General features: G+C 53.5%; 1 protein-coding gene across 13 annotated transcripts; it reads left to right on the forward strand.

The window, feature by feature from the left end:
* Positions 1–9,487: 9,487 nt before the first annotated feature.
* CHD6 (chromodomain helicase DNA binding protein 6) lies at positions 9,488–101,530 on the forward strand. Of its 13 annotated transcripts, XM_069034498.1 has the most exons (40): positions 9,564–9,580; positions 48,429–48,572; positions 52,679–52,777; positions 55,295–55,788; positions 59,331–59,469; positions 60,001–60,150; positions 62,773–62,838; positions 63,298–63,356; positions 63,701–63,818; positions 64,964–65,050; positions 65,270–65,419; positions 65,710–65,831; positions 67,597–67,840; positions 68,271–68,447; positions 70,055–70,198; positions 70,960–71,215; positions 71,673–71,883; positions 72,390–72,585; positions 73,109–73,273; positions 73,665–73,844; positions 75,066–75,176; positions 76,385–76,587; positions 76,994–77,193; positions 80,407–80,566; positions 81,160–81,249; positions 82,180–82,283; positions 82,888–83,017; positions 83,277–83,337; positions 83,994–84,051; positions 84,702–84,921; positions 86,924–87,132; positions 88,265–89,818; positions 90,401–90,549; positions 90,832–91,038; positions 91,687–92,133; positions 92,778–92,966; positions 94,347–94,445; positions 94,824–94,943; positions 96,002–96,106; positions 98,043–101,530. In XM_069034498.1, the coding sequence occupies exons 4-40, from the start codon at positions 55,328–55,330 to the stop codon at positions 98,931–98,933; spliced, it is 8,232 nt and encodes a 2,743-aa protein (XP_068890599.1). In that variant the 5' UTR covers positions 9,564–9,580; positions 48,429–48,572; positions 52,679–52,777; positions 55,295–55,327; the 3' UTR covers positions 98,934–101,530. The 13 variants fall into 13 exon arrangements, 12 of the variants coding, with proteins under 12 accessions (XP_068890596.1, XP_068890597.1, XP_068890603.1 ...); XM_069034495.1 differs by lacking the exons at positions 48,429–48,572; positions 52,679–52,777 and adding an exon at positions 43,702–43,757 and having other exon boundaries at positions 9,488–9,580; XM_069034496.1 differs by lacking the exons at positions 48,429–48,572; positions 52,679–52,777 and adding an exon at positions 43,702–43,757 and having other exon boundaries at positions 9,488–9,580; positions 65,270–65,404.
* The last annotated feature ends 2,344 nt before the right edge of the window (positions 101,531–103,874 follow it).

Genomic DNA, 103,874 nt, shown 5'->3' on the forward strand with positions numbered 1-103,874 from the left:
AAACTGCCAGAGCAACCAGGAAGCAGGCAGACAGGTTTGAGTGTAAATGCATCCACTCAGAATGCAAAATCAAGAGGGCCAAAAGGAACAGAAAAAGAATTCAGCAGGCAAAGCAGTGAGAGCACATGGAGAGGAAGGGGAGAGGCAAAGCCAGGGCTGATAACTCTGGGGTGGAAAGGGGAATGATGGATGCTGTGGTGCCAAGAACATTCCCTGCCTCAGTGCCTCAGCCTGAACCAGCCAGGGTGTGCAGTTAGCACCAGTGAGAGACAACAACCCTGGCAGGAACAGGACTGGGGAGCCTGGAGAGACAGAGCAGCGCAGGCAGGGCAGGTCTGGATGGTCTGGCCCTATGTGGATACAGGCAGAGCAGGCAGCAGGAAAGCCAGGGGCAGAAGGGCAAAATCGGGGAGCTGGGACAGCAGACAGGCAACACTGTGTGGCTTTTTTAAAAAAAGGAGAAACCTGAGTTCTTAGTGCTACTTTGGACTTCTGGAAAACTCAAGGATAAGCAGCAAAGCAGCCCACAAACCTGCAGGGCGGCACAGTGGGGAGCAGTTGCCAGCTCTGGCTTCTCAGGGCAAATTGTGGCAAGCCTGTTCTCGTTCTCTCCTCTGACAGAAGACCAGGAAACACAGTGTGTACACTTGATGTTCAAAGGACTTGGACACAGGTCCATAAACACATCTCAGCAGCAAGCTGAAAATCATATCCAGCCTAACCCTGGTGTGAAATGAGTGCTGGTCCCAGCTCAGCATCCAGGCTGTGGCTGTCAGCAGGTGAGATCATGAGATACACAACTGCAGGCACAGTAGGAAGTAGGAAGATAGGAAGTGTGGGGGTTATGTTGGAAGGCAGATTCCTAACCCCAAACTCTCCCTACACAACACCTCACTGAGAAATTAGATAAACAGGCTTGGGGAGCAGGACATCGTGGAGCACAGCCCCATACCAGCAGCATCCCAGCACATCCAGCACATTGTATAAACAAGGAACTGTATAAACAAAGAAATTACTCACTTGCAAGAAGCAATTCTGGGGGGAGGGACTGACATGCTAATTAATAACTTCAGAGCAGGGGGCTAACAGCAAAAAAAAGGGCAAACAATGCTGGGATGTGTGAGAGGGCTGTGGAGCTGCTGGAGGCAGCTCTGCCCTTCTCCACAGCAGCTGGGAGCAGTAGCTAGAGAAGGCAGCTATGTGTGGACATTGCCCTTTGGGCTGGTTGGAGAGGATCCAGATAAGGATGTCAGAGACATGGAAAGCATGACTGCAAGAAAACATAGCAAAAGTGGGACTGTTTAATTGGTAGGAGGGAGTGAAGGGGGCTGCAGCAGCAGTCTGCTGGAATGTAAATGATTCCTGCAACAAGGAATCTGCCCGTGCCAGATAACACAAATAGAATCAGGCTTAGATTATGACAGGGAAAATCAAGGTAGGCAGTGGGAATAATCTTCCCAGTCATAAGAAGGAGGGGCTGGAGTCTCCATTGCTGAGGTTTCTGAGAGAGACGGGTCCAAAACAGCATGGTATTACATGGTATTAGCATTAGCTGGTCCCAAAGGTTCCCTTGTTTTCAGGATTTAACCATTTCTGGGCAAAAACATATGGAAAACCCTTTTAGCTGGGGCCTGGCTGTCCTTATGGCCTGTGAAGAAGCAAAGGTAGAACTAGACAAGAGACTTAAAGGGATAAACGGGTCTGTATGGGCCATGGGAGCACTGTTGTCACAATCCCACAGAGATGTTGCTGCTGGGGATATCAAACCAGCTTCCCTCAGGAACAGACAGATGGAGAAGTCATAGGAATAAAATGTTGGGGTAAAAGAAAGCAGATGAAGCTCATGTGGGCAGGAGACCCCCATAATGAGTGCTCAATGGGAGCCTGGGGAAAGTGGAGCTTGGCGAGGAAACCTGTCTGGAAACAAAATCAGCTGGGGACAGGGAGAGGAAAATGTGCCAGGTGAGAAACTGTGTGTATAGAGACAAGGGCTGTGTAATTTGAATTTGTGAAATAATTTCTGTTGTCTCAGTCCGGGGCAGTGATGGTCGATGGCTCTGCTTTAGTTGCATGCACTGGATGAGCAGAGCTCACACAGAGACGGGTGATGGATGCTCAGGGACCTGCCTAATGATAAGCAGCATGTTAAGCACCCTTCACTCTCACTAATTGGAGGAGTGCTCAGAAGCAGCTCTGAGCTGGCAGCTCCAGAGTAATAAGAGCCACGAAACTTGAACAAAAAGTTAAGTCCAGGGGATGTCACTGGGAAACCGCTGGTGGTGGATCTTTCTCCCCCCAGGTAAAACTGCTGTACACAGTGCTCCTGGGATCAAGTCTGACCAGATGAAGGTGACAGCTTCTGCCACCACAGCTGACCTTGGCAGCACCACATGGGGTCCACAGGGCTCATACAGCACAGGGCAGGAGGATGCAGAACACCACAGCTGCCTGCTCAGTCCTCTTCCTCAGTCCAGGACTGCAGCTGCAGAAAAGCATCACTAAAAGAAGATTTAGGTATAAATTCTTCATAGATTTAAAGTTTTATGTGTAATTTTTGCTCCATACTTGCCTGCAGGATAAGGTGGGCTGTGATACCGTGCCTTGTGGGACAGCCTCCCATGGGGCATGTGGAGTCCTGTGGGGAAGGAGGCTCCCAAATCCTCCCTGTGTGATCCATCACAATCTTACACCCATGCCATGAGCAGGATGCAGTGTTGGACAGACTCCAGGTTTACAGCACTGACAAAGCACAGAGCTCATGCAGGGACAGGGTGAGCGACAGCCCTGTGCACAGCACCCCACCTTCCCTGATATCAATTATCTGCAGCAGCAAGGCCCATTTAATAATCCCAAATAATCCCATAGGAAAATTTACAACAGTGACCAGGTAATTTATCTGATAGAAGCTCTAGAGGACAAGGGAATTTCCTCAAATAACCACATCCACAGAAACCTCTGTCCTTGAATGAGGAATTTCCACTGCAGCCTACGTTGCCAACTCCCTAGACCAAGGCCAAGGGAACACTGGGGTCTCCTGCTTAGCCTGGAGGTTGACTGCTCCTGACACAGCTGGGCAGAGGGAACACAGGCAGGATAATCCCACAAGCAACAAGCAAAACCAGGGCCAAGAGGCATGTGGGTTGGAGCACTTCCAATCCTATGTGCAGTTTGGGCCACCCCTTCAGCTGCTCATGGAGGAGCCTCCCAGCTCCTCGCTGTTGGCTCCACTGAAGGGCACCTGACACATGGAAGTTTTCACAAGGATCAGGCCATGGTGACCCCTGGAGCTGGAGAGTCCTGTGGTGCCCCAGATGTGTCCAAGCATCTCACCTGGGTTTCAAGTGCTCTTCAGATCTCACACTGCACCCCACTCTGCCCTAATTCACTCTGCACACCAGTCTGGAAGATGTCGAATTCTGCCTTGATTACATGGTTAATTACTCATGGCTGCTCACAGGCTTCACAGGGGCTTTAAAATCTGATCCCTCCCCTCCAGCTGCCTGCAGGCTCTGTGTTTCACAGGGGCATAGGTGTGCTCCAACAGCAGGGAAGGGAAGGAGGTGTGCTGCAGCATGAGAGGAACTCCCTCTCCTTCCTGCTGTGTTGGATCTGGCTGGAACCATGGCTGAAGATGGTAGAAAAGGGCTGCAAGGGCAGCTCCATTGTCTAGTTTGCCTCACCACAGGCATTTAGCTGTTGAGCTCTGCTTCTTACCTGATTTGCAGTGTGGCACCCAGCAGGACCTGGTGGCTGGACCTGCATGCCCCCCTTGACCAGGCAGCCTGGGGATCACTGCCCACCATCGAGTGCTCCCAAGCAAATCCTCCCAAAAGCCCTTTGCAAATGTAACTGATGCTTTTGCTGCTGGTGTGATTACAGCCTCCATCTCCAGTTTCCTGGCTTCAGTCTCTGGAATGGCCCTGACTTCTCCACTGCTGAAGGGGACCCATGACAACAGCCAGGAAGGCCACCAGCACAAGCAGCAGGGATGCATCTGCTCTTGGGATGCAACAGCATGAGCAGCAAGGGCTGGTAAATCTCTGTGCAGCCTATCTGCAGAGCTGTGGCCAAGCCTTGCTGGGTGCTGGGTCCCAGGTAGTTCTCCCTGTGTCTGGCACTGGGCCATGGGCCCATGGACACCCAGCTTTAGAAAATATCCCCTTCAAGGGTGTGAGATGGTTGATGCAGACAGGGATGGGTTTAGCCAAAGCATTTCCCAAACGAATTGAACTTCACTTCAAGCAGAGCAAATCTTTCCCAAATCAAATTACTTTTGTGACAGTCCTGAATCAGCTTAAGGGGGTTTGTTCTAGCAGAGAGCCAGATACATTAGGTTTTGCTCTAAAGGACATGATTTTATGTGATCTCATCCCCCCTTTGAACCCCAGGCCAGAGACCATGTGTGACTCCAGCCCCTCAGATGGTCCTGCACTATGTCTGGTTCCCAGACACAGGACTCCTGTAGTGGGTACGTGCACAAACCCCCTGGCCCACACTGAGCCTCTGTCAGCATCTGCACCATGGAGGTAGCAGATGAGTTACCCAACACCCCTGTCACACACAAACTCCAGTCTGAAGTGAAAGATTGGCACTTTCTGATTGTGCCTGTGCCGTGTATGGGGAAGAGTACGCTTGAGGATGCTTGAGCTGACCTAACTGCCAGGTGCAGCATACCCAGGCTGACCATGACCCTGTGCTATGGCCAAGACATAGTCTGTTCATGCTGATGACTCCAGCACAGTAACTCCAGTGGTTTTGCCCAGGTTTTTATCAGCATAAGCAATCTGTATTGAAATCTGCATATAGAGAAGAAGCATGCAGTAAAACCAGCACTGTCTGCTGGCGTACATCTTAACATATCTCATTTACGGTCCATTCAGAAACTATCTTGTGTGTCTACAGTCAAGTCTGCAGGATAGCTTCTGGACAGCTTCTGGACAAATGTACCCTTCTGCCTCGCTTTACAAATGGATCATCAAAGAGGGATGGGAGAACTGAAGCTCTGTCCTCAGTTCTGACTTTCATCTGGAAAGCCAGGATGGAGGTCAGACAGAGCACCTTGGTAGCAATGAGAGACAAGCTTCCCCTCTAGCTGGACCTGGTGCTGTGTGGCCATTCATTGGCATGGGAAGATGCCCAGCAGAAAGGAGCTGAGGAATCCCTATGCTGGGACAAACGGGACAGACTGGCAAGACTATTCTTCGTGTAAAAGCTCCAGAGCCCCAACAAAGCCTCCAGCTTGTAAGGAGACCCCAGGTAACTATCGGAGACACACCAGCCTCCCCAGAACTGGGCAAGTGAAGGATGCTCTGAAATGTGCAAACATTCAGAAGGCCACAACAAGCCAGAGGTTGCTACAGCAGCAGCAGCTGAAACTAATTTACTGAGTCGGAAAAAGCCCTGCATCCCTCTACAAGATGCCTATGGCTAACAGCAGTTAGCTGCTTCTTTAATGGTCTCTTCAGCCAGCTTCCAAAACCTGCCCTGATCCCAGGTGAGGGCTGCCATCACAGAGAAACCTTTATCACCCTTGTCTTGTGTCATGGGGTGGGAGATCACCCAGAGGGGATGCCAGTCATTCTGCCTGCCCCTGCAGAAGCCCAGCCTGCCCTGAAGGCATCTCTGGAGCATCCCTCTCTGTAATGGAATGAGATCAGCCTGGGAACACTTGGCATTTCTTCAGCCTCGAGGGACTCTGTCCTTTCTGCTGCCAAAGCTGTCCCTGCAGCCGCCAGGACCTGTCCCTGTGGTGGCAGCATACCTAGCACTGTGCCTGTGGATGCCCGAGGGTTGCCCAGACCCGTGTGTGCCAGCTGGGCACGTGCACCTGGCCTGGCCAAAGTGCTGCAGCCCCAAGGTTTGCCCGGGCAATCCGTACTGCCGCTGCATCTTAAGCAGGGATTGGAAATCTCTGGGGCTCCTGGCCAGGACATGCAGCGCCTTTGGCACTGTCTACAGGCACGGCACAGAGCTGCGGTGCCTCTCAGCCCAGCACTCCTTCTGCTGCAAAATCTGCTCTTGAAAAAATCAGCAACTTTTGTGAGTGGCATGTGACGTTGGAGGTCCTCTGTCCCTGGTGGCAGCTCGGCCTCTTGCTGCTCCTCACAGAGCTGCACACAGGAGCTGCCAGAGCAGAGTCACTGCACACAGGGAACGCGATACAGGTCACAACCACCCCCCTGGGGACGGCTGATGCTGTGAGTAACCACCTTTGTTTGCATTTTGCTTTTCCTGATTCCACGTAACATTGGTTTCAAGGGAAGTACATAACAGTAATGAGTTTCTCTTTCAGGGTGGGGGACACCTGTAAATCAGGGCCACAGTGGATGTTTGTGCATGTGGTGGGCAGTAGCGTCCACACAGTGCATTGCAGGTAAGGATGCATGCTGGTGCCAGGCTGGCCGAGCTCCCTGGGAGGCAGGTTCCTTCTGGGCAGTGAAGTATGGGAGTATCCTGAGCCCAGAGGAGTTTTCCCAGGGAAGACTGCCACAATCCCTATTTGTCAATGCTAAAATGTCAGATTATTATTACTGCTACTACTGTTATTATTATTACTTCTTAGATCAGAAGGGAATTATCCCAAAGACTGTCTACAGTGATGGGTGCTGGCAGCAACACTGTGTTCCAGGTGATGCCTGACCCCAGCTCTGCTCAGCTGCACTCACAGGGGTTACAGCCTGAGCCCAGGGGGATTTGGAAACAGTCAAACTCAGGATTTAACCCTGTTTTCCAGAGAGGCTGAGGGAGGTTCTAGTACTGGCATCAAAGGATGCTGAGGTCACTCAAAAACAAAGCTCATGCTGGCCTTGTGAGGGGACCAGGTGGGAAAGGTCACAGTTTGGGCACGCTCCTCAGTCCTGTGTGGGGGTTGCAAGCACAATGAATTACTGACTCTGGAACAGTTCTCTAAATCACCTCATCCAAAACACAGCAATCCCACTCTGTAAATAATAAACAGACGTGGCCTGGATTAAGACTGAACTGGCAGATGAGTTTCTGTTATAAAATCATACATTCTTTTTTTTGTCCAGTATTGGAACCCACAAAATTGAGAAGCCAAGAGAGACATCAGTGATGGACAACCAAGGTGGGGACACGGCCCCTGAATACAGGTGGAGGAGCTGGGCTGCTTCCTCCTGGTGAAGAGGTAGCAGGGCCTGACCCAACAGCAGTCTGCAAGTACTGATAAAGCAGTTTCAAAGATAATGGACTCAAAACCTTCTTGGCAGTGCCTGGTGATACATTAAGGAGCAGTAACTACAAAGTCCTGAAAGGTTAAGCTGGAATGTTGGGATGGTGCAGCCTTGATAGAGGTCACCAGATGGGTGGGGGAACATCTGGCCATGGAAGGTGCTATGGCTCAGGTAGGCAGAGCCACGGCTGATCTCATCCTGTGCTGATCATCAGCGTGGTGCTTGGAAGGGACCTCTGGAAACCCCTTACATAATCTCCTGTGGTCCTTTTCCATCAAAACTTCTGCAATTCTGTAACAAAGGTGTTATAATGTCTTTCCAAATTATACTTGCCAGGTGAATCTGGCAATGGAATTTGTGCTTTGCTTTATCTGTCCCTAACCCCTGGGCAGCCCATTTTACATGTACAGCAACGAGCCACTCCTTTAGAGACCAACTGAGCAAAAAGTGGTTGATCTGCAAATAAGGTGCTTTGGTTTCCTGGTTATAAAATACCAATTAATTCCATGTTAACAGGCATTCTTCACTCTGAGGCTGTGTTGCTCTAGAGACAGAGCAAAGATACAGCACAGGACGATGCTGGTTTGCCAAAGGTTGCCTGGTGCAGGATGAACACATCAGGTACAGGCAAGGCTGGTGGCTAGAGAAGGAGCAGGCAGGACTACAGAATGGGGAAGGCACTGGAGAGGAATATTGCACATGTGCTAGTCTTCTGTAAGCAGAAAGAATCTGAACCTGGGGACAGGAGAGACAAAACATACACATGAGATCTCAGCAGTGTCCACCAGTGCCATCCATAGGCAAGGAGCCAGACTGAGGGAGGAGAAAGGATGGAGGGTGGAGATGTGGGTTGGAGCAAGCAAGAAAGGATAAAGGAGAATGCTGTGGAGAAGGAAGACTTGCTTCACTGGGAAGAGCACAGTATACTGGTCTGTGTGGGGGACTTGGAGGAGCCGTGGAATGGGGTGGGTGTAGCTCTGTGACGGATCCGTGTCCCTTGGCTGTGTTTAATCTACAAGTGTGCAGTGACAGGTGCGTGCAGAGGACACCAGCACTGCCCAGTGGTGCTGCCCAGCAGACCTCCATGACCAGTGGAAGAGCTATATAGCTCTGAGGAGAGCATCTGGGGAAAGCCAGGAGGCATAAAGGGAACATGCCAGCCAGACAGCACAGGACATCAGCGCCAGCTGGTGCTGAACAGGCCAGGACTTCAGCACAGGGCTGTGCCAGCTTCCCAAGGGGCCTGGCAGGCAGTATGGCTGCAGGAGGACTGCCCTGTACTCAGTTCATCAATCTGAGTCGCAGCAGTGCTAATTATCTCCAGCAGTGTTTCTTTTGGTGCCAGAGCATCTCTGCATCAGCAGGGAGGATGGAGTGACTGCACATTGCCAGCTCTGCTCCTCTTCCCCAGCATTCCCACCCTCCCAGGCAGAACAGCAAGCATGGCACTGTGGGCCACCAAAGCGAAGGTACTGTTGGTCCAGCTGCGGGGTGCTGAGGTGGAGGAGGGACTGTGGCGCAAAGCCCTCAACACCGTGTGACCAGGAATAGGCGTCCCAAGGAGGTTTGGCTGTGAGGAATTCCAGTGGAAAACCCACCTCGGCAGGCTTGGCTCACCGTTTTAACTGGTGCTGGACCCGAACCCTGCCGGACCCAAACCTTGCCGGTTGCTCCACGCCAGTTTTCTCCCTGCAGAGGTGGGTCACCCAGCCCGTGCCCTAAGCCTGCTCCCAGCCCATCTCCTGGAGCACCCCTCTGGGCAGCGGCATTCCCTGGAGCATCCCTCTAGGGGCATTTCCTCCTCCCGGGCCTGCGGCCTCCGAGGCCGCTCTCGCGCTTCGCTTCCACGCAGGGCCGCCCGCGGGCGCCTTCGCACCTCGAGGGGCTGGGCGGGGCTGGGCGGCAGCGCCTGCGGGGGAGCGCGGCGCGGGGATGGGGCAGACACAGCCCCTCAGCAGGGCCCAGCGGTGCGGTGCGGGCAGGTCCCGGGGCGCTGCGGGCAGGTCGCGGTGCGGGGCGGGCGGGTCACGGGGCGGGGCTCGGGCCCGGTTCACATCCGGGCAACGCGCGGCGAGCGCGGACGTGGAGCGCGCGGGCGGGGCGGCGGCGCGCGGGGGCGGCGGCGCGGCCAATCAGCGCCGCCCTCTCATCGGTGCAAACAGGAGCACAATGGAGCGAGCGGCGGGCGCGCTGCAGCCAAGCTTGGCGCGAGCGCCGCGCGGCTGACGGGCCGGCCCGCCAATGGGCGGCGGCGCACGGCTCTGGGCAGCCAATGGGCGCACCGCGGGGGCGGGCCCGGGCGAGGTTAGGGTGTCCTTGCAGGGTGCTGGGCTAAACTTCACCAAATAAAAGCTGTTTGTGTTGGGGCGGCTGCGGAGCCATTTTGGGTAAGTTCTGCCCCGAACTTTGGGTTCGCCCGCCCGGCGGGGCCGGGGCGGCAGCGGGGCCGCGCCGGGGCGGTGCTATGAATGAAGGCGGCGGCGGCGGCGCGGGCCGCGGCGCGGGCGGGCGGGGGCCAGGGCGGCCGCCGGCCCTGTCATGGCTCCGGCCGCGGGGAGGGGCGGCGGCGCCCCCGGGTCCCTCCGCGCCGCCCTCCCCCGCCCCCCGGGCCGCCGCAGCGCGAGGGGGCCGCGGCCCCTCTCGCCGGTCCTGCCGTCCGCCCCCGACCGGGCCTCGCCAGCTCCGGGCCGGCAGTGCGGGGCCGGGCGCCCCCAGCAGCGGCGGCGGGTCCCGGGGCGTGCGGGGCCGGGGGCGGAGGCGGGGCGGGCTCCCCACGGCGCTGCGTGGAGGCTCCTCCCGGCCGGGGAGGGGGAAGCGAGCCCCCCCGGGTGCGGGGTGCCGGAGCCCGCCCGCGGGGCGCAGTTACCCCCTGGCATCTCGGCTGCGGTGCTCAAGAATATCAATATTTAAGTCTTTAAACTTGGCGGTCGGGGGGAAGCGGGTCCCTTTGCTTGCTGGAGGCCCCGGGGCGCGGGCTGCCCGGCCCCGCCGAGCCGCGGCGCGGAGGGGGATGCGGTGGAAGGGCCGCTCCCGCCGCGCCGGGCCGCGGGCTCGTCCCTCTCACCGCGGTTCCGTCCCGCTGCGCGCGGAGCAGACGCGGATCAGTTGTGACACCGCAGCCATGTCACAACAGAGGCATCGCAGGCACGGCGGAGCCGCGTCTCGCCGCAGTCGTCGCGCCCGCTGTGTGTCTGTGGCAGCGCCGTGGGGCTCCCTTGTGCTCGCCAGTGGCGTTCACTGGCGATGGAGGTGGATATTAGCCTTGATCAGTGAGGTTTGTAGGATGAAGGCTGTGAGAGACACGCACGCAAAAAATACGGGAGGAGGAAGCGAAATCGTCAGCTCGGGTTGCTGCTGCAAGGGTGTACCCGCCTGAGAGCAGGTCCCCCTCTGGTTATCAATTTGCCTGCTGACAACTACACTGAACTCGCAGCGAAGTCGGGGACCGCGGGGGCCAGGCAGGCTGCCTCAGCACACACAGAGTTGGTTCTGCCTGGTCTGCTGCTGGCCTTTGATGTGGTAGAGGTTTTTTTTGGTAATTTTGCTATGAAAAATGCTTCTTTTGTTTCTTCACGGAGTTGGGATGCTTTTAACCAAAAGCCCAGTCTTTTTTCTTGTTTACGTCCTGCTCAGGAAATGCAGCAAATGCTGTTGGAGTTGGAGAATGAGGAGAGACAGATGGAGATGGTTGACTGTGCTTGTGCAGTGTCCGATGGGACTGGGCAGAAGCCTCCAGCTTGCACTGGCCTCCCTGGCAGGGGCTCCTGGGGGGCAGAGAGATGCTGTTTTGTTGCTAAATGTTTGTCCCTGATCCCTTCATTTGCAGAGTATCTTTTTAACTGCTGTAGAGTCAATTGGATTAGGGTGTTGCCGGAGGAAACACCGAGCTCTCAGGGAGTGTTTTCTCTGCCGTGAAGTGTTCCTGTTGCTTTTGGGCCCTGTTCAGGTGATGGTATGGGAAGAGGTACTGTCTTGCCTCTCCTCGCCCCTTGTTTACCTTGTTCATGCAGGAGCTCTGCTGTGCTCCTTTGGAGAGAAATTGTAGTTTTGGTCAAACTGTTGAAGTATGATGCAATAACATAATATTTTGCTCTGGGAGTAAATTCTTCCTGGAGTAAATAAGTTGTTTCTCTTGCAAGGCTTTTGGCCTTGAGCTGGGTTGGTTTTGGTTTAGGGCTGCCCCTGGGTTCCTTTCCTGAAAATTGATTCCTCTTCCACTGCAAAGTGTAACGTTGTCTGTTTGTCTTTGGGAACTCTAATTCAGCCCATGTCTCTGAATTGGTACAGCTGCCTGTTCTTGCAGGTCCTTCAGGAGTGCTGGACATACTGCTGCACTGCCTTCACCGCACAAATAGGCAGCGTGACAGCAGTGGGGTGAAGCTCATTGAATGTTGCCCCTCAGGTGCTTCAAGCTGAAAAACACAATAACTAGGAGAGCTGGATCCTATGAAAATGTACATGTGTGCCTTGCGCAGCAGAACTGAAAGTACATGTTTTTATTCTTCAAACAAAAGCTGAAGTCAAGGAGAGGACTTTGAGAATGACTGATCGTGGTTCATTTGCACTTTGATGAAGTTTGAAGCCCACCCTACAGCCAAGGCTGTTTATTCCTGCCTGTTGTCTCATTCTTCCCAGCAGAAATATGGGCTGCCTTGTCCCTGAAGAGACAGTTGCAGCCCCTTGCTGCAGGCCACTATGGGTACCCTGTGTGAATCTGACACTAAGGCAGCTCTTGCAGTGTTTATCCATGCTGCTGCTGTGAATAATTCACAGCTCTCATGGAAGATGCTGTCAGGGGCCTCGTTACTGTGTTCTGAGTGCTGCTGTCTAGTTTGCTAGTATATGCGTTTTTAATGGCTTGAGTTTACCATTTCTCCATTGTCCTGCATGGTGGCCTTAGGGGACCATGCTGCTTGTCTTTGAGCAGCTGGCCCTAGGTGTTCCAGTGTTAGACCCAGGGGTCAGTGCTGTGGGTCTTCTTGGGGTCTGTTGATTTCTAGTGGCTTGGTGGAGGAGGATCTCAGAGGAGTGTCTTGTTTTCCTGACTCCTTTTTACAGGAGTTTACAGTATTTCTTCAGCAGGAAGTAAATCTCTGCTTCCCTGTACCCCCTAAAAGTGTAGTCTCAATAATTTTTAAGATTTAATCTTCCTTGAGTGATTTTTAATATTTTATCAAGAGTTTCTCCAAACACATAAACTTCTACAGGTGGATAACATAAAGAGTTTCACTGTAGTGGTTTGTGTTATTTCAAGAGGGCTTTGTACAAGCACGTGAACTTGTTTTTGTGAGCTGGGCAACTTTGTGAGACTTGTTTTCTGAGAGGCTGCCAGAGCAGGCCTTTGTGGTTTGCTGTGGTGTCCAGGCCTGTCTGGGCTTTGCGTAGATAAGAGCCGATATCGTCCTCATCAGTGCGCAGGAGGAGCTTGCTCTCAGTAAGGGGGAAGAGCTGATCGGCCTTGTGCTGAGAGTGAGCCTTTGGTGCAGGAATGCAGACTTCTGTGTTGGGTCTGGAAAGCAGGCATGCACGGGGAGGCTGCTCTAAGATTGTCTTAAAGAGACATTGTCAAGCTCAGTGGTTGGATGTCTCACTGGGCCTTGGGGTACTTTAGAGGGCTTGTTTCATTGCTCCTGCAAGTAGCAGTGAATGCATTTCTCCTCACTCATCCCCAATTTCCTGCTTGGGACAATGGAGTCAGCCTCTGGTGTTGGTCCTGCCCTGGTCTGTGAAAGCAGAGGCAGAGTGGTTGTTGGAGACCAACAAGCGCTGTCAAGGGGAGAGAAGATGGTCAGGGTGAAGGGTCTGTATGCAGTGGAGCAGCCATGTTTGCTGCGGGCAGAGTGTTAGTGACAGCATGCAGGGTTTCTGTTCTTAGCACCCTAAAAACCTATGAAAACAGAATTACCCTTGACTGTGGCAGAGGTGTCAGTGTCAGTGCCTGTGTTGCCATGTGTAGTGGTAGCAGGACCAAAATCCTCTAAGGAAGTGCTGGGCCCTGTACAAGACCGATGCTGTGAGTGCCACACTGGGCAATGCCTGTCCCAGGCTCCAGTGATCATCCGGCACCAGTCCCTGGTGGAATAATAGAGCTGGGGAAAGCTGACCAACCCAGCAGCAAAAGGGGAAAAACATGGTACTCTGGGTGTCAGCTTGTGACATGAGACAAATCTGAGTTTGTTCCTAGTATCTCAGGCTGGTGCAATACGTTTTCCGTGTGATAGGACAATGCCTTCAACTTTCCCTTATATGGGAAAATCTGGGATGCAGCCTAGCAATCCGCCAATATGTGGCTAATAATTTTTAGCATTGTTATGTTGAACGTGTCCAGTCAGCCTCAGAATTAGGGTATACCTGGGACACTGTAGCTGGGCTTTAATATTTGAGGCCGGTCTCTGGCAGCTGTCTGGGGAAAAGTTATGACTGTGCTCTAGGGAATGCCTGAGTGCAGTTGGCTCTTTTGGAAGTCAGCTAAAAGCTGGGATAGTTTGTGCCTGAGTGTAGAGCTCCTGCTCTGTGCTGCCCGTGGGCCCAGTCCTTAGAGAGATGCTGGGTTGTGTTAGCACCAGGTGGGATTCAGGGGAGCTTTTGACCCATCCTTTGTGTGAGGACCTTCTCTCTGTGGGGGAAATATGCCTTGAGGTGAAGGGGTGCATGCTGCTTCCGTACCGCAGCCTGTTGTCTCCAAGGCATTCGCAGCCTGTAGTGAGTATAAATCTTGCTCTAACAGGAGCAAAACACTCTTTTTCAGTCCAGAAAAGAAAATGAGAAGCGTGGGAACCAAGTCCCAGTCCCTCTTAGTTTTCTGTGTGGGCCCTGGAAATGTGCTTGCAGAGGCGTGTTGGGTATGGTTCAAAGAGTGCGGGTGTTACTGTGACGGTGAGATACTGGCTTGGCCGTGGGGTGCCCATCATATTTTCCAGCCCTGGTTTCCCTTTGAGGGATGCTGCTTCATGTTATTATGAATGTCTGTCCTCTGAGGTACAACATGCCTTCTGCAGGCTTGCCTTTTCCCAAACTTTATGCTGGTTATTTTGGGGTGGTTTGTTTTACCGTGGTGGTTGGGAATTTTTGGTTTGTGTTTTTCCTGGTGAGATTAAGTTTAGCTCTCTTCTGGTGAAACTTTCTGACACTTGTCTGGTTCTCTCTGCCATTTGGCGCAGTTGTGATGGGAAGTCTGGATTGCAGTGCAGGTAATTCATTGCTTCCTTTTGGGGTGACTGTGCTGAAAGCAGGAAAAAATTATACTTGTCAGTGTCACGTTTCAGAGTATTTCCTAAATCTTTCTATAAAAGTTTGGGAACTGTGGAGTCCTGCTTTGCATCAGAGTAGGAGACAGTATCAGGGGTCAGGCTGGTGTTACTCTAGGCCCATGAGCTCGCTGCATGTCCTGCTAATGTGCCTGTTACTGCAAGGGAGGGACAGGTAGGCAGTAGATGGGCAAGGTTGTTTCATTCACTATCTGATGTACAGCCTGGGAGCTCTGGCCCAGGAAAATAGGTGGGAAGGGCATGGGCATGTGTGGGTGACCCCAGCAAAAAGCCTGTGCGAAAGCCTGGTGGGCAAGGCTGGGGGGAGCTGTGCCCCTGTGTCCCTGTGGCTGGCAGCAGACTGGTGTGGAGGAAGAACTTAGTGCCCTTAGTGTTAAAACCCCCTGGGATGTAAGATCCCCACCTCTTTCCCCAGGAGGTATCTCATTTGCATTTCTTTGAAGGCAGAAGCAGGACTTTAGCTAATTGAGGGACTTTAGCTACCAGGCCCTCCCCGTTAGCAACCGCTGCTGGGAGTTGTGCTCCCTCTCTATTGCACTGAAAATAGATATGTTTTGTGGACATAGTTTCATTTTGCACTTCAACTTCCTTGCACTGTATGGCTGCCTTGGAAGGTGAATTCCAACATTAGCAATTAGCTACATGCAGGAACAAGGGTGCTGCAAACTTACGGGGGACTTCCACTTCTTTGACATATAGGTAGGTTAAGTATTGGTTCTTTAAGAAACATTAATCCCTTGTTATATATGTGCATCGAGGCAGAATTAAAGTTAGTCCTAGATACAAGAATAAACATTAGTGCTTTGCTATAGATGTGCTGTGAAAGCTGCTATTTTTGTGTGAGCCACTGCCTTGAGTTCTCTAGGTCTTGTGCACAGAGTACTTTTAACTCTCAATCTTTCATCTGCTTTGGTTGAACTTAGAATATACTTTAGATAAAATGAAATTTAAGTGTTCAATGTCTGTTAATTGAGGATCTGAAAAGAGCCATTTTTGATGACTTCTTTAAGTGCCTGGTGCATCCTTGCTGTACCCTGTGCTTGCTTAGCTTCGGAAGGAGCGCAGTGGGGTGTACGAATGCACAGCCCTTTGCTCCTATTTGTATGCCTCTCTGCTTGTTGCTTTAGGGCAAGCAAAGCCCTGTTTCTCAGTGATCTTTCTCAGTCCCTGCAGGGTGCCCCTCACCAGAGTATCTGAGCCTTTCCCGGCATGCACTTTGGTGCATACATAAAAGCAGGTTTCTCTCCTCCACCGCAGACAGCAGAGACTGTGCTGTTTGCTGCGCAGTGATGTTGCGGGGAGGCTGGCTGAAGCAAGGCTTGTGCTTTCTGTGAAGGTGCTGAGGTTTGTGGTTGTGGATTTGTGGGCCAGTCACAGTGACTGCTCCACCTCCTTGCTATGGAGGCTGAGAGTTTCTGTCAGAGATTAAAGTCACTGGTTTGGAGTTAGGCCAGTCCCACATTGTGCTTTGAGTGTGAGGACCAGGGTCCTAAATCCCAAAGGCAAAGGAAGGAGTGTGTCCCTGTAGGCACAGGCTCTTTGAAGCTTTTGTAGTTGTAATTTCAAGGAGAGTGCCTTCTGCAAGGGCCGTGTATTGAGGTGTGACTCCACAGCTTGCAGGACCTCTGTGTTTGAATAGGTACAGCTGTGCCCACATCTGACAGGGGATACTGTGTGTGGAAATGTGGTTATCTGCAGATACTGCTCTCTGGTTTCTAGACGGGCTCTCCATTGGCTGCTCTGCTGAGTGGAGCATGGCATTAGGGCTGAGGACAGTGTTCTTAAACCCTTTCCTGGATCCAGCTCTATTTCCTGCTCTTCCTGTCACCCTTAGTTGGATGAGGGAGACAGACACAGAGCAGAAGTGGATTTCTGGTCCTTGTTGCATGATTGTTCCTTCAGAGATGCCTGCTGAAGGAAGGGTTCAGAATATGAGTGGCTTATCCAAGTACAGAGGGAAGAGGATATGTGGAAATCATGTTGATTTGGACTTCTGACAGGTACGTGCAGTAAGAGTGGGCTAGGACATGGGTCTGTGGGAACCATGCTCTCCTACTCTGTCCAGAGCTTGTTTACCTGGCTTCCATGTTGCTAGATGTCAGAGGAGACTGATGTCTACAGACCTGCCAGGCAAACAGGGACAAGAGTTTCTTGGTAGCTTGATGCAACTGATACCGTGTGCTTGCCCGCTGGCTGGCTGACCCCACGATGATGGTGCTGGTTGGCCAGGAGTGTCCAGGGCATCTTCTGTATCTGTATCCTGAATGAATGCAGCCTGAGTCCAGGAGAGATGTGCAGCTCTGCCTGTGTGCTGTTGGAAGAGGCTTGGTGTGCTCTGGGGTTCCAGTTCTGTTTGGAAAAAGGGACTCTGCAAAGATGGGACTCTGCAGCCAGCATTAGTGACAGTGGCTTGGCATCCTCTGGCAGGAACCTCTCCTGCCTGTGCATTCCCTGCCTGTGCAGCTGTGGCTCTCCAGTCTGGCAAGGCTGATGCTCTCATAACTGTTCCCTGAGCTGGTCTCTGACTAAAGGGCTTTATGAGCCGAGGCAAGAAGGGGCTACCTCTCCTTATGCGCTTTCGGTAGCATTTTACTTGCAGTGTGTCTGGGCAGGCCTTTGTGTGCTCACCATTTCAAAGGGCTACCCAAGTGTATTAAAGCACTGCCTATAGCTGAGGAGCTGGCATCATTGAACCTCAAGCATTTGCACATGAGGAGTTGATGAATTTCTCTTTGGCACTGTTCTCAGCCTCCCATACTTTAGTCTTTCTTGGGATAGTGTAAAAGACAAATGCAAGGAAACATGATTGAGAAGAATGTCTCATTACAGGTGGCATTGGAACTCTGGAGACTGTTTTCTCAAAAGTAACTTCTCAGGCCTGGAGAACAGCAGATTTTGTCTGTTGCTATTCTGGAGCGAGGTTTGCTAGATTTTGTTAGGATGTACAGGCAGAACAGTTGCCATGAGCTGTGGGACCTCCCCACAGTAAACTCTCAGACTGTGGTTATTTGGGATGTTACCTTCCTGGGTGTTGAGGAACAGCTCGGCTCCCCCAGTACCTGGCCGTGCTGCAGGCAGGGGTCTGCCAGCCAGCCTTTCTGCCCTGCCCTGGAGTGGGTGGCCTGGTTTTGCAGCGCTAGCAGGGCAGGTAAAGCCTGTATGGGTGCAGGAGCCCTTCGCCAACAGGGCAGCATCAATCAAGTGGCCTCTGTAAGGTGGTGTTGGAGCTGTCCTGTGCTTGGAGAGTGAGCAGTGTAGCAAAATGTCCTTCTGCTTGTGGAGATTCCTTCTGTGCCCCCCCAGCCTTCACTGTGTGTGAGATCACAGACCCTTCTATGCCCCCCCAGCCTTCATTGTGTGTGAGAGTACAGACCAAGCTGAGCTTCCTTTATCACCTGTTTTTTGAGATCCCTGTGACCAGGATGCAGTGCTTCCTGGCCCAAAGAAGAACTGCTCACTTATCACACACTAAGATGTACCTCAGGATCAGCCTTCAGTGCCCATGCTCACGAGCTATGGTCTGAGATGTGGCCGTGGTAGGCAAAGCAAGGCTGGCCCTGCGCTCCCTTCAGGCACTGTACCCCTCTTGCCACTCTGCCACCCGTGCATGGCCGAGGCATTTGGCAAAGCAGTGGTGTCCATCCTGTTGTGAGGCCCTGGAAATGTTTAAAATGCTAACTCTGTTCCTGTGGCCCAGCTGCTGGTGACTTGGCCATGTTTCATTCAGCTCCTTGGATGTGTTTCCTCAGGCACATTCCCATGGGCTACTCATTAGATGAAGCAGGAGGTTGGCAGGAGGGCACTAACTTTTTCTTTCACCCTTTTTCTTTACTGTGGTTATAGCAGGAGAACAATGGGGAATACCTTAGTCAACAGATAACAGGAGCAAACAGGAATGTGGGGACATCAGGTGAATGACTGGCAGGGGTAAGAGTGATCGACTGTGGAGGTGTGTGGCAGGGAGCTTCAACTGGAGCAGACTGACCGAAATTCCTGAAGGAATGATTTTCAGCATGACTGGACTCTGCGATGGGGTCTCCATCAGTATGTGGAGTTGTGGCCAGTGTTGCCGTGCCTTCCCAGCAGGAAATCTGCTCAGGGTGTTAGATGTGTCCTTCATACACAGCCAGGTCTTGAGGTGCATTGCGTTTGTTCACCTTCTCAGGAGCCCTGATGTCAATGTTGATTTTTTTTGTCTCTATTCTACCATTAGAAACTAGAGGCACAAAGGGTTATGATTGCCTCTGAGGAGCTGTTTGCAGTATGGCAAAGCTGTTTTCCGGCAGCTTGAGTTTGCTGTGCAGGATATTAACAACAGCAAGAGGAGAAGATCTGTGCTTTCAGGAGTGCCATCTCATTTTTTGGCCATCTGCCTTGGGATAGTATGAGTTTGGTGCAGTTTGGGGTATAGCTCTCAAACAGTAACCTTATAAAAAGTTCTTTGAATTGGCCAGCTGTCAGGGCCTACTGGTTGAGCTGGCTTTTGTAGACCTTTCTTACTAATAAAGGTTAAATTGTGTGCCTGGTGGCTTCTTTGTAGGGACAGTGACCTTGAGGATGGACTTGGACAGTTAAGTGAAGCTCTGAGCTCTTGTGTGTGAGACATAAAAGCCAGCAAGAAAATGTGCGGAGTGCACAGGGTCCTGGTTTTTGCTGAAACCTCTATATCCCTCCTGGTAGCTGGAGAGCAGCTGGATGTTTTGCCCTGATGCAAGAAACCTCTGAAGCAGCTGACAGTAACCCCTGTGCTCCCTTGAGCCCTGTAATTCATCAGAGGCTTTTTTCTTACACTACTGGGAAGTCTGGCTCCTCATGACTGCTGGTCCAGGAAGCCAGCAGGAGCTAAGCCCACAATTCTCTCTCTGCCCAGGGGTAACAGCCAGGCACTTCAGGGAAGAGAGCCTGCTTCCAGCACTGAGACTGTGTCCTCAGAGCTTCCTTGCCCATTTCCATCTAAAACGTATCTAGGGTTGTGTTCTCACTCTGACCTGAGGCTTTCCACAGCCTCCTTGGCAGCTGAAGCACACCTGCCTTGGCATGCAAGGCTTCCTGCCTTGTGGAGGAGCAGATTGGGTGGACTATCCCAGGCTAAGAGGAGTTGCCCACCAGGCATCTTGTTGGTTGCCAGCAAGCTGGTCATGCCACTGCATTGCGCTGCCATGAGCAGTGAGCTTCTGGCTCCCACAGGCCAGGAGAGGGGCTGTGAGCTGGCTGCCTCTGGCCTGCAGCAGGGTGCCAGAGGGGTGGGGGAGCTCTGCAAGACGCTGTGGGAGTGACACTTGGCCATAGGCTTTAATGGCTTCAGCAGCTTGGCACTCTCCTGTAGCAAGTAGATACAGATATTGCATTTTTCTTATTTTAAAGTAGGAAATTAGGTGCTGGGAGTGTGATGGGAGAGGTGGGAAGGCTTTATGGCCACTGTAACTGTTCCCTGGACACTCCATTCATGTCCTTCCTTGTTGGCTTGCTGGTCAGCATGCTGGGGCTGGTGAATAAAATGGAAGGAAAATCTGCTACTGGTGATGGAGAAATGGCTTGTTAAGATTTGGCACACAGGGCAGTTAATTTGGGCTGTGTGGTGGCCTGGATTGGATGCCACACTGGAGTGTGCTTGTGTTTAATGGGTAGCAGAGGTCTGGAAAGTGCCACATCAGAGATGTGTGATGGGCTTTGCTGATGTTGCAGGAGCTTGAGCTGGTGATGCTCTTGACAGGGCATGTGAATTGTGCTTGTGGGACACTGCTCTGTAGGGAGCCACTGGGGACCCCTGCATGTGCAGGAGTGCTGCACATGTTCTTGCACACTAATGCACCCTTGCCCATGAAATCGTGCCTCTTGGCACTGAGGGTGGTCAAATGCCCGTCCCTGTGGGAGCCCAGACTGCTGGGTGCCAGCTATGAGCCTGGGCAAGCTTGGCTTGTCTCCTTTCTCTCTTGACTGCACAGGTACTGAATTGTAGAGATTTGGTTTGTTTTTCCTCTGGTTTTTGCCTTGCTGATGTTGAGGATTAAAATCCACTGCCTGGGGCTTATGAGTAACTGTTTGGAGTCAGACTCTTGGCCAGCAGATCAGAAGGCAATAGACACAGTAGGTTTGAGAAACCCATCTCGCTCCTGGTAGCTCCTGCATATCAGGGTAGCAGATGATGATGTAGGAAAGGGCACACAGCTGACGCTGGGTGCATCCCCACTGCAGTCAACCACCTTGCAACTCCTGGTGCCACTTGGGAGTAGTGTGTCCCCTCATTTTGGGCTGTTTATGAAGGTGATGAGGGAAATACATTCTATGTATGCTCAGGTCTGGTTTCCCTCTCTTTAGCAGCAAGCTGGAGTGCATCTCTTTGTGTGCATGTTGAGTGGCCAGGCACAGCTTTGTGTTCATGATGTGCCTTCACTGAACAAACTGAAGGGGTTTTAGCCATTCTCTGCTTTCTCTTCCCTTGTGCCATTGGTCCCTGCTCACTGCTGTGCTCACTGGATTCTGCGTGAGCCCTTGGCTCTCAGCCCTCTGGCTCTGTTCAGCTGCTGAAGGTCATTATGGTTATGGTCTTGGGTTAGGAGCTGCATTTGAAAACCCTCCAAAAAGGAGCTATTGCTGGTTCTGCCACGTGAGCTTGTCATGAGAGTCATGAAGTGCAGCTGACTGAAGCTGCATTACCGGGGGCTGTATCCAGCCTGCGTGTACTCTCTTGCTTGTTGGGTGCCAACAGAGCATCCTCTGTGCACAGGCAATGGCACAAGCCCAAGTGTCTCCCCAGGGTCTCTGACGTGGCTGTCACCGTATGGCTGAGAGCTTGGGAGCAGAGTGTTGGCTTTTTGGAGGGGAATGCTGTGCAGCATCATCATATTGCTTTTCCAAGGGAGCAAACGACAAGGAGGTTGTGGTGATTTATTGCCTGCCTGTCAAAGTCTTGTTGCCTGTTCTCTTGTGGGGTGGTGGAGTTGGGTGTCCTGGGAAGGTGCTGCAGGTTTGCCGTGTGCATTTGGTATCCTTATCAGCAGATCTCTTGGCTCCCCTGGCCCCACAGAGAACACAGTTCATTCCCCCTGCCTTCTTTCTTTAAAGATTAAAATATTGTGAGAACAGAAAATTGCTTGCAGCATGGCAGTGTTCCTTGGGGCTCGCTGTTGGTGTGATGCTCTGCCTGTCCTGGACATGTGCACCTGCCTGATGCCTGTTTTCTCCCTTACTTTGGGTTATTTGGACCTCTGTGTATTCTCCTTTTTCCCCTTGCTTCCTTCATCCTGCTGTCCTGCTCAGGAGTGTGGGGCCTGTGCCCTCTTCCCACTGGTGTCAGGGAGCAGTGAGGGAGTGTTAATGGCAGCTCTGAAATGAAGACCACTTGGCTGCTCAGTGAAGCCTCTCCTGATGGGATGCTGAGGGAGTCTTGTTTTCTGTAGTTGTGTGAGCAGAGCTGGGAAGCTGCTTCTCCACAGCCTCTGTTTGGGAAGGAGAATATATGCTGTGCTGCCTCGCAGTGAGCTTGCAGACTCCCCAGCCCCCTGCATCACTGCTGCTGCTCCTCTCTTGCTAAACTACTGGGTTATTTTTAACTTGGAAAAATTACAACCCGAGATTGGCATTCTCTACCCCCAGCGGAGAGCTGGAGGCAGGATGTGGGGGAGGCACTGCGGAGGGCTGGGAATGCGGCTCGCTGCTCCAGCAGGCCCGTTTCCAGGGGCTCGTGCCCCCCGCAGCACTGTGCCTGCCGGGCTGCGCGGCGAGGCTGCCTCTTGCTCGGCACGGATGGAGCTTCAGCCTGGATTCCCATGGCGAAGGCACAGAGCAGCTGCAGACACGTAAACAAATCCTGCTGCAGCAGGCTGTGGGGAGAGAGCTGTGCTCTGCCTGCCAGGCTGCTTGCGTGACAGCTTGCAGACAGGTAGCTGCTGACGGGGATTGGGTACCTCCTTCAAAGAGTATCCTGCAGAGATGCTCTAGGGTGATGGAGTGTGCTGTGGAGGAGCAGACAGGTGGATTGCTGTTTTGCCCACTGGAGGAGGCTTTGCTGGACCGCACAGCCCTCCCTAATTCAACTTGCAGAGAGCTGTTGGGGAGGAGCCAGGGAGAGGTGTCACTCTTGCGCCGTGGTTCTCTTTCACCCCTCCCCTAGCCCTGCCTCTACAGTGTTTTGCAGGCAGTTGTGTTGTCAGTGCGTGTCTCCCCTGCCTGGAGCTCCCTGAGTGATGGGAGCACCTTTTTAAATCCACTGGCAGCAAGATGTTTCTGCAGAGCCTCTTCTCCATGCAGCCCTCAGGAATGTAGTTCCCTGAGTCCCTCTGGATTGCAGCAGACACTCAAGTTTCGAGCTCCAGCAGCTCTGCCGGCTGAGACGTTCCTGTGCAGCCCTGCTTAGGAACAGGGATTGATAAGGTAGCAAGGCTCAAACAGCACCAGAGGACTGCAGATGTGTCTCTTTGCTGTTTGGTCACAGAGAACACTGTTGGTCAAGCCAAGCAGAAGAACAGTGCAGGTTCCAGGTTCTGCTCTTGGTCTGTCCCAGCCAGACCTGTCAGTCTTTTACTGCTGCTCACCTTCAGTGTGGATGCATCAGGTGCAGAGGGTGGCTGATACATGGGCCCTGCTTGGTTGTCCTTGGGCTTGCTGTCTGCCTTGCCAACTGCAAAGCTATTGAGGAGGTTCCTCTGACAGGGAGGTGCTGCCAGGGCCTGGGGCCTTCTGCTCAAGGTTGCCTGGGAAGGCCTGCCAGATCCTATCAGTTCTCATCTGTAGTCTACTACTCCATAGCTCTCTTAGTGATTGGGCAGGAGTAGCAGGGGAACACAGCAGAGCTCTTGGTAAGCAATGGCCAGTCCTTATTTCCCTCAGCTGACTTCAGGCAGATGCAGGCACCCTTCCTGGCTCCTTTGGGAATGATTCTAATTTACTTGTTGAGGCTGGTCCTGTACACCCAGCACTCTGATCCCATTTGGCCTGACATGTTCTGGGCAGTGAGCTGGTGTGAGGCTCTCCAAGCTGTGGGATGTGGTACACAGGCTGTTCCTGTGCCTCTGACCTCAAGTCAGGACTCTGGGAGTTCCTGCCAGAGCAGCAGTACTGATGTCTCAGCTCTACAAAGGCCTGATGTGATGCCTGACCCTGACAGAGGAATGACACAGCTCATGTCTTGTTGACACCCAACATGCAAGAGAGCACGCACACACTGTATGGTAGGGAATGACTGTTGGCTGCTTCTTTTCCTCAAGGCTGCAGGGTTTGTTGTCAGGCACGAGACACTGCTCTGTGTTTGAGCCAAGGGCTGCTCCCACAATGGCAGCAGGTGGTGTACAGCAGAGCAGCTCTTGGGCAGCCAGGGCTGTAGTAGCACCCCTTCCCCCAGAGAGCTACTCTGCAGTTTATGTGAGGCAGTGGGGTGTCTCCACCACCCCAGAATGGTGTGTACACACACAAGGACAGCTGCTGACACTGGCACAGGCATTGGTGTGTGGAGCAAAGACAGGCTTTACTTGGAAGACAGGCTTCTGAAAGCTCTCAGTTGTACTGTTGCCTGGTGCCCTTTGTTGCTGCCTTGTGTCTAGCAGGCCTGAGCAGGGCCCTGGTGCTGTGTCTGTGGGAGCTGCCTGCAGCTCTTATTTCTAAGACTTCTCATCAGTGTGTACTGTGACCTCTGCCAGTGTTTGTCAGGGCAGGTTAGCCCTGACATCCTCAGGTACCAGAGCAGCAAGGCAGCCCCCCAACTTCCCCTGGGCTAGCTGCCATCCATGAGCCTGGCTTGCTGCTGGCCTGCAGGCCTGGGCAGCAGGTTTGGACTTGGCATCCCTGACTAATTAATGTCTTTTCCTTCAAACTGTGCCCAAGCACTGGGGAGATGCAGCACTTCTTGAGGCATATCAGCAGAGCAGACCTGCTTGTCTGAAAATCAGTAATTTCATGTCCTCCAGGGCTGCATACAAAGTGCTGTGCCTGTTTGAGATGTTTATTTTCAAGGGATCCTTCTTGTCATCAAAACTACAGGAGGGAGGAGAGAGAAGGGCTACATCATGTTGAGGAGGTGAGCAAGGCTTGCACTCCTCACCTTGAAGGAAGTGTCACCAGAAGTCTGGATAGATGGAGGTTGGACACTTCTTGATGCATTTATCTCAAAGGAGCTGCTTGCAGTGAGACCTTGTCCTTGGCACCTCCCCTCCCTGAGCCTGCTGTGTGTGCCAGGTGCTGCTCCTGCACCTGGGAAGGGGAACCCTCTGGCTGCAGAGAGCTGGTAGACTAGGTCATTCTGGAAAGTCTGCATCTCCAGTGGGTCAGTGCCAGGGAGTTTGGGGGATGAGTGAGGATGTGTGGAGCTAGGTGTACTGTATTAGAGCACTCCTCTGGTTTGTAATAAGCAGAGGGGTCTCCAGCCTGAAGTGTGGGGCTCCTGTTCCTCTTGAATGTCACTGATCAGCCACCATGGGGTGCTTCCATTCTGCCACATAGGAAAAGCAGCTGGGAAAGCTGCTGATGTCTAAATTAAACAATCATAGAATAGAATGGGTTGGAATGAATCTTAAATTATCTAGTTCCAACCCCTCTGCCATGGGCAGGGACACCTTCCACTAAATGCACTTTTAGCTCAGGGTGGACAGCTGAGACATGGACCCCAATTTGTGTTTGTGGAGAGTTGTGAGTTTGTAGTGTCATTGTGTGGTCCTTGCTGGCAGTGTACCTTTACTTTCCAGGAAAAGTAGCTGGTGGAGGACCTTGTCACCTCAGCAGTCATGCAAGGCTGTCATCCCACTGGACCCAGCTTGCTGTGCTTGAGGAGTTCAGGGGCTCTCACTTCTGGCCTGGGACCTGAGTATTCAAGACACCTCCTGAGAAGCCAATGTGATCCCTTTGCTGGATTTTTATCACTTCATTGAGATGTGGGGTGTGTGTGTGCAGGGTGCTGAGTGGCTTGCTTGTGTCATTGAATGTCTGCCACAGGTATGGCTGAAAATCAGAATTGAAGTGTATTGAGTAGAGTCTCCTCTGGAGATACTCAAAACCTGCCTGTGAGACCTGCTCAAGGTGAACCTGCTTTATCAGGGGACTTGGACAAGATGGTCTCAAGAGATCCCTTTGAATTCTAGCTGTTCTGGGATTCTGTGTAGTGGTGCATGTCAACTTACAAGTTTGCAGTGTCCAAGGCTGTTTCCTGGTTCTGCTCTCTGCTGCAGCAGCTTTGGAGGGACTTGAGTGCAAAATTCCTATTTAGCAAAGGAAAAGAATGAGTGCAGGTTTTCCAAATGGATTATCACCAGTGGTTGTGGCACATGCCCACAAAGGCCTGTGGGTGCCCCTTGTCCTTCCAGAGGTGGCTTGTGAGCATTGCTTCTTTTTGAATCCCAGGTACTGTTGTGCTTGGAGAAAGCCACGTGCCCCTTTTTTTGTCCTTCTTAAGGGGATCATTAAGGGCCTGGGGTGTTGATTTTTGTTTTAACTGCACTTGTTTCCTAGCTGCAGCTTATTTCCACAGATAAAATTGGTGCTTTTTCCCCTTTGAAGAAGGCTGTCACCTGCCTCTTGCAGGCAACTGAACATGGCACTGTGCTGCAGGAATGTGGTCTAATAAAGTAAAAACATTTGGTGCTGTACTGAATAAGGCATGTTCTCGGGTAAAAGCCATTAGTTTCTGCAGATGCTGAGGCCTCTGCTTTGTCTGGGTTTGTGGTCCTTTTGCCTGTTGGTGACAAGCCTATGGACATTATCCGGAGGGACAGACGGGGCTGTGTTCATGTTGCCCTGGGGCTGAGCTGGCCTGGGGAAGCTTCTGAGCTGCAGCCAAGGCATGTAGGCATGTACAGCTGTGCCATGGGTTGGGGGACCTGGGGATACCTGAAATGTCAGAGAAGAGAGGGGAGGACAGGGCTTGAAGATAATATGGACCCTTGGAAGTAAAGGCAAAACAAAATTAGGACTGCATTCAGAGCTGCTGACTCCCACCTTCCTCACCGTGCTGCAGCTGAGATTTCCCTTCAGGAAATGAAAGTTGCTCTTTGGATAAAAGCCATGAATAAAACTTCCTTTCTGAAGTGCCTTGATGTGTCCACGACTGAGGGGCTGTGGGAACATCTTGAGATGAAGAATGCTTGAAGGGATATTGGTAGAAGTCTGCAATGGGAGAATGCCAGAGATTGTGCTCAGAGATTGAACTTTGTGTGTCTGAAGTCATCTGTGGGCCCAGTCCTTGGCAGTGGTTGTGTGGGTATCTTGGGAGCACATGCAGGTTTTGGAGAGAGGAAAGGCTGAGACAAGTCTGGGTGTGTCCCCAGGGGAAAGATGGGGTAGCCCCTGATGGTGCTGTGTGCCTTACTGGTTTTGAGGGCTGTGTGAACCATAGAATCAAAGTCGTTTGGAAAAGGCCCTTAAGATCATTGAGTCCAGCTATGAACATAACACTGCCAAAGCCACCACTCAACCATGTCCCCAGGTGCTAAAGCCACATGTCTTTAAAATCCCTGCAGGGATGATGACTCCACCACTGTTCTGGGCAGCCTGTGCTGGTGCTTAACAACCCTTTTGGTGAAGAAATTTTCCTTAATCTCCAACCTGAACTTCTCCTGGTGCAACTTGGGGCTATTTGTTCATATCCTGTTACTGGGTAGAAGAGTCCACCTGGCTCCACACTCATGTCGGGGAGTTGTAGAGAGCAAGAAGGTCCCCCTGAGCCTCCATTTTTTCCAGGCTGATCTCCCCCAGCTTCTCAGCCACTCCTCCTCAGACTTGTACTCCAGATCCTTCCCTGGCTCTATTGCCTTTCTCTGGACATGTTCCCTGAAGGCCCTTCTTGTCACAAGGGGTCCAACCATTGAATTGAAGCTCCATCCCCCTACATCATTCCTCTCCCCAAAGTGTTTATCCTGTTGGGACCCTGAGGACTGATCCTGTTTGACTGACCCTCGCCTGTGTGTATGTGTTATATTACAAGGAGGAGCACCTTTTTGTCAGGTATTTTGGTGATCAGTGGATTTATATTGGGGATGTGGCCTTTTTTGGTGATGCACTACAAAAACCAGATGAGTTTGAGATGTGAGAGCCCACCAGCAGAGTCTCCTAAAAAGCAAGTAGGACATAAACTGAGAACAGCTTGGATGGTGCAGATGCATCCCCTTTTCTGCTCTTGGAATATGTAACCTGTGGGCACAGTCCTCTTTGCTTGTTAACACATGCCGTGTTTTCAGCTTGCTGGCTGTGGAGACTGTTGGATTTGTGGGCCAGTCTAATTACATCTCCTTTCCGCAAGGTATGTTTTAATGTAATTCAATCTTAGGTGGTGTTGGTGCTCTTTGTGATGAAGCTCCTCTGTGCAGCTGGAATAATCCTTGTCTAGCTCTCACTGTTTTGCACTGCAAATCTGTGCAGTGCCTCAGGCTGGCTCTGTTTAAGGTTTCAACAAGAATGGGTGTTGTTTTTGAGAGAGGTTACAGAGAAAGGCAAAGTTTGATCTCTTACCCGTCCTTGTAAAAATTCAGCTAGCCTCAGCACAGCATCAGCCTCTGAAAACAAACATTTGATTTTTTAAAGTTCTGTTTGTTGCTCTACTCTGTTCCCTTTGCACCTGAATGAAGGAGGGCAGGAGCCTGACACCCTGTTGGAGGTTAGGATTTTTCCTTTTTTCTTTTTTTCCTCTTAGGGAATTTTCTACCATTTGCTGTCTAAGAGATGATACCAGGGATACTTAAGAGAAACAAAAGGAGTGGCCAAGATGGGGGAGGGATGCAGGTGGCTGAAGGGCTTTCTCTTGGGAAGGGCAGAGATACTGCAAGATTTTGGGTGAGGGGCTGAGCTCAGCTCCTCCCTCTCGCTCTCTCACCCTCGGGACCAGAGGTGAGATGGGTGGGCTGCTGCTGTGGGGAGAATTTGCTGCCACCGCGGAGTTCTGTCCTGCACTGCTTTCTCCTTACTGGGGGTGAGCTTCTGCTCTCAAGTGCAGCTGTTGAACTGGGACCTTTCCAACGCCCGACCTCACTGGGAAGAGGATCCCGTTCCCGGAGGGAGCATCTCCTGGCCATGTGCAGCAGCTGCTTTGGGAGCCCGCCTGCCACTGCCGGGCCCCGCTGCTTTCTGCCGCTGCTCCGGCTCTTTCACTGCACTTTAACCCGACCCCCCGTGCCCACCGGGACACCCCGCGGCTCCTGCTACAGCTGTGGAATTTTCTGCTACGCTTTGTGTCTGCCACCCGGGCGCCCCCGCCTCTGCTGTGGCAGCCGCCGCTCCGAGGTTCCTGCTGCGCTCCATTCCGGCTCCCGAGCGGCACCCGAGGGGCCCGGCTGCCCCTGGGGCTTTGCCAAGGAAGCCCCTTTTCCATCCCTCCCGCCGGCCCGGCCGCCATTGCCGCGTGCAGAGGCGGCCGAGCTGGCGCCACAGCGCCCCCTGCAGGCGCGGGGGAATCCCCGCAGCCGCCCTGCCCGGCCGGGAGCCACCAGCGCCCCTGGCGGCCGCGAGCGGAGCTGCACCGAGGGGAAAGGGCCCGCGGCCGGGAGAGGCCGGCCCTGGGCTCTGCTGCTGCTCGTTGGTGCTGCCGGCGCTGCTGTTCGTGTGCCTTGGCACCCACACACACACCAGTAAAGAGCTGTTATTCCTTTTGCCGTAGCTCTGCCTGAAAGCCTCTTAATTTCAAAGTGATAATAATTCAGAGGGAAGGGGGTCACATTTTCCATTCCAAGGGAGGTTCCCACCCTCCTTGGTGGACACTTCAAACCAAGACCCACCACCACAGGCTCTGTGTTGCCTTCAATAGGGAAATGTCTTTCTCTGAAACCTCGTCCTCATTCTCTTCCTGAACCTGAGACACGGTCCCCCAGGCACTGCACAGACATTGCATGGATAAAAATTTCTCCCATCCCATGTGTTTGGCAGCCACCTTCCAGCTCTACTCCAATGGCAGCTCTCATCCTTCAGTCCTGTCTCTAGCCTTCCTTTTCTTGGGAACAGGTGGGCATGGCCCTGAAGCCAAGTAGGCAGACCTGAGACTTTCCTAGCATGGGTGTCCTACCATTTCCTTCTGGTAGCCCCTTCCCTGCTCTGCCTGCAGCTCCAGGCTTTCTCTCAACCCTAGCTCTCCCTTTCTGGGGAAGCTCTAGAGAAGGCTGCTGAGCCATTTTCTAGACCAAAGGCTTCTCTAAGCCCCAATCTCTTTGCAGGCCCCCACTTTGCTTTGGCAGCCTATTGCCATCCCTGTTTCAGTTGTATGTCAAGGCTCCTTCTGTCCATCAGTGTTACTCTGAACCTAATTTTATAGCTGAACCTTTTGACAACAGCTGCTGTACAAGAGGTGATTCCCAGACAAGGGCTCTTGACAAACTAAAAACATCTTTTGCATACCATTTCTAACCCTGTTCCAAATGCAACCCTAAGCTTTCACTTTCTGTTAGCCTTAACTGTAGTTCTTGTTTTCCAGTTGAGTCTTAGAGCTGGAAATCCAGATAGAGTTCTTCCAGCACATGTATCTTGGCAGCCCCCACTTGGCTTTGGCAGCCCTTTTCCTGCCACAGTCCAAGTGTAGCTTAGGCTTTGTCCCTCTTGCAGCCCTAACCCTACTCCTGGCACTGGCTCTTATTTTTCCACAGAACAATTGAAAAGGCCCCATAGCCATTGCCTGGATGAAAACTGACCCAGTGCAGCTGTCCTGCCAGCCCCTGCTTGCCTGGTGAGGCCCCGGCTCAGCTGTAAGCTCTGGCTTTCACTCAAGCCTCTTATTTTTTGTGAAGAACTGCAGTGAAGACCCCAAACCCATGGCTCACTCCAAAGCCTTCACTCATCCTGGGACTCCAGGCTGCTCTCACTTATCTTTGGCAGCTCCTTTCCAGCTTCGCTCCAGCAATAACACCAGGCATTCTGCTTCTGAGCCTGACCCCGTGTTTGCCTGTGCACTGTGAGGAAGGGATATAAGGAAGGGCCTGCAGCCATTTCCTGGCAAAAGGTGTCCCACATGGGTCTCTTGGCAGCCCCTCTCCCCAGGTGCAGTGTAACCTTTCCTTTCTGTCCAGACCCTGACCTGAGCTGTTTTCCAGCTGAATTGTAGGGAGCCTTCTAAACCATTTCCCAGGCCAGCCCCTTTAGCTTTTGCCATCCCTTTCCAGCTCCACATGAGTGCTAGACTCTGGACCCTGATGCTGGTTTTCCAGCAGAGCCTTAGCTAAGCTCCCCAGCCTTTTTTCTAATGAAGGCTTTTTCCCAGGTGAGGCCTCGTGCAGTTCTTGCTTTGCTCGGCTGAGCTCTGCCTCCTCTGCACCTCTGGGTTTTCTTTTTCTTAGCCGTAGCCCTGATTTTTGTGAGAAGCCATAGAGAAGTTTTCTACCAATTATCTGGACCAGTGTTTTCTCCCAGCCCAGCATTCTTGGAAGCTGCCATGTACTTTTGCAGCCCCACTCCAGCTCCAGCTCTTGACTTTATTTGTCTCAGCATTATCCCAACCCTAAATCTTATTGCCAAGGTCATTCTTCAGGAAGGTGTCTGCAAACTCAGGTCTTTGGCAGCCCCTACTTTCTTCTAGTGGGCCCTTTCTGACCCCTCTCAAGCTGTGAACTTTGGCTTTTCTTCAGCCCTAATCTTAATTTCATATCTGAAGCCCAGCCAAGAGCTGCCAGGGGAGGCTTCTCCCAGGCCGGGTGTTCTGTGCTCCAGCAGTGCTGTTACAGCCCCAGTCCCACAGCTGTCCTGTGCACATGGAGGACCTGTTCCCCAGGCTTGCCAGTGATGCAGAACAGGGTTGAGCTTGGCTTCCTTAAAATTTTATATGCATATTTCTGGACTTTTTTTAAAGTCAGAAAACTGCTGTTTCAAAGTCAGACAGGGATTGGGCAACATTGACTTGCCTTTTCCCCTTCATTCTCGTTTGCTCGAGAGGGGTGCCAGGCAGCCGTGCCTTTGTCAGCAGGGCTGTTGAAGGATGTGGATGCTAGCACAGACTGGCTGCTCCTTCCCAGTTTTGCATCCAAGCTTCAGATTTGGATTCTGGAATTGCTGCTAGCATACAGCATTGGTGGGCAGGATTTTCAGTTCAGTTAGGAGTGCTTGTTCAGACCTTCACTAGGGTATTTTCATTTTGAGTGTTGCCATCAGTGTCCTTTAAATACCGTTCTGAGATGTGCGATGGTGTGGTTGAAACACAGCAAAGGCCATGGGCACCCCAGACATCAGGCTGGAGAGAGGGACAGGTGCTGCTTTGAGAGGTGGGCAGCAGATGCTTCTGCTGCTGCCCTGGCGTGGAGGCAGTACTGTCTGGAGCTGGCATCTCCTGCTGCCATAAGGAGCTTCGTTACGGACACAAATAGTTTTTCAGCCTGTAAAACAATTTTAGGGAGCTCATGTGGCTTTTTAAAGGTAAGCTGTAAAGATTTGATGGAAAAGGAGCCAAGAGCAAGTTGCTGAGTGCCTGTGATGAGGGGTATGAGCTCCAATCCAGGCTGCCCTGTGGAGCTTGGCCAGCAGTTCTGTGTGCCCCTCGCACCGGGGCTGCAACTGCTCCCTGCTGCTCTGCAAGTAGAAGTGGGAGATGTCAGGATTGAGCCTCGGGTGGAAAATCTGCGTATTTTGTATTTTCCTAGTGTGAAACTGCAGTCTGGAAAACGGTTTCAAAAAAGCAAGTGTGAGGTTTAAACTCTCTTGGCAACCTTTTCCTTTTCTTGGGATAAGCGTGTAACAAGCTGTCAGGCCCTCTTCCCCCCAGACTGGGTGCCCTGCACCCTGCCTTTCCTGGCCCAACAACGCTCTCAGAAAACTGAAAATAGTTGGTATTTCCTATCCCCAGGGCAATTATTTGATCCTCTGCAGCTGATCTGAGCTATTCTCAGAGCTAACAGCTGGCCTGGGCAGAGTCCTGGGTTGGGGGACCCAGGCTGGATTCTGGGAGGAGCCCTGTAAGCAGCCCCCAGTGCAGGGCTGGCTGTGGTGGGTCCGCTCCTGCAGTCCACGTCTCCACCTGTGCAGGCTCACTTGTGCTGCCATTCCCAAAATGAGCTGGATCTGGGCAACCTTCACACAGAGCTCACTGTCATTGTCACAGAAGGTGATAAGTATTAGGAGTTATTTATTCTTCTACGGTAGTTTAAACACTGACAGTTTTGAATGCAGGGTTGTTGGGCTGACACGTTAGTGTTTGTCTGTGAGCTTTGTGCAGCTGGAGCTGATCCATCAGGATTTCCTTCTGATTGCTCTCAGCCTGCGGGCGAGGAGGTGTGTGTTGCAGCATCTTCCCAGCCAGATTGAAGTAGCAAAACAATGAATGCTACTTATGCTTACAGACTGCTATGCTGAATGTAAATTTAATTCATATTAGAGAGTATTGTTTGAGATTTTGTTGTCTTTAAAGTTTCAAAACCTGGCCAAAAATATGCATATCCCATTAAATCAGGAGATTTCTTTGAGTTGTGGATTTGAGACTGCTGTGTGATGTGTCTGAGGTTCTCTGGGATCTGTTTGGTGGGCCAAGGGGAACCCTGAAGAGCTGTGGTTTCCACGCTGTGACAAGTTACGGGCACATTAGCATTGTAACTATTTTTGCAAACCACATTCTAGGAATTCCTTGGTGTCCTGTGGCGGTTTGTCTTAGATTTCCTGCTTGCAGCACTGTGACTTAGAATGCTTCTCACAGGCTCATGGTCACAGTGGCATTGGGGGTTTCTCTGTGGACCTCACATACCATGGCAGTGGCTGTGTGGGACACACTGGGGCCTGCTCGGAGGGCGCTGCCACAGGTGCCTCTCACCCAGCCTGCTGTGGCCCAAGGACTTCTCAGATCAGATGGTAACAGTGGTATTTTGTATGTGTTCAGCTCTTGAGACAATTGTGGGCCTGAGAACAAAGTGTGCTGGGTCAGCCTAACACTGTGGTACCTCTGCTGGGTAGTCAGACTCAACAGAAGGACTGCAAAGTGTTCTCCTGGGCTGGTCCTTGCTCTGGGCAGGCAGTGTGGCCAGGGATGTGCTTCCAGAGGCTTGTTTAAAAGCCAGGGTTACTTTCCCATTGGGACAGCTCAGCACAATTGGAGAAAAGAGGCTGGAAGCTGTTCTTGGTAGGGCTGGGGACCTCCTCTGGGCAACGTGCTCTGAAGTGAGGTGCAGTGGGTCCCAGAATCCCTCATGCTGGGCAAGCTGCTCAGGCAAAGAGCTCTTCCTTAGGGTACAGATTACTCTGAGCCTTCCCCAGCCTCCTGAATTTGCCCCATTTGCTCAGTCATACCAGCCATTGCAAGCACTGGATATGCTGTGTAGTTACTGATCGCTCCAAGCAGAGTTTTGTCTTGGATTTTCCTGGGGATTGAAAGGGTGAATGCTGTGTTTTTTCCACCTTCAGTCCTCTCTGACCTCAGGCTGGCCTTCCTGGAAGCACAGCCCCTGGTATGCAGAGCAGCAGGAGAGCCGGGGTCCATCACGTGCAGCATTCCTCCTGCTTTTGCACTGTGGGGCTGCCTGTCTGCTCTTTTTAGCCCCCTGCACAGGATAGAAATAAAAATACAATCTAAAGACAGAAGCGAGGTAGGTCCAGAAAGTCGGCGTTCCTTTTCCAGCACTGTCCCTCACAGGAGCTCAGGACAGAGCTGGGAGAGGAGGCTCTCTGAAGCACAGAGGAGCAGCGCCATGCTGTGTGACATATGGACAGCCCCGATAGGAGCTTTGGTGTTGAATGGTGCCATGGGCTGTTGGAAGATGTCTGAGTAGAAAGATCATGAACTGAGACTGGGGTGTCAGCTGGACGGTGAATTTCAAGGAAACATAGTGGTTTAGAACAATGGAGGGAAGGAACAATGGAAGAACAACACGAGGAGAACTGCAGCCTATGTGAGCTGGCCTCTTTGAGGAGGCTTGATGCTGTCAAGGTATTGTCTGAGCACCGCTTGCTTCATTTCCATGCTTTAGAGCCTGATAGGAGCCAGGAATGTTGCCTGTGTAGCTGTAACATCCTTGCCTGGCAAGGCTGTGTTTGCAGAAGTGTACGCTGCTGTGGGTTGCTGAAGGGACCTGTGGGACACCCAGGACAGTGATAGCAAGGTGCTGCAGGTAGCAGGGCAGAGCAGGACCCTGTAGGAGCAAATCCTACCAGCCATGAGTCCTGCTTGCCAGGATCCTGCACTTGGGGTGTGCATTAGTACCTGTTTGTCGTGCTCAGAATTGAATCCAGCTACTCCTTGGGTGCCATATGCTTGATACCTGCTCCCACCATGTGCAGAAGGCTGTACCTGCTGCTCAGAACATCTCCTGGCTTGGCTTCGTCCGAGTGCTCTCATTCTGCTGGGTGGCTGTTGGAGCACAAGTTCCCTGGTGTGGTAGTGGTGTAGCATCTGCACGTCGTTGGTGCTGTGCTTATGTTGCCCAGCACATGCATCAGTCAGGTTGAGGGTAAGTGCACAAGTGTGCATTTTGTTTCCTCGGAGCTAGATCTTCAGCAGGTGGTGTTGAGCAAGCAGGAAATTGGATACTTAGGTGTAGAGACGTTGTATGGTGGAAAGTCTGGAAAGGCACTTCGGCTTACATGCCAGCATCCACCTCTCCTTCTGCCATGGAACAGGATATAGGCAATGGCAGTCTGTCTTTCCATCAGGTATGATCTTGAAAAGCATCCTCAATGGTGGCCCATCTGTGATGGCTTTGTCCTGGAAAGTCCTTGGGGCTGCTCACAGCTGTCTGTGACAGTTCCACAGCATCTCCCAAGTGCTGTGGCTTCCAAATGTTGTGTTCCTTTGTCTCTGCTCATGTGGATGAGTTAATGTGGTACAGGGGTGCTGGGCAGCACAGCCCAGCCGAGGCTCTGCACTCCCTAGGCTCCAGCTCGGATGCCCTGCAAGCGCTGTGGCTAAGCCAGGCTGAGGAGTAGTTCGCACATGCCTGTGGGTATATATCCCTGTTACCACTCTAGGGCTTTATTCCTTTTTCTTCATATGTTGACCTCTTCTCCCAGACTTGGCAAGTGTGTTTCTGCAATGCCTGTTAAAAGTTCTCCTCAAGCCCTGGAGATCTTGTCCCTTTACAGGCTGTCTAGTCAGCGCCACTGTGGCTTCTCTGTGCCTTTGCTCTCAGCTGATTTTCTCTGAAGATCGTATTGAGAAGATCTTCTTCCATTTCTGAGGGAAAACCGAGGTGAACCACTCTACAGGACATGCACTGGATGGAGCTGTGTGTACAAATGAGATAGAAGATCGCTCCTCGCAGGGACCTGTGGTTGCTTTCACAGAGTGCTCATGGTACTGGTGTTGGGGCTGCATGGCTGGAGTACTCTGCATGTCCACAGTACATGAACAGCCTCTGAACTGGGAAAATCAGTCCTCCAGCTGCAGAGGAGACCTTGGCCACTCATGTGGGAAGGCTGGTAGAAGAGGGAGAACACATGCTTGGTCTTGGGTTGGTGCTGGCTCAGTTGTGGAATTTCTGATGATGTTCTTGGAATCTGCATGGATGCTGCAACTCCTGGAGGAGCTCAGGCAAGAGCAAAAGGAAATATTGGCATGATGTGGACTTGGTCTGGTGTAGGGATAGCTTGTGCCTTCAGAACAAAAAAAAAGGGAGGAGGATAGTAACCTGATGTGCCTGAAATTGTGTAACTGAAAACGTCATTGCTAGCAGCAGATGCTGTGTAGAGGCCATGCTACAGCAAGTTGGGCTGCTCATGAAGAGGGACAAAGCATAGCTTTCAGCACTGCTCTGCTCATCTCTTGAAATGCAGCAAGACAGTTCCTAGTGTGTGGTCAGCCTGCCAACGTGTGCCATGTTGGTGTGCTCACCGCATGTGCGTGGTGCTTGGCACTAGGGGCTTGCTGAGGAGGTTGTACCCTGACTTAATGGAAGACCTGTCCTTGGCTGCTGAAAGTGCTTGATGCCTGCCTGATGCAGGGATGTTGCAGGCTGGCAGCATGGGGTGGGGCATGCATCAGTTAAAAGGTGTAAAAAGGCATAAAAACTTGAACATGGAAAATGAAAACTTCCCACTTGTGACCGTGGCGATAAACCTGCAGTGTTTGCATGATCTGCTAGTGAGAACATGTTGATCTCCATATGAAAACCATAAGCTTATTTAGAAAATTGGACTGTCTCATTTGAGATTAGAGTTTCTCTTTAATCTGCAAATTCTAAATTAGTATGGAAATAGCTTGTTAAGTGGGGTTCTCTGTGCATATATATCTGCATACCAGTGCGGTGGTGCTCCCTAGCAGGTGGTGTGCTTCCCTTTAGGATGCTGGACAAGTTCCTGGCTCTGAGACCAGGCAGCAGGCAAAAGCAGACCACAGCACCAGGCAGACATGATTGTGTCCTTTTCCTCCTGTCCAGCTTGTCCCCTAGGAGATGATGGCAAGAGATGCTTGCTCCACAGGATGATCACAGAATCACAGAATATTCTGAGTTGGAGGGAACCCACAAGGATCATTGAGTCTAGCCCTTAAATGAATGGCCGTATGGGGATCGGACCCACAACCTTGGCATTATTAACGCCATGTTTCAACCAACTGAGCATTATGAATAATACAGTGTGTTAAATGCTGCAGGTTCCCTGGTGTCTGGAGTCACAGCTGGCCACAGAGACTCTGGCCCCTGCCAGCACAGTTTAAAGGAGCCTTCCACACACTGGAATGGCATGTCATCCCAGGAGCTGGAGCAGGGCCCCGTGAGGACCTGGGGTGCTGTCATCCTCTCAGGGTGCCCTCTCTGCAGCCAGCTCTGTGTGCAGACAGGTGTCTCGGTTTGAGGCAAGTTTAGGAGGAAATGTCCTGTGATGAACATCTCCTTGTAAGAAGGCAGGTTTCAGCACTCCCTCCCCCACCAATACAAGAGGAGTTTCTTGGATGAAAGTGAAAAAAAAAAATTTATTTAACAAGTGGAGTGCCAACAGGGCAAAGAAAAAGTGAGTAATATTGGATAATAAACCTCCTTGATGCGGAGAAAGCTGGTGGTTTTAGAGTTCCCTCTGTAGGTGGCTCAGCCCCTCCCGAGGCCCAAGGCCGGGATGCGGCCTCACCACAGCCTCGCTGCTGGTCCACGGGGTCCGATGATCTGGTTCTCGGATCCCAGGTAAGCCGAACAGTTCCAGAAGAAGAAGAAGTTGTTGCCGGAGGATTTCGGTATGCAGTCCTGGGAAAATCTTCTTGCCTCAGTTAAGAGGCTGGCTAAAAGCAGGAAGGTGCTCCCTCGGCTCTGCAGCAGTGAGAATGCAGGGGAGTGTGTGAGTCCTTGAACACAAACCATGCTGAGGAAGTCGCCTGGCTTCTCTCCCCCCTCTCCTGGACCCAGCTTAAAGCTATGGGACCCATTTCTGGGCATAAAGCAGACAATAGGGAAATACAATATTATCATAAAATCACCCCAAGACAACAGGAGACCAAGGGCTCTCTCCTGACACCCATACGGGCTTCGCAGGGCCTCTTCTTGCATTTGGAGGACTTGGCACGTGGTCAGGGTGGGTATCCTGGTTAGAATCATTGAATCATCAAAGTTGGAAGAGACCTTTAAGATCATTAAGTTCAATGGCCTACCCAGCACTACCACTTTAACCCCTAAACCACGTCACCCAGTGCCCAATCCAGCTCCTTAAATACTTCGGGGGATGGTGACCCCACCTCCGTGGCAACTTATTCTGGTTCCTGACCACCCTAACAGTGAAAAGTTTCCTTCTAATATCTAATCTGAATCTCCCCAGTCTCATCTTAAGGCCATTTACTCTTGTTCTCTCACTGCAGGTACAGCAAAAGAGACCAGCCCCCACCTCACTACAACCTCCTGTCAGGGAGCTGGAGAGAACAATGTGTTCCCCCTATGAGCCTTCTCTTCTCAAGACTAAACAAACCCAGCTCCCTCAGCTGTTCTTGATAAGACATTTTTACAGACCCTTCACAAGCCATGTTGCCCTTTCCTGGACATGCTTTAGGACCAAACTGTCCTTTTGTCCCCTTTTTGAAGTGAGGGACCCAAAACTGAACATAGTATCTGACGTGCCTCACCAGTGCCAAGTACAGGGGATTGGTCACTTCCCTAGTCCTGCTGGCCATGCTGTTCTTGATATAGGCCATGTTGCCATTGATCTCTTTGGCTACCTGGGCACACTGCTGGCACCCCCAAGTTCCTTTCTGCCAAACAGTTCTTGAGCCACTCCTCCCACAGCCTGGAGCTGCAGGGGGTTGCTGCGACCCAAGTGTAGGACCTGATGCTTCACCTTACTGAACTTCACGCAGTTGTCCTCAGCCCATTGATCGAGTCTGTCCAGGTGTCTCTGTAGACCTTCCTACCCTTGAGCAGATTAAGTGGATCTTGAGGTTAAACTGTCTCCTCTGGATCTAACTGATATCCCAGCCTTATTTTATCAAGACAGATGGCTCCAGTTCTATGGAAATACATGGGTGTATGGTGGGTGTGATACTGTTGTGTGCTTGTCACTAGCTGGAACGAGAGGACAGAGCATACAGAAGACCTGTCCGCTGGTTTGGGACCACTGCTGAATATGGGACTACCCTGCTCTGGGGCTGGTCTGGCCCTTTCTGTGCTTGTTGTGCCAAGCAGCTGGACTCTACAGCAATAGGACATGAATGCCTGTAATGTCTATGTAGAGATTGATAAGCTCAAGCTGGGCACAGACAGAAGAAGAAAGACCTATAGATTTTTCCTCTTGGCTCTTTGAGAGAGAGGAGGGTCTGCCCATTCTGTTCCTGGCTGTCCAATGCTGGGTGTGGCCTGAGCCGAGTGCTTTCAGGGCACAGTCTGTCCTGAGCTATGGCCAGTGATGAGGACTCCTTGGTGCTTCTCTTCCAAGGGCAAGTGGCTGTGTTTGTGGCTCTGGGTGGGCCTTGCTACTGAGAGGAAGAGGCACATGGCCTGGTAGCTGCCTCCTGCTGGTATCAGGGTGGGTGCTGTGCAGGGGTCCCCTCTGGGTTTGGCTGTGTCTCCCACAGCTATCCATAGATGTGAGTCTGAGTAGAAACAAAGGTCTGTGCCAAGACGTGACTGCTCTGCTTTGGTCAGGGAGAAACCCCCTCCCGTGCTCTGCTGTCTCATGTCCTTTCTTGAACCCGTGCCCTTGTCTCCTCTGGTCCAGATCCTCATTCAGAGCGTGCCAGTGGGCTGGCCAAGAGCTCCTCCCGCATTGCTGTGTGCCGGTGCTGCCAGCCCTGCTTTGCTCGCCCAGTGACTGGGCTTCTGTGCTGCCTCTTGTAAACCCCCAAAGCCGGGGCTTGTCTGCAGCCTACCACACTCAGGGAACTGCGAAAGGCCTTCCTTGATACTGACTTTAACCTGGGAAAAGTTATTCCTGAGTCATGCTGCTCATCCTGGAGAAAACAGGTATTAGGAACGGGCAGGTTACCCTGCCCCATAACCTCATCCAAAGGTGCCCTGGGAAGAAGAATGACAGGCTACAGGCAGAGGGCTGCTTTGGCACTGAGGGTCCAGCTCTCCTTTCTGCTGGAGAGCTCAGGAACATTCCTGCCCTTCACATCCACTCTTGGGACCACTAGACATGTGACAGAGTCCAGCTGCCTGCTCCCTATCCTGGTGAAGAAGCTGTGCTTGGCCTCCTGCTGCTGGTGATGAGGCTCATGATGCAAAGCTAAAGCTCGTTCCTCTGGGCAGCTGTCTCCCGGCGCTGGCTGCCCTTCCCTGCCCACAGCCTTTGCCCTGCCAGCCCAATGCTACCTGCTTGGGATCCTGCCCTACCTGAGTGCTGGTGCCTGGGAAGGAACAGGTGGGGTGGTGCTGGAACAGCAGCCCATGGGAGCAGGGGCCAGGGCTGTGGGACAGCACCAGGGCTGAGGGCAGCAGGGCTCTGCAGCCCTTTGCTGGGCTCTGGAGGCAGCAGAGCTTGGCCGCTCACTGCAGCACCAAGTGTCCAGGCATCCTCCACCCTCATTCAGCTGCTGCAGCTGCCTGAGCTAACACTGTACAAAAGGCAGTGAGCTGGGGCTTAGGCCACTCGATGTGTATGATGTACAGTATATGATTTTTTAATTTGATTTTTGTTTAAAAAAAAAAACAAGCGCCCTGAAAACCTAAGAGTTGAGTGATAGGCCTCTTGTGGGCCACACAATGAGAGATGTCCAGCCTGGACTAGCCCCATGACAAGGAACTTGTAGCAAGGTATTTATCTTGACTTTAGCTTGCCAGAAGTTTTGCTGCTGTGCAGACAATGTCTGATCCTTTCTCCTTCCCTGGCATCTCTTGGGTCTCAGTGAAACCTCCTGTGTGCTCCATGTGGGACCCTAGCTCTGCTGGATAGGAGTAGAGTGCTACAGATGTCCCCAGTCTCGCTGGGCTGGCAATGGCCTTTCCCCAGGCTTTGGAGGTGGACCAAGCTGCACTGGTGAGATGCAGTGGTTCGCAGAGGGATGCAGATGGATGCTACCAGTGTCCTGCTTTCCTGCTGTGGGAGAGTCCTGTGCTGTTGGATTCTGTCCTGGTGCTGTCCCCACAGCTATATCAGCTGGAGACATGCACAAGCACCTTAGAGTTGTAATGTCAGGTGCCAGAGCTCAGCCTACAGCCTGAAGGTTGTTTGGGTGGTGTAGGTTCTGCTCTGGCTCTGGGAGCAGCAAGTTGGCTGGCCTGCAAAATCCCTTGATGTGTGCCAGGTACTTAGTTAAGTGTCAAGTGATTCTTTGTGGCAAGGCAGTAGTGGGGAGAGCTCCTTGAGAACAGAAGGGATCCCATGCCTTGCCAGGGTTCTGAGGGACTTCACAGCCATTTGATGATGCAAAGAAGACAGCAGGAAGAGAGTGCTAGTTCCCTCAAGAGCTGGAGTGCCCCAGATCCATCTTCTGGGTTACTCCAGCAGAAAATTGATTGAGCACTGGAACAGGCTCCCCAGGGAAGTCGCAGCACGAAGCCTGTCCAATTTCAAGAAGTGTTTGAACAATGCTTTCAGGCACATGATGGGATTCTTGGGTCATCCTGTGCAGGGCCAGGAGTTGGACTTGATGATCCTGATGGGTCCAATCCAACTCAGCATATTCTATGATGTGGTGTTTGTAAAATCTGTGAGGGGAAGGCTGGGAAGTAGAGCCAGGGTAGGAGCAGCTCGGCTGGGTGGATGCTGGCTGACCCTGCTGGGGGCCAAGCTGAGGCAGGTGGGGCAAGAGCAGTGCACTCGTGCTGCTGGCAAGGAGGGCTAAGCTGAGCACCTTGGAGCCTCCTGCAGCACAGAGACCACTGTGAAAGATGAACCAAACCCAGGTCTCCTACACATCTGGCTCCAAGCACACCCTTGGGATGGGACTGCTCTCTGTTGGAGCCCAGCAGGGTTGTTCTGAGCTGCTGCTCCCACTTGGTGTGAAATCTCTGCGTGGTCCTTCCTGGAGAGCACCTCTACTGCAGCTGCACGCGTCTTCTAGCTTGACTTAGCCCTGTGTTCTCTGGGCCCTCCTGGGGCACATTTGCAGCAGTACAGGAGGGTCTGTATGGGACAGGCTTAGTCATGAGAAAGAGTCCTGTGTCATCTTGTCCACAGAGGCCGTGAAACTCCTCTCTGCTCAGGTCGTGGCACTGGGTGTCTTTCCTTGCTCTCACCTAGCTTGACTTCGATGTGGGCCATGCTGGCCTGTGTCATGTAGCCAGGGTCAGAGTTAGAAGCCTTTGCCTCTTCTTTTCAGTATGATGGCATGAGCCATGGACCAGCATCAGCATGCAGAATTGGTCACCTCATGCTGGCCTGAGAACTGCCCACCTGTAGGACCTGTTGGGTTTTGGTGTTCCTGCCAAGGAGGGAGACACAATGGGGGTACCGGGTGTCACTGGGGCTGGCCTGTGGGCTGGCAGCAGTGCAAGCTGCTCCCTTGTGCCAGCAAGTCTGACAGCTCATGGCTCATGGAGTGGGATATGCATGGTACTGGAGGGAAAGGAGAGGCAGGTGTTTGTGGGACTTCTGTCTTAAAACACTTCTCAAATACTTCTGAGCTCTTTGGCACCTGTTGCTGGCACTGTGCAGCAGACAACTGCTGAGGGTTGGCTGCCCAAAAAGCATCTACTGCCGATGGCTGTGTTGAGTGTGCTGTGGCTGGAGCTGCTGTGGGGAGGGCATGGACTGTGACCTCACGCTGTCCGCTTGACTGTCACAGTGTGTTTATCCTGGGGAGCTGCAGCAGCGCCCCATCCACCCAGGACTGGCGCTGCATGTGGCAGGGCTGCTCCTGGCCTTCCTGCCACCACAGCACTGGTGGGAGGGAGGTGGTGAGGCCAGCTTTCTCCTGCATCTGGCAGTGTCCAACCTATGCCCAGTCCCCAGAGAAATCAGGCCTGGGCAGGTGTGTCAGCTCACCAGCTGGCCTGGTCCTGAGGGTACGTGAAGGGGATGCTGGGTTCAGGAGGGGGTACTGGGTTCCTCTCTGTTTGGGTGTAGCTGCTCTGGCAGTGCCTGGGAGCTGCGGCCATTGCAGAAACCAGCTAAAAAGTGCTGCTGGCTGAGCTGGGCCACAGCTCAGGGATGCTGGGGGAACACTCTGTTTGCCCCAGAGAGCTGTCACGGTGCTGCATTGCCACAGACCCCTCACTGGTCTGCCGGAGGGGTACAGTGTGGGGACCTCATTGTCTCTGGCACTAAGGTGCTGCTAAGAGCTGGACTTGCAACTGCAGCCCCTCTGAACAGACCTGGTGTAGGGGAGTTGCTTGGAAATCATCCCTCCCTGAGCCCATCCTGCCCTGTGGGCTGCAAGGTGGGTGCTACTCATGCAGCATCCTCCCCACTGTGGGGGCACAGGCCTGGGGACACAGCCAGCCTGGCCCCAGCACGGCACCTGGGGCTGCTTCTGGGAAGACATGGCTCTTCTCCTCCTTGCTTGCCCCATCTTCGTCCCCATAGCATCTCTTCTGTGGTCACAGTCATGGGGCTTGCAGCCTGCCTCAAGTTCCTGCATCCTCTCCAGTCTCTTTCTGCTGTCATTGCTGCTTGGCAGAGGCTGGTTTGTTTACTTCCCTCTGCTGCTGCAGGGCTGGCAGTGTCTGACACGTCTCTCAGCAGGGCCTGGGCTATACCCGAGGCTCTGAGGACTTGGAGTGTGTTCTGTGCTTGCCCCAGGAGTGCTGCTTCTTGCTGAGACTGCGGCTGCCGTGTTAGTCTTGGCCAGTGGATTTCAGGCAGCACTGAGCTGTGGGGGATATCTGTGGTTGGGCTCTTTCCGTGGCTCAGCAGAGCAGATGTCCCCAAGCTTGTCCGTGAGAGTTTCATTCCAGCAGTTTTCTTGCTCTCTGCAGCGCCGGGGTTGGCTTGGCCTCCAGGAGGGGTGAGTTGAAAGGATGAAGTGCCTCAGGTTCAGCAGTCTCATCACTGTGTATTTTTTTTTGTGTTGTGTCTTGCAGAAATAACATTCATCCCAGATTTGATGATAATGAAAATACAGAAAAAAGAAAAGCAGGTTTGTGACCCTCTCTCCTTCTCCCAATTCAGCTGTCAAGGCCTGAAGACCTTGTCCCATGTGGAAATGGTTTCAATTGATGTGTGGTGGGAAGGAGGCTGGGGGAGTGTTGTCCTGAATTTCCAGACAGGGGTGCAGCTCAGCTCCTTGAAATTTGATCTCAGCTGCACCCCAGAGTGGGTGAGCCTGATGGGGCCATTGAACAAGATGGAGTTTATCTTCAGTAGTGGAAATGCTCTTGACTTAGTGCTGTCCCCAGTGGAGGAACAGCCCTTCTTTTTGTCTTGAAGTCCATAGTACTGGTTCTTGCTGTAATCTCATTACAAAACCACATGTTCGCTGTGATTACTGTTACTAACATGATACACCAGGACTAATACCAGCTGGGAGGTTCAGGAAGATCATGTGTGGGAGCTGTGAGAGCTTGGACAGGGAATTTTCTTCCCTTATGCAGAAAAAATCCCATCTCACAAAGCTGCCATTTCTGGATTGCTGCATTAGATAATAACAACCTACTGCTCCCAGAGATTTATGAGCCAGTGGTCTCCGTATTAATTGTGTGCAGGGGAAGGGCCTGACCGCTGGCACTCTGCTGAGGGGAAAGGACCTGTTACATGCGTGGAGTGTCACTCTGCCTGTGGGGCTGAAATATGGCTGGAGGTATAGAACAAACTGGTCTGCCTGGAGCTAATTTGTGTCCCTGCTGCTTTTAATGGAAAACCATTAAAGTGAGCACTGAGCTAAGGGATAAATCTGTTTGAGAGCACAAGCCAGTGCCTTTTCTAACCAGCTCTGAAGCAGTACGTGCTGCTCTGGGTACCCCAGATCACACTGCCATGGCAGGTTGATGGGAGGAGGAAGGGAGGGAAGTGTTTCGAAGAGGTCAGTGTGCTGTTCTGGGCTTGCAGCAAGGCAGATGCTGCAGATATTAGAAGGTGTGTGTTCAGAGCACCAGTACTGTAGGAAGTAGTGAGTTTAGAACTGTGTTCTAAAGATGCTGTGAAGAAGCAGAGCCAGCCTCAAGGTGAGGAGGAGGAAGGAAGCATGGAAGGTTTTGTGTACCAGCATGGCTGGATTGCTCCTGATGGGACAGGGCAAAGGCCTGGAGGAGAGCAGGGTGCTTTGGGGTGTGGATCTGTGATGACCCTCCTCTGATAGCAAAGCCCAGGTAAGAAATTCATGCCACTCATTGGGCTAATATAGCAGGTTTGGGTGCTCTCGAGATGGGATTACTGAAATGACATGGTGTTTAAGCACAGCAGAACCATCCTCCCTCACCAGTTGGAAATTTTAGAGGGCTCAACTGACAAAACGTTTTCTATGCTGCTGCTGCAGATAAAATCTGGGAGGAAGATAAAGGCATGTGAGCAAGGAGGGATAGTGTTCCAGCTGCTCATCTCCTGAGCTCTCTAAGCCAGCAGCAGTATAGGACAATGCTTGCAGCATGTCATGGGGTAGAGTGCAGCATTCCCAAATTCAGTGTTTGGAAGAAAGCCTGGCCAAGCAGGGCTCCTGCGGGCATTCTGGGTGCCTGGTTGAAGGGGTGGGTGGCTCCCTGTAATGCTCAGATGAGCAGCATTGGGGGCAAAACTCACAAGGGGTCAACATTGCTCTGGACACCTGAGCCCAGGAGTGCCCACACGTTGTAAACAGACTTCTCATGGCACCAAGGGGGGCTGTTGCCTTCCATTGGAAAGTCTCTCTGGAGAAGATGAGATGCTTATGTGGTTCCAAGGCTTTCAAAAGTCTTGTCAGCCTCTCACCTGCAGAAGCTCCCTGTTGGGCATCATGTAGCTGTAGGTTCAGGCTGGCAGAATGCTGGTACCTTTCATATTGGTGAGGGATGGCAGGAGAGCTGTCAACTGCCTTTGGGAAAAAGTATTGGATGTGCTCCCTCCCTTCCCAAGCCCTTGGCTGTCCTAGGTCAGTGCTTTGTCCTGCCTATATCCACTGCCAGTGGATTAGGAAACCTGGGCTGGAGAGATGGGGTCTCGAAGTGGGCTGTCTGGGGAGGAGCTCCTCTCTGTGCCCCCTTGGTGCCCCCCACAGCAGTACCTCTCTTCTTGTGCAAACCATGATGGCACTGCCAACTGGTGCGCTGTCTGAGGGGCTGTTGTTAGCAAAGGCAAGGGCTGTGTTTCCACAACTCTTCTTCCTTAGTAATGCACAAAAATCTGGTACATTTGTCACCAAGCTGTGACTAACTCGTGAAACCTGTCACTTGTCTCATGACTTACAAGTTTTCATGCCAGGGTGCCTTTGCTGGTGGAGGTGGGACAGGAGTGCCTGGTTACCCCTGAGAGCAATGGCAAGTGATGGATTTCCTTTGAGGGCTCAGCACCATCATTCGCTGGACTGCCTGTCCTGTCTGTGTCCTGCTTGTCCCTGGGCACTGAAGGGTCTTCTACTCCTTATTTCTGCCAAACTCTGACTTGTTAAATAACCAGAGAAATAATGAACTAAAATAAATGCAGTTGTCCCACAGTGCCTGTAAATCTCCTTATTCTAGAGCCAGGGAAATGCTCCTATCCTGCATGGACTGTGGTAGCAGAGCAGAATTGGAGACGGAGAGATGGAAAGCCTTGTGATCCCTTAGCCTTCTCCTGGAGGGCTCTTCAGACTTTCCAGCCTTGGCTTGGAAGTGGTGGGAATGGCTGTATCCCCTGCAGTGTGCGGACAGCAGTGGGAGGCAGTGGGGAACAGCCCAGGGCTGCAGGCACCATGTGGCTGCTGGGCAGCCCTTGCAAGAGGGAGGCCCCTGGGAGCATGTGGTGGGAGCTCTGATTGTTTTTGCTTCAAGCACTCACTGCATTAAATGAAGGATTTTCCTGAGTTTTATGGGTCTGTTTATGTGAAAGTGAGCTTTGCTGTCTCACGTACTGCAAATGCTGTTGGGGGTTTTTACCAGAGTTCCCCACGGCTGGAGCGGGATCCTGAGCAGTGGGAGCCGGCACAGGGGACGGGGCTGTCCAAGCCTGGGGGCACTTGTGGTTCTGTCCCAGGCTGTGTCTGTGGGCTTTTTTTTGTCGTGATGAGACTGTCAGGTGTGATGACCCCCGGCGCTGGGTGCGTGGAGGAGTTTTGGGCACTCACTCTGTCAGGGTAAAGGGTGGGGAGAGCAGGGAGCTGCCAGGGTGCCCTTCTCCTGCACACACAGCCAGGAGTGCTGGGTCTTCCCCAATGTCCAAGGGCTGCACAGGCTTTCCTCCCTACCAGAGAGAACTGAGTGGGGAGGACAGCCTGGACAGCACAGGGCAGCAGCATTGCCCTCTGCCCCACCCATTCCCTGTGCCAGGACACTGGGACTGGGCTGGCCCAGTAACCGGACGGAGCTTCCTAGCTGTAATTGTTGAGGGCTGCATTGTGGTGGAGCATCTTGGGAACAGAGCCAGGCTGCACCTCCATCATGCACATCCCATGGTGACTGCAGAGCCTGCTCGGAGACATGATGGAAGGTGGCACTTGTATATTTTTAGCTTCTTGCTGCATTGGATTAAGAGCTGGAAACAAGGCATGCGGACACCGGGCAAACAGAACCAAACAGCCCATGCTGTGCACACTGCTGGTGGGGATGGGGCTGGTTTGGCTCACCAGCCTGCCAAAACCCTCTGTGTGAAAGAAGCTGCCTGTTCTGCTCCTGTTGGGCTCTGTGGCCAGCTGTGTGGATAGACTGGGCTGGTGATGGCCAGACTGAGCCTCTCAGGGAGGCAGAGCTGTGTCATGGTGCCCGTCCTGGGCTGCTGGTGGAGCAGCAGGCTGGCTGGTGACTTTGGTGGGGGGAAATGGGTAGTGGGGTGCTGGGCAGCCCCCAGGCATCAGTCTGTGCCTAAAGAGCATGGAGGCCTTTGACGGCCCCTGCAGTCAGGGTCCCTGTAGACACTCCACATACAGAACAGATCTCTGTGGGGTTTGATGCATGCCCTAGACCCAAATGCGGGCTTCTGCAGAACTCTCCTGGCGGGCTGCAGGAAAGCTTGGCCAAGCCTGCAGCAAACAGGGCTTGAATTGTCCTTGCAATTGGGTGCAAGGTGGCATGTGGCATGGCCACTGCTGCTGGCTGTGGTCACACTGCCTGGCAAGACTGTGTTGTGTGGATGTTGTCTGAGCCTGATTGCCAGGGGAGGTGCATCTGCTCTTGGTGTTGTGACCATTAGAAGGGCTCATCTGTGGCCTCCTTGCTGGACAGAGCTGCCATTCAGATCCTGAGGCATGGCAGAGCTTTGTCCTGCTGGGAACACTGTGCTTTTGGAGAGGAAAGCCTGCAGGATGGATTATGGGGTGGGCATGAAGCTTTTGGTCTTTTCTCTTTCCCACACCCAAACTCGTGGGATAGTGCAGGGTTTGGATATGGATCAGGCTTCAACAGCCGGCAGTGCAGATCCAGCATCTCCTTCATCCCCATCACATCTCCTGGCAGTGCTGGCGTGGGACTTTTGCCGTGTGGGTCCAGGGGAGCTTCTCTGCTCCTGCCTCTCACAGATACTATTATTATTATTATTATTATTATTATTATTATTATTATTATTGTTATTGCTGCTGCTGCTGCTGCTGCTGCTGCAAGTGCATAAGCTGTGTAAATCCGTGCTACCTTTATGGGGCAGCAGATGTTGCTTCTTCCCCTCTCCACTTCTCTTTGCAGTTTCCTCTTCTTCACTGTTGTTCCCTTTGCAGGTACCTGGCGCAGGCAGGTGAGGCTGAGGGTTTTGTCCCTGCTCACCACAGGCCTGGCTCACCCACTGGCCTGAGCTCATCCTTGCCCTGAGCAGGTGTGGGGAAAACACTGCTGAATTTTACTGCTCCTGAGCTCCTGTGCAGGTACCAAGGGGAGTTTGTAAACTGTCCCTTCACATCCCTGTGAACCCAGCTTTGCTGGAGGGCTCACAGAGGGTCGGGGGTGCTGTGTGAGCCTCGTGGGCCAGAGCAGCCAGTGCATCCCACAGGCTCAGCATTTTGGGAGAGGGGAGGGACCCTTTAGAGGAACAGGAGCCGCTTTGCCTCCCACCTCCTGGTGGTGTTTTCCCCCAAATCCTGAATAAAAATTCAGGATTCAAATTGAGACTATAAGTGAAACAAAACAATTTTAAATTAAGGAAGCACACCACACCATTAAGGCCCACCCTGACCTTGGCTTTGCAGTAGAATGGGGTCGTGCAATTATAAGTGCGTTCTGTTAGCCTCCACAGCTCTCTGGGGAGGTTTTAAACATTTTTTTCTCCTGACCTTCTATTTGACAGTAGTTAGACACATGGAACAAGACTTCGTGCTCCAGGGATGCTGAGGGACTGTATGAAATGTAATTTATAGAAGATTACTCTGTGAATAAAAAAAACCATTACATAAAAATACATTCTGGAAGTGTGAAATCATTACAATCATCACAAAAAAAAAAGCCAGTTCAGAGACAGTGCAAAGGCATGGTTCTAGGGATAAAAAGTGTTCTGGGGAAGCAGAGGCTGCTTGGATTGGGTTACCAGAGGTTCAGAGATGAGCATCATCTACGGAAACCTGGAAGTCATCATCTTTACTTCTTCCCCACTCCAAAATACCCAGAAGCAACAAAGCTGCTTGCTTAGGTGGACATGTAAAAAGACATGTAGAATGAGCAGTTGAATGGAAAATTATGTTTCTATTTAGTTTTAAAAAGTGATAGTAAGAAAAAGGACATGTACTCTGAATTTAAAAGTAACCCTGTAGCAAGGGAGGGCATCACAGATTTTTAGGAACCACTAAAGACATGGAGTCTAATAAAAAATCTTTTTCCAACTCTCTCAGGATTAAAAAGCCTTTAAGAGGAGTCATGGGGTAAATATGGTGCCAAGTGAGGGCTTGTGGAAACTGAGCATTGGCAGAACAGCTCAATCAAACAGGCTCCCTACCCAGAGTCATCTCTGAGGGTTAGAGGGTTGCCCTTTAAGGGAGTGGTAAAGATGTTTCTGAGCAAAGTAACATAAGCCACCTGTTTTTCCCTGTTACTCGGGAATTGTAAAGGAACACAATGAGATTTGGGAAAATAAAATAATAAATAAATAAATAAATAAATTTAAAAAATAGTGTTGGGGCCATCACCCATTAGGGCCATGAAAGGGGAGAGGGGAGTAAATGTGAAACTAAAGGCCAATAGGTTCATTTAGGTATTGAGTAAATAGTTAGGAACTATAATAAACACTTTGTTTCTGAAAATACTACGCTGGTGAATAGTCAGCATGACTTTTTCAAAGCAGAGTTAGTCCTTAAAATCTCTTGGGGATTTTAAAGATAGCTGGGTCACAGGGCTGAAGTTGGGCTGGGGTGGTGCAAGGCTTATGGGCTCCCAACCAGCAGCTGCGGAAGTTTCTCACTGAATGCTTGTAAACACGTGAAGCGTTGTCCTGATAAAAGGTCTTTCTGTAAATTAGTGACTGGCTAAAGGCAAGGAAGCCAAATACAGGGAAGATACTGCTTCTTTCACAGCATGGGTCGGGAAAGAAAGCTGCTGGCTGATTCCTGCAGTCATCTGAGATGCTGAAGTGGAAATGGAGGCTGAAAAGTTGAGGGAAGTCTCAAGATGCACCCAGTAAAGCATGGGAGAACCAGCCATGTGCATGTCGTCACTGGGGGCTGTCCCTGCTCCTGGAGGAGACTGTAAAGCACTGGCAGAGTTTGATATCTGCCTACAGGTTGTCCCAGGGTGCATTCAGTGGTTTGTAAAGGGAAAAGGAACAGAGCAGAAACCCTCCTACTACTCTGTGGTACCTCTGATGCTACGTGCTGCCTACTGCCACCCCATAGCCAGTGGGGTTGGAAGAATGAACTGAAGGCTGAACAGGATAAGGCAGGTGGCCTGAGAGCCTGCCCAGCCCACCTGTGAGAAGAGGGTGACTTTAGCTGGGCCAAGAGACCTCTGCAGGGGGAGGATGGCAAAACTGAATTGTACAGAGCATGTGACAAGGACTACCCCTCACACCTTGAGAAGTAGAAGCCACTTAGGAGGGCATCAGGATTTAACCAAAATTCGTGGTTTTCCCCAACACCTTATGAGTTTGTAGCACTGAATGTCCCCAGGTGCTTTGGCACCCAGGGTGACAGGTGGGTTCATCGTGGGTGCAGCCTGTCGCTGGACCAGCCTGGGCAGATGGGGTACAGAGATACTGCCTGCCCTGCCCCACTCCTGCCCCCTCAGGATCAGAGCATTGCTTAGAGCAGCCCCCGGCTGGTCCGGACCAGCCCAGAGCAGCCTGCCTTGCCCTGCTGCAGCATGTCCCAGGGCTACAATTTGCCAGCTTTAGGCTCCCGCAGCTACGCATGGTCCTCCCCTGGGAAGGGGGTCTGAGTGTGGTGGTATGTCAGTGCTGGCCATTGCTGCACAGTGGCCAGTAGCCCAGTCACAGCTGTGGGCAGCCTGTTGGCTCATGGATACCTGTGTCTCAGGCCACTCGGGCCGAGGTTGCTGCTGCAGTAGAGCTCCCTGCAGTGAGTGCTGTGTCCCCAGCAGTGTGAGACCGGCCCTTCAGCCTCTCGCCCTTTGTAAGCAGAGGCGATTTCTCTTGTGCACAGGGGCAGTGGCCGATGTTCTGGCAGCAGCTGCACGGGGACAGTGAGCTCCTGCCTGCCACGAGGAACCAGCCAGGCTGCCGCAGGCAAAGCAGCAAGGGTGCTTTGGAGCCATGCAGGAGCACAAGCTGGCACTGCTTTCTTAGGCTTTTCCTGTTGATAAGAAGCCAGGATAAACTGAACCTCATCAAGGGGTAGTAGAAAAAACCCATTCCCTGGCTCATGGCAGTGCGCCAGGCTCTCACTGCAGACTGTACTTGGCAGCACAGTCCTACATGCGTGGCCAGAGCTTGTTGTGGGTTTCAGGAGCATAACATGAAGCATTTTCCCCTCAAGACAAACCAAGCAGCTTTGGGAGTATAGTTTCTGGGCTGGCAGCATTTGGTGGGAAGCAGCCTGGTCTCCTTGCCTCTCTGTCCCTGTGCTGCCTGTGTGAGCCCTGGCTGTGTGCCTCGGTCCCACAGGCCGGCATTTGATGGCCCTTTCATGGCAGGGCCTGCACCAGAGGCTTCTGTTTGCTCCAGCTGGAGGCAATCGCTGCTGACTGGGACCAGCACTGCTCCTGGGACATGCCAGGCTGTGACACCTGATGCTCCCAGGGATCGCAGGCCGCGGTGCTGACACTGAGTGTTCGGAAAGCAGACTTCCAGCCTTTCAGGGAGATAGTCAGTGGGATTCCTTGGGAGACTGCCCTCTGGGACAAGGGAGTGGAACAGAGCTGATCTTTAAGGAAGTGTGGATCAGGTTATCAATCCCGGTATCGATCCCCACTGGGGCAGGAACAGATCGAGAGCAGCCCTGCTGAGAAGGATTTTGGGGGTGCTGGCGGATGAGAGGCTGCACACACCCGGCCGTGTGCGCTGGCACCCAGAAACCAACCATGTCCTGGCTGCATCAAAAGAAGTGTGGGCAACAGGTCAAGGGAGGGGGGATTCTGCCCCTCTACTCCCCTCAGGTGAGGCCCCACCTGCAGTGCTGCATCCAGCTCCGGAGTCCTCAGTGCCAGACAGACATGGACCTGTTGGAGCCAGTCCAGAGGAGGCCACCAAGTTGATCAGGGGGATGGAGCACCTCTCTTATGAGGAAAGGCTGAGAGAATCGGGTTTGTTCAGCCTGGAAAAGAGGAGGCTTAGGGGTGACATAACTGCAGCCTTCCAGTTCCTAAAGGGGGCTTACCTAAAGAAATGCTACTGAAATCGGCCGGATAGAAACTTTGTAACACAGTTTTGAGTATCAGAAGCAGGCATTCTTTACTGTAGCAGGCTGGTTGCTTGGGGGGGGATCCTTTGTCCATTCAAGTGTGAAGAGTGTTGGGTGAACAGGGATTTTATCACACCCACTGATTACATATTCATTAGCTATCCCCACTTCCTTGGCTTTATTTTACACAGTCACACCCCTTGTCAGAAGTCCTTATATGGTTCTTTGGGGGTCCATCTTCAACGTCTGGTGTCCATTTCAGGTGGCTGTTCCTCGACCCCCACTTTTGAGTAAGCACAATATCGTTGTTTTGCATAACTTCTGCTTTGTCACCCTTGCAGAACTGAGCTGGCATCCTGCTTGTGTTTTGCATGACTTCTGTTTGCCTAAGTTATATCCTTTATCTATTTCTGCAAGGCTGTGCTGTTGTGTTCTACTGTCCTTGATAAGAGTAAATGTTTTTCTGTTCTACTATCCTTATCAAGTGAGTAAAATGCTGTTCTGTTCTACTGTCCTTATCAGGGGTACTATCTAAAGGGGACTTACAAGAAAGATGGAGAGGGACTTTTTACAAGAGCATATGGTGACAGGACAAGGAGGAATTGATTCAAACTGAAAGAGAGTAGGTTTAGATTAGGTATTAGGAGCAAATACAGATATATATAGATATATATAAGATTAGATATTAAGAGGAAATTCTTTGCTGTGAGGGTGGTAAGGCACTGGAAGGGGTTTCCCAGAGAAGCTGTGACTACCCCATCCCTGGGGATGTTCAAGTCAAGGCTGGACGGGGCTCTGAGCAATGTGGTCTAGTGAAAGTTGTCCCTGTATATGGTAGGGGGTTGGAAGTAGATAATCTGTAAGGTCCCTTCCAACCCAGGCCATTCTTTGATCCTGAATTGTTACAGCTGATCCCCATCTTGCGAGAGCTGAGGAATGCAAAGGCTGGGGCTGATGCTGTTGCACAGCCAGTGGTCTCAGAAGCAGCATCAACAGTGTGGATTTTCTCCTCGTCCTGAATAGGTTCCCTTTAATTCCTTAGGTGCCTTGTGATGGCTGGTCCATGTGGCAGGATGGCTGCTCCCCCATCCCAGGCTGCTGTTGCAGATGGCAGCAGGGGCCAGGGCTGGAAGCGGCCACTGGTGGGCAGGGGTGCTGATGCAGCCTGCTTGACCGATGCCAGCCAAGCCTGCAGCCCCACTCATGGGTGGCTGCAGGGACATCAGGGGCCTTTCCCCTTGCAGTCTGTTTCATTTAATGCTTCCATATAATCCAAATCAGAAGTCCGAGTGTTACGGAGCACCCTGTGCCTAGACAACCGTGGATGGGCTCCAGCCCTCAGCCTGTAAGGTGCAAAGATTTGCATTGGCTCCCACACCTCTGAGGTGTCTTGAGGAAGTGGATGGTGCCGAGGCTCTGCAGGGCCAGGGTGTTGCTGCCAGAGGCACTGGCACCTCCACCTCAGCACCAGGGAAGGGGCTTATGAAGGAAGCAGCACCCCTGGCCTGGGGCAGCCGTGGGTGTGGGGTGGCGAGGCAAACACTGCCCCTGTCCCCACAGGCACAGGAGGTGCTGCCTGGCACTTCTGGGCCACTCACCAGCTGCCCCACAGATTCCCTACAAGAAGGTGACACCTCCAGGCTGGTGGGATGGGCCCATATCTTGTTTCATGGCACAGCCACCAGTGCCCAGTTTCCAGCCCGTCATGCTGCTGGGCTTGGTCTGGTGCTGCCCTACCAGCCCCACAGTGATGAGCGAGCCCAGCAATGGCCACTGCTTCCCTCTGGTCATGGCTGAGCCATGCGTGAGGAGCAGCTGGGGTGCTGGGGATGGGCACTGACTGGTGGAGAGCTGAAATGGAACCTGACATGTTCCTTTCCTCATCCTTTCTGCACACAGCTGTGCTTCTGCCTGCTCCTTTGTGCATCCCTTGCTCTCTCTCGCTCTGGCACCTGTGTCAAGGGATGTTTCTGGTTCCCATTGAGAATTGTCACCCACAGCTCCCTTCCTTGGGCTGTCCCCTGTCAGCCCTGCCAGCCTGGGCTGCTCTCCCAGAGCCAAGGTTGCTGCACATGGAGCCTGGGCCCTCACCACAAGCACTCTGGCTGCTGCTTGGGGAGAGCTGGGCCCTTGAGTGCTGCTGTCTGGTCATGCCTGCTGCAGCCAAGCATGCTCAGGAGGCAGCTCAATTCCTTTCAATGTTCAGTGCTGGAAAGTTCACAGGAAACAAAGGAAGTGCTGAGCTCTTCTTCTGTCCTGGCTTGGAGGGAGCCCTTGCACCCAGCAGCTCCTGTGGGCAGTGCTGGTCTAACCCTTTTCTTCTGCCTCAAGCTCTGCCCCAGATGGACCTGGGAGCGCACTTTTTGTTTCTGTAGGCTGCAAGGCATCTCTAATTCCCTCTCCTTACCCTACTGGGACAATCGCTGGCTCTGGGCAACTGCCAAGAAGGGTCTGGATGCACAGGTTGCTTTTGTCTTAGCCAAGTGGAGTCTGGAGTGTTGGATCGAAGGCAGAACAATGTTTGGGGCACACTGGGGCCAGCCACCCCTGCTTGGGACCTGCATGGGCTAGGGGGGAGCTGAAAGGCCTCTGTCTGTCAGCCTCTGTTGGGCAGAAGAAGGGAGGGGGTCCTCCCTGTTGAGCTGCATCTGCTCGTGGTAGCCATTAGCCATAGCCCCTGAATGCTGAGGGATGCTGCCATGCTGCACTGGGTGATTGGAGCCTCATGGGGCTGTGGTTCCCCTGGGGCACCTGCTGTTTACAACTGTGGCATTTGCTTCACCTGTCGCCTCGCATTCTCTCCGCAGCCGCCAAGCTTAAAAGCACTGAGCCTCTCCTCAATGTCGTCTGCCTGGGAGTGCAAGACACAGGACACCTTTGCCAGCAGTGAAGAGCAGGACAAGGTGCCCCACCAGGTGACAGTGACAGCCACAAACACAGGTGGCCAGTGCCAGTGCCCGAAGGAGGAGCCCAACGGGGCTCCCCAGAAGCGGACAAGCACCCAGAATGGGATGCAGGACAGTGGGGGCACGGGGGTGAAGAAGAAACGGAAGAAAAAGGATCTGGCAGAGCAGGAAGGGGGAGATAAAGCAGCTGTGGAGGTGAAACCAAAGAGGAGGAGAGAGCCTAAAGAACCAAAAGAGCCTAAAAAGGTGAAGGAGTCCAAGAAGCCGAAGGAGCCCAAGCAGAGGGAGGTGGCTAAGAAGCCCCGGAAACCTCGGGAACCCAAAGCCCCAAAGGAGGCTAAAGACAAGAAGAGTGGCTCTGAGCCAGCCCCCAGATCAAGACCCAAGAAGAACAGGTGGGTGGTGGTATGGCTCTGTCTCTGTGCTTGCTGTGGACAGGGCTGTGGGCTTGCAGGAGCTGCAGCTGGGAGAGAGCAGCACTGGGTATGCAGGACACTTGGTCTGAAGGCTGGATGTGCTGCTTGGGATGCCAAGATGAGCTCTCTGGCCATGCAGAGACGGGACAGGTGGGTGCCCTTTTGGGTATGAGGCTCTGCAAGACTCCAGATCCATAAGAGGACTGGAGAGTCTTGGCCTCTTCTTGGTCTGGCCTTTGTGCCAAGTGTCCTGGGGCAAAAGGGACTTTAGGGGGGTGTCCCACCGGGACAGTGCGGTGCTCTGTGGCACAGGTGCTCTGTCATACCTGATTTGGGGCCCGGGCAGAGGGTACGTGAGTGAGAAGAACCTGGCCCTGGACTGTGTGGAAATGAGGGGCTGTGCACACCCAGGGGCCAGCAGCCTGTCTCCCCTTGGCTTGGGTTTGGGAGGATGGCGGAGCGCATCCCATCCCCTCTCCCTCTCCAGGGAGACTTGTCCCTCCTGGCAGCTGTGAGCTGTGCTGGCAGTCAAGGCCAGCAGTGGGGGGAGGCCTGAGAACTCCCTTGCACTGCACAGGCCAGTGCCGCCACCTCTGGTAATTCCTGAGTCTTTTAATTAACAGGCTGGTTGGCCAGAAGCTCTGATTTCTTTTCAATGGAGAATGTGTGCAGAGAGCAGAGCAGGTCTCAAGAGCACCAATGTCATTTGGTCTTCCACAGCCCGACTCCTTCAGAGCTCGCTGCCAGCTGGATCCTGGAGAGGCCACGGCTGTGGAGCCGCTACTGGAGTGGCCTTTAGTGCCATTGGTGTGGGCTGGTTGTGGACAAGAGGAGGTGTGGGTTGCTCAGCAGGAGCCGTGTCCCCAGCGGATCCCTGAGCCATGCAGTGCTCTCACTTGTGCTCTTCCTTGAGCCTGGGGCTCTGCAGATGTCTGTCATGGGCTGGTGAGCCAGAGAGATGGGCATGGGTGGATCAAGCGGACAGTGCTGGGAGGGTGAGGGAAGGGCTCCTCCAGGCCCCAAGGAGGGCTGCAGAGGGATGGAGGTGGAGAGGGAAGGAGAGGGGCTGCAGGCAAGGAAGGGAAGGATGAAGCCCATGTGAATGCAGCATTGGGCCCCCAGGAGGGTCCTGGGATGAGGGATGCAGCTCTCAGATTTTCCTAATGACACTTCTTCTCCACCAGTAAGGACCTGCCATAAAGGCAGTTCACAGATCTGCCCCTGCAGCGGGACCTGTGGGACCAGACCAAAGCAGGGGAACCCAGGGGAAGAGCAGGCCGTGGAGGCTTGTGCTCCTGGAGCCATTCATGGCTCTTGTAGGCCCTTTGGCTGCCAGCAGTGCCTTCACAGGATGCTGCGTATTCCATACAGGGCAGCCCATGACTGTGCAACCGGTTGTGAGTAGCTGGTGGGCAGGTCACCCTGCCAGAGATGGGGCTTGTGGCAGGGTGACCCCAGCTCCAGATCTGGAAACCCTGGCTCTTCTACTTGGGCACAGCAGGATCTGGGCATACTGGGGGGACTGAAGGCAACCAGCTTGCTGTGCTGGGTGCCATCAGAGCCCTGGTGAGGAGGCCACTTTGTGCAAACCAAACAATGTAATATAACTGTAACACATCATGCAACGAGAAGAAACTGTGTGTGGGAGTCTGGGAGTTCCACAAAGCTCTGTGCACTCCTGATGCTCTGTCCCAGTATAGCCTGAGCCTGTGGTGCTTCCTCCTATTCATCTGCACCTTCCAGGAGGACCTAGTTCCAGTTCCACTGCTTGGAAAGTCCAGCTCATGAGTCCTCCTTACAACTTCCCTGCCTCTGCAACCCCTCTTTGAGCCTTTTCTTAGACTTGATTTGGGCTCTGGGTCAGCCACCAGCAAACCCTGCTGTGTGAGGGACAGCCATGGGTGTCAGGGTGGAAGCTCTGCAGGGAGCAGGGCTGTGTGTCCCCCTGTGCCCTCTGGACACGTGGAGCTGGGGAGGTGCCTGGGGGCCCCTGGCAGCACAGGGAGGGGAGAGGCAAGCAGCAGGCTTTAGTTAGTTTATACTCTGTGTGGATGGAATGATTGCTGGGAGTCCTCTAAGTGGCAGATAATGGTGGCATAATTTCTTCTAAATTATTTCTAATCATAGTCAACGACTGACTCATGAATGAAGCAGTTAATTGTGACTTACCAATCAATGTCTTGGGAGTTACTGCTCGGTGGAAGCACTGCTCGCAGAGCATTTTCAGGGCCTCTTAATTGAGGCATATATGCATGGCCACGGCATTTCTGACCTGGACAGCAGATTTTTACCTTTATTTTTTGCTAGTCACAGGCAAGCAGAGATTTTTCCTCAATAAATGGAGCTAAAACCTTGACGTGGCTTTGAAACTATTGGTTCCTCTGCCACTGTACAGGTCTGGGATGTGGAGGGGATGGATGGTGGGGCTGGAAGTGAGGAAGGCAGCATTGCTCAGCGCTGGGACAAGCGCCAGCTCTTTGGAGCCATTCCCTTAACAGTGCTCCTTGCAGAGGATAAGGATGGACTGGCATGCTGGGAGCAGTTGTTTTTTTACCATGGTGCTTCCTGGTCCAGTTTCCTTGTGCAGGCAGGTTGTGGTGGTGCTACAGGGGTGCAGGTAGCCCTTACCCTGAGAATATGCCATGGGACTGGGCTTGTCTTTCCATATTTTTCGGGAAGGTGGTGGGGTTCAAGGGAGTAGAGCCCAAATCTCCTCCGTGACCTGTGCATGGAGGATGGTTTCCCGGTGGGACAGAGCTTCCCAGTGGGCCCTTGGAACTGGCAGTGGCTGCTGTGATGAGCCTGGGGAGTTGGATCTCTATCCTCCTGTGTCCATGGCGATCACAGGGCTTAACTCCCTCCAGCTGGAGGCTCGCTCCAGTCTGCTCAGCTGCCTTGGGAGGGGGCTCGGTGCTGTGGCTCAGGAACACGAACCATGAGCTGGAGCAGCTTTTGCTTGGTGTAAGGGTTTACTGGCAGGGCTCTGTGGCACATGCAGGAGGTGGCCAGCATGTGTGGCCAGTGCTCCTCAGACTGGGCTAGAAGGTTTGTTTCCAGGGTGCCAGGGCACGGGTTGCTTCTGGAGCTGCTGAACTTTATTTCTGACTTTGATCAGCACAGGATGCGTTTGGGAGTGCTGTGATCAGAGCAGGCACCTTGCTGCCCTGGTCTACTGGGTTTGGCGGTGGGGAGATCCTCTTTGTGCCTGTGCTAGACCCTGTGAGCTGAACCCCAGCTCCTAATGCCCCTGTGGGGCTGTTCCCCTGGCTGGTGAGAGCCCCCAGCCTCCACACCAGGCAGGGCAGGTGGACCCTTTTATCCCAGTGTTCTGGAACTGGATGGAGAAACACTTGGTGTGCTTAATGAGCATCACTTACTGGGGATCCCCAGTGCTGGGAGAGGTCCCAGGAGCCTTGAGCTGCCTCTGGGTGATCCAGTGGGAGCAGTGCTCTGTGTGGGTGCCTGCTGCCTCTCCCCTGGGATCCCCAGGACATGATCTAACGATCAGTCTGCCTTGGCAGCAAAGACACCCCCGTGGAGAAGAAGAAGAAAGGGAAGAGGAAAAATGAGATACCAGTGAACAGTTTGGATTTGGATCAGGATCTCCTGAGCCCATCTGTACAGAGCCCAGAGGAGTCTGCGGAGTTAGCTGACAGCCAGGTATGTCCAAAGCCCTCAGCTGCCTGCCAGTGGGTGAAATCCTGGCTGCTTCTCAGTGGGACCACAACAGGGCCCCTGGGCACAGGAATCAGAGAGCATGTTCAGCAGTGTGGCCAGCTTCTATCAGCCTGAAGCCAGCTGTTGGCCCAGGGTTGGGTGCACACTGCTGCCCTGGCCCTGCGTGTCTCACAGCCTTGAGTCTCCTTCTCCACCACAGCTCTGGGCAGCTCCTTTTCCTGGCACAGCGCGGGGGGGCACGTTGGCCCCGCAGCCTGGGGGGCTTCATGCCCTGCATCTCTACAGGGCTCCTCTGCCTCATGTTTTGGGGACTGACAGGGCTCTGTGGGTCAGGATGGAGACCTCAGCACCTCAAGGAGTGCTTGGTCTTCCCACCACCCCCAACCTGCTGGGGCAGGGGGTGGCCTGGAAGGAATCCTGGCAGCTCTGGGGCTTTCTCTGCCACTCAAGCAAGGAGGAGGTAGTTGGTCTGCCCGTGCCTCCCGGCGCTGCCTTTTTTCATCCTGTATACAGAAACGACGCTCTGGACGGCAGGTGAAGAGGAGGAAGTACAACGAGGACCTGGATTTCAAGGTTGTGGATGATGACGGCGAGACAATTGCCGTGCTGGGAGCTGGGCGAACCTCTGCGCTCTCCGCCTCTACTCTGGCGTGGCAGGCAGAGGTAGTGCTGGATGTGGGACTGGGGGGTGCGGGGGATCTGCCTCTTGCAGGGTGTCCCACAATGTCAGTGCTGAGGCTTGAGGAAGGGGTGGATCCCAGCTCAAGGATGGGGTGAGAGAATGCCTGTCTGGGAGGGTTCAGGCTGGATTTTCAGGAACTGTGAGATGGACAAGAGGTGTGCTGGTCCAACTGTCCCCCTCCTGCTTGGAGACTAAGGCCTTTGGAATGTCTGGACGTGTCTTAACCACTGCCATGCCCACCTTTGGCTTTGGTCTCTGTAGCTCCTGTTCATGATTACTCTATCATTTTGTCCCTGCCAGCTGAGGGCTTTGTAGGTGCCAGGTCATCATTTTCTGCCCACATTGCTGCTCTCTGTCAATGCCTCAGAGCTTAGCGATGCCAGCCTGACCCTTGCCAGCTGAGCTGGTCTGCTGGGCAACATGGCAGGGATCTGGGCAGCATGGCAAGGACCAGCCGATGCCACTGTGGTTTGGGCCTTGCTGTCCTGCTGCCTCTGCCCACTGGTTCAGTGCTGGCTCCTGGTGGGTTTTGGCTGCTCCTTCCTGCCTGCCTATGACTGTGTGTTGGATCCTGTAACTCATTCCATCTCTCTGGTCACTGACAAAGCTGCCACATATTAATAATGGTCACTAGTTGTTTTCATGGTGTTTCTGTAACTCTCTAGTCCCTTCTTCCCAAGGCTTTGGTGGGTATTAGTCAGCTCTGTTGATAAGCCCTGACTTGATGATCCATGCCTGGCCGGGGGCTGCCACACACCCTCAGGACATGCTGCCAGTGCTGCTTCAGCTCTGCCTGAGGCCGTGTCCCAGCTGGGCTCCTGGCAGTCATCTCTCCAAGTGAGATTTTCAAAGCAGCAGGTATGAGCTGCCGTTGGCATGTGTCCATGCTGCCAGCCTGTTCTTCTCTCAGTCCTAAACTTCCATCTCAGTTTGTCCTGCTCCACATGGGTCATTAAGTGTGATGTCCAACAGCAACCAGGCTGGGTGGCTGCTCTGAGGCCTGGCCAGCCTGCCCAGCTGGGCCTGCCCGTGGCTGCTTCCAGGATCAGAACTGATAGGCAGGGCAGGATGTGAGTGCTGTGACCTCAGGGATGCTCTCCCTATGACCTGGACTTGCCGCTTTCCCCCTGCATCCTGGCCACGGTCCTAAACAGCTCTTTGGGGCAGTGCAGGGCTCCTCCAGCAACCTTCAGGCAGCCAGCAATGAGCCCCAGGTCAGTGGAAGCCTGTGTAAGGGCTGTGGATCAGCGTGGGAGCTCCCAGCGCCAGGGCACTGGACTGTTGTGATGGCCATGTTCACACAAACCCTCTGTGGGAGGGTCAAGCAGAGCCCAGCAGTGCCAGGGTGGATGCCTGGGCATGGGGGAGCAGGTGCTGCACAGTGGCTGTGGCAGGAGCACTTCTGCATGCTCCCTTCAGCCGTCTTAACCCGGTGTTGGGCAGAGTTTCCCAAATAGGGCAGGAATCCTTGGCTTTCCCAGACACTTTCAGAAGAGTGGTGTGGGATGCCCTGTCTGTCTGTCCTTTCCCCACCTGCCCCATGCCTTTCTCTGAGAGACTTTCTAGTCTGCAAAGCAACTCCTCAGGGCTGCTTTGCCTTGGTCCAGACTCTGCCTCCATCTCAAGGGAATGAACAGTCCTTTTCCTTTCTGCTCTGCACTTTGCTTCTCCTTCTGCTGTACTATCTCCCAGCCAAAGCAGAACTGGTATTTCTAATACTCAAGCAGGCTCCACATTTTCGGTGTCCATCATCTTCCCTGAATCTTCCTGTGTGTGTCTCCCCTGTAGCACAGACAGTCACAAGCCTGTCTCTCTTGTTCCTTGGCATTCGGTGGGGCTGGTCCTGGCACAGCCGCAGCCAGGAGATCCTTCACCTCCCCTGAGCTGGCAGCAGGGCAACGTTAGGGCCACTTCCAGCAAAGCCTGTGCTCAGCAAGAGGGGCTGTGCTGGGAGCCCCTGGGTGCCAGCAGAGGGTATCTATGGGTGGTTCTCTGGGGACCGAGTGGAAGCCTGCAGAGGGAAGGAGGCAGTACTTCGAGCCTGCCAGGAAGAGCTGCATGGAGAATGGTGGGGTGAGGTACTGTTGCCTGTGTCCTGTGGCCATGGGCAGTGTGTGGGTGGCATCCTGCCTGCTCTCCTGAGGCCCTTAGGGCCATACAGCACTATGGGGCTGTATAAATGCGAAGGCATGACCAGGATGTGGCATGGAGAGTGCCTGGGAGCAGGAATGTGCACATTTTGGCATATTTCCTTCCTTGAGTCCATGGGCAGAAGTGCCCAAGCTCCCTGCTCTTTTCTGGGAGACTTTCCACCCTCTCTGGCTGCCCTGGTGTAGCTGGAAGGACCCACACAGCAAACCCCACAGTGCTGTGGCCTGGCTGACGTGAAGAGGACAGGCAGAGGGTGAGTGTAGCTGGGCTGGCAACACCTACACCCTCGCACCCAGCAAGAGCTCCCCAAGCACAGCTCTCCCAGCTCCCAGTACTGACTCTGTCTGCCCAGCTGGGGGACTGGGAGAGGAGCAAGCAGCCATTCTGCGATGGGAGAGTGCCAGGGACACGTGATGAGCCGGAAGAACAAAGCTCTCTTTTCCTGTCCCCAGGAGCCTCCCGAGGATGATGCCAATATCATTGAGAAGATCCTTGCCTCCAGGATGGTGCAGAAGGAGGTGAGCGGCAAAGATGTCAGTGGGGCTGGAAGGTCCCTGAGCAGAGAAGAGATGGGACCTGGCTGCCCTGTGCAGCGGGGACATGAGATGTAGCAGCATTTGGTGCTCTTGCTCCTGTGGTGGGATGCTGGGGTATGCCCAGACTAGCACCTTGCTGAGCTGTGGATCAATGTGGTGCCTCTCCTGTCCTGGGCGCCAGAAAGCCTCTGGAGAGGAGTCAGGCCTGGGCTGATGCCCACTAGAAGGTGTTGGAGTTCCCCGTGCTCAAGTGGTCTCACATCATGTTCCCCAGGGCTACTGCATCTCCGGGGCAGCAGCACAACAAGTGCCTGGCTGTCCTCACCATCCCTGGGGCTTAGCCCCTGGAGCCTGTGGTCAGGCAGGGGATGGCTGAGCATGCCCCCCTCCAGCTTCTGCACAGCCTCTGACTCTCACTAACTCTCCTTCCCTTGCTTTCAGGCTCATCCTGGAGGCCTGGCATTTGAGACAGAGGAGTTCTACGTCAAGTACAGGAACTTGTACGTGCGGTGTTATGCTTTTTTCTGTGGGCCCTGTGCATGCAGGAGCAAGGACTGTGTGCTCCCACCTCCGTCCCATTTCCAGCTGCAGCCCCAGCATCCCTGTTTTCCTCCCCCTGTCCTCCTGAGCCAGCTGTGGTGGTGGGAAGCAGGGCAGCTGCTGCAGCTTCAGTGCTTGGTCTTGGCCTGGTCCTGGGCCATGGCTTTTCCCAGTTTGGGGTGGCGTAGGCATGGGCTGGGTATTCTCTGGATCATTGGGAGATCCATGCTGCTCCGTGTGGCAGATGGGTTTGGGACCAAAGTCCTCTTGGTCACATGTTGTTGATTTTTTTTTCCTCCTGCAGCTCTTACCTCCACTGTAAATGGGCAACGCTGGAGGAGCTGGAGAAGGACCCCAGGATCTCGCAGAAGATAAAGCGCTTCCGGAACAAGCAGGCTCAGATGAAACATATTTTTACAGAGGTGAGAGTGGAGCACAGTGAGCAGTGGTGCCTGACCCTGAGCCCAGTGCCATGGCTAAGCAGGCCAGGGGCTGCCCCCGAAACCTTGCTGCCGAGGCCAGTCCATCTTCAGAGCCAAAGACATCAGGGCTGGAGCTGAGGGTCCGTGACTCTGCCCTGGACACCTGTAGTGTCACTGGTGGAATTATGAGCAGGGTGACAAATGTGACTTGCCGGGCACTGCCAGCTCCGGATGAGTTGCTTGGTGGGAGGGAGGGCAGCATACAGGGCTGGAGGTTCTTCTGTGGTGGAGCAGAGATACTATGGGAGAGAGGGAACTATAAATATCTGGGCTTAGGGCAGCTCCTGCCTGCTCTGCTCTATAAGCAGATTAATCTTGCTTAGTATGAAAGGTGTTCTATAATTTGTCTTGCTGCTCCAGAGATAGTTGTTGGATTTCCTCAAACTGCCCCTTACAAGTGCAAATCAGGTCAGTAGGCTATGAAAATTTCTCCATTGTAGCTGGAAAGCTGGGGGTGTGTGTCAAATTTCTCACTCACAAGTCTGTTTGGGGTCTTTCTCAGGATGCAAAAAAACCCCATGTGTTGGAACACTCTGTACCAGTGACAGTTCAGCAAGGAGCACATGCTCTTTTCCTGTAGCTAACTAGGGCTTGGGGAGTTGTGAGCATAGAAGCCTGGTTGTTCTCCTTCCCCAGCCCTAGGCCATGTCTCTCCAAGGACTATGCTAGGTGAGGCAAGAGGGAAGCAGAAACAGAGACCAAGGTGTCACCCCTTGCAGCTGTGGGGTTCATTGGGTGCTGTGCACTGTGATGGTCACAGCTCTGGATGCTGCACATCAGCTGGAGCAGACAGCTTAGGACTTGTACCTTGGAGCAGGATAGGCTGGAGAGGTCATTCCTGCCTCCCAGCAAGGGCAGCACAGAGCATGTGACTGCTCTAAAGAAAGAGCTTTGCCTTCTGCGAGGCTCCTGCATCCTCCCTGCCCAGAGAAAGATGTCTGTACCTGTGTCCAGGGCACTTGGTGTGTTGCACACAGCTAGCAGCATCCTGGGGACAGATGCCCCGCAGCTGTTTACTTGTGCCCATCTGTTTAACTGTGGAATCACCTTGAACTTACCTCCTGCTTTACTGTTTGTCGTCACAGCCTGATGAAGATTTGTTCAACCCAGACTATGTGGAGGTAGATCGAATTCTGGAGGTGGCTCACACAAAGGACCCTGACACTGGGGAGGTGAGAGGCTGCATCTCTCCCTTGCCCCATGGAGGGAAGGAGGGAGACTTGGTGGGAGGCCCGGCCCCATGGTGTACATTGCGGGTCATCTCTGAGCACCCTGAGCCTTCCCAGCCTTCCCTTGCACAGCTTTCCCTGTCCCCGAGGACCCTTGGCACAGGGTGGGTGAAGGGCTGCTGACCCTCCCTGTCTCTGAGCCTGTCTCTCTCTGTGCTGCAGGAGGTGACTCACTACCTGGTGAAGTGGTGCTCACTGCCCTATGAGGAGAGCACCTGGGAGCTGGAGGAGGATGTTGACCCAGGGAAGATTAAAGAGTTTGAAGCCCTCCAAATCCCTCCAGAAATCAAGCACATGGTAACGTACCCTGAGGTAACGTACCCGGCTGGCAGCTCGCTGCCCTGGCCACAGGGACTGGCTGTGTCTTGCCACAGTCCAGCGGTGCTGACCTTGTCCCTGGTGCTGCAGTGTATCCTCCCCTCTTGGGTGGGTCATTTGTCAAGGTCTGAGGGTGGGCTGCAGAGGCCAAGACCTTGTTATGACTCAGCTGTCAGTGACTGCTTTGAAGTGTTGTCCTGATGTGCAGCCCTAGCAGCACTGGGATCTGGCCTCACTGGGCATTAGCGTCTCCCATGGACCTTGCTCCTGCTGTCCCCTCCTAGGAGCGCCCAGCATCCGAGTCCTGGCAGAAACTGGAGAAGTCCCGGGAGTACAAGAACAGCAACCAGCTGCGGGAGTATCAGCTGGAGGGAATGAACTGGCTGCTCTTTAACTGGTATAACAGGTGAGAAGGGGCTGGAGCCCAGTGCTGCCATGAGCAGTCCTTCTGGCAGATGGCTCTGTATGTGCTGTCATGGGAACAGCAAAGCTGGGGAGCAGAGCAGACAAACAGGGGTCTGACAGAGCAGCCACTGAGTCCTTCAAGTGTTAGAGCTGGCAGGCAGCTGCCAGAAACAATGCGTTTGCTTTAGCTTTGCAACTGAGTCTTTAGGAATGTTTCTCCCTGGTAAAGGCTGATGAGTCTTGGAGATAGTAGGGCTTAGCTATGGTTCTAAGATACACCTGTTTTTTTGGTATTGGCCAGGCTGTTGGTGACCCATTGTGTGGCAGGCAGGTGGGAATATGCATGTTCTCAGCTGCAGCAGGCCATCAGATGCATCTTTCCCTGGCTCGTGTGTACCTGAAGAACAGCATCTTTCATGCTGATTTTGAATCCATGGTCTTCAAGAAGTTGGCTGGCTTACCCAGTGTCTTGGTTTCAAAGATGTCTGCTAAGGAAGGCAGGAGCCTCCCTTGGAATGGAAAATGTGACCCCCTTCCCTCTGAATTATTATCACTTTGAAATTAAGGGGCTTTCAGGCAGAGCTACGGCAAAAGGAATAACAGCTCTTTACTGGTGTGTGTGTGGGTGCCAAGGCACACAAACAGCAGCGCCGGCAGCACCAACGAGCAGCAGCAGAGCCCAGGGCCGGCCTCTCCCGGCCGCGGGCCCTTTCCCCTCGGTGCAGCTCCGCTCGCGGCCGCCAGGGGCGCTGGTGGCTCCCGGCCGGGCAGGGCGGCTGCGGGGATTCCCCCGCGCCTGCAGGGGGCGCTGTGGCGCCAGCTCGGCCGCCTCTGCACGCGGCAATGGCGGCCGGGCCGGCGGGAGGGATGGAAAAGGGGCTTCCTTGGCAAAGCCCCAGGGGCAGCCGGGCCCCTCGGGTGCCCCAGCCGGACCCGTCGGGAGCAGCAAGCTGGAACGGCAGCAATGAGCAAAAACCCCGGGTGGTCGACAAGATGTATCAAACTCTACAGCTGTGACAGGAACCTCAGGATGTCTTGACAGGCAGGGTGTGCAGAGCTACAGTGTAGGGAAGACTCAGAGCAGTGGCAAAGAAGGGGGGTGGGGCAGCAGCGGCCTGGCTCTGAGCAGGGCAGGGAAAGGCAGGCTCAGGATCCGGGGGTTTCTCACCTGAGGCACCCGAGCAGATGGTGAAGAGTCCCTCTTTTAGTGAATGTAGACTGTTAATAAGGTTCCAATGCAACGGCCGCTCTTACGAACAGAGCTGCACTCACAGTAGAAGAAAGGCAGCAGGAGATGGAATCCTGCAGTGGTGACGAATTCTCCCCACAGCCACCGCAGCCTCTCTCCCCTCCAAATGCCGAGAGCACAAGAGCTGGGGGCTGCACGCAGCCCTGTTTTCCCAGTCCCAAGCTCTCGGTATCTCTGCCCTCCACAAGAAACCTCAGGTAAAGAGAGAGTAGCCAGCTGCACCCCTCCCCTGAGCGGTGACAACTTCTTTTGTCTCTCTTAAGTAGCCAGTCCTTATTGTCTCCTAGCAACACATATGGGGGAACGCTCGTAAGAGAAAGAAAAACAAAAGGAGAACTCCTAAAACCCCAATACCCAGACAGATTTGGGCCACTATAGGAAAGTCCCCCCAGGCTCCATGCTTCAGGGTCAGAGAAGTGTGGGCAGAGGTGGTGTGCTTGACATCCCATCAAAGAGTTGGTGACAGTGATTTCTGCCCCAGAGAGCCACATTGACCCGACCCTGTCCATCTCTGCAGGAAGAACTGCATCCTGGCTGACGAGATGGGGTTGGGGAAGACAATCCAGTCAATCACCTTCCTCTCAGAGATATTCCTGATGGGCATCCATGGCCCCTTCCTCATCATCGCACCTCTCTCCACCATCACAAACTGGGAGAGGGAGTTCCGCACCTGGACGGAGATGAACGCCATCGTGTACCACGGCAGCCAGATCAGCCGGCAGATGATCCAGCAGTACGAGATGGTGTACAGGGACACACAGGTGATTGATGCACACAACACTCCCAGGACATGTCCCCCAGCCCTGGCTTCCTTTACTTGGGAAGCACTGAGCTGCCTGTGGAGCTGGTTCATTTGGAGAGGGAAAGATGATCTTTTCAGCCCCTTTTGCTGGCATGGGCTCAGGTTGCACTGTGTATGAATGAACAGGCCCAACTCATGCAGAATGGGGAGGGTGCAGCATAGCCCTGGTTCTTGTCCAGGCCTACTTGCCTGCCCTGGAGCAGTGTCTGGTTTGGAGGTACACAGCCTGTGGCCATCAAGGAGGCTCGCAGGAGCCTGCCCAGTGCTTGAGAGAGATTATTCTGGGTAAATTCCAGCTCAGAGTCCGATGCTCACACTGATACTGTCAGATAGATCTGACAGTGTGCTGCCACTCTGCAGGACTCAAACTCTGGTTTCTGTTTCCCTAGGGTAACCCTCTCCCTGGGATCTTCAAGTTCCAGGTGGTTATCACCACCTTTGAGATGATCCTTGCTGACTGCCCGGAGCTGAAGAAGATCCAGTGGCGCTGTGTGGTCATTGACGAGGCACATCGCCTGAAGAACAGGAACTGCAAGCTCTTGGAGGGGCTGAAGCTCATGGCCCTGGTGAGCATGTCCTGCCCGGGTTCACCTGGTAGAGCAGGGCAGGCTGGAGATGGCCATGCTGAGCAGTCAGATGCCACTGTCAGCGGCTCAGGCCCTGTGCCAGGCTGGAGGAAAACCATACAGGGGCCCCCCAAATGGACAGGGCTGGTGCCCTGTAGCCCTCACAAACTTCTTTTTGCCAAAGTGGAGTATTAACTCCCCCTGTGCCTTCCCACCTAGGAGTGCTCCCTTCCAGAGCCCTGCCCAGCCTTGCAGCACAGTGTAAGCTGCTGCAGCACGTGGGGACAATTGCTGGCCAGCCCTGCACAGCACCCCTGGCCATGGTGTGCCTTGTGCCCTACACTGAGCAGGGCTGTGGTGTTCGAGCTGGTTTCTTATTGCTGTGCAAACATGGGACCAGTCCATGCCAGGGATGGGGGTGCAGGACTGTGCATGTTAACAAAGGGATCAGTGAGCTGCTCTGAGAAATTATTTGGATGTCCAGCTCTTTTCCAGCCCTGGGAAAAGCAGCACAGCTGTTAGCTGGACCAAGGGCCATCAGGCCTTTTGAATATTGCAGCTGTACCCAGCTTCCATCACACTCACCTGTAGCTGGGCCAGGCCTCCAAAAATAGTCTTGTGACTCCCACAAGTTCCAAAAGACCCTGCTGTTTCCGCTGACTTTGTGTCTTGTGCGGGTCCCTGCTGGATTGTGAGCTTTGAGTCAAAGCAGGATTGCTACTTGTCCATCTTCTAAACTGTCACCTTCCTTTGTACAAGTCCTGTGGGGCTCTTCCACCTTAAAATTGCCCTTCTTTCCTAGCTGGCCAGTCCTGAGGACATTTCCTGCACTAGGCTGGGCAGGAGGATTACCCTGAGTAGTGAGCCCAAGGCTCTGGCAGTGCTGGAACAGAGCACCTGGGTGCACCCCGGACCAGCACCTTGTGGTGCCTGAAGCTCGAGCCCATATTGTCAGGCATGGGAGGGAGGGCATTCTCCTTGAGGGATCATCTGGTCCTCACATCCCCAGGTCTTGGGGGTTGCCTGGACCCCATCTCCTTTCACTGCACATGTACCTACATGGTGGACCTCTAAGAAAAGCTCCCCCTTGTTCCCAGTGCACAGCCATACCTGCCCCTGATGATTTTGGAGCGCCCTGCTGAGACTGGCCCTAGCAGCAGGTCACTGGTGCCCCTCGGTGTACCATGGCTGTGGGCCATGTTCCCTCTTGTTCTCCCTGAGCCCTGAAGACAGACATCCTGCCCCCAGCTGCACGGAAGCTTGGGCTCTGTCAGTGTCCCCATCCAGCACCAGCACAGCCCTTCCCGAAGGTCTTGTGCCAGGGCAGGACTGAAGCCTGGGGGCATTATGAAATCTTGGGTTTGGCTGTTGTTGCACAGAGCTGGACTGGAACATGTGCACGGAGGCATCCTGGGAGCCACAAGATGGTGTTGTGTGGCAGTGGCTCAGTCTGGGCTGTCACCAGGGAAGTCTCTCAGGGAGTGTGTGTGCTCCCAGGCCACCCAGAGTGCTTCTGAGGCTGGAAGATAAGAAACATTGTGCTCTTGGGACCCCTTCAACCCAGCTAATGGGGTTGAGCCCTCAACTTGTTTATTGTGTGTTCCCAGGAACACAAGGTGCTGCTGACAGGGACCCCTCTGCAGAACTCAGTGGAGGAGCTCTTCAGCCTCCTAAATTTTCTGGAGCCACAGCAGTTCCCCTCAGAGACAGCTTTCCTGGAAGAGTTTGGAGACCTGAAGACAGAGGAGCAGGTACCTGGCAGAGTGATGCTGGTAACTTAGCACAGGGCACTGGGACACCTGGGGACCAAACCAGGCATGCTTTCAGACATGTGCTTCATGGAAGTCGATAGGACTTCTCATGCCAGGAGAAGCAAAGTTGTGACAGAGCCCCCAGTGCTGCTCTGGGGAGAGGAGACCTGCCCCTGCCAAGGCAGTGGTCTGTTCCCAACTGACTCCCTGCTGCCCTTGCATGCCTGGGTAGAACAGCTCGCCTGCCTCTCCCACCTGCTCTGTCCCTGAGAGCAACAAGAGTGCAGGGGGAAAGGGGAGGTCAGTAAGTCCATCTGTCAGTCACCCTTGTCAGGTTCCCCTGGAGGGCCTTCCTCCAAAGCTCTCCTTGAGTGTGGGTCATGGGAAGCTGCTTAGTTGCCTAGGCTGTCCCACTGCCTTTTGAATGTGGGAATTGCACAAAGACTGTCATTCTGTGGGAGCAGGCACAAGCACCTGAAGCAACCACCATCTCAGCTACCATCCAAACTCTAAGCTCTCCTCCTGCATCAGACACCTAAGGCTGCTGGCAGCAGAGGCATGTGGAGTTCACAGCCCAGGACTGGTCACTGACATGCCTGCCCCAAGGACCCCAGCCTCTGAAGTTGTCCTGGCTGGCTGCTGAGCAGCTGCTCCAGAGTCACCTGTAGTGGGTTTGCAGTGTGGGGAGGTTCTAGTCTTGCAGACCCATCTGCTGTGCCCATGTGCTTGCCATGCAGTGAATGTCTGCGCTTGCTCTGCAGGTGAAGAAGCTGCAGTCCATCCTGAAGCCCATGATGCTGCGACGGCTGAAGGACGATGTAGAGAAGAATCTGGCACCCAAACAGGAGACCATCATTGAGGTGGAGCTGACCAATATCCAAAAGAAATACTACCGGGCCATCCTGGAGAAGAATTTCTCCTTCCTCTCCAAGGGTGCCAACCAGCACAATATGCCCAACCTCATCAATACCATGATGGAGCTGCGCAAGTGCTGCAATCACCCGTACCTCATCAATGGTGAGGGCTGTGCACAGGAGGGGTGTGGGGGGACATACAGGTATCACTGCAATATTTATTCTGTTCACTCTCAACAGAACTTGCCCAGCTGGGGAGCCAGCTCAGGCCTCATGCCATCTGCTGATGGTGCGGCAGTGATCTGCCCTGTTGCCTTCCTAGGCAGCCCAGCTCCCTGCAGGGGCCGCTTGCTGATAGGCGCCTCAGGGTCTCCTGAGGCTCACTGTGTTTGGGGGTGTTCTGACACAGGACCAGCGTCCCAACCTGACTTGTTCTGCCAAGAGCTGATGCGAGCCCTGAAGAAGTTTAGTGCCAGGAGTGGAGGGTCTGCAGGAGGTCTCTAGCCAGCCTCCCTAGCTCTGATTGCTTGGGTTCTGTTGCTCGTGTGGTCCCTTGCTGCTGCCCTAGGCAGCTGCACTGCCAGGCTCACCAAGAGCTCACATCCCTTTTCACCTGGCAGGGGCAGAGGAGAAGATCCTGGAAGACTTCCGTAAAACACACTGCCCAGAGGCACCAGACTTCCAGCTGCAGGCGATGATCCAGGCAGCTGGGAAGCTGGTGCTCATTGATAAGCTGCTTCCCAAGCTGATCGCTGGTGGGCACAAGGTGCTCATCTTCTCACAGATGGTGCGCTGCCTTGACATCCTGGAAGACTATCTCATCCAGAGACGGTTAGTACAGCTCCAGCATTCACCACGGCTCCTCCACACCACCTCCATGCACTGTACATAGAGTGGCAACAACACAGGGTGGGAATTTGGCCATTCCATGCCCACATACTGATGGATCCGAGTTACCATCTATTGCTGGTGGGTGTGGAGACCCCAGAGCTAAGCAGCTCAGACCTTTCATTCTGTGTAGTCCAGGGCTAGTCCTCAGAATGACCAGGTGGAAGTAGGTCCCTCTCTTGGTCCTGGTTCCCATGAGCCCCATATACATGCACCATGTGTGGGGTTGTGATGATCTTGTCATCATAAGAGGCACAACTTTTGGGAACAACCACAGTGCACACAGGCTGATGGGGCCTGGGCCTCCACCTGGGCACAGGTCCTGCCAGTAAATGCTGGCTGCCGGTGTGCCCACACAGCCTGGGGGAAGGAGCAGAAAGGGATTTGAAAGCCACAGCCTCTTTAGGCCCTGCTGTGATGCTGCTCTGACCTCTTCCTCTCTTGAGCAGGTACACCTATGAGCGCATTGATGGGCGGGTGCGTGGCAACCTGCGCCAGGCTGCCATCGACCGCTTCTGCAAGCCCGACTCGGATCGCTTTGTGTTTCTCCTGTGCACGCGGGCGGGCGGGCTGGGCATCAACCTGACCGCTGCTGACACCTGCATCATCTTCGATTCCGACTGGAACCCACAGAATGACCTGCAGGTAATGGGCTGGGTAGGGCCAGGCTGTCAGGAGGTCTTGAGGCACAGCTCCTATCACCGGTGTCGGGCAGGGAGAACAGGGCAGCAGCACCAGCTGTATTGGGCACGAGGTGCCGTGCCAGGAGAGCTGGCGGGCATGTGGGCAGAGGGAACAAGACATGGGGGAGATCGCAGTGTGTCTCTGAAAGCACAGATGGGTCACAGAGCAGGCACCACTGTGTCCATACCTGGTGTTGGAGTGGGTGCAGTGTTGTGTGCCACATCTGCAGAGAGCCAAGGCTCCAGCCTGAGCCCTGTGTCCTTGCCTGGGGGTACTGGGATTTCCCATTCCTGCTCCACAGCCGTGCAGGCTGTGCCAGAGCCCTGCCAGGTCAGCCACAGGCAGGGAGTGAGAGTGCTGCGGTGGGTGGGAGCTGACTGTGGGTGAGGTGGGTGAGTGTAGATGCTGGTGCAGGGTGCCACAAGCCCCACAGTCCCCATCTTGCTGGGCTCCAGTGCTGACACTGTGCCCTCTGCACTCACAGGCTCAAGCTCGTTGCCACCGGATCGGGCAAAGCAAGGCAGTGAAGGTCTATCGCCTCATCACCAGGAACTCCTACGAGCGGGAGATGTTCGACAAGGCCAGCCTGAAGCTGGGCCTGGATAAAGCTGTGCTGCAGGACATAAACCGCAAGGGCAGCACCAATGGGGTAGGTTGGCTGCTGGAGGGGGCCAGGTGGGAGCCACTGCAGGAAAGCTCTCCTCCTCTGCCTGCAAGTCACTGCCAGGTCAGAGCAGGGACTGGGCAGGCTTCGGGGAGGGAGAGCCCAGTCACACACATTCGCTCTGCTGCTCTTTGGCCTGCCAGGCTGTTCCTGCACTGCCATGGGGATAGGGGACACATGATGCTGTGTCTGGGGTGGCATGGACTGAAATTCCTGGCAGTCCCTCAGGAGGAGTTTTGAAGTGACCTCTTTGCATTAGCAGAAGCAAGTCTGGGTTGGCTTGGGGCCCTTTCTCTTGGAGCAGAGGGAGGAGCCTTCTGTTGTGCAGTGGTCATGGTTGCTGGCCAGGTTGGTGATGCCCCCGTGCTTTGGGCAGGTTCAGCAGCTCTCCAAGATGGAGGTGGAGGACCTGCTGCGGAAGGGCGCCTACGGCGCGCTCATGGATGAGGAGGACGAGGGGTCGAAGTTCTGTGAGGAAGACATTGATCAGATCCTCCAGCGCAGGACACAGACCATCACGATCCAGTCTGAAGGGAAGGGCTCCACATTTGCAAAGGTGTGCTGTGCTCCACTGGGAGGGAAGGGAGATTTCCCTTGGCGGGTGGAGGAACGGGAGCATGCAGGGCAGTAGTGGTTGGCCAACCTCCTGCCTGTGTGTGGAGACATGTCCACATGGAGGCCAAGCTCTGCTGTCCCCCTGTGCCCAGGAGTGAGACCTTGCTGGGGCACCAGAGCTGGTGTGGTCTCCTGTCTCTCTGGTGGTCAGCGGAGCATTGAAGAGGGGCCACCAGCCTGGTGGGTGATGGAAGGCTGCCTAGGAGAGTTCAGCTCTCCCTCTGAAGCTGGTTCGGGCTGGTGAGAAGGCAGAGCAGGGCCTGTGCTCCAGGTGCTGGGCAGTGTCCAGACGTGCTCTGTCCCCAGGCTGGAGGTGTGGATGGATGCAGAGCTGCTGTTGTGTCCCCGTCAGGGCGCTGCAGGGTGGAGGCCTTGCTGGAGGCTCCTGGCCATGGCAGCAGACCATGCCCCAGAGCTGTACTCTGCCCAGGACTGTTGTGGGCAGGGTGAGGCATCTCCTCAGGGAGGATGGATGAGTTCAAAGCCTGGGTGAGATACAGTCCTGAGCTGGGCTGATCTTCGTATTCATGGGCTGAGCTTATTTGATCTGGAGTCTTTCACCCTCCCTGCCCTTCCAGTCACTGATGCTGCCTCAGTGTGGTGCTTTGCTGAGCAGAAATGCAGGTGAGCTGCCAGTGATGTGGGAAGGAGCTGTGGTACCTTCAGCACAGCCCTTCTGCAGCACAGCCGGTCTCTGTCTCCAGCCTCACTCTTCTGCAGCCATGAGGTCTGGCTCTGCATGGGGACCCCAGGATGATGGCAGGATCCAGCTGCTGGGCTACATGATGCACAAAGCCAGGTGCTGCTGTGCCATGGAAGCTGAGTGCTGTGGGGCCTGACAAAACCGCCAGAGAGAGCCTGAGGAGCCAGCTCTGTGCTATGCTCTGGCTGGTGCCTGCTGGGGCCACTAAGGGCCATCTGTCCCTCCTCTTCCTGCACAACCCGGGCTCCATTTACAGTGGGTTGGGCAGGACTGCAGAACAGAGGAGTTCAGCTCCCTTAGGCGAGCAAAGAGCCCTCTGGCACATGTCAGCTTGGGGTGTAACATCCCACAGCAGAAAGAGTGTGCGCTCAGACAGGTGTGGGGGGGGATCTCTGTATGGGAGAAAGCACACCTGGATGGTGGTTTGCACCCTGTTCACTGCTCTTCTTTCCCTCCTAGGCCAGCTTCGTAGCATCAGGAAACAGAACTGACATTTCCTTAGATGACCCCAACTTCTGGCAGAAGTGGGCCAAGATAGCAGAGCTCGATACAGATGCCAAGAACGAAAAGGTAGGATGAAGTTTGTGGCCCATGTGCCCTACAACTGATCTGATACCATGTGGCCTGGCGTCCAAGTGGGAGCTGCATGCTTCCTCTGGGCTCCTGAAGGGGTTTGTGTTGAGCATCAAGAATTACTGCAATGGAAGACTGACCCATGAATGCTGGATAAAGCCCTGATTTATTTAGCCACGTGTTGGTCTGTGTCTCTCTGATATTACAGGGTGCTCAGTCTGTACTCCCAGCAATCCCGCCCTCTGCTTGAGACTGTTGACCAAATGCTCCTTGAGTTCTGTCAGCCTTGGGGCTGTGCCCATTCCCTGAGGAGCCTGTTCAGTGCCTGACCACCCTCTGGGGGAAGAGCGTTTTCCTGACACAGCTCCAGTCGTTCCTGTGGGTCCTGTCCCTGGTTACAGAGAGCAGAGATTGGAGCTGTCCCTCTGCTGCCTCTGCCTCAGGAGGCAGGAGGGGACAGATGGGGTCCCACCTCTCTGCTGGCCCTGCTGAGGTGACGGGCTCAGCTGCAGCTCAGGTCTCTCTCTCCAGCATCTCCATCAGGCACAGGGCACTGCCACTGGCTCCAGTGTGGCCCCAGGGAATTACACGTTATTACTGACTTGTGTGTCTTGCTCTCATGCTGTAGAGACGGTTTTAGACAGCAGCAGGAGGGAGGCCCTGCAGCTCTGCAGAGCTCACTGCTCAAGCAGGAGCAATGGGAGAGAGCGTGCGTGTGTGTGTGTGTGTCCTATGTGCCTGAAGTCCAGGCAGATTTACATGGCATTAATTCATTCAACAGGATGGGGTAAGGAGAGCGGACAGGTACATGATATTTAATTTCATATTGCTCCCTCCTGCACCTTGTTGGAAGCTGCCTTTCCTGTTCCGGCCCACCTGTCCCCCTGACACAGAGATTACACTGCCTTCAGCACAGCACTTGGCACAGGCAGTGCAGAGAGGGCTAGGAGTGACTCAGAGCTGAGTCAGCTGCTGGCTGTCAGCAGTTTGGACACAGAGGGACTGTCGTCAATCAGGCTGAATTTTGTGCTGGCCAGGAGTTGTCATTTGTGCAGGCAGAACTGCACACAGGTATCCTAGTGGGAAGGTGATGGTCAGCCACAGGACTGGCAAGCCAGAGGCTGAGCAGAGCCTGGGTGTGCAGAAGAGCACATATAAGCGTTTCTGCCTGTACCTAAGAACGTTCTCTGCTCTGTCTGTCACAGGAGAGCCTGGTCATTGACAGACCCCGAGTGCGGAAGCAAACCAAACACTACAATTCCTTCGAAGAGGATGAGCTGATGGAGTTCTCTGAGCTGGACAGTGACTCGGACGAGCGACCCACACGCTCACGGCGATTCAACGAGAAAACGCGGCGGTACCTGCGGGCTGAGTGCTTCCGTGTGGAGAAGAACCTGCTCATATTTGGGTGAGTCTCACCCTTGTGAGAGCACAGCCACAGCCTCCAGCTGCCCCAGTGCCCATGTGGGCCACTGGCTGCACCAGCCATTTCCTGTCTGTCCTGCTTGCAGTGTTCCCTCCTTCCAGCAGTGACCTCCCTGGTGGGACCTGGGCTCTAAGCAAATGTTTGGGATGGAAGGAGAGTTAGGAGGACAAAGCATGAGCTGGCAGTTGGCACTTCCAGAGTCTGCTCGTGCCTCTGCCCTGTTCAGTCCTGCAAATCTCTCTTCCTCTCTGCTCCTGTAATGTGTGGGCAAAACATCCCTATCCAGGGAAGCTGGCAGGGCTGTGCCCCCACAGGAGCTCCTGGAGAGAGGTGCCAGCAAGGTCTCTAATTGCACAGGAGTGTTTACTCTGTGTTCCTGCTGTTTCAGCTGGGGACGCTGGAAAGATATCCTGACCCATGGGCGGTTCAAGTGGCACCTGAATGAAAAGGACATGGAGATGATTTGTCGGGCCTTGCTGGTGTATTGCGTCAAACACTACAAGGGGGATGAGAAGATTAAGAGTTTTATCTGGGATCTCATCACGCCAACGAAGGACGGCCAGAACCAGGCTCTGCAGAATCACTCAGGTATTGCGTGTTCTCTCTGCCATTGCATCTGTACCCGTTGCCCTGTGCCAGCCCGCGGGACTGAGGCTGCAGACCTTAAAGCAGAGCTGACAGAAACAGTCTGCAAGTGTTTGTGCTTGAGCACTGCAATTCTCTCTGCACAGAGAAAGGGGCTTCCACGAAGCTGACCTCCACACTGACCCTCAGAGCCAGCTGTAGGGGCTGGCTGAGTCAGGGAGGCTGTTTTCTGGCTTTCAGTGCAGAGGGAGCCTTGTGGTGGGAGCAGAGCAGTGTTGCTAAGTCTCCTCTGGCCTGTGAATACTGTCGCGGTTCCCCTGCGCAGGGAGATGCTGGGCAGTGAGCTCGTGAGCACCAGTGACCATGTGAACACGTTGGGTGTGATAGGGATGAGGGTGCTGATTCCACTCAGAGCATGAACATGCCTCAGGCTGCTCCTCAGGGCCTCACAGGGCACAGCATGGACGTGATGCAGGACCCTGCCTGTGCCTCCGGGCAGCACGGGCAGTGGCACCAGGGAAAGCTGGTGGTGCAGCTGAGCATCCATCTCACACCAGTGTTGTGAGTTTGATCCCCATATGGGCCATTCACTTTAGAGTTGGACTCAATGATCCTTGTGGGTCCCTTCAAACTCAGAATATTCTGTGATTTTGTGACTTCCAGCTTTTGTTTCCCCTCATCATGGTGCTTGTCCCAGACTTACTGGTCTGCAGTGCCTGCCCTGATGGGTGGAGGTGCAGTGTTGGTTTGTGCCCCAGGTGATGCTGCCTTCTCTCCCTCTGTGTAGCAAGACCCTTGTCCTAGACCTGGTTGTGCTCTCTCTACTCAGAGGCAGTGTGTGTGAGGTTCATGTGTCACACCACATGTCAGATCTGTAATTGCATCTGTTGTCTAGAAGTGTCTGTATTCTGTTGTGTTGAAGTTCCCAGTGTATCCTCAGCTTCAGACAGGTCATCCAGAGGCTCCCCAGCCCTGCTTTCCCTCTGGCTCTGGCTCTGCCTCAGTGGTGGACACTGCAGATTGGCCTCCCCACCTGCGGCACAGTGGCTGCTCTCTGTAGGCTCCCCTGGGGCTGGGGCAGCCATAGAGCTCACCCTGCAAATGAGGCAGCCGTGGGGCCTTTGTCTTCATCTGTGAGCACAGAGTGGCTGCTGGCTCCCTGGCTCTGCAGAGGCTTGTGGTCTGGGACATGTGGTCACTGCCTGCTGTGCCAGAGGGCTCTGGCTGACCTTGCAGCACAGTGCCTGTGGCTCTCAGGACAGATGAGTGGGGCTGGGGGAGGCCACAGTGTCCCTCAGGGAGTCAGAGTCCAGCAGCCATATGCTGCTTGTTCTGTACTTGTGATCTGTGGCACAAGGTGAGTAGTGAGGGGGCTGGAACTCTCCAGACTGCTTTTGACATCAGGGAGCTGGGTTGAAATTTGGGACTTCTGTTCCCAAGTGGTAAAGCACAGGGAAGGCTGATCTGGAGTGGTGATGCTTCTGAGCACCAGGTGCATCTTCGTTGGTGCTTAAAACCCAACATCATCATTTCATTTTGCCTGGAAGTGTGCAGCTAGCTTTTGCAGTGTGAAGTCCAAGGATGTGGCCTTCGGTGGCTGCCTTAAGTTATTCCAGTCACCTCCTTCAATGGAGTCACTTTGACAGTGCTCCTTCCTGCTCTTGCCACACAACCCTGCCCTGAGAGCATCTGGGAGTGGGCTCGAGAGTCCTGTGGGGAGCAGAGCAAGAGTCAGAAACAAATTGACTGGTATGAGTGGGCTTGATTTAGATAATGCCAAGTAACAAACAAGCCATGGTTTCAGTGGAGGATTAGGATTGCTTTAGTGCAAGAGCACTGAATATTGACCAGCAAAGCGACCAGGAGCTTCTCCATCAACTCTTTAGAATGGCTTTTCCCACCTGTGAAACCTCTGGGCCAGAGGAGCAACAGCATCTCAGCCTGACGTCAGGAGCTGGAGGAGAGCAGAACAAGCAGAACACTGCAGTGCAGAGCAGTGCTTCTTCCTCAGTCAGGAAGTCCTCCAGCAGTAACTACTGTGGCTTCCCAGGCAGCCTCAGGTACCACTTGTGTCTGCAGAGAGCTGACCAGGCAGGTTGTGCTCCATCCCTGATGGGCAGAAAGCAGCAGCAACCTTCAGCCCTTGCTAGGGCATCTTGGAGCTCTTCTCAGTCCCACATCCATGTGATCACGAGGGGTGAGCACAGCACCCAGACAGTCTGACTCAGAGTTCTGCTCTGATCCAGCACCATCCTGCCTTTCATCCTGGAACAGGCCAAGTTCATCAGGCCAGTTTGGTGCTGGGGACAGTAGGCCTGGTGCCTACTGCAGGCTTCCAGCAGCCACCTGGGTCACAGCCCTTGTCCTGTCATGGAGCTGCAGACTTTATGCAGGAGTTGATGACATGGTGATGCTTTCTCTTCTTCACTGGTGTCACAAGACCAGACAGATGGGGTGGGACTGCTCAGGCATCCTTTCCCCTTCATGTCTGCAGTTCCTACCTCAAGAGCAGCTGCCCAGGGGAGCAGCTTATCCCTCTCTGAAGATTCCAAACAACACTGACCCCACAGGAGTTGTTTCCACATTCTGCTGTGGACTCACATCCTATTTCAAGGTTGAAACGTGTTTAATTTTCATCTCCAGCCACTGGATCTTGTTTTATCTTTGTCAGGCAGATGGGACCGCATTCCCTTTCCCGTTGGTACCTTAGCCCCCCTGCAGCAATCCAATTCCCCCCAGCCCTGCTCCAGATGCACAGTATAAGAAACAGCCCTTACAGGTCAGATCAGCAGATCTGCTGCTCTTTGATCATTTGTCCCAAATAACTGTCCCCATAGAGTGACCTTCAGAGGTGGCTGCAGTGCCTAAGTAAGTCTCCAAGTGCTGTGCCCAGGACCAAGGTCCCTTCTGTGCTTCATCCCTTCTGTGTGATATTTTTATACATTGAGGGGCCACGTTATCATTTGGGCTCAGCATTGCACTGAGAACGCACAGCAGTTCAGTTTCTGTGGTGATTCCCAAAGTTTTTCACAGGGATGGACTCTCCCATGCTCTGTGTTTGCCCCGTGCACTTCCCCTCCTTGGCTCTCCAGGCTGCAGCTGGGAGCTCTGCATGGGCTCTTCCAGCTCCCTGCTCTGCTGTCCCACTCCTCCCAGCACTGGTGGCAGTGCCAGGCCGTGCCTGTGGTGCTCACTGGATGCCACTCGCTGTTACAGGCTTGTCAGCACCCGTGCCCAGAGGCAGGAAGGGGAAGAAGACAAAGAGCCAAATGCTGCTTCCTGAGATAAAGAATGCCGACTGGCTCGCCACCTGCAACCCCGAGGTGGTGCTCCATGATGACAGCTACAAGAAGCACCTCAAACAGCACTGCAACAAGTGAGTCATAGAATCATGGAGTGGTTTGGGTTGGAAGGAGCCTTAAGGAACATCTTTTTACACTACCTGGCCAAGGGCAGGAATACCTTCCACTTCCCAGGCTGCTCCAAGCCCTGTCCTACCTGTACTTGAACACTTCCAGGGATGGGGCAGCCACAGCTTCTCTGGCAACCTGTGCCAGGGCCTCACTACCCTCTGAGTGAAGAATTTCTTCCTAACGTCTAATCTAAATCTAAATCTCTCCTCTTTTAGTTTAAAACCATTCCCCCTTGTGGGAGCCCACATGCTCATGGAGACAGTGGGCTAAGGGCCTTTAGTGTTGGGAGGGTGGGAGGGAGCTGTGAAGGGCTCACAGCCCACGCAGGATCACCGTGTTCCCACTGCTGGACCACCCTCAGATTCCCCTCCAGCTCGTGGCAGCCATGTCCTGAGCAGCGACCCTCCAGCCAGTGGGTCACAGGGCTGGGCAGTGTGGCATGGCACTGCATAGTTGCTGCCCATCCTGCTTAAAGGAAGTGGGTCCTTCCACGTGGGATAACATGGTGTCAAGCAGGTTCCGCTGGCCTTGCTGACCTCTCTGCCGCCCGGGACAGGGTTCTGCTGCGGGTGCGAATGCTCTACTACCTGAAGGCTGAAGTGCTGGGGGAGGCTGCGGATAAAGCCTTTGAGGGGACCCCCGCCAGGTAGGGACCTAATGGTGAACCCCCGCGGGCTTCTCGGGCTCGAGCACTGCCACGGGTATCTGACCCAGCCACATCTGGGCTCTCTACAGCTCCAGACGAATCAGACCTCAGGTCTTCCTCAGGCAGAAGTTCACCCTCAGGCAGCCACTCTGCCTGTACAGAGACTGCAGCCATGGCTGCTGAGGCAGCTCTGAGACTGTACCACCAGCCTGGGGGCAGTGGGGACTTGCAGGGACATCCTGCAGGAAAATGATTCTGTGTGCTGCTTGACAAATGGGCCCTTATCCAAAGTGGGCGTCCACAGAGACTGCTCCCAGTCTCAGGGCCAGGCCTCAGAGCAGAGTGTGCCCCATCACTGCGGCCTGCAGTCCCTCCCAGCACTGGGAACGGTGGGACCCACAGGCTCTGTAATGGCACTGAGCCTGCAGCCTGCCAGCTCCTGACCTTTCTGCAAAGACTCAGCTCTCAGTGCTCTCAGAGAAGTTTGATGTGCTGAGCTTAAAGCTTAATTTCCCCAAGTTGCTGCCTTCCCCAGCACAGCTCTATCAGCACCAGTCTGTGTGGGGAGACACCATTCTTTTGGGGTTGGTAGGTGTGAAATGTTTTACCCCTAGAGATGCTGTTCAGATCAGATGGGATCTTCAGTCCTCTGGTGTTGCTTGGGCGGGAGGGGAGAGACACTGCGGGCACCCACTGCCCTGGAGAAAGAGGAGCAGGAGGGCAGCAGGTTGTGGTGGAACCAAGGCTCCAGCTCTGACCCCAGGGAGATGTGTACCCATGTTATGGCAGGGCCCAGGCTAGTGTTCATTAGCTGTCCCCAAGCCAGCGAGCGGTGGCTCCTGCCTCCCCCTGTCCCTTCTGAGCAGTGCCCAGTGCCCCTCGGTGTCTGGTGAGGCTGGGAGAGGGGCGTTCATACCATGTCTGCCTCAGGGAGCTGGATGTGCTGCTGCCAGACATTGACTACGTAGAGATCCCAGTGGACTGGTGGAATGCCGAAGCCGATAAATCCCTGCTCATCGGTGTCTTCAAGCACGGTGTGTACCCAACTGTCTGGTGTGTGCTGGTATGTGAGGGAATGAGTACCTCTGGTACTGGAGGGGACGTCATGTCAGTGCAAGGGACAGAGCTGTGGCTGTGCTCCACAGCCACACAAGGCCAGGAGAGCTCTCTGCAGGTGCCAGCAGCATGTTCAGGCAGGGAACAGGCACCCTGCCGTGCCCAGGGTGGCCATGCTGGCTCTCATGGTAGACTCTAGTTTGCCAGGAGCAGTGTGCAGTTGCTGTGTGAGGGCGGGGAGAGAGGCACAGATCTTTTCTTGGCCTCTCATGGAGTCCCCATGCTGTTTCCAGGAGACACAGGGCTGTTTGCTGCAGCTGCACCCTTCGTGGAAGCTGTGCTGCTGCTGGGTGGGATGGGAAGGCTGACCTTTCCCTTTGCCTGCTGCCCAGGGGCTGCAGAGCTATTAGCAGCTTCTGAGAAAGTGTTGGGAATTTCTGGGGGTGAGAATTGCTCTCACAGCAGCACAGAGGGAGTGAGACCCAGGTGGGGAGCTGTGTCCCAGGAGTAGGAGGTTCTCGTGGACCAGGCTCAGGTCTTGCTCTGTGCTGTCTGTCTGTCCTGACCTAACCTGTGTGACAGGTTACGAGCGGTACAACGCCATGCGGGCGGACCCAGCGCTGTGTTTCCTGGAGAAGGTGGGCATGCCCGATGAGAAGCTGCTCTCTGCTGAGCAGGGCGTCAGCGACGGGGCACAGGATGCTGCCGAAAGGTGGGCAGGGGATGGAGCTGAGCTCTGGAGGCAGCCTGGCTCGCTCCTGGGGTAGTGCGGTGGGGTGAGCTGTGCACAGGGAGGTGGGAGGGAGCAGGCTGTGCTCCTGAGCACAGAGGGGAGGGCAGAAGGGGGCTGGTCCCCGGTATGAGGTGGAGGGATGGCATGAGGACCAATTCTTCACTTCTTGGTGCTGAGAATTGGCACAGCCACAGGGGCTGTGCTGCCACTACTAGGGACTGTTCGCTCTCTCACCCAGGGGCAGCATGGAAAAAGAAGAGAGCAGTGGAGAAAAGCTGGAGGGGCTGTCAAAACAGGAGGTGAGTGGGAGTCACAGTGTTAGATTCACATCTGAGGCTGCCCAGCCTGCCCTGCTGTGCAGGCTTGGCTCCATCAGCTCTGCCGTGGGGCAGTAGGGAGCTAGCATGGCTGGTCTGCCTTGTCTGTGCCCCATCCTGTGTGCATTCCCTCTGCTCCCTGGAACACAGCTTCTGCTGTGCCTCTCTGTGTCACCTGTGGACCTTGTGGGGAGCTGAGGAGAATTGAGGGCTGGGGGTGCCCAGGAGTGCTGGTTCTCACTCTTGGTTGGCTTCAAGAGCCATGTGGGGCCCTGGCAGAGGAGTCAGGGATGTCCCAAAAGAAATGGCCTTGGGGGAGAGGAAGAGCAGGGAATGAGGTAGCACCGGAGACTGCAGGGGTTGTTTGAAGAGTGGAGGCTGGTCACACTGCTTCTGTCCTGGGCCTTGGCACTACAGCCTTGTCACTGTGGTGATCCTTCCCTCCAGGCCCGAAATGGCCTCTCTGAGCTGTCACCTCTGATCCCATATGCTGAGCACAGCCAGCAGCTGCAGCCCAAGGGCACTGAACGCACAACCCTGCCCATCCCACCACCCTGCACCCTGCCAAGGACGGGTGGGCTGTGGGTGCAGGGGGTTCTGTGTGGGGTTGAGCCCTCTCTGATTGTTTCCTTTTGCAGGACATCGTGGCTGCTGGGGTGGGTGAAGCCAGTGAGAAGCGGGACGAGCCAGCGGCAGGTGAGGCCACGTCTCCTGTAGTGCGGCCCGTGGCTTCCCAGGGTTTGGCGTGGCACAGCCGAGCCTGAGTGCTACCCCAGGCACTGCTTGGTGGGAGGAGCACATTGCTGTGCTGGAGGGACATGCTGCTCTGTGTTAGTGGGTGAGGCAGCTCAACCTGGGCAGGGGCCCTCGTGTGCAGAGTCACAGGTGACCCAGGGATGGGCCCTGTGGCGGAGCAGCCAGGGTTCTGAGTGATTCCAGCCAAAGCTACCCAGGGTGACTGGATGCCATTAGCCTGCTCTCATCCATCCAGTTGCCTGCAGTGGGCAGGTCTCTGCAGTGGGCAGTGTTGGCACATGCCATGGGCTGGCTGGCCCCACTGCTGAGCAGGGAGCTGCAGTCTTCTCCCATGCATGGCCTGGCCTGGAGCTGTCATTCCTACCCTGATCTCAACCTCTGGACTCTCTTGGAAGGAAGCTAAGATGTGGTGAGGCTGTGAGCCAACAGGCCCAGGGATGGTCACATGGCCCCCTACTCATGAGTGTGATCCCTGATGTTCCCCATGGGAGGCAGAAGGTGGAAGGAAGCTCTTGGAGCTTGCCAGAGGATGTGGGAACCTGTGGCTTTGCATGTGTGCTAAATACTAATGTCCTTGTTGATGTTTGAAGCCCAGGATGGCTCCGACTCAGACAGATCCTGCTGGCCTGTCTCCTCTGCTCTCACGGCCAGACTGCGGCGACTCGTCACCGTCTACCAGCGCTGCAACCGCAAGGAGCTGCCTCCCCGTGCTGAGATGCTGGTGCCTGGTAACCATGGCTACTGGCTGCAGGATGAGATGTTCCGGAGAGCCTCTGAGATGGACTCGGTGAACAAAGAAATGCAGAAAAGGTAATGCAGCAGAGGAGCCTTTACAAAGCTGATTTAGGCCAATTCCTTGGCCCCCAGAACTGACCCAGGTAAATGTCACCAGAGCTGTGTGTGCAGCCAGCTGCCCAGGGCATGGAGTCACATGGGTCCTTGCTGGACAGGGAATGTGCTCTGAGTCATGGGAGCCTTACTGCTCCAGCAGCCAGCCCAGCCAGGGAGCAGCCTCCACTGCAAACTAGAGTTTGTGGGTGGCAGGTGGTGATACTGAAAGGAGGTGAGGGGACAGCTCTTCAGGGTCAAATCCAGTGTCTGCTGGGCCAGGGGTCAGCCTCAGCAGAGAAGAGTTGTGTCCTTGGGACACACTGTGGATGAGGGTGACAGATGAGCACTGTTGCAGCCCATGAGTAGTGCATTTCCAACCCCTGTGGCTCTCACACCACTCACTTTTCCTCCTGCTCAGGAGCCCAGTGGTGACATATCCTGGTTGTGCTGTGTTCCCCTTTCATTTGTGTCCCAGTAAGTGGGAGAGTGGTGGGACTATTTTGGCACCCTGAGTGGCTCTCTGCAGCCATGGGAGGCTGTGCGCAGGGTGATGCTGCTGCTGTCTCTGTCAGTCTCCCGTGCCACCCTGGGACTGGGGCTCTCTGTGGTCACCAGCCCTCAATGGTTTTTCCTCCTGTGAACCTGTCCCAGCAGCAGAACCCCATGTAACCACATGGTATGTGTACTGCCTTGTGCTCCATTCTTGGCCTCCTTGTGTAGAAGCTGCTCAAGCCCACCTTCCCTTTCCTCTTTCTCTGGACTTCTTCCAGTCATACCATCCCCTTTTCGAGGTGGGGGCTTGAGTGGTTGTGCTGTGGACATCACAGCAGCCTGGTATCTCCTGCTCCTTAATTCTCTGGGCTTTTTGTAGGGGAGATCTCCTTAAAGGAGTTTTCTGCCAGCCTTTAATTTGAGGCCTTTTTATAAATTCACCATTGGGCTCTTTGACTTGGATCATTAATATATTTATTAACTTTCTTCTTGTTATTCTCAATTTTGAAATGGAACATGACTGCAGGCCCTGGGAACAGTGCTGGCCCAGGTGTACTTCAGGCAGTTGGAGAGTGCTGTGGGTGCTGTCACCCTGTCTACTTTCCCTTGACATGTCTCAGCTGCTTGCTGATACTGGCTCAGAGCTGCAATTCAGAGGAGCTGAGATTTGACTGGAAGTTTTCTTCAGGCCTCAGTGCTCCCCTTTTTCTGCCCTTGCCCTGCTGTGTGCACCCAGATCTGTTCTCTCGGGCTGTTTCTCTGGGCTCTGCCTGGGCTGTATTTGCCCAGGACACTTCACCATCTCTGTCCTTTGAGTGGTCCCCACAAGGTGGAAGCTCAGAGGGTCCAAGCCAACATGAAAGTTGTGTTCTAAGAGCGCTGTAACTGAACTCCTCCATCACCCCTGCCACTCTCCTTTGGTGGGGAGGGGGTGACACCCAGGAGTCCACAGGAGTCAGTAAGGTGGATGGTGTTTGTTACTGGGTTTGTTACTGGGACCTTTACAGCAGCAAGCCCCAGTCCCAGTTTCCCTCTGCAAGAGGCTGGATGAGAACTGTGTCTGCATATCCTTCCTGTGTAATTCTTGGTACGGAGAACTGACCTTTCTGTGGGGGTGAAACAGCTTGATGTGGCAGGAAGGGAGTAGATGGGGGATAGGTTTGTGCCTCCACAGAAGCTGCTGGAGCCTGCACCCTGTTGGCAGCATAGCCCAGAGCTGCACTCAGGGGTTTATTAGAACAGCCAAGAAGGTTTGAAAAAATGAGCTGAGAGCCAGAGGGCCCGTGGCCTCTGCTCCTCCTCCCTGTGCACCAGAGGGCAGAGTGTCTTGGGCTGTGGTGGTCTCCCTAGTGTGCTGCTCCTGACACCTCCCTCAAAACTGTTGGTCAGTTACTAGGCAGTGCTCTCTGAGCCTCTCTGCCTGGTGCCTTGCCTGCTCTGGGCCCAGAACATGTCTCAGTGGTGTTCCCGTCTCCTCCCTGCTCCACAGGTGGACCAGGAGGGAGCAGGCAGATTTCTACCGCACTGTCTCCTCCTTTGGGGTTATCTATGACCAAGAGAAAAAGGTCTTTGACTGGGCCCAGTTCCGAGCCATCTCTCGACTGGAGAAGAAGACGGATGAGAGCCTGGAGAAGTACTTCTACAGCTTTGTGGCCATGTGCAAGAATGTCTGTGGTCTCCCTCTGTGGAAAGAGGATGGTGAGTGGAAATTGCATGGCCTATGGAGGGGTAATAGTAGGTCCATGTAGAAGGGATCCCACTGCTCTCATGCAGCAGGAGAGCAAGGGAGGAGTTTCAGAGACAGTTGGAAGCAGCGAGATGCCAGGCAGGCCGTGGGCTTGCAGCAGTCCTGCATTTCTGGCTGCCTTGTCTCCGCCATTTAGTGCCTCCCCAGCACAGTGGGAGAGTAGAGCAGCCCCATGGACTGCAGCCCTTGCTCTCACAGGTCTCTTGGAGTTCTCACAGGAAATCACAACCAATTTTATCCAAGACAGCAACCTCTGTATTTGAGAGACAAGTAGAGAAGCAGCACACGCAAAGCACAGTTCCTTGCTGGAGCTGGGGGTTGTTTGGGTGAGCTGGATTGTTGCTCATTGAGCATCTGTCTGCTGCCATTGTACAGAGTCGACTCCATATATGCCTGCGCTGACTGTGGAGCTCTGCTGCAGGGTAAATGGAGCCTGGATCTGCTGCAGGAGGCTCAGGAAGCCTGGCCAACACCAAGGGCATCCGCTTTCTTTGAATACTCTGCAGAGGTCTGCATTGGCACCAGACAGGACATGACAGATGAAAAGCTGCTTGGAGGCTATTTAAGCACAAAGTGATTTGTTTCCAACAGCAGCAGAATACATTTGCCTCAGATCTGTCGTGGAGTCTGGTCTTAGGCACAGTTCCTTGTGTGTGTGTGTTGTGCCTTAGGTAGGTGTCCCTCATCAGAAGAGCTGCACGAGCTGCCCTTCCCTGACAATGGGCTGAACGGCTGCTGGAGGCTCAGAGCGCCAGGAGCTGCTCCACCTGCAAGTGCAGGCAGCTCCAGCACTGCTGGTGATGATGGAGCAGAGCTCAGACAAGACTCTGAAATCCTCTGCAGCTGGTGCCGCTCTTGATCCAGCTGCTCAAGTCAGGGGGTCTTACTCCCCGTGTCCATTTGGTGGGATATGACTGGAAGGTACTGAGACTGGAAGAAGAGGCCTTAACAGTGGCTACAAGCACTGGCCCCACCTCACCTGCAGTCTGAGAAAGGGTTAAAACTCAGCTTGCTCATCAGTGCCTCTGAGGAACTCCTGCCAACCCAAATAATGTGTCCTTGGCTTTGCTGTCCCTGCTGTAGGTCCTCCAGACCCTGACATCTACGTGGAGCCCATCACGGAGGAGCGTGCTGCCAGGACCCTGTACCGCATCGAGCTGCTGCGGAAGGTGCGCGAGCAGGTGCTCAAGTGCCCCCAGCTCCACGAGCGCCTCAAGCTGTGCCGGCCCAGCCTCTACCTGCCCGTGTGGTGGGAGTGTGGCAAACACGACCGGGACCTGCTGATCGGCACCGCCAAGCACGGCCTGAACCGCACTGACTACTACATCATGAATGACCCCCAGCTGTCTTTTTTAGATGCATACAGAAACTATGCCCAGCATAAAAGAACGGGGCTCCCAGGCCCAGAAACCCTGTGCTGCCTTTACCAGTCTAACTCCAAACTCTACAGTTCCCCCCTGTACAGCCAGATGGACCAGACCTGTGAAACCCTGGAGAATGAAGCTGAGAGTCAGATCAAGCTAGAAACCGTGGGCAGCACCATGTCCCAGGCTGGGGGCAGCCCAGCGGATGCAAACTGTGAAACATTCATGTCCGAAGTCCGGGACATCATTTCCAGTACCTACGATGAGAGCTCGCTGCCAGACTCATTGGTGTGCATGATGTACGATGAGAAGGCCTGTCCCAGCGAGCAGAGCTCCCTCGCCAGGGACAGCCCGAACTGCACAGATGTTGGAAGCAGCGTTGCCAAACTCTCCGAGGGCAAGCTGGAGGGGGATGAGGATCCATCCAGCTGCGATGCAGATGCCATGAGAGAGGCTCCCTTCCTAGAGGGTTTGCAGGTGTGCTCTGACCGAATGGACAGTCAGAATGAGGAAGCTGAGCCTTCACCTTCTACCCCTGGGAGCAACCCTTCACAGAGTGCTGCAGCCAAGCTCGGTAAAGGCTTGGAACAGAAAGGAGCACTTGCCAGCCCGGCAGCAGGGCTGCCTGAGCACGGCACCATGGAAAGGGTCCTAAGTGTGGGGCTCTACAGTCCCAGTCTCCATAACTATGAACTAAAGGTTCCTCCTGAGCAGAGGTTCATCAGTCTGCTGCAGGAGAAAGGAATGGAGGCAAAGTCAGGGCCAAGTCAGAGCCACAGCGAGGAAGATGAAGAGGAAGAAGAGGATGATGATAACTCTGAAACAGCAGCAGATACGGTGGAAGGCTTGAATGGTCCCAGGATCAGGGCTGATTGTGGCCCTGAGGCTCATGAACTGGGGGGTGAGGAGCAGAGCTCAGGTCTCCCCACACCCGAGGGCACTTGCCCAGAAGACGTGAATGGCGAGAGGGAGTCCCTGGGGCTGGGGGAGCCCAGCGCAGAGGGCAGGGAGGACTGTGGCTCGAGTGAGGAGAGCACCCGTCAGCACTCACCGGGCCAGGCTCAGAGCCAGCTCTTCAGCTTGCCCACACCTCTGCCTCAGGGGGGGCCTCAGGGGACAGAACCCCCCTGTGTCAGGGGGGAACCCTTGCGCCGAGCCGCTGAGGGGCAGACAGGCTGCACAGAGGCCCCGCACCCCGAGCCTCAGGGCATAAAGCAAGAAAAGTGTGACAACAGAGATGATGGGGAGAAAGCCAGCAGCAACCAGAGCCAAGGTATGGTCCTGAGAGCTCCCTCAGGTTACACTCACCTCTGGCTGGGGTGGGAGGGACCTGCTGTCCTCCCTGCAGAGCCAAACCTTGGGGCTGGCCAGCCCGTGGAGTGGCGTCCCATCTGTAGGAGCTGAGGTCCCTTTAGCTGCTGCAACTGGGGGCAAAAAGTGTTGGGGGCTGCATTTGCCAGCCGGGCTGTTCTCCACTCTGAGCTCCAGTAGCCCTTCTGCTAAGAGCATGCCATGGAATGCAGGATGCCTTTCCCTTTCTGGCACAGGCACTGCCTGTTGATCAGCTCCCTTTGGAAAAGTATATGCCCTCCTTCTTGCCCGCCTGGGAATGGTCGGGGATGGGGGGCTACTGCAATTCAAGCCCCCCAAACACAGCTCAAGGGAGTGATGGTCCTTCCTGAGCAGCTTGGGCTGCCTGCCCTGATCCAAGTCTGCTGCTTCTCTTGGGGACTTGTTTGGGACCTTTGTGGAGGCAGCTGGGCTCTGGGGTGGGAACATGTGAGGTGATGCTCCCTGCCTCTAGACAGGGAGAAAGGCAGGGTGATGGTGGGCTCTATTCTCCCTTGCTTTTTAGATGGTGCAGAGAAGTACTTGGAGGAAGAGAACAAGAATTCTGCTTCTGTCCTGCCCGGGGAGATTGATGATCTTCAGGATGCCCGGGCACCAACCATTGCCCAGCTGCTGCAGGAGAAGACGCTTTACTCCTTCTCTGAGTGGCCTAAGGTGAGGTTAAAATGAACACAGTTTGTATCAAAGTGTTCCTGCATAGCCCTGGCCAGCAGTGGCTCACATAGCTCCAGCTCTGCCTCCTGCTCTTCTGCACACCCCATGGAGGCTCAGGCCAAGGTGGTCTTCCCAAGCACCCGTGCCATGGAGATGCTTGCCCCCAAAACAGTTCCCTGCCGTGCTGAGATCACCTGGGCTGGGCTCGACTTTAATCCTGAGCTGTCATACGTGCGTCAGTCATTCCAGTTTCAGCTTGTCACTGTCCATTTCTGTTTGCAGGACCGTGTGATCATCAACCGCATTGACAACATCTGCCATGCCATCCTGAAGGGCAAGTGGCCTTCTTCCAGCCAGCAGTTTGAGGCACAGAGCCTGGTGACAGCCCCAGCCATGGCCAGCAGCGCTGGCAGCAGGAGCAGCTTTGCCGAGTCAGAAGCCCCCGATCCCAGCTTCAATAACGGGGTGTTAATGTCACGGGTACAAAAGGTGAGGGGGGCCCTGAGGCAGTGACAGGCTCATGACTCTGGGGTGAGACGTTGCCCAGAAGTACTCAGGAGTTTCCCAAGTGGGGCCCCTTGGTGGCCAGTTGAGGTGCATAACCCATGGCTTTAGCCACTTGGTCCCCTGCTGATAGCTCCTGGTGAGCTCCCTGTGCTCTCAGCCCCCTGCTGCCCTCCTTGGAAGGCAGCTGTTGTTGGCAGCTCCACAGCTTCTGCGGCTCTAGAGGTGCTTCCAGAGTCAGCGCTGGAGCACCTGACATGGTCAGAGGGAAAAGCGGACAGCCCCCTGGTAACCCAAAGGAAGGGTTCAAGGAGCACTGCCCTTTCAAGTCCCCAAGTCCCAGTGCCTCTGTCCCCAACAGTCACGTGGGACAGACAAACTGCTGGCCTGGGGCCCCAGCAGCTGGCAGAGCAGCCGTGATTATAAACACCTTGGGAGATCTGAGTGTGTGCGAGGGTGCTCCTGCGCCATCCCCACACAGGGAAAGAGATGTGATATGCCCAAGGAAAGGGCATCCCTCAGGGCTTCTTGGAGGGCCAGGGCAGCCTGACCATTAGCTCAGTGCTGGTGAGAGGAGCTGTACCTGGGCAGGGCAGGAGCAGCTGTAACCCTCTGTGGCTTTGGTACACACAGGAAGGTTTCCTGAGCCCTGCCTTTGCAAAAGACGAGCGGAAGCACAGGAGACCCTATGAATTCGAGATGGAGAGAGATGCCAAACAGAGGAGCCTGGAGCAGCTGGCAGCAGCCCATGTCCATCCACCCATTGTGCTGAATGGCTGGCGAGAGGCAGCGGTGGATTTGTCCAGAGCCTCTGATGGGTCCCCGGGGAACTCCTCTCCTTTCCCCCTGAACACAAACATGCCCAAATTGGGGACCGTGAATGCCCTCCAGAGCTCCCTGGGCATGGACTTGTCTGGCATCCTACAGGCAGGGTTAATCCATCCTGTCACTGGACAGATTGTAAACGGCAGCCTCCGAAGAGACGATGCTGCCATGAGAAGGAGACGGGGCAGGAGGAAAAATGTTGAAGGGATGGACCTCATCTTCTTGAAGGAGAGGCCTCTTCCAAACAGGCTGCAGGTGGGTTGATGCTCCCTCCTTTCACACGGACCCCATGGAGTCAGCACAGTTTGTTTCATGGCCCAGCTCTCCCCTCCAAGCTCTGCTGCCCGTGACACTGCGCAGCTTCCTCCAAGACAGCTTCGTTTGTGCAGGACCAGGCAGAGCAGATACTAAAGGGAGGAAGGGAAGTTATCCCTCTGGTTTACAGCACTCTGGAGTGTTTGAATCCTGCTAAGCATAATCAAAAGCAGCTGACCCACCTCAGGGAATATTTATGTTTAGGGAAGATGAGAAAGACAAGATCCTACTGCACCTTTTCTCCTTCTAACGTGGGATCCACTCAAAGAATGGAGCAAGACCAGCGCCCCTAGACCACTTTTAGGAGTGATCTGAGGGGAAGTTGCTCTTCCTGGTGATTAGAGTGTTTCCATGTGAGTTCAGAAGCATCTCCCAGCACTCTGCCCTCCCTACCACCAGTGCTGGCGACGGAGTGGAAATGTAATTTGGTGGTGGGTGGTGGTTTAAGGAAGAGGCGGTGGGAGTGTATGGATTAATCTGTGTGATGGGAGCAGATGACCTGCTTTGGGAGCTGTGCTTCTCGAGGTGCACATGCATCACTGCACACTGCTGATGGGCTCTCCCTGCTCCTCCCTCCATGGCAGGATGTTCAGGAAGACCAGCCACAACCCCCTCAGAACAGTCCTCTCCCTGACGGGCCGGTTGCTGCTACCTCAACTCCACAGCCAGTCCCAGCTGCAGGCAGCCAAGAGAAGGCTGTCCCGAATAAGAGTCTCCTCGACTGGCTCCGGCAGCAGTCTGACTACACACTCGATGTTCCCAGCTTTGGCACAGTAAGGGTGGCCTTCAGTGGCACGTGTGTGTGTGTGTGTGTGTGTGTGTGTGTGTGTGTGTGTTTGTGTGTGTTTGTGTGTGTGTGTGTGTGTGCACCTGCCTTGTGTGTTGTCCTTTGTGTTAGGTTTTTCCTTGTGACATGGTTTGTGGTGTTCATCGGGGCTGTTGGTCAGGGATTCATGACATGTTTAAGAGGTGAGCATTATTCCCCTGGACAGCAACAAAAGGCACTTGCTGCTGGAGAACTCCTCTCCTTTCCCCCCAGAACACAAACGTGCCCAGGCGGGGGACTGTCACTACCCTCCAGGGCACCCTGGGCATGGACCTGTCTGGCATCCTCCAGGAGCTGAGCCCTGTTGCCCAAGGTCTGTTCTCCAGCTGCAGTGCATCCATCTGCCCAATGCACAAAGTCTCCCAGAAGTGCCAGGGATGGGGACAGAAATGAGAAAAGGGATTTCAGGTGCTCAAGGTCTATGTTCTTTTTCACCTGGGGTCATTTTAGGCAGTGCTGTTGTACTAAATAAGGTTCCCAGGCAAGAGGAAATGTCCTCTCTTTAGGAGCCAGCCCACTGGACTGTGTTGGAGGCTGACAGGCTCTGCCTGTGTGGCCATGGGTGCTCTCAGAAAGCAGTGGCTCAGCATGGGGTGCACAGTCTTTCTGATGCTTCCTGCTGTCTCATAAACCTCCACCTCTTGGTTTCACAGGTTTGCTTGCTCCCGGTTTCAGCTTATTTAGCCTGTTAGACCATGTAGTAGGCAGAGCACAGGCCATGAAACAGAGCAGGAAGAAATGTGGTGGTAAAACAGAAAAGACTCTGCATTGTGGTCCTGGAGGATCATGCGCCTGAGGCGGGGATTTCCTGGAGCTTGGAGTACAGGCAAGACATTAGTGTTTTGAAGCTTCTTAGAGATGAGAGGTGAGGAGCCCAACATTTGCTCAGCAGGATGGTCTTTGCTGTTCAAAGTCCAGAGAAACATCCAGCTGTGTGCCCAGGACCAGACTCCCAGGAGCAGTCAGATGGTGGAGCAGATGTGGAGGTACCTTCCCACTCCTTCCCAACACCCTTGCCTTCCAGGGAGGTACTGGAACTTGCCCAGTCTGACCATGCCTCTGGTGAAGCTCTTGCCCCCAGCAAGCCCCCAGTGCCCTGGGGCAGCCCTGCAGGATCTCTTCTCTCTGGGTAGGATGGATTGAGAGAGGCTTTGGGGTACTGCAGTAGCTCAGCTCAAAGTATGAACTGCACTCAGGGTCTTTTTCTGACTCTCAGGAATTGAAGCTACCCGAGTTGTTCATTATAATGCTCCATCCTTGCAGGCACATTGACTGTGGGGCTCAGTGCATGCAGTGGGTGTACAATGACTTGGCTGTATCTTGGTAGGTTGCAGTTCCGGAGGGCTCTGATCCCAGAGAAACATGGTGCAGCATCTCTGTGCTGGGAACAGCTGAAAGAGGAAGGAAACACAGCACAGCTGAGCTGGTGAGAAGCAGGTGGCTGTATGAGAGTGACACAAGTGGCACACACAGACCTGTTCTCTCTACTGGCTGTATGCAGTGTCCTGTTTACAGACGCATGTATAAAAACCTGCAGAATCAGGAGTGGAGGGGAGTTAGGGCTAGAGCACTCTAAGTGGGGTACACTGGAGACCCCTTTATACCTACAAAAATCAGTTTTGCTCATTTGAGAGCTGGTCCTGTGGCAGGGACCAGTTTGTGCTGCTGGTGCTGCTCCTGTCCCAGCCTTCAGGGATTCCCTCTCCCTCGGGAGCCCATCCATGCTGCTCTTCTGCAGGGCTTGTAGCCAGCCAGGCTCATTAAGCCATCTAGTCTCATTAACATTGTCTTGTTTGCACTCCAGAATTTTTCAGACAAGCCCAAGCAGAGGAGGCAGCGCTGCAAGGACCCCAACAAACTGGACATTAGCTCTCTGACTGGAGAGGAGCGGGTGCCGGTGGTACATAAGGGTACCGGACGGCGGGTAAGCGAAGGCCTCTTCTGTGCTCTGCCCTCAGTGTCCCAAATTGCTTAGCAGAGCTTGAGCTTGCCTGGGGGGAGATTTAATCCAGAGAAGCCTATGGATAAGACAAAAGTCTGGAATAGGTCTCTGATCTACGTTATCCTGTGACACATGTGCCCGAGGACATGCAGACCTGTGAAATAAGTGACTGTCTGTGTGAAGTAAGGGATGTGGGAGTGTCATCCCTTGCAAGGGACAGACCCCTCAGAAGCAATAGGGTACAGCCTTTGGCTTTAAGGCCACCCTCAGCACAGCCCTGTCATGTGCTTCCCATCCTGGATTTGATTGTACCCCTTGAATTCATTGCAATATGCCACAAATTGTAACATTGCCATGCAAATATCCTTTGGTTTGTTCCTCCTTACGAGGTGCAGGCCAGAGCACACCAATACCCATCCCACTGCTGGGCTTGTGGAAGGTTGAGGGTTGGAAGGGCTTTTTCCTGCTTTCTGAGCAAGGAGCTTGGATTTACTTGTCTGCAGTTTAATCTCCAGGGCACTGATGTTCACCTCTCTGAACAAGAAGGGATGTTCAGCAGTACTTTCCACTGAAATTTAGTTCTTAAACACACACCCAGGACTGTACTAGGTCAGAAGGTGATGTGACATTAATCACATCTAAAAGCAAAACTAAAGAGTGAGGCAGAAAGAGGTTGTTTCAGCCACATCTGTGTTCCCCTTTGTTGCCCCCATGCTGGCCTTTGGAGACCTGGGTGAGTTGGGGTCTTTGCTGGTTCTAAATATGGCTTTTACAGAAATTCTGTCCCCATTGCTGGTACCTGGGAGGGCAATGGGCCGGGCCACAGAGGCTGAACCTGCCTTTTCTCCCTGAGCTGTGTGTCTGGAGGCAGCAGGCACACACCAAATCCTGCAGAAAGGCAAGTGTAGCAAGGCAAGAGTCTACACCCCAGCCAAATTGCAGCCCAAAGCAAGAAGCTAGGGGAAGTGTAATCATATTTTTTGTATTATTTTACATAACTCTCTCTGCAATAGAGGTCATCCTTCTGCTGTGTTTTATAGTTAGGGGGAGCCACGGCACCAGCATTGAAGGAATTGCCAAGGTGGCTTGATGCAAACTTGGAGTATGCTGTTGCAGCTGACTGGGCTGACATTGTTAAGCTTTCAGTAAGTTAGAGCTTTTGGAGAAATCTGTATCATGTCATCTTTTCTTTCCCCTCCCCATCCCCACAACCTTTCTCCAGTGAGGATCTGGGAGCTGCGAGGCAGGCCCTGGGCTGGGTGTGTGGGAGGGGATGGCTGCAGCACCGGGGCAGAGTGGGAGGTTGGGCCGTGCCACCACCAGCTCTGTGGCCAGGCCCTGGGAATGGGGCTCAGCAGCTCAGCATGCCTGGCTGGAGAGCCTTGGGATGCTTAGGGGGTAGCAGGGGCAAGAGGAATCCCCTAGGAGCTGGATGGCAGGATGTGGACAAAATGTTCTCATGGGTCAAATTTTCAAAAATATCTCTAGTTGGCGCTTTTCATCAGCTCCTGTGAACTCTGCCTGCACAGCTGCAGGCTCACCAAAGGCCCCACAGGTCACCAGGCCTGAAGGGTCAGGCACAGGCAGGGAAAGGGGCAGGATGGAGCCGCCTGTGCCACCTTCATCCACCCTGTCCATCCAGCAGTCCCTGCCCCAGTGTGTGGCAGAGCCTGTGGAGAAGGAGCACTCTCCCCTCTTGCACACACGGCACTGCCAGATCACCCTGCCCTGCCCCACGGGCTAGCCTGATCCAGACTTCTCCCTGCTGCCTGGTTTTGGGCTTCAGTGATTTGCGTGACACCCTTGCAGAGGGCTGGAGGGTGAATCCATTGCCTTAGAGGTTTGTACTGCTCTCAAATTGGTTTTTCCTTAGCACTGGAGATTTGGCATCATCTGTCCCACTGCCCAGGAAACGGCTCCACATCCAGGCTGGCATCAGGGCCCCATCCGGGCAGCCAGCCCCGGGTGAGCTGACAGCTCTTCTTCTTCTACTTGAGGGGACAGTCTCTTTGCCACAGAAGCCACTGTGTGCCTGGCACTGCCTGGGCACTTCTCCTGTGCCCTGCTCCAGCAGCTGCATCCCATGAGCATTCCCATGGGCACTGAGCTTTTGGCGAATGCATACCTGTCCTGGTATGGGAGGGATGCAGAAGGATGGCCAGCTGCTCTAGGCGCTCGGGCCAGCAGAGCCTGGGTGCAGTCACGGCCCCGTGTAGCTTCTCCCATGTGCCAGTGGGAGATGCACCCAGAAGGTTCTCCCTCCTCGGGCAGGTGCTGTGCTGAGCAGACTGCCAGGTGCATCTAATTCATGTTTCTGCACTACAGGTGTCAACAGGAAATACTTTTCCTACCTAAATTTACTATTGGAAATGATTCAAAGAGTGGTGATATTGAAACCAAGGGAACCATGAAGGGAAATGTTTCAATGTCTGTGTTGAGGATGCTGAAAAGGGGAGTGTTAAGCTGTGCTGTGGATCCCCCCCACATTGCTTTGTGTAACTGGATGGTCTTGCCCACTTCTGACTGCTGGGTTTTGGTCCCATGTCTCTTCTGTCAGAAGAGCTTTCTGAATGCTCCCCGGCATCCCAGTGAAGCTCTGACCAGGAACTCCTCTGGCAGCATGCCCACTCTCTGTGTCATCCCATGAGCTTTGCTGTCCTGCAGAGCATTGAAAATTTGGCCCTTCCCATCTCAAAGAGGATTTTTTCACCTGTTGCTGAAGGCACAATTAGAGCTGGGCAGGGAGCTGAGTGGGCAGCTGACACCACGCTGCCCTGGTGCTTCTTGTGCTGTGAACAGCTGGTGCTGAGGGCTGGGGTGAAATACAGGGTGAAAACATGCTTCCTCCTCCCCTCCCTGAGCGTTTTGACAGCGCAGGACCCTGCCAGGGCAGAGCGAGGGTGTTTTGCATTTGGCAGCATCCCTTGGGGAAAAGTTATGTGTACCTCTCAAATTCCATATCATGTAGGCAAATATTTCTGTGCCGACGCCATCTGGGACACAGATGTGGGCACAGACAAGCCAGATTTCCTTTGCTGCAGTAGTAACTGTCGGGCGTTCTCTGTTATGTCTCATTTTCAGGGCTACTTACCTGAAAACAAATTCAATCGCATCCTCACCGAGCCCGTGCTCCGGGACTCTGGGCCGCGCCGGAGAGGGAGGAGGCCCCGGAGCGAACTCCTTAAAGGCCCTGGCGTTGTAGCAGATTCTTCTTCTGGAATGGGACCATTGTTCATGAACGGACTAATTGCTGGGATGGATCTGGTGGGACTTCAGAACATGAGAAACATGCAAGGGATCCCTCTGACCGGGCTGGTCGGGTTTCCTGCCGGCTTTGCAGCAGTGCCCGCTGGTGAGGATGTGAAGAGCACCCTGAGCATGTTGCCCATGATGCTGCCGGGCATGGCAACCGTCCCCCAGATGTTCGGTGTTGGAGGACTCCTCAACTCCCCCATGACGACGACTTGTACCGCGACTGCTCCGACTTCGTTAACAAGCACAACGAAAGGTGGCACAGCCAGCGCCGAGAAAGCCAACGAGGAGAAACAGGGCAGCCAGGATGGGAAAAAAGAACCTCTCGCTGAAGACAAGCCTGGTCCTAGTTCATTTTCTAATCAGACAGAATCTGCAATAACTACCAGTAGTCCTGTAGCTTTTAACCCATTTCTTATCCCAGGGATGTCTCCTGGACTGATCTATCCCTCCATGTTCCTTTCCCCTGGCATCGGCATGGCGCTGCCTGGCATCCAGCAAACCAGGCACTCGGAGGCGGCAAACCTGGAGAGCCAGAAGCGGAAGAGGAAGAAAGCAAAAGGGGAATCGGCAAATCCAGAGCCAGAAACTGTCTCACTGCCGGAAAAAGAAGCTGCAAACAGTCAAAACTGTGTGGAGCAGAGCCCGCCAGCGGCAGCAGAGAAGGAGCAGGACGGACCAGCAGAGGAGGAGCACCAAGCAGCTCACAATACCGATTAGAACTTTTGTTTCATTGAAAGAAAAACACAAAAAGATTGTGGCTTGTGAGTTTCTTATCCCATAAACTCTTTGTTACTTCCCCTCCCACCCCGCTCCACCTTCATAAACCTGTGTTTCCATGAGTAATATTATCTACCTAATTCCCTGTCAGAAAAAACTGGTGACATACTACATGTTAATAGTTGCAGGGTCTTGCCACTTTATTAGATAAACAGTGTTGTCTAGCTAGTATGGGAGGCACCGAATTCTCATTCTGTTTTTCCAGTCGTTCATCCCAGCCGACAATAGCAAATCCAGTACTCGGTCACCCCCCGTAAATTGCTCACTCCTTTGAGAAGAAAAAGCAGCAAAAAAACAAGAGCAGAAGAAAAGTGTTTATCTCTTGGTCTAACACACAGACAAGGGTATTTCTGTCTACAGTGACACTGAGCAAAAAAGCCTGTATTTGGGTTAAAAGCACAGCTATAGTAAGTGCTGATGTGTATTTTTGATTTAAAGTATTTCCCTATTTTATCATGGTTACTAGAATAGTAGTATAGACAGAAGTATATAACTAATGATTGAAAATGCATATATTCATTTCTTTGAAAGGAAAAGCATAACTGGTAGCGATATAATTTCTTGATCACCCCACCTCAGAGGTTTGGAGACAAACTGCAGAGAGTGAAAAAATGATGTAGACATTTTGTATTTTTTAAAACCAACGTTTGGTTTTATGTTACGTGGAGTTTAGTTGCCCTTTCCTTGGTAGTTACAAGAACTTTCCAGCTTGAGCTGGAAAGGTTTTGCACACTTGCATGACTTTTCTGGGGTTACTGTACCTGTAGCAACCAGTTCCTTAATCATTCTGCTAGTCTTCAGTTCTCCTCTCTGGCGTTAGTTCTCAGCTATGGCATTACAGGTGCTCTAAAGGTATTTTTTCCCAGCCTTGAACAGACCACACCGATTTTAATGCTCTTACATGAACACTGAGGCTTCCTGAATTTTTATATTTCCCACTCCTTACCCCAGAAGCGACGTTCTTTCAGCAAACACGGAGAAGGCTGTAGGCCAGGTTCCCCCATTGGGGAGTCCTCTGAGAAGGACCCTTGAGACTTTCAGAGCCTGAGTTTCTTACTTTCTAGTGGTGGACTGTGAAGAGATGACTTTGGCTTCTTCCCATTCCGTTTGCTGTTGAACAGTATTTCCCAAATGAGTTCAGCATCTGCATTTCAAATGGACGGGTTTTAATGCCGCCAGCCCCCCTCCAGCTCTGGGTACTGAGACTCCTCCACAGGCAACTCTTCTGATTTCTCCTTCCCCTCACTCCTCTTTTAATTCTTCTTTCACTTGGGTTTGTTCTTACTTGCAGCTCATGGTCTGAGACTTGAATAAAGCCGCAGTGGTGCAGCGGTGAGCGAAGGGCAGGCTGGGAGGGAGTTGGAGTGTGCTACTCATCAGTTTCACACTTGGTTGTCACAATTTACTGTATTTTTTACTTTTTTTTTTCTGTTGCAGTTTTGCTAATTTATCAGATGGTCCAAATGTTTTGACATAACTATTTCAGTTTGCATTATTTATTTATGATGCTTTTTGTCATTGTCTTTTATACATTCGGGATTATAAATTATGTACATGTTAAAATTAGCATCTCAAAGAAGTCTGTTACCCATGGTCAAAAAAACCAGTTGGTTTGTATTTTCACAGAATTTATTCCCAGTTTATTGGATTGGATGATTTTTTTTTAAAGTGTGTAACCAATCATAATCCAATCCCCCTCCCCCCAATAATTGTGTTCTATTTAATAACATTCTTGTAGCATAGATACTGTATCACTATTGACAGATTTCTTAGAAATGCTGCTATCTCTATTTAACTAACATTTTGTTCAGTTTTTGCCTCCAGTGGAAGCAGAAAGGGTTTTTTCAGCTGTTAAATCCAAAATCAATATAATTTATTTATGTAAAAAAAAAAGTCACGATTGATATATTTTTGAACCTTTTAAGTACTAACTTTGTTTTTATTCAGTGGAAGAACATGTACTTGCCCTAAATCCTTAAAATACAAATGCTATAAAACTTCATATATCTTCAAAGCCTTACTGTGAATGGATACAGAAATCTCTTCCGAGTCCATTTCTTGTTACGGGATGGTTTTTCCAGGGTTACACGCGTAAGGAACAGGGTTTAAAGTGAAATTTATTTAATTAGCCAGCATGCTCTATACCTTGTTCTTCCTTAGCAGACATGTATGCTAGTCTCTGGGTGTTTAGGCTTCTCTTTGCTACTTTGTGACCCTTTTGCAACCCGATATACTCTGTGGATTATTTAGACTGTAAGGCGTTAAGTGGCTGCTTCTTCTTTTCCATCATATCCCAAACAAATGCCAAATTTTCACCGGTTTTCATGGCTATTCACACACATACATTCTTCACCAAATGTTGCTAACAAAATAAACTGTCTGTGCTCTTGAACATGGATAAAAAGAAAAAGATTTAAAAGTCAGATTTTTATTTTTTTAATTTAGTGACTAGATGATGCTTATCTTTCAGACTTGGCAGAGCCTTGCTACAGATGTATATAATTTTTTTCAGCAAATATATGTGAATGTTTAATTCACCTGACTCAGTGATAAACGTGACTTGCCTTTTTCTCAGCATGAATCCATTGAGAAGCTGTTGAAACCAGTGGCCTGGTCGCTGCTCTAGGATTGCTCCTGGTGCCCTGCGTGTTACTCTGAGTCGGGCTGCTCGCTGTGAGGGGCCGAACCTGCAGCTGTCATAGTGCCCTGGGGTGAACTCGCCGGTGTGGGGGAACTCACATCCCACGTGGGTTGCAAGATCCCAGGAGCAGCCCAAGCTCCAGGGCCAGTTTAAGCACAGAGGATGCACAAGGGCTCTCTGCTGACCTGCTTTTTCCACAAGGGTGGGTGGAAGCCCAGAGACCTCCACAGTCATCACACACACACACACACACACACACACTTCCCCAAGCAGTTACACACCTTGGCACCCAGCAGAGGGGGTGCTGGGCTCCTCTCCCTGTGCTTCCTGTACCTCCAAGTTTTGTGAAATGCTTGTCCTAAATCTCTGTGTTAGGATCTCAGGCTTTAGCAAAACAGACATTCCTCAGTGTTTCATCAGAATGATGCACAGGAGCAGCTCTGTTCTTCCAAGATCCAGGAAAAAAGACATAAAGAGTAAAACCAGTGCTTTCACTGCTCCACCTGCCCTGTGTAACCACCTTGTCCTGGTATTTTGTTGCTGCTTTGTGGGGGGGAAAGAGAAAAGTACCCAGCAGAAAAGAATGGCAGTGGTAGCATTTGCTGTGAATTTCCGGTTCCTGAGTCTCCCTTTAAATTCTGGCTTCACAAACTGCAGCCTCACACCTCGGCACCCATAATGCAGGATATTTGCTGGCAGGATCTGCAGAGCCAGGCAGCCCTGTAGTCCATGGAGGAGCATGTGCTGGCTTTGGGCTGTCGCAGCAGTGGTGGCTGCAGTGTCTCTGTCTCTTCAGACAAGGTGTGTTACCTGGTGGTAGCAGTGAGTGGATGTGGTGGAGGATGGGCACCGGGGGCACAGCTTGCTCCCCGTTGTTTTACAGGGTACAGGTGCCCCTTCCCATACCTTTATAGAGTAAAACAGGCACAGCTGCACATCCCCACTGCTGTCCCTGCCTGGTTTTTATCTGACAGGACACAGAGAGGTCTCATCGCACATTCAGACAAGATCTCTAATTCCCTTTATGGTCATAAAAAGGGAGGAAGGATTTTCCTCAGCAGTGAGCCATGGCTGGGAGAGCTTTACCTACCCCAAGTGCAGATATCCCCACTCTGGGCTCTTGACAGTTACAAGATAGGATTTGGGGTTGGCAGTCTTGGCCAGCAGTGAGCACAAGGCAATTTCTCTAATGGTATCTGGTTTGCATTGAATAAAACTTGAGCTTTTCAGTGCAGTTTTGCTCCACACCTCTTCAGGAGCCACTTCAGCCCCAGGGATCCGGAGCATGGGCTGAGTCACAAGATCAAGAATCTCTTCACATTTTACAACCTCAAAGCAGTTATCGGGCACTGCAGGCAAAGTCCCCAAGTGCCTCATACTCCATGTGCCAGTGCACAGCTGGCCATGGCACCCATGCATGGCCATGGGCACTGGACAGACGGGCAGTGCTGCCAGGAAAGGAGCCAGCCCAGTCACCAGCAGAGCAGCAGCTCTGGAAAAGTGGAGGTTAGAGAAATCCAGCTTCTCTCTCAATCCCCTTCCCATCAATCTGCACCGTGTGCCCTGCACATTTGGACAGCAGGCCTAGAAACACCATCCTCACCCTCCTGTGTGGCTTTTTGGGACGCTGGTTGTTTCATGGTGCTCCCAGGGGTGGCTGTGGCTGGAGACCATCGGTGCAGTGCCATAGGTAGCACTAATTCCTGAAGAATCAAGGTTTCACCTCAAAAGGTATAAAACAAGGCAAAGTCTTCAGCCCAGCAGATCAGTCCCACTCCCCATGTGGCCTTGTTCTCCCTCCAGTGGGTTTTTAATTCATGAACAACTCTGTATAGCACCACTACCTGGCTCCATTTGCCAGTGGTCTGAGTGGGATGTGACATTACTGGTTTAACTTGGAACTCAATCCCAGCCTGCCTGAATGTATCAGTTCAGGCAAGCCCAGCATGAGCCCTCAGACGGCTTCAAGAAATAGCAGTGTCCTGGAGCTGTTGCAGGAAGAGCTGAGGGGAATGAGAGCCATGGCAGATGCTCCAGCCTTTCCTCTCTCTGGGCTCCTGCCAAGCACTGGTTGTCAAATTTTTCAGCTGGCTGTGCTATAGCATAGGGAGACCTTGTACAGGAATTGCCTGTACCTTTTGGAAAAACAAAATTCTAAAGGAAAACCTCACAGTGACATTTTTTCCTCCAGAAAAGGGTAGAGATTTCTGATAGAGGAAGAGATGCACAAAAACCAAAGC

Source organism: Aphelocoma coerulescens, chromosome 20, assembly GCF_041296385.1.
Source record: "Aphelocoma coerulescens isolate FSJ_1873_10779 chromosome 20, UR_Acoe_1.0, whole genome shotgun sequence".
NCBI classification, from domain to species: domain Eukaryota; kingdom Metazoa; phylum Chordata; class Aves; order Passeriformes; family Corvidae; genus Aphelocoma; species Aphelocoma coerulescens.

Excerpts from the sequence above, each read along its gene's own strand:
- CHD6 (XM_069034495.1), top strand. The coding sequence starts at position 43,725 with ATGATAATGAAAATACAGAAAAAAGAAAAGCAG. Across the intron at positions 63,357-63,700 it reads TACGTCAAGTACAGGAACTT|CTCTTACCTCCACTGTAAAT; the intron begins GTACGTGCGGTG and ends TTCCTCCTGCAG. Across the intron at positions 75,177-76,384 it reads CAGATGCCAAGAACGAAAAG|GAGAGCCTGGTCATTGACAG; the intron begins GTAGGATGAAGT and ends TGTCTGTCACAG.